This window comes from Haemaphysalis longicornis, unplaced genomic scaffold, assembly GCF_048455015.1.
Source record: "Haemaphysalis longicornis isolate Haplotype H1 unplaced genomic scaffold, Haemaphysalis longicornis Haplotype H1 scaffold_1, whole genome shotgun sequence".
NCBI classification, from domain to species: domain Eukaryota; kingdom Metazoa; phylum Arthropoda; class Arachnida; order Ixodida; family Ixodidae; genus Haemaphysalis; species Haemaphysalis longicornis.
The window spans coordinates 193,014,033-193,158,211 of record NW_027526203.1 but is presented as its reverse complement, the minus strand read 5'-3'; the positions used below and the strand labels follow the sequence as shown (position 1 = coordinate 193,158,211).

Genomic DNA, 144,179 nt, shown 5'->3' with positions numbered 1-144,179 from the left:
TTTTGTTTTCGTCGTCGCCCCGTCCCTTCTAGAGTGTGTCGCAAAGGAAGTTTTAGCAGCCGAGCGCGAAGTTGGGGATGGCCGAAAAAAAAAACGAAAAGAAAAGGCTTTCGTCCTTGGCCAAACGTCCTACCCTCCTCTCACATGCGCACACGTGCGCGCAACACCACCTAGACTATAAAGCCGAAATTCTCTTTTGCGCGACGCGGCCTACGTCATCGGGCTGGGGCGGGCGGGGGCTGATTGAAAAAGTCGGCTTCTTGGCAAAGCACATGGTCGTCTTCCCTGCAAAGCCCAAATACTTGTCTGCTGGCGTCGCCCGCAAGCTTTTCCGGGGGCCCTGCCACCCCTTACACTGTCACCCGTCCCGGCACAGGTAGGTACGTGCAGGAGCAGAAAGACGGCCATTGTCGCGAGACACGCTAATAGCCCCCCCCCGAAGGGGCCCACAAAAGCCAAACGAAAAGGGGACGAAAAGAAAAGGCGCGCCCACTCAGCATAACTTCCCGGCTTATCCTTTGTGATGGCTGGGCAGGGTTCACTAACCACAACTTACCAGAATTTCCATAGCCACCCCTCACAACAAGTTTCCTTCAGGGCAAAGAGGTTCAAGTAGTCCCACACAACATGCCCGTGTTTGTGTCAGTTCGCGCAGTGACAACAAATATCGATGTATATTTTGCGGTACAATGAGAACAGATTGTTCACTAAATTGTGGACAAAGATAACGCAAAATTATGTTTATAAGTTACAGCCTTTATTTGCAAGCAAGTTCGACGGAGGTTGAAGGATACCTACCCCGCACTATTTTCGACAGCGCATGTAAACTGAAACTGCTGTGTTCTCAGTCAGCTTCTTTTTTCTCATTGCACCCACGTGCATGGTACTGCGCGCATGATCCTGACCACGCTTCTTTTCGTGCCTGCCATTTGTCATTCTTCCGGGATGGTGCGCACTATATTTGTGATGGCGAGCAAGTGATCAGTTCCGTGGTGTCGCGGAAATTACACACAAGAGTGTAAAGTGACGGTGTTTCGGTTTCCTCAAGAGGACGAGTAGCGACGAAAATGGATACGTGCAATACGCCGAGAAGACTTTCAACCTACACTGAACTCCAGGGTGAGCTCCTACTGAAGCATGTGCTGTGGTGCAGTACAAACATTCTGCTTAAGAACTTTTGTTGCCGACTGAATGACAAGATCGCGGACGCTAGTGCCAAAACAAAAGAAAGCTTCAAACGCTGAGCAAGTGAGTCACTGTGTTCACAGCAGCACTGGTGTTCTTTTAGTGCAATAAATTCGTTTAAAGTCATCATAAATGCATTTGTAGTGCTCGATCTGCATGCTTTTAAAAGATAGCTGGCATCATTAGGATGTTTCGCTGCAAAAAAATGGTTTCTTGTCGAGAAGTCACAAAGACAGCCCTAATAACACATGTTTCACTAATCTACACCTATTTATTCCCCAAAAAATACTTGACGGGCGGTAGCAAAAAGTAAATGGCTCAGGATTGACGTGAACTGGTCCATAATAAAATTCGAGTAATTTTGTGGTGATACTTTTATTTGAATGTGGAGCAACATGCCCTCAAATTTAGGATAAGCGCAATAGTTCGACATGGTCGCATCGTTTCCTGCGAAATACCATAAATAGTCCTGACCCCTTCGAGTTTCAGCGTAGTGTGTGAAGGACTGCTTCTAATGGATTTCAAAAAAAAATTAAAAGTCGTTATTGAGGGAAATTTTTTTTAACAACTAACTATTTTTACAGGCATCGGCTGCAGACACGTCCGTGCACACTAGAACATGGCACGGGTATTATAATGTCGTCCACAAATGATCAGCCAGTTAGTCGTATAATAATTCTATTTGTCGGTCTTACTTTGCATTGCGCTCTCACAGCGCTTTTTGGCCCATGGCAGTGAACTTGAATATGGTGTGCATGTTACAACAAAATATTCGTAATGATGCTGTTGGTACGTGACAAAGAGAACATATTTAAAATAAGAACAGGCAAAATTCAAACTTAGCTTTACGTTGAGTCTTTTAGCATGTATTGCATTGTACTGCCCAAAAACTATCCAAAACGAGCTCGTGTGCTTCGTGTGTTAATGTTTTGTGCTTATAACTTCACTTCTAAACTATCCAACTTCTCGTTTGCGATTGTAGCTGAAAAACGTTAGAGTTAGTTGCATGTGCAGCACATTTAAATCTCTTGTATACACCACAATGTAATCAATGAGGAGTCTACTATTGTCTGATAGATTTATAGTTAGTGCGGTTAATGGTTAGACAAAAAAGTATTCGCGAGCAACAGTGCAAACGATTTTTGTGGCCACCGATATGTTTACTCAAACTACACAGCTTGGCGTTACATGGTCGGCAAACTATGGTGTCATGTCCAAGAATGGGAACAGAAACAGAATACTACGACCCCACAATTTTTGCAGTGACACGGCACTAAACCTGTTCATTGCCTCCGCTTCCGTGCTCTGCGGGCGGCGCGCGGCCGCCCCTGCCGTGTGACGTCATGGCGGCACTCCGCAGGCCTTGAAAGTCTAGGTGGTGTTGGTGCGCGCCGCTCGCAGAGCGGTCCCCTCCTTTTTTTCTTTTTTTCTTTATTATAGCGGTCCCCTCCTGCTCCTCTGCGGTTGGCAGCCGTGGCTGCCGTCAACAGTTGCTGCCGTGCGTTGGGTTGGGGAGAGCGAACGAAAAGCGCGCGCTTTTGCAGAATCAAGCGGAATGGAGAAGGGACCAATACGAAATTTTGTTGTGTGGCCGCATGTTATGGCGAATATTTGTGGGCTGGAAAGCGTGGAAAGTTCATAGCAACGGACCAGTGAAGGTAAGCGCTCGTTTTTCAGAGCTCGCCTCTTTCTTTCAAACGCAGTTTACTTCGTAAAAGAGCGGGAACAAGACTGCCCTCCCGTTTCTAGCTTCTAAGCATATCCTTCTTGCTTTTGTGAATGCGTACGGTTGTAAAAGGTGGAACATGTATTCAGCGCTTAAATTTTAGGGAAAGAATATAATGCGAAATGATGTGGGCGTTCAGAAGTAGATTTTTTGTTATGATGCTGAAATCGAGTGTAGGTTCTGCAAGAACCTTGATACGTACGATTGGCTTTTAATTTACTTCTCGCCACAGCTGCTCACGCGCGCGAGAAATAAAACTAAGAAGTTTAACTTCATTGTCATGTTTAATTTCACGCGAGTTTCAGCGGCATGCTGTTCCAGAACACTCTTTAGCGTTGCAGTTAAGCCATGTTATGAGCTGCTTATATGCTAACCATCTTACGATGTAAAACAACGCCTTACGTCTTTGTAGTATCCACTCGTCGGATGCTTATAATTATAAAAAAATGGCATACGCAAAAAAAAACAGCTCAATGCCAGTTTTTCGTGAACAAACGGTAAATTTAAATTAGGCAACCACGGAAACACATGGTTGTAATTTGTGTAATGTTTCCATTCTTGACAATTGCCTGTTTTCTAATTTTTGTTCATTGTGTTTTTATGTTTATGGGCACTGAGGCAATTATCGTCTTCTTTCAATTAATATTGCCGACGTGCCCCGTCGTCATCAGTTGGTCGGCTCGCTTGTTAATTGAAAATTCTCTGGCACGCTGTCTGAAGACTTTTCACTTAATTACTCAATGGCCTGTAAAGAAAGCTGTAAGGTATTTTATATAATTAAGTACTTTTGTCCTTTTCTGTTTTCCAGGAATGCTTGAGAAACCCACTCATGCGGTGTGCGTGTCATAAATTTAGTTGACACAAGCATTAGAAAAAGTTAAACAAGCAAGACAAAGTGTAAAGTGGGAAGGCCTGTTTTGCTATATTCCTTCCTAAAGGTAAGATTTTCCCCATTTGCTAAAATTTGCTTCACTTCAGTTTTCTGCATCACTTCTATATACTGTTTTGTTTTCAGAAATGCCTTCATATTTACCGGCACCACAAAACTGACACACGAATAAGCTCATCTGGAAGAAAACGTCATCCAAAGTGCAAGTAAGCTTTTGAGCATGCTATGTGTTACAGCATTGCCCTTTTGTTTGTTTTCCAGGAATGGCTGTAAAATCTCATTTGAACTGCCAGTACAAGAAAATCGATGCGGCCATATTGTATACCAAAAGTCCTGGTGTTCTTAGAGGTGAGATATTGTCTATGCTGTAACAACTTTGTAACTTCTCCTAAACTACACGTTTCGTTCATTTCGCAGAAGCGTCGCACTGGGTTCATGGCCGTCAAGTATGTCATCAAATTGACTTGTCAAGACAGAACAAGCAAGCCCAGGAGGAGGAAAACGAAGGCATCGTCTGAAACAGTGTACTTGCGAAATTCAAGGCTTTAACAGAATACGTCTTCGGCTCGATTGTTAATAGTAAAATAAAACGCACATGTCCTTTCATCTTAAAGAGTGTCAGTGTTGTTATTTACGCTATCTGCATGTTCCTTGCTTTAAAATTCCGCCATTTCTTAGTTCGTTATTTTGCCGGACTGCCTTAATTCTGTGTGTTGATCAGTGTAGGGATCAAATGTATGAATATACAGGTCTAAAATGCCGGTTTATACCTTTGAGGAGTTTATGCAGACGAGGTTTGAACTGCTCGCTTATCAAGCCGTCAACAATCGTCTCTCTAGAAAAAGTTAACTTATAGTATTTTCATCTAGTTATTGTTGCATGTATATTTGTGACTAAGTTACCTGTACATTGCTGCAATATTATTGCTTCGTAAGAGAAACATTGCTTGAACGTCATATCAACAGTGCGTGGATGTGGCCCTCGTGGTGAAAAAACGTATTTATGAAGTCGCGGTAACGTTGTAGGAAACATCGCTTGGACATTAAAGCGACGTTTTCTAAATGTTACCCGCACGTTGGAAAAATGTAGTTGGAAAGTTACCGCAAAATTGTAGCAGTGTTATTGCAACTTCATAAAAACATTGCTTGAACGTTGAAGCAACGTTCCTTGTATGCTAACTGCATGTTAAAACCATAGATCTAAAGTTGCTGCAAGATTGTAGCAATGTTATCACAACGTATGAATGGTACAGGGATATGCTTAAATGTGGTATGCACGTTGCAAAAATGTAGTGAAAAGTTGCTGCAACGTCATCAAAAAACGTCTCATAATCGTTGTTCAAATGTGTCCCGCAAGTGGCTGAAAGGTTGCTCCAATAGTGGAGCAACGTTGGCGAACGTCAGAAACAACGTTACCAAAACATTAGAACAACACCCTTCAAACGTTGCCCCCATGTTGGAGCAATGCTAATATCATGTTGACGCAATGTTTCTGGGTAACATTGCACGAACGTTAAAAAAAGCGGACATTAGCCACGTTTTGGCAACGTTAAGGGGAAACGTTGCAAAAATGTTCGGGCAACATTCTGTCCCAGACAACACTAAACATCCTAAGGATATCCCAAAAAAGGACCTAAATCCCATGTCCCAAAAAGCACAGCCTATGGGCATCCCTGGGACTTCCGCACTGGGAGAGTCCTAAAAATGTCCCAGAATGGCTGTTATTGGGATGTATGCGGAATCGTGTGCGTGGTTTCATGTTGATTCGGTCAGCTAGCCCAATGTTTTATTTTTGTGTGTAGAATAATAAAACTCATAGGCGTGCATAATGCGCGCGAAGGAACAAGGTACAGCTGTACAGCAAATGCCTTGCGCGTCAACCTATAAAAGAACACCCGTAGGTAGCGCACGATTGTTACAGAAAGTGCTTCAGAGAAAGGCTATTAAACCAACTAAAAACGCTGCTTTCGACCACGGCAACTTTCTCAGGGAGGAAAGAACCGTCCCGCTCAAAAGGCCATGGCCTGCTGCTTGGTTCTGGGTCTGCATTGTTGCTATTTTATTTCGTAATTAGGTACAATATTTATAACTATAAGTTAAAAACTAAAGTTTTTATTTTAATTATATCAATATATTTTTAAAGCTTGATTGTTATTCTACACCATTAGAGACGTCTGTGTAACTTTTACGAAAGTGTGATTCAGCTGATTCAGCCATGGCCGTTTCATAATAATAAACATGGCCGCCCGTGGATGGAGCTGTTGCGCCGTGCTGCTGGAACGTCATTTCAAAAGGTAACTATTGCGAGTCGTTTATATATATACCACTCAGAGTTTAAACCCTTCCGATGCCATTCTTGTGTCTTATGCATGATTTCTTACTCTGTGGTCAAAAGTAGGTGCTCAGTGCGGAAACGTTGGAAAGGTATCTCCCGGTGTGGCGGGAAAAGGGCAACGTTTGCTGCACTGTTTTGCGTCGCTGAACTTGTTTTGTACCTCTAGCTGGTGATTAGTTTACATGATTTTAGAATACAATTAGTGTAGTAAGAGCATCGGCGCAACAGAAAAAAAAAACGCCGCAGATGCCGGAAAGCAGAGCAAGGACGACTCTAGACAAAGAGACATTATTGGGCCTCAATAGTGTCACTACTAACCTTTTAGCGTAGCTTAGTTCTTGGCTCTACGCTGCAATTACCCGTCCCGCGCTATTCGGAAAGAAAGCACTCACTTTTCGCGTGTATTTAGATGAGACCCCCGTCTCAGGTATTGTCAATACGTGCGACAGTTCAATGACAGTCCTCGGTACTGACCATGTTTTTTTTTTTCGCAGTGTCTAGAGTACCGTCCGACGGCCGGCGCTTTAACGGGGCCTTGCAGTGCCGTGTGACGGCGATGCAAGCGTATGCTCCCGTGCCGTCCGGCCGGCCGGCCAGTCCGGCGCTTGGGCCTATGCTTGAGCGGCGGAGCTTTCAGCACACGCGGCTAGAGTGAACACGGCCAGTACCGCGCCTTCGAGCTTCAGTCGTCTTAAAATACCCATACGAAATAAAATAAGTTTCTTACGATGCGCTATATATAGCCAGCTCAAGATCGGACGCTCGCGGGTGGTTATATGAGATGTTGTGTAAATGTATCACTAGCTGTGAACAAGCGAGCCGAAACCCAGCGACTCGCGAGCACGTCGGGTGCGCGACGCGTGTCGCGCGATGCGGCGGTGTTCACACTTGCGACGAGAGATGATGTGACTTCATTTAGAATAGTACCCAAGGCATTGCGGGTTGCGCCAAGAGTCGAAAATAACGAGCTCAAGCAGATATTTTTCAACATCTTATTACAGCAAGAAATACACACGTTTGCCACACCTATATCGCAGACCGCAAAGTTCGCTTCTTTTCACAGACGCAAAAGTTCTGGCACCTTCGAACTGCACGTTGAAAATCTATTGGTGTTTACTACTCGCCGATAGAGGTACGACAAGGCTGCAAGTCAGCCTACTGTCCCGCTATGGATTCAGCTACACGAAGATGAAGCTTGCTCTGTCAAGTCGAAGTAGTTTCTGCGCACTAATCAGTCCCACGCTGTTCGTCGATTGGTACATCATATGTGTACGCTAAAGCAACTGACCAAAGAGCCGGTGAGCACGCGATGCTGCTTGCCGGCCGAGCGGGCCCCCCTTGGCGGGCCGGGCCAACTTAGACCGGGCGGCGGCTCGCCGCCGTTTGTAAACAAACGTTTTTTACCGACTACGTCAGGTGACTCTGCAGCCCTGATTAACTATCCGGTTTGGCGATGTCGCGCGACGAGGGACGAGCGATCGGCTCCGCCGTCGCAAAGCGACTAAAAGCGAAGCATAGCGAAGGCCGCCTCATCGCCAGTAGGAATGAATACGCCAGTAGGAATGAGTACGCGCACATTGGCTCGCTTGCTCACATGGATACATTAACACAACGGCTTATACAACCGCCCGCGAGCGTCCGATGTTGAGCTGGCTGATGCGTCATAAGGAACTGAGCACTTCTCTTTTCTTTCGTGCTGGCCGTGTGCTGAGTAGCTCTGTACAGGAGCTTCTTTCATTTATTTCCACCTTCTCAAACACGACCGGCTCGTGCTCTCAAACGTCGGACCGGCCGGACGGCACGGGAGCATACTCTTGCAGCGCCGTCGGACGGCACTGCAAGGGCCAGCTAAAGAGCCGTCGGACGGCACTCTAGACACTGCGTTTTTTTTTTTTTTTTCGGAAATGGTAGAGCGGCATAGCGCAGGCATTATGCGTTATAATTTGAGCGTTTAACATTTTCACTGAGTAGCATGTCAGTGTGTGATGTGCTCTATTTGCTCATCTCGCGTGATCGCCTGTGCTGTTGTCGAAATGTGGCTTGCTGCTGCAACTTTGCGGCCGTTTGCGAATGGGCATGTTGGCAGCTACACAACCTCCACAGCAAAGAGAATTCCGGCAAACTATGCAACAGATGGCAAAGCCATCTGGGCTGCTTTTAATAGTCTGTTTTCCGCACTCGTTCCCCCTCACCTATTTGACGACCGTTTTAAAGAATTGGTCACTGTGGGGGTAGTTGTGCATCACGGTTAAAGGGCTGCATAGACCGTCTTCACAGTGCAGTTACTCTTAAAGAGCCCTATCAATTTTTTATGAGCAGTAAAAACAACCTTTCACTCAATTTGTTTGTAATCTTTCTCAAAGTGCTCGATATGCTTTGAATATAGGTATTACAGTCAGTCTTTACCTCCCAAGCAACTTTTTTTTTGCCAGTTTCCTGTAGTCTCTTGTCAGCAAGCAGAGACTCAGAGATGCAGTTAGCAGTCTTTACAAAGAGCTTTAAACCTGGTGGGCATGACCTACAAACCTCGACTCCCATGTCTAGTGTCACCCTTGTTATTGTTACTCCGTTACATTTAATTGTGCTTTTCACCATGGGATACCAAGGAATACTTTTAATGGTAAATGGCTGCATTAAATTGCGTGTGTGTGATGCGTAGTGCCAACAAGTGTGATTGTTTTGCAAGAGCCAGTTCAAAATCTAAAACCTGCATTTTATTGACTGAAAATTATTTAGTAAAACTGTTTTGTTTCCATCTGAAGCAGGTGAAATGTTTAAGCAATCAGGGTATGTAATGGTCATGTCGATGAAACAGAGCTAAAGTGATCATTCACAAATCCAAATAGCAAAATTTCTATCACATCAAATTTCTGCGTAAAAGAACCCGCAAGCTCTTCAAGGTTTCACGTGGCAGTTCTGGCCTCAAGGTTTATTTTGACTAGCGCAATCACAACAGCATGTAGCGGGACGGGCATTGAGAGAGATCAGAGAAGCTCAGCATGTATAAAACTAACATGTACTTGTAGGCATGCCGTTTTACTCATGGTGTGAAATCACTGCATTAACATTGTGTTTGTTGTTGCTGTGCCTGCTACATATTCTTAGCATTATGAAATAAAGCCTCGCTAAGTGTGCCTTGTTTATCTGTTCACTTTGGTAATGCTTGAGTTGTGTTTCCTTACTGGCAGTGTTCAAGCTAGCCCGTGTCAGCACTGTTCATTGAATTCATTACAAGTTGTTTTCTAAATTATGTGGTGTTTCCTTGCTAACAACGTTCAAGCTAGCCTGTGTCAGCACTGTACTTTGAATTCATTGCACATTGTTTTCTAAAGTATGTGCAGGCAGCTTCACGGACCATGGAAAGCCTCCCCAGCCACATGGAACTCCAAAGGATAAGAAGACAGCAACACGGTTCTGACGTGCTGCGGAAAGAGCCGCAGCACACAGAAAACCTTTGGAGTTGCAATGCAGTTACTTCCGAGGAATGATATGAAAGTCGTTTAATTTCATTGTCTTGATTATTCATGTATATTTTCCTGTTGAGAAATCTTTTTTTGCTTCACTTGCCTCTGTATTTTCGAAGAGTTATAGAAAACAATTCAACGGAAATTGGAGAGTTTGCTGTGCTTTCATAAGACATACCAATTGGTGGCTGCATGACAGAATTAACTTCATCTCTGTGCTAAAAACGACTAAAAAGAGAAATTCACTACCTGATATTTACATGACTCAGTTTAGAGCAGTGATAGTTTTTGTACACGGCTGTAGACTGATTGTTTTTTTTTGCCTTCAAAATTTGGCTGAATTTATTCTAAATTTTTTTAATTGCCAAGGTTAAAATGTCGCAATATACATCCATACACAGTTCCACATTTTCAGCGCTGACTCATAAGTATGCATGCACGTATATTTCCACATTTAGACCTCAGTACGTAAAATCGTAAGAAAATCCAGCCAAATTTTAAGGGTAGTAAAATATGCGTACAGCCAACACGTGCAAACTGTTATTCTTCTACTCTGACCCGTGTAATGTTACCGGTTAACCAGTTTTCTTCTGTTAGCTTTTATTTGCCTTTTAGCAGACAGGTGAAAACCTATTTGGCTGAAAAAAATTTGCTGTCATCATGTGGCCAATTCGCATGTCTTCTAAGCACACAACAAATGTCCTCCCTTTACATTGAATAGTTTTACATAATTTGCAGACGTGGGTACATGTGATCCAAAATTTGATTTTACAAGCTTAAACTTATGAGCTTTTTTTTTCACTTGCAATAGATTTTACAATTAGTATTTTATATCAATCAGAAGTAGATCAGCTGGCCTTTCAAATGATTTCTGTGTGTGTGGTGCAAAGTGATGCCTCACGGTAGCCCCGTATTGCTCAAAAGTGGCTGCACATCCTGAGGGAGTGTGACTGCCACATTAAAAGGGCCATGCAGACAAAATACAAGTTTGTTTAATTGAAAAGATTTGGGATTTTATAGTGCTCCTACAGCTTGTCTGGCAGGAAATGATGCTTTATTCGCCAAGAAATTAATTAATTGAAGTTAAAATTTTGATTATCCTGCCAAATTGTGTTTTGTGACATCTGCCATGGCATCACAAGGAAGGGTCTTCAAGCAGAATTCAATTGTGCCGTCCTGTCTGCAGTGGACTGCAGAGCCTTGTTACCATCAATCCTCCTAGATGTCGCCACCATACTGCTCTGTACCGCTCTTTACCTTTACTTTGTTTTTCACTGTATTTGCATCTTCCTTGGTTTTATTACCGTACGTACTAATTGTTTCGTAAAACACTGGGTACGTTGACAATTAGGGTCATGTAAGGCAATGTCGCTTACACCGATCGGCCAGTGTCGTCTGAGACAACCCCAAAGTGCCGCACTTTTGTGCTGCTATAACAAGCACGGTGCGCGCAGTACCTACAACAGGACTTAGTGATTCTTCTTTTGTAACTTCCTTTGTTTCATCCCGCCATTCTTACTGCTATAAAATGAATATGCATTACACTTAAGCGAAAATAGCTCATTCTGCAAGCTTTACCTAACTTGCATTTGCCTTTTCTGGCCTCAGCCAGTTGCACGGCTGTTCATATGGTGTCATGTTTTAGTGTGGGAAATGAGCTAGTGAGTCGCATGGCCATTCCCTTTTTTCTAAATTATGTTGCTTATTTCAGCGAAGTTTTTGTTTAAAGTCGTGTCAGTATGATTCGATCGAGGCAATCTTTCTGATGAACCAAGCTTGTGTTTTGTCTGCATGCCCCTTTTAGTGGTTTTCAGTAACCTTCTGCGCACTAATGTGCTTTTCCTGCGTCGTGAAACATGTTTCACCTTTTGGTATTTCAGAAAGTACTGCACTTTCAGACCTCATTCTTTATGCCATAGGTTGCTTAGAAATTAGGCTGCCTATTTGCAAATGAATTATTCAGATGCATGGCGAATTTCTGAAGTAGAAGAGACAATTGTTATCTTTCTGTACATGTGCTACCTTTTGAAATTTTTCATGTGTAATTTCACTTCTGCTTCAGCTAGTGAAATTGTTAGAAATTGTTATTGCATTGTTAATGTATTGTTAGAAACAGAAGTCATGCATGAAGCTATAAAGAACTTTCATTTGTGGTATTGGAAGTGTATAGTGTACCTTCAGAGTGCTGCTTGATTTTGCCACTGGAAGCCCTTATGTATGAAATTCGTCCAATAAAATGGTTTTGCAAGGTTTTGCACAGAGTTATAATTGTGCACCTGAGTGAAGGAAAAGCTCCATTGCAATGGAATGTTGAGCTATACCCACATATATTAATCAAATGTGTCCTGAAAAGGACCTACGAGCACCTTTTTGGAACATCCCAAAAATTTCCTTTCTTTGTTCTACATGGGATGTCAGACCTCCCAGTAAAGTCCTAGTCTGGGACATCCCAGGGAGGTCTATTTTTGTATCACTTGGGATGTTTTTGGAACTTTTGTGGGATGTCCCTGGGAGTTCCCGAACTCCCAGGTGGGACATCCCTAGCCAGTGATTTCCCTACACCCCCCCCTAGGGGGTGTGTAGACCCCCCCTAGTTTTTCTGGACACCCCCCCTTGAATCCCCAAATTTCACTCTTGTCAGTCCTTGTATGGACCTTTTTCAGTATCGATCTGCGCATGCGCGGGCTGCCCGTCCGCTATTCTTGGCAGTAGCCTCGGGCAAAATAAACAAAAGTGCGCCCCCAGAGCTTGCTGTTAGCGTTGCACGTATTTATTTCCTTTTTTTTCGACAGCTCGTGGCAAGTTCGTATGTGCACACAAAAAGGCTTTCAAAGGAAAGGGGCAAAGTGGTTTGAGGCTGACCACGCTGCGTGCACCATGCTACCAGCCAGGGAGTAGCGAAAATGAAAAAAAAGTAAAGGAAAAGGGGAGCTTCAACGGCCGCAGATTAGTCACGGAAACTTTCGCCTGCTACCGTGACATTCATATGAACGGTACGGGTTACGGGTGGGTGCAACTGCAGGACGAGAACATTTTGTGCACGAGTTCTCCGAAACCCAGATATTTTCGGGGGTGTGCCTTACTGCCATTTTTAATACGCCGAAGTGGAATACCACGCGGGGGACGCAGCAATTCCCCACTCGCTTGAAGTGATTTTGGGAGTGACGTCGGGTGCCCAGGGAAAAATGGTCCAATGGAGGCAGCGGAAACGCGAGTATGCAGGACAGTCCCACGGTCGAGGGAAGTTTATTTAACTAGTTATTTAACTTAACTTAATTATTTAACTAGTTAACCTAACCTAATTATTTAACTAATAATTTAACCTAATTTTCTAACTTAAATAATTAACTGAATTATTTAACTAGTGGGATAAAAAAACAGCTTTTCTAGTTTATGAACCCCCCCCCCCCCTGGGCCATTGAGACACCCCCCCTTGATTCGATGCCTGGGGAAACCCCTGTCCCTAGCACTTACCTAGGATGTATGTGCGTTGTCTGGGGTGCTACCAGGGGGATGAATGAGGGTCTCTCATTTTTTCTTTTTGCTTCAGCTGTCAGCTTTACCACATTCCTTTTTTTGTTACTGTTTACTTTGTGCTTTATGAATATTCGTTTTGCGTTAAATAGAGTATGATCCATATCTGCAATGTGATATTTATGCTTACTGTGCAATAAAATATGTAAACAAAAGGCGAAAAGAAACGGAGTTCATTTCACTGGTAAGCATAAAAAGTAGTTCTAGTGGTTTCAAATTATGAAGCATATCCAAATGATGATTCCAAGCAGGCAAAAGAACAATGCTGTATAACCTGGGAGAAACTGGGTGATGCCGTTACTCGAAAGCTACAACTATTTGCGCAACGGGTGCCACTAATTAGGAGTTATGTGGAGGACACCAAAGCAGGACAAGCAGCTTAGAGCCCTTAGCAGCACAAGCCCGTCCTGCAGAACCCAGGAATCCGGGGATTTGATGTCAGCACTGTCTGATGTAGCAAAATATCCGGCATTATCCTGAAATGTAATGCCAGCACTAACCCTTTGCGACGGTGGACCTACCGTTGTGTTGGCTGTGTCGGCACAATTAACGGCGTAGTGTGTCGGCAGCCGTTACGTAGGGATACATGTTGCCGTCAGCATAGAGAAATAAATACTCAGTCAGTTCAACAGCTATGCTCCTGCTGATCCCCGTAAAAAATGCCAGCTGCCGGCACAGTTAACAGGACCAGAAAGCTTAGGTCATTTTCTGCTCCTGTAATTTTGATGGCACTCTACCAGTTACGATGGTAGCTGCACAAAGTGGGCCTGGCTGTAGGCTTTTATCTTCGCTTCAAGCTCGGCAAAACTTGTGAACCGCACCTACACGCGACGTCTTCGCCCGACGGTGTCATCGTTTCCGTAGGTTTGGTATCAGTGGCAAACGACGGTGGCTTGATCAACGCCGATGAGGAAGCCTCGACAGAATCGTCGCCCGACGACTACATCATTTCCGCGGGTTAAGTTGAGAGGTAGTCGATGTCCGTGCACGGGATTATCAAAGAGCCGGACAGCCGGCAGAAAAAAAAAACGCAGTGTCTAGAGTGCCGTCCGACGGCTCTTTAGCGGGGCCTTGCAGTGCCGTCCGACGGCGCTGCAAGCGTATGCTCCCGTGCCGTCCAGCCGGCCGGCCAGTCCGGCACGGCCAGGGCCCAGCACCGCGCCTTCTAGCTTCAGTCGCCTAAAGATACCTATACGAAAGAAAAGAAGTCCTTATGACGCACTAGCCAGCTCAAGATCAGACGCTCGCGGGTGGTTATATGACGACAGTGTTAATGTATCCCTGTGAGCAAGCGAGCCGAAACCAAGGTTCAATGTGCGCTCGCCTAGTGACTCGGGCACGTCGGGCGCGCGACGCGTGTCGCGCGATGAGGCGGTGTTGGCACTTGCGACGAGAGCTGTTACCAGACCTGTACAACTTCCTTAGTGCTTCAACCATTTGCAGTCAAAGAAAATTATGTTACATGGACGCGACAAAGACAGGTAGAAATCACTCTGGAATAGTACCGTAATGGTACCGAAAGCAATTGCGGGTTGCAAGAAGAGTCGAAAATAACGGACTCAAGCAGACACTTTTTAACATCTTATATTGCAGTAAGAAATACACACGTTTGCTTTCACGCCACAACATCTGTCATCCAGACCGCAAAGTTCACTTTTTTTCACAGACGCAGAAGTTCTGGCACCTGCGAACTCCACGTTGAAACCTTGAAACTCTATGGGTGTTTACTCCTCGCCGACAGAGGTACGGCAAGGATGCAAGTCAGCCTACCGTCCCGCTATGCCCCCAGAAATGACTTGCTTTGACAAGTCAAAGTAGTTTCTGCGCACTGATGAGTCCCACTTCGTTCGTATATTAGTACTGTGAGCGCATATGTCGTGTCACCACGGCCTGGACACTCTTAGGGACTGTTTATACACTCTGGGCAATCTCCCGCATTCCCTCCTCACCGTGACAGTATCATTCTCATTAACATTACCCAATCCTCCTCCCTCGTGCATCATCATCATCGCTCTCGGTACGGTGTTCGGAACCCACTGGATCGCCGAATAAACGTCCCGGTTCACCCGTTGCTCACGGCCTTACAAGTGGTGGAGGTTGACCTCGGTCCCGTCCTCAACGCCTTCCAAGCGCACCCCTGGAGCTCCGTTCCGGTCGGCGTTTGCCTTCAACACAGATGCAGCGTGAGGCCGGAAGCAGCCACGCTGGCGCCTCCACTCCTGCGCCTCTTGCATTTGCCGTCACCTGCCGCGAGCGCGACCCCCCGCATTTCGCAGGGCTCCGCGGTGAAGACGTCGATGACTGGTTAGATGAGTATGCTCGGGTCAGTGCTTTCAACCGTTGGGATGACGCGGAGAAGCTGCAGCAGGTTTCCTTTTCGTTGGACCAGGTGGCAAAAACATGGTTTCTGAACAATAAACACCGCATCGACGACTGGGCTAGCTTTTGCCAGGAGCTGCGCAAGATATTCGGCACGACAGCCGCTCGGTCGGACGAGGCGAAACGGAAGCTGGCCACTAGGCTTCAGCGCTCTGACGAGACGTATACCTCATACATAGAGGACGTCGTTGCTCTCTGCCGCCGCGTGGATGCAAGCATGCCAGAGGCCGACCAGGTTCGCCACATCCTAAAGGGCATCGCTTCTTTCGCGTTCAACGCCCTCGCGGTGCAAAATCCGACGAGCGTCAGCGATGTGCGCACAACCTGCCAGCGCCTGGACGAATTGCAGGCTGTTCGTCTGCAACCGGCTGCTCTGGCTACGCCGTCACAAGGGGACACGGACTTGCGGCTTCTCATACGCCAAATCATCCGCGAAGAGCTGCAGCTCAGCGACCCGCTTTCTGCCCCACGATATCACTTTCGCACGGAAGCTCCTCAGCTGCGCGACCTCGTGAAAGAGGAGCTGGCATCTATTGCGGGTGGGACTCCATCGACGCCTCCTGGTCCTACGACTCCCACGCCGTCCTACTCGGCCATCGCAGCCAAACCGCCTTTACCAGTGGAAGCCCCGCTGACCCACGGACACTTAACAGCGATATCCGCAGCAAGCATGCCACGGGGATACTACACGACCATGCACCCTGGCCGCCAGCCCTTCCCGGGTGACCGCCCCGTCTGCTATTATTGCGGGATTCGCGGGCACATATCTCGCTTCTGTCGACGACGGCAGCAAGATGAACGGCGTGGGTACGCACCGTTCGAACGCGACATTGGCTTTTCTTACGGGTCCCGACGTAGCACATATGGTTCGCCCCCGCGTCGCCCATCGCCGCCCCCAGCCTCGTTCGGCCCGCCTCGGCCCGAGCGACCATCACGGCGACGCTCACCCTCACCATATCGCCGCTCTCTGTCACCTCTTCGACCCGCGACCCGCTCCAATGACAACCAATCGGAAAACTAGTGCCTGCAGTTTCTGGAGGGGAAACTGCACTCGTCAAAAAGCCAAAAACTCCTCCATTAGGACCATCAAATACATTGTCTGTGGAAGTTGAAGGTTTTTGTGTTGATGCCCTTGTTGATACCGGAGCCAGTATATCAGTGATTAATGAAAAGTTGTGTTCGCGCCTCCGAAAAGTGACTACCCCGTATACTGGACCTTCGTTGTGCGGTGCTAATCGAGAGGTGCTCGAGCCATCCGGATACTGCACAATACGTGTTTTGATAGAGGGAATTCGGCACCATATTCAGTGCGCAGTGTTACCTAGCTGCTCCCATGAACTCATTCTGGGATGGGACTTTCTATCATCGGCATCCGCGGTCATCTCCTGCCGATACCCCGACATCGAGATCACCGCTACGGACTATACGGATGTTTCTGACGTCAAGCAGCAGTGCTTCGTGGCAAGTGCCGATTTCGTCCTCAAACCTGGTACTGAGACCACAATTTCCGTTAGCGGTGGCAACTGTCGTGATGGGGACGTACTCATCCTTCCCTGTGCTCGGTTTCTCCCGAGAGGCATCGTGATCGCCATCTGTCTTGTGCGCTTCTTCCGTGGGTCGGCCACACTCGTTGCCGCGAACGTTACTTCTGAACCGATTCTCCTTCGTCAAGGCACCACTGTGGCTACCGCTGCTGACTCCGAAGCTGTCTGTGTTGTTCCCCTCTCGGGCCTCTCCCCTATTTCCTCCTGCCCAACTTTGCCCTCTAAATCGTTGCACCCGGCTCTATCTGCCGCAATCAGTTCTGATCTCTCCCCCACGCAAACTGGCTCTTTACTAGACCTCCTGAACAAACACAAATCCTTATTTGATTCTAATTGTACTACGCTTGGCCAAACTTCCGTCGCAACGCACCGAATCGAAACAGATGGATCCCGTATTGTTTGCCGCCGTCCTTACCGTGTGTCTTCTTCCGAACGAAAAGTCATCAGTGAGAATGTCGCCGATATGCTTCAACGCAAAATTATCCGCCCATCAAACAGCCCTTGGTCGTCCCCCGTGGTCCTCGTTAAGAAAAAAGACGGATCCGTTCGATTTTGTATCGATTACCGCGCACTCAATAGAATTACCCGAAAGGATGTATATCCGATGCCTCGCATCGATGATGCCCTGGACTGCCTACAAGGAGCGGAATATTTTTCCAGCCTTGACCTCCGCTCGGGTTATTGGCAAATTCCAATGAACGAGGCCGATAAAGAAAAGACAGCATTTGCCACCCCTGATGGACTATATGAATTTAATGTAATGCCTTTCGGACTATGCAACGCTCCTGCGACTTTCGAGAGAATGATCGACAACGTTCTTCGGGGCCTTAAATGGAGAACATGCCTCTGTTATTTGGACGACATCGTTATTTTTTCTTCAAGTTTCACTGAGCACTTGAAACGGCTAGATGAGGTTCTTACATGCCTCGCGAATGCGGGTCTTCAGTTGAACACCAAGAAGTGCCGTTTCGCCACAAGAAGCATAAAGGTTCTAGGCCACGTAGTCAGCAATGAGGGGATTCGGCCCGACCCAGACAAGATTGCTGCTGTCATCGATTTCCCACGGCCACAACAGCAAAAAGCCCTACGCAGCTTTCTTGGCCTAGCATCTTACTTCCGCCGTTTCGTCCGCAACTTTGCTGCAGTTGCTTCGCCCCTCAACAAGCTGCTTCACTCCGGAACACCCTTTGTATGGTCAGACGACTGTGAGGAAGCTTTCCGACAACTCAAGCACGCGCTCACCTCAGGGCCGGTACTATGCCATTTTGATGAGTCTCGCCCTGTTATTTTGCACACGGATGCCAGTGGCCACGGAATCGGTGCTGTGCTACTGCAGTCTGATGATCAACGCCGAGAAAGGGTTGTTTCTTACGCAAGTCGTACCCTAAGCGCCGCCGAGAAAAACTACACAATCACCGAGCAAGAATGTCTCGCTGTGGTTTGGGCCGTTCAAAAATTTCGACCTTACCTCTACGGCCGCCACTTCACAGTAGTGACCGACCACCACGCTCTGTGCTGGTTGCAAACGCTGAAAAATTTATCAGGACGGCTCGGACGATGGGTTATTCGACTCCAAGAATATGACTTTACTGTCATATACAGGTCCGGGAAAAAACACCAGGATGCGGATGCACTTTCTCGTTGCCCTCTGGGGTCTAGCAAGACTTCCGCGTCATTACCCCTCAACACGGTCCTTCCCATCGCACCTGTCAATCGTGTAGCAGTTGAGGACCTCTCGGGCCTGCCTTCTCTTCAAAGGGCCGACACATACTGCCGTAGAATGATCGACCAGCTTACCGGATCATCACCCCCTCCAAACAGTAGGTCCCGTCGACAGCTTCAAGAATTCAAGTTTTTGGACGGCATCTTGTACCGTTCCACTCATCTCTCTTCTGGCCACCGATGGGTTCCCGTTGCGCCACGCTCCATCCGCGCGCAGATACTGGAAGCGCTGCACGACGATGCCACAGCCGGCCACCTAGGCTTCAGCAAAACCTACGAGCGAGTCCGCAGTCGTTTCTTTTGGCCCGGCCTGTCCACCTGCGTTGCCCGTTACATCGCCTCGTGCCCATCTTGTCAGCAACGCAAGAGATCCACATCCCCGCCCGCCGGACTGTTGCAGCCGCTTCCGTGTCCGTCTATGCCTTTCCAAACGGTTGGTATAGATCTCTACGGCCCTCTTCCTTGTACGGCTGCAGGATATCGGTGGATTGTGACAGCAGTTGACCAACTCACACGTTATGCAGAAACCGCGCCAATTCGCTCTAGCTGCGCAGCAGAGGTCGCAGACTTCTTCCTGCGCGCAATACTCTTGCGCCATGGGGCCCCTCGTGTTCTTTTGAGTGATCGCGGCAGGGTTTTTCTGTCCAGTGTTGTTGAAGATGTACTTCGTGCTTCGAACACAGTCCACAGAACCACTTCCTCCTACCACCCGCAAACGAACGGCCTCACTGAAAGATTTCACCGGACACTCTCGGATATGCTTTCTATGTACATTCGACCTGATCACACCAACTGGGACTCAATTCTTCCATTTGTTACGTTTGCTTATAATACTGCAGTTCAACGGACCACCGGCTACTCTCCATATTTCCTCGTATTCGGCCGCGACCCATCGTTCATTCTGGACACCACATTTTTATCGGCTCCCGTGTCGACCTCAAGCCCCTCCTCAGAACAGTTCCTCTCCCGTGTAAACTATTGCCGTCGAGTGGCGCGTCTGCAGACTGAAGCCAGCCAGCACGACCGCAAGGACCGCTACGACGCCAGCCACCGTACTGTTCGGTTCTGCCCTGGTGACGAGGTCTTACTTTGGACGCCCATTCGAAGACCAGGACTATGTGAGAAATTTCTTCACCGTTTCACAGGCCCGTACACGGTTCTTGAAGAAACATCCCCTGTCAACTATCGTGTCACGCCTAGTCAAGCTCCCTTGGACCGTCGATACCGTGGCACAGAAATCGTGCACGTGTCACGGCTGAAACCTTTTGTGCGCCGTACTTCATGAACATTGGCGGTCAGGCGCCCGCCTTCACTCAGAGGGGAAATTATTGTGAGCGCATATGTCGTGTCACCACGGCCTGGACACTCTTAGGGACTGTTTATACACTCTGGGCAATCTCCCGCATTCCCTCCTCACCGTGACAGTATCATTCTCATTAACATTACCCAATCCTCCTCCCTCGTGCATCATCATCATCGCTCTCGGTACGGTGTTCGGAACCCACTGGATCGCCGAATAAACGTCCCGGTTCACCCATTGCTCACGGCCTTACAGTACATGTGTTCGCTGAAGCAACTGACGAAAGGGCTGGTGAGCGCGGGACGCTGCTTGCCGGCCCAGCGAGCCCGCTTTGGCGGGCCGAGCCAACTTTGACTGGGAGGCCATTGGCGGATCCAGAGGGGGGGTCCGGATGTCCTGACCCCTCCCTTAATTTTTGAATTTAAACCTCCAAGAAGATGACCACTCAGGTCGCAGAAAAAGGTGAATTGATGACTTGTTGTATTCCTTGTGTTTTTGCTTTCCCGAAATTTCAGTGAATAAATAAGGCTCCTCCTCCTCCTCCTGCTCATCATCATCATCATCATCACTTATAGGAGCTGACCCCCCTCTCATAGCGTCCTCGATAAACACGCACCGGTGTTGCCCCCAAAACCGGCGCGGTGCACAGTGCCCCACGACGGTGCGTACCGGCACGGAGCGTTGATCGAGGACAAACGGGGCGGTTCTACCCAGGCGCCATCTCTTAATCTAAGAAATCAACTCATAAAAACGTTCACAAGTAACAATACAGCACTGTAATGAGACACAGCTATATTTGAAAGTGGTATTTATTGAAGGCCAATGATTATATGTACGCACAACTTAAATCCGTCACACATGCGGAACAACGTACCGCCACCGCTTCCACTAAACAGCTACATACAAGCTGCTTCTCATCTTCGTTTGAGCCATAATGCGAGTGCCTGTTTTGTTCCGCCCTTCCGTTACAGCAAAACAAGTAGGTCTTCATCGTCTAGGCACTCCGGTAACAGTTCATGATAATTCGATCGAACGAAACGAATGTCATGCATGCAGCCGCCTTTGAAGTACACAAAGTTCGCGTCCTCATTTACAATCACTGGCCGTTGTTACCGCCCGTTAGGAGACTGTCGCATCGTTGCCCGATGAATTCACAAGCACGCCATCCTTGTCAGCAACAATACACAGCTCCGTCCGCCTTGACACGAGTGCGGCGATGGCGCCGTCGCTGCAGCAGACGGCGGAGGAAGCTCCTTCGCCGGCATCGTCCGCGATGCATCTCGGGACTGCACGCCGCCGCACCGTCGACTCTCTCGGTGCGCGGCGGTGCAACCAAAAATTGCCCCGCGACGGTGCACCCCGGTTTATCGAGGACGGACGGTGCACACCGGTGCGGTTTATCGAGGATGAAAAGGCGCCCCGGTGTGCACCGGTGCGGTTAATCGAGGATGCTATCAGAAAAATCCTGGATCCGCCCCTGCGGGAGGCGGCTCGCCACCGTTTGGCATTGCAGGTGCAAACAAACGTTTTGCTACCGGCTACGCCAGGTGACTCTGCAGCCGTAATTTACTATCCGGTTTTGCGATGTGGTCGCGCGACGAGGGACGAGCGATCGGCGCCGCCGTTGCAAAGCGACGAAAAGCGAATGCCGCCTCATTGCTTTGCGACGTGACACATTGCATCTTGGTTTCGGCTCGCTTGCTCGCAGGGATACATTAACACAACGGCTAACCACTCGTGAGCGTCCGATGTTGAGCTGGCTGATGCGTCATAAGGAACTTCTTTTCTTTCGTGCTGGCCGTGTGCTGAGAGCTCCGTACAAGCCACTCAAGCGCCGGACCGGCCGGAGGGCACGGGAGCATACGCTTGCAGCGCCGTCGGACGGCACTGCAAGGCCCAGGTAAAGAGCCGTCGGACGGCACTCTAGACACTGCGAAAAAAAAAAAAAAAACCGGAACCGGAAATTTAACGTCAAAGAAAGAGCCAGCCAATCGGACGACACTGCCGGCATAATTCCCGTGAGAAAAAAATGCCGGCTGCCGGCAAAATATCCACTTCCAAAATATAATGCAAACATCTACAAAGCATGTCCATGACGTCACGGTGACTAGATGACGTCATATTAAAAGACAATAAACTCAGGCTAAAAATAAATCTTGATACTGTAATATTAGTGTGTCACTGCCAAAAATATATGCAATACTATTGAAGTAATTGCAATGTATTGCAATTACGCAATTTTTTCTGTTGACGTACGTCACTTTCGTGGGGCGCAGCAGCCAGTTCGGGGGGAATCGGCTCGGAAGCCCCGGGTTATAGTATAGTGCCTGGTACATTTTTCTACCTGACGTTCAGGAACGGTGGACGAGCCCTCCTGCGCATGCGCCAACTAGCCATCAAAAAAACAAAGAAAGCGACTTTTTTTTTGCCGGACGTGACGTCATCGTTTAAAAAAAATGGCAGCTGTTGTACGGTTACCTCGCTGCGATCTTCTCGCCGTGATTTTTGTCTGCCGTTGCAGCGGTGCATAGGTGTTCGGCTTGCGATTGTGATAAGGGCCCTCTCGAAGAACTTCTGGAGAGCACTCACGGTGGTGTGTAGCGTGTGATTGAGACGCTGAGTGTGTGCGGCCGCCTTATTTGCGCGTTGTGCGTTACGACGGTGAACACGGGCGTTCTGCATCAGTTGTGCCGCCTCGATTTGCGAGAGTGATGAGTGCGCTCGCGACAAGCTTCTGCGCTGCATTTCATTAGAGCACCGTGTTGAGGCCGCTGGGCGTTTCATCTCCGACGTGCGAGTGCGCGTAGGCCTTCAACTTCAAACGGCGGTGCTATCATGGCCAGCCGCGAACGATCGTTCGCACGAAACCCTTGTCGCTCACCACACCACACGGTCATTGAATAAGAAATATCAAGACAAGACTATTGCGACCTACAAAGGTGATTCCTGCGCGTCGCTTTGGTTCGTCGAACCCCGTGTCTTGTAATCGCTGCGTGCTGTCAGAAGCTCCGGGACATTGTCCCGCCTTTGTCCCGCCTGAAAAGTGTCCTGGAAGCCATTCGTGCAGCGCAGTTAACTATCAAGCCGGAGAAATGTCACCTTGGTTTTCAAGAGCTTAAATTTCTGGGCCATGTTGTGAGTGCTAATGGCGTTCGACCAGACCCCGAAAAAACGACTGCTGTAGCCTCGTTTCCTCGACCCAGTGATAAGAAGGCTGTCAGACGCTTCTTGGGACTTTGCGCATACTACAGACGCTTTGTGGAAGGCTTTTCTCACATAGCGGAGCCCCTCACGCGACTTATGAAAGATAGCGTAGCCTTCGAATGGGGTGAGGAACAGCAGAATGCGTTTGACACACTCCGTGAGCGCTTGCAAACTGCACCCGTGCTGGCTCACTTCGACGACGCTTCGGACACCGAAATTCGTACTGACGCCAGCAACGTTGGCATCGGTGCCATCCTCGTACAGTGGCAGAATGGTGTAGAAAAAGTGATAGCATACGCTAGCCGCGCTCTTTCCAAAGCGGAAAGTAACTATTCCGCGACAGAAAAAGAATGCCTAGCAGTAGTGTGGGCTAGCAGCAAGTTCCGCCCGTACTTGTACGGTAGGCCGTTCCGTGCTGTTAGCGACCAGTTGCTTCAGTGCCAGTGCTTGCCAGCGATGCCGATAGGTGCAACGACCACCATTCCCTCTGCTGGCTCGCAAACCTCAAAGACCCGTCCGGACGGCTTGCTCGATGGAGCTTACGGCTACAAGAATACGACATCACGGTCGTATACAAATCGGGTAAGAAACATTGTGACGCTGACTGCTTGTCCCGAGCACCGCTTCCGGCCGGATCGTCCGACGCCGACGACGAATATCCCTTCATCGGAGTCGTTCATACTGCGGATATGGCAGCACATCAATTGGCCGACGCAGAATTGCGACCACTCATTGAATACCTTCGCGGAAACGTTACCACGGCTCCACGCGCCTTTCTTCGGGGACTAAATTCTTACTGCCTACTAGACGACGTACTGTACAAAAGGAATTACGACCATAGCAAGGAGAAGTTTCTCCTCGTCATTCCGTCAGCTTTACGAACTGAAATTTTACAGGCCTGCCATGATGAACCAACCGCTGGGCACCTAGGAGTCAGCCGCACGTTTGCAAGAATCCATCAGAAATACTACTGGCCCAAACTACTAACCTCAGTGCAGCAGTATGTGAAGACCTGCCGTGACTGCCAGCGACGCAAGGCACCAACCGTCAAACCCGCAGGACTACTACATCCGCTGGATCCGCCGGACGCACCATTTCGCCAAATTGGGATGGATCTACTTGGCCCATTCCCGAGGTCGTCATCGGGGAACAAGTGGATTATTGTTGCTACGGATTATTTGACGCGGTACGCTGAGACGGCAGCGCTTCCACGTGCAACTGCTGCAGAGGTGGCCAAATTTTTTCTCTACAACATCGTTCTCCGACATGGCGCGCCTGCTGTTATTATAACAGACCGCGGCACAGCATTCACCGCAGAATTAGTGCAGGACGTCCTCCGGTTGACGCACAGCGCTCATCGGAAAAGTACCGCATACCATCCCCAAACAAACGGTTTGACGGAGCGACTAAACCGAACATTGGCAGATATGCTGTCTATGTACATTGATCTTCACCACAAGACCTGGGACGAAATTCTTCCCTACGCCACCTTCGCTTACAATACGGCTGTGCAGGAAACTACTCGCTTCACTCCGTTTAAACTTGTGTACGGTCGCGAGGTCACTACGACGCTAGACGCAATGCTGCCTGTTGACAACGGTGCAATAACCAACGACAATATCGAAAACCTGACGCAGAGAGCTGAAGAGGCTCGCCAGCTGGCCCGCTTTCGAATCCGCACACAGCAAGAAATTGATACCCGACGGTACAATACCGGACGTCGCGATGTGGAGTACCGACCCGGCGATCTCGTATGGGTATGGACACCCGTTCGCCGTCGTGGCCTTTCAGAGAAGCTACTGCGGCGTTACTTCGGGCCTTATAAGGTTCTGTCGCGTCTATCGGACGTTACCTACGTCGTGGTTCCAGAAGGAAACGCGTTTTCCTCTCCAAGGCGACAACATTGCCCAGACGTTGTACATGTCGTACGCCTGAAACCGTATCACGCCCGATGACAAGGCGATGACTGTTCGTGCGCGTTGGCGTCCCCGCCGCATGCTGACGTTGTAACCAAGTGGTTATGATTATCCTCTTGTTTTGAACGAGTGGCATCGGGTCGATGCCATCCAGGAGGGGGGGCAATGCCACGGCTGGTAATGAGTTTGAACTTTGACACCATGCCCTGGGCAGGCATTCACCAACCGCTCTTGTTTCTCCACATACCCAACTTGGGGGATAACCGCTGATAACTTGTGGAGACGACGACGACGAAGAAAGGGACCCGGAGAAGAAGAGAAGGAAGAGGAGCTCGAGTGTGCGGCCAAGGCTAGACGTCCGCAGCTTGCTTGTGGGCACAAGTTCGCCTGTATAAATAAACCATCCCGCTAGTAGTTTTGTTTATACCGTGACAATATTCAGGAGGTCATGGTCCTGCTGCATATTCTTGTTAAATCATTGCAGAGGACTCTTGGCGCGCAGAAATGAAAAGTTTGTAATTGTAATTATCCGCGTTAGTTTCGTTGGTCTCCAGAGGGTTGCTTTCCTGACGAGCGTATTGATGCGTATATCGCGGTATGGGAGCTGTACAAATGTGTTGACGAATGTGGAGGGGCACACTTTGTTGCTGTTCTTGGGGCGCTGGATATACGAGGAGTTCAAGGGTGTCTCGTCTGGTAGGTGGTTGAGGCGGGAGGTTTGGGAGTGATGGTAAGCTTCGTGCAGTTTATCTAAGGTATTATGTACTTCCAGTTCGACCAACTTGCACGTGGGTGTCGAGAGGGCACTGTTCGGTCTGTGAAAATATTTATTTCGCCTACCACCATATTTGGTGCCCGTTTGTGCTTCTGCTATCAGCCTTCGTCGTGTTCTGCTTGATCCTACACAGTGACAAAGTTTGATAACCGTAGCGGGACCCCGCACGACATGCGGCAGTGGGCCAAATTAACATTCTCAAATGCTATTTCCATAACACTGTTGGACACGAATTCTTGTAACTTTGTTCCTCCTGTTGCTACAAAGCCCGTCACCATGGTGCACAGCATATACTGAAAGTCACATGGTTTGTTGTTCCTATTTCAATGTATCTTGATGGTACATAGGGCAGACAAGGCCCTAACAGGCGGTGGTGGGAGCATGCCGCATTGCTGACGACTTGAGCATAAACTGATTTGGTGCTCCACTCCAAGACTCAATGCACGCCAGGTGGCTGCATGCCAGAATTTGATATGACGAGAGTGCTGATGTTGTATGGCACAAAACAGGAACGAGAAATCTTTCAGGCCTATGTGATAAAGGCGGGAGACAGATGCACTATAGAATACTGAATAATTAGTGTGAAGTGTGCAGCAGCTGTAATTGCTTTTTACATGTGGTGTTAAAGCAGTGTCACATAAGGGTTTTGTTTACTTTGTAATCACTCTCAGAGGGAAATGAAGCTTCGTTGATGAAGCTCATTCCTGTCTCTATCCTTTCCTTGAGTCATGCCTGACATTTGACCGAAATTTCCAAGATGAAGTCTCAACTAGCCTGCGTAGCCACCTTCATTCAGTTCACTGTTTTGATGCATATTTAAGCACAAAACCCTGGGACGTCTGCCATTAATCACTCATAAGAAACCCTTGATGCCCGCCACACTCACCACTACCACTTCCACAACTTTGCAAAAAACAGATGCAAGCATAGCCATGACAGATTCCACCGTGCTTCCCTGTAAGCATGTCCCTTTATCAAGAAGGATGCATCACACCTCAAATACACTACGACGCATACGAAAGCTAGTGATCATCTACCTCATCTGGACATCACGCCTTTCTACAAGGGAATGAGGCGGCACGCACTGCTGCCCTCAAATTTACAAGCCACGGATTCGTAGAAAGCAGAAAAGACCTGCCAGATTCCCTCACCAACCTCTAAGTCCAAAGCCGTTTTACAGATGCCTACAAACCCACACATACTATAACACAACATATTACCCAACACGTGCCCCTATGAATGCCCACCCTGTAAAGGAAGGAAGGAGAGAGAGAGAGAGAACAAACACTTATTTATAAGTCCAGGTCCTAATTTGAAAGTTAAATTTACCGGATCTGCGTAGTACTCCTGAATGCCTGGTCCTAATTTGAAAGTTCAATTCACTGGATCCACGTAGTACTCCCGAATGCCCATGCGTACCCGGTGCACGTGTTTGTAGAGAGCTTCCTGGGCAGCCTGATGTTCACTGTCCGCAGGGGAGACAGCCAAAGCTCCCAGGAAGTGATGTAAGTGAGGAATTGGGTAAGAGATGATGGGGTGAAGTCCCAATTAGAATGAGGGATGGATGGATAGGAAGACCACCTGGGGCAGGAAGGATGGCCAGGGCGCCGATAGATGCGGTGAAGAATGTGATGGGAGGGGAGTGAAGAGGTTTGAGCCTGTCGAATGAGGCACGCAGCCTCACGAGTTAGGCGGGAACTGGGGGGTGGGTACAGGGTGCGTGATAGGCATTGGGCGTTTAATTGGTAATGGTTGGAAGCGCGGTGTTGAGTACGAACCGTCGGCGGGTGGTACAAGGTTGGCCAGGACATGGGCGGACCCGGGAAAGGTACTCGGGTGAACGCGTCTGCTAAGGCGTTTCCGCACATGCCAGCGTGGCCAGGAACCCAAACCAGTGTGAAGCGTGGCCGAGGATTCGATGCAAGTATCGGAGTGATGAAATCAGTGGTGTGTGGGTGGGTCTCATGGTTAGCGAAATTACGAAGGGCTGACTGACAGCCGGAGAAGATATATACTGGCGTGGTGGTAGGAACATTAAGAGTAGCGTGCTCTATTGCAAGGGCAATGGCGTATTCTTCGAGGGAGGTCGAATCCGGTGGAGAAAGAAAGGAAAGCATAGCAGTGTCTAAAGAAGGGAGTAGGAGAAATGAAGAGAAGGGAGTAGGAGAAATGAAGCCATGCCCGTTGAGTTTGAGGGGACGTAGGAGATAGTACAGGGAAGACAGAGCGGTTAAGCATCCAATCAACTGCACCCAATGCTTATCAGCGATTTCAAATAAATGCGTCAAACTTGCATGAAACACCTTACTGCATTTTTAACTCCCATTCATGAAATTATTTGTGTAAATTATACACTTATACTGTAGCGTCCAGGCAGTATATTTGAAGGTGTGTGAACATTCGCAACTTAGAATACTGTGCGAGTACTTTTTGATATTCGATTTGCAGCTCTGTTTCAAATATTTGAAATATACTAATAGTAGAGGAACGAATGTTTGCTCTATTTGAAGACGTGCAAACTTTAAAGCTTCACTACATGGTTAGACCTTGCGGGTTGGTTTTTCTGCATGACACCGAAGCCGTGCCAAAAGCCTAATGCAGAAGCCTTGCACCAAGCAAAAGTTCACTAACTGTGGTGTATGTTAGGTCAAGTGCAACACTACGAAAGCAAAATTTATAATCTAAAATAGATATCCTATAAATATAATAGCAGAAGTGAGAAATAAAACGTTATTGCTGGCTTATTGGTGAGGTCCCACGGGCAACTAGCATGCCCAGCCTCCTTCCAATCATTGAGGAGACTGGGGGGGGGGGGGGGGGGGGGGGACTGCTGCCTATCATATTAAATATACCTAATATGCTTAGTGTGTTCACAGTATTTTGAGGAACCCATACTTCTTTATGACAATGTATGCAAAATTCTTTTTGCACTGATTTGCATGTCTATGTTTTATTTTCTCTGTTACATTAAATTTTTTGTATGTCAAGCGCAAGTACCTGAACAGAGATGTGTCTAGTTCTGACTGCCTAAGCTGTCTTTTTTGGTGTAGTTATGTTTTATACACTCTAGAAACACCAAAAAAAAGATAGTGTGGTTTGAAAATATTCAATTCGCAGCCAGCTTTTACTGTTCGTATTCAAAAATATTTTATTGAATTTACAGCCAAGTTTAACATGTATTCAATTCACAGACGCAAAGTTGATAATCACACACCTCTAAATATATATACAAAAGGTAAGTTGTCATTTGTAGTGACAAAAAACTCTCAGCTGCAGTGGCGTCGCTAAGGGGGGCGGGGTCCCTGGGCCCCGGGTACCAGCCCCTCGGTTAAGTGCCACTTGTGCCCCTACAATGTGTAATGCTGACGTCGAAAACTGGAAGACAACTGTAACGAGACCGCAGCTTTGGCCTGTTCAATTTACGTCCCCACCAGTCTATTCAAATTTGTTTCCTGGTACAATGGAAGAAAGCGAGGAGAATTTTGGCATCCAGGAATGTCGCAGTAGTCGAGGATGGGTGCGACTTGAGGAGTTAATTGGCTGCAGGGTGAGTGGAGGCGAACAAGGAACGATTCCTGGAGAGGGGGTGCGTCGGTATACGACTGTGACGCTCGGAGGGGTGTAGCGAGCGAGCGAGCTTGCTTTTCAATGGGACGACAGGGGCCTAACAAAGCCCCTTCATCACGTCCAGAGCCACTGTTGGGGTGGCGGACGAGATCAGTAGGGAAGAGAAGTGAAGGGGGAGGCATCCAAGCCTACGAGACTTTGGTCATGTGTCCTCAGCGGTTATTTATCTGGCTTTTTTTACGCACATGAGATGTTGTGTGCGGGTCATGGTGAATGTTTAGCATTTTCTGGAGTCTTCGCCGTGACGCGTCGGCGACCGTGTACCCCGGTCCGGTTGTCATATTTTCAGAAGGAAACCAAGGTGAAAATGACCTGAAAAAAAAAAATATGGGGAAGATTGAATCTTGAGGAAGCGGGGACTGATAATTAAAACGAAATGAAATAAGTGTGAAATATGCAATGAAGGTTGGTGCGGGGGAGCTAACTGTACAAATTAAGCCTGCGTTGGGAGGAGGGGCGCAGGTGGAAGAGGAGGGGTGGGAGCTCAGTTGTCCAACATTAGGCGAGACAAATGGGTTGTCGCGATTTCCCCTTGGTTGCACCAGATTCCTTCAGTGCTTGCACTAACCAACCAATTTGCGATTTAAGCAATCGCGAAGGATCTGATATCGGGTGTTGATAGCTCATATTTTTTATGTCGTTGACTTTCCTTCATCGTGCCCAGTGACGCAGCCAGCACATGGCAATTGTACGAAGATGGCATTATATGGAAGGGGCGTATCCCATGCGGCCCCGTGTAATTAAACTAAAAGAACAACGGACGAGTAGCTTGTAGAACAAATTATGCAAGAAATAGAACAGTTATGTAGGCATTTATTTTATTTACCTAACTTTTAATCAGGTAAATCTATGTTTTTTTATTTCATTCCCCTGTAAGTTAAGAGCAATATAAATGAGTATCTGCGTTGCGCACATAAATAAAGCGGATAGCCGTGTGTTCATCTTCTTTCCATTTTATCATGGTTTTCGTGTGGCCGTCCCAAGGAGTTCTAAGTGAAGAAATATTTGAAGCTGATGACCTAAATATTTTGCTCTGGTAGGTTCATCTTTCAAGGTGGAGGGTGAGAAAAAAAAGGACAGGACAACGAATTAAGTGCATAACAAAAAGATAAACACCAGGCACGTCACCCACTTTCCATCATTAGGCATTCGATCCGCTGAGTGCTCCCATCCCGGAATATGGTCGGGAGACCCCACCATAATTGAGGTGGGAGTGAGGGGCAGTTTCTGTGTTAGTGAAAGCGTTCTGCTGAGTGCTTTGTGAACATTACTAGAAAAAAAAATGTTGAAGACTGTGCGACAAAGGACAGGACGCCCGGTGTTGTATACACGATTTTTGAGCTGAGTGCCCCTCCCCATGCATTGGGGAGGAAAAATCTACTGGAACGACTCAGGCAGCACAACAACGACGTCCGGCTGCAAAACCGTCGCCCAGTACTGCAAAACATCAGACCGCAAAAGAGACTTCGGTGAAACGCTCCAGAAGCGTGACCAACTGGCGGAAAAGATGCAAAGAACATAAATCCTTCCCTCCGAACCCTCCCACTTGTGTACATGCGGGCACCGCGCTCCACAGCGAGGCACTTTGTGAGTGACCGGCGCTACGACGCGACCCCAGTCACCCCTGAAAGAAGAGGGAATTTAGATGGGTCCCAAACGTCTTGTTCTTGGTTGTTACTTTTGGTTGGAGAGGGCGATATTATTTCCTCAGCTACTGGGAAAAGGTTGTTTCATCTAGTATCTGTCTTGAGTTACTCGACTGTACAACGACGTCAATGAAATCATCACCAACACATCGGGATGGGCGCGACCGAACGATTGTGAGCCAGCGTGTGGCGCTGATACACTCGGGCCCGTACGAATCTGATATTTTACTCGAGAGTTTTTTTTATCGCTTCGTAACCTCCTTCAATTCAGATTTCCTCCTCTGGCTGAATCACTGGTAAGCCCGAACCTCACATTTTATACTTTATACTGTGTTCGTTTTCCCCAAGACGCCAATGTCAATTAACTTATTTGCAAATGTGTGGTGGAATCTTTTTACAACGTACGAAAGGAAACGACAACATTGTCGCAGACAAACATCCACACGACTAGCCGTGCACTGGCCGCTTAGACGACTCATGTACGGCCAGTCGTCTCTTTCAACGCTAAAAGTTCCATTTCTATCTGCTTCCATTCTCAGTAATGACATAACCATAGAAATAAAGAGACCCGACAATGTATTTATTTCAAACGTACTGAAATTCTCACTTAGAGAAATTTCCAGCAGTTGCATGCTGCCACAGAGGCTGCCTTTAGTGACAAACGGGCAGGCGCAGGCAGTTATTCCCAATTTGTGGGGCGGCCGTTTCTTTCACATTGTATACCACTTTTCCTGCACAAACTTGGAAATAGCTTTTTTTATGTTCGGCTGTTGTTTATTTGCTGGGACAACTTCTATTTCTCCCCCAGCCTTCTTTCACCACGCTCCGCCTGTAATCCTTCAAGCATAACTTGTTCAAGGTGTGTTCCTAGACACAGGAAAATTAATGCGAATGAAGCGACTATTTGTCTTGCATGTGTTGCCTTTAAACAGCCTTATCATTGCTGGCCACCCTCCTCCATGCCCACGGGACGTCTGCATGATTTAGTCGGCACAGCGGACTGCAAAGCTTTCTGAACGCCTATGGCGACCACCTTATAGTGTCGTTTTCTGACGAGGCCCGAGACTCTATCACACCTCCATTGCTCTTGCAGGCATCCATTTGCTTGGTATCGACTGTAAGATGTGGTACTCTCACACTGCTGCATATCATCCTTCACCTTTCCCCTACCCTACTTTGGTTTGGCGCATTACGCCCTGTGCTGCTGCAAGTAGCTCTTGGCCACTCCTTTCTCGGCTGCTAATGGTGTTTTCGTGCTCGCGAGTGACACACCATGATGCTCCTTACTGTTAGGATTTTTATCGATGCCTATTTCAATGAAAAGGTCGGTGTTGTGTATCAAGATCTGCACCAGAGTCGTCGTCTGGGGTTCTCTAAACCAAGCTCGTGTAGCTATTATTGCCTAAATAACACACGGCTTCTTATTTTGCTGCTTACTTTTCTAATACTATATTGCCAGTTCTTTATAAATAACTACACATCAAGTATCCTGCGGCTTCATTTCGCATCGCATGTCACATATTATGCATGCTTGCATCGACGTTTCGAAGCCCATGCATTAAGTAGCTGTAAAAAGTTTTTTTTACATTGGTATCCAAATGAAAGACAAAATTTGTCGAGACCAATTGCTCTTGTTGCGCGATGAGAGCAATGCCGAGTGACAAGAGTGACAGAAATCGCTTTTGGTAGCTCCAGTCGCAAGTGTGAACCAGCCTTCATATGCTAACAATAGAAGACATTAATATTATCAATAATAACAATAACACTAGTTTTATTATTAATAATTGTTTTGTATATGTGAGGGGGAGACAAATTTTCTGGGCCCTGGGTGCAAGTTTACCCAGCAACGCCACTGCTCAGCTGCCATTGCCATCACTGCTAGAGAGAGAAAACTGACAAGCAAAACCTCATCCCTGACTAATTTCAGTTTTAAGTTGTAGTGGTACTTTTGTGCTGTTCGACAAGCAATAACTTATTTGCGGTAAGATTGCTGCAGACAAGTCCTCAGTCACGCTAAACACAGAAGAAATGAACTTGAAAGCATTGCACATCATAAGATCTGTTCCTAAAAGTACCAAATGAAGTACCATATTGTTCTTCGGCATGTGACAGCAGACATCAAGGACATAATGGGTGAACTGTCCAGCATCTGTTGAATGCATGGCATTATACCAGCTTGAACGTGCCTTAGAAGGGATAATTTTAAAACGGTAACTTGAGAGGGCCCACGAAAAAAAAAAGGTACTGACTACAGTGACGGGGCCCGTCGCATTAAAATCTGAACTACAGTGACGGGGCCCTGTCACTTTAAAATCTGCACTACAGTGACGGGCCCCGTCACTTTAAAAGAATCACTACAGTGACGGGGCCCGTCGCTTTAAAATCTGCACTACAGTGACGGGGCCCCGTCACTTTAAAAGAATCACTACAGTGACGGGGCTCATTCAATATAACAAAATCAAAACCAGCCGATTAGCCGCCGTTTCTCGTTCTGGGATTTGGTGTAGTGGATCGAGTGTCGCTCTGTTTTTTTTTTGTGTGTGTGTGTGGCCGCGTGGTTAGCGTTTTTTACATAGGCGACAGCGGCAGGAGTGTTCGGCGCGAGTGTTTGTTCAGTAGCCTCACTCTCTTCTCTCTCTCTCTCTCTTTTCTTCCTGTCTTTCTCTTTCACACCTTTTCTATTCCACCCCTAACCTCCTCCCAAGTCTTTTATCCCCTCTTCCACGCCCCACCGCACTGGGTTGTATGCAGGTGAGCTCCCTACTGAGCTCAATAATATCCCCAGTGCACTTTCCTTTCCTTTCTTCCACCAAATCACTTCTCTCTCTAGCGTTTTGTAACAGCAAAACAATTCACGCGGTGAGAGCAGTCGGTCTTGGTTTTTTACTCAAGCGGCCGAACCGTTCCGCTCACTGGAGCCAAGGCCGACGTAGCCATCGCCAGTTACGCCCGATCTCCTGTAATTATTACCAGTGATTAATAATTAACAGTGACTCTATCACCCCTGCCACCTGGAAGGTACGACTGAGGCAGCAAGATTCGAGGGCTCCGCCTGAATGTGTAATGTGGCGCAACGGCAACAGAAGTTTGTAAAGGAGGGCTATGATGCAACGTCGGATACGAAGGAAAGGACACGCGTTTTCAGCAGGTGCCGCGCCAGTGCGGTGAAGTTTGTTATATGCCAAGTGGGTAGTGAAGGACTCTGGTAGTAACATGCCCGGCAGACACGGTCGCCAGGCGTTTCCGCAACTTACGCCATCACACCAAAGGGTGTTTACACCAGAAGATAAAAAAATACAAGCCCAGAAGCTACACGTGGGCTACGGGGCACGCCGTAGCAGATGTCTCGGGAAGAATTTAGACCACTTAAGGATCTTTAATGTGCGCCGAAATGTCGACACACTGGCGTCTTTGTTTTCTGCTTCCATCAGGAAAATCGCCACGGCGGCCGGGACTTGAACCCGCGCCCCAGGAATCAGTAGCTCAACACCTTATCCACTGAGCCACCTCAATGTGGTCTTCCGGCGGGTCTTATGCCAGCACCAACATTGCGTGACCAAACTAAAGCAGGGGGCAAAGGATTAACGCCGGTCTCAGAAATCAAGGAAGGCAGAAATTATAACCATAAAAGAACTAAAATAAAGCCCCCTATACAGCGCCTAATCACATTGGTTATCAAAATACTGTTCAATATTTCCACCATTCCGTCTCCGCTACAAGCTCGGTTTGGCAAATGACAGATGACACCACACGGCCAAGCTAAAAAAGAAGTACGGATGTCCTCTCGCTCGCTTAAAAAGGCTCAGCATAAACACTGACAATTATGTGTTCTCGCTAAAACTTACCGACACCTCACATCCGCAATCTTTCACGTTCACATTTAAGCCACAGAAGAACAGAGAGCCTTTGTCTCTCCTGGGCCAAAGCAATTAAAAGCCCTCATTGCTAGTCTTTCTCTTCTCGATGACTTTTACTGCTGTTGAACCATAGATCGGGAATGCAGCAGCTTCGTACGAAAACGCTCCGTGGGAGTCGAAGTATCGCCATTCCACCTTACATCTTGGGATCCGAACGTAGATGTCTCTGCAGCTTTTTTTACCTGCATCATTTCCTAACACGTGCTAGTGGCGCGATTTAGACTTTTAATGCTTGATTCAAGTTCATGCGTCCTTGTTTGCTTTTACTCTCTTGCCTTGAGAGGATGTTTCAAGAACACAGCTAATACGCTTGACTAATGAATGCTTCAAGTCATGTATATAGTCCAAAGGAGAAGGAATAATTTACAGCAATTTATTTACGCAGGCTATAGATGACATGAAGATACAGCAAGTACAGAGTTACAATTCAATATTTTGGAACATTCACTGTACAAGGGAACAAAGCTGGCATGTTTCCAGTTTATACATGAACACAGTACGATGGTGATCGAGCCTGATCTGGAGCGGCTCGATTGGCTGGATTGAACGTGATCGGCTCCCTTCTCCTTTTTCTCCTTTTATGCAAAGGACAATCTCGATCGACAAATTCGATTGCAATCATGGTAGATCAAGGTCGGAACTGCACCACATTACTAGGATATTACACATGACTAGAGTTGAAATACAGTAACAACATAAAACTTTTCTTGCACTAGACGTATGACAAACATATGAACACATAGAGGAAATGTCTACATATCTGCACATAAAAATTTCGACAACACCGTAGTTCATGGCATACATGTCAGAGATGGCAGACCTCACATGCTTGGAAAATCAAGGCTTCAAGCTATGCAGAGTCCAAGGGGCAGATAATCATTTTCGGCTCCCTCCTCCTGCTTTCACTCAAAGAAGCCAATTGCAACTGAGAAATTTAATTGCAATCATAACGGAAATCTCACCACGTTTCTAGGACATTACACACAACTAGAGTTTAATAACAGTGACATGAAAATTATGCTGCATTTGGCATGACAAAAATATGAACATATATGTCAGAGGAAGCGTCTTCATATTTTCACATAATCATTTTACGCGTAACAGTTTCGACAAAACCACACTTTACTACTTGGCTTACGTGTCACAGATGCACATTTAAAGTGCAGCCACTCCAGGCACGCGTCACACCCAATGGCGTCGTCATGGACCTTTTGCTGACAGGCACAACATACCCATAAGCTAAGGTTACGTTTCTGAGAAACTGTTGCAGTTAGCGCAGCCCAGCCATCAATGGTGAAATAGGTACGGATTTCATCCATCTTAATTCTGTCATCCAGAACAGCTGAAGGAACTTTTTCAGGGGCGATTTCAATTTCTGCTTCATCAATCTTGTGTCCACCGATAGCTTTTTCTGCTACATGTACTTCAACAAACCATTGCAGCATCATCATTGCACGTTCAAGGGGTGCCTTCATTAAAAATGGAGTTGGTCTCAGACACTTTCTCTTCTTTGGAAGGCCAACAACTGTCTGACCTCTCCCTTTTGGTCGACCACGATGTTTTATTCTTGTGGGCAGAATAACGCCTTCAAGCGCACCTGAAGAAAAATGGGTACATGTATAACTGTGTGAAACCCCTCATGAGGAAATGACGGTACCTTCCAATGGCTCACCCGCAGGAGAAGGAGCTGCAGCAGACGTCCTGTACTGGGGCGGCTGCTGTTGGTGTCCCCCTGAAGGATAATGGGCACATGTATAACTGTGTGAAACCCCTCACGAGGAAATGACGGTACCTTGCAATGGCTCACCCGCAGGTGAAGGAGCTGCAGCAGACGTCCTGTACTGGGGCGGCTGCTGTTGGTGTCCACCTGAAGGATAATGGGCACATGTATAACTGTGTGAAACCCCTCACGAGGAAATGACGGTACCTTGCAATGGCTCACCCGCAGGAGAAAGAGCTGCAGCAGACGTCCTGTACTGGGGCGGCTGCTGTTGGTGTCCACCTGAAGGATAATGGGCACATGTATAACTGTGTGAAACCCCTCACGAGGAAATGACGGTACCTTGCAATGTCTTACCCGCAGGTGAAGGAGCTGCAGCAGACGTCCTGTACTGGGGCGGTTGCTGTTGGTGTCCACCTGAAGGATAATGGGCACATGTATAACTGTGTGAAACCCCTCACGAGGAAATGACGGTACCTTGCAATGGCTCACCCGCAGGTGAAGGAGCTGCAGCAGACGTCCTGTACTGGGGCGGCTGCTGTTGGTGTCCACCTGAAGGATAATGGGCACATGTATAACTGTGTGAAACCCCTCACGAGGCAATGACGGTACCTTGCAATGGCTCACCCGGAGGTGAAGGAGCTGCAGCAGGCGTCCTGTACTGGGGCGGCTGCTGTTGGTGTCCACCTGAAGGATAATGGGCACATGTATAACTGTTTGAAACCCCTCATGAAGAGATGAAGGTACCTTCCAATGGCTCACCCGCAGGTGAAGGAGCTGCAGCAGGCGTGTCGTGTTGGGTAGATGTAGCAGGAACTGATTTTGATGCATCTTGCTCTAGGCATTCGAGAACGACAACTGTTGACCCATTTTCGACAGCAGTGATGAACTGCTTTACAGCAGTCATCAAAATTTCAAACCTAGATATTGGCTGCTCTGCAATGCGTGATGCCAATTGCTGCAATGCTTCACTGCTTTTTCTGTATTTCTGAATCTCTGACAAGATTTTTGGTCTTGTACTACTCTGCAAGCCACAGACAGCTGTAGTCCCTGGTGAATCTTCAGACGATGCTGCAACTCTGCTGGCCTTAGCATAGTATGCCTTTGTCCAGCGTTCAGCGATGCCAGACACCGAAAATGCGGGCAGACCTTCCAATCTTCGCATGTGGAACATATGTTTGTAGGGAATTCCAAGAGCGCTATATGTGAGGCATGTGCAGTGGTAAATACTTGATGTCACTGAAGGGTCAACCTCGTACATGTTTTCAGACTCTCTTAGTTGTTCACGCACCCTCTTAAAGCAATATGGCGTGAGAAGCTGTGCAAACTTGCTCTCATCTTCTGTTAAGTTCAAGATTGCAGATGCCTTCAACAAAGACTCCACAGCACGCTGGTTCCTTTCAATACGGAAGCTGGTTAACAGTGCCATGAGATCACTGAAAAAGCTGAGGCAGACTTTCGTATTTTGACACAATTTGCATTACTTTCTGGTTAATAGATTCAACCCTATTGTTTGTCCTATTACCTAAGGTCAGTGACCCTTGCATTCCTGACACCCACTCAGTCTGATTGGGTGCCAATTTTTCATGAAGTAGGCCATCACCAGAGGGCACTCCATATCTTGAATGCTCTGCAGCAGTTGCGAGTACGCTTCGTTGGTCCTTGCATAACACATTGACTGTACATTTCCAAGATCGCGATCCTAAGAGCTGGTGTTATGGACATTTTCTGCGTTGTGATTTCCCTCTTAAAGGTACGCAGGACGTGAAACAGGCAAATGTAGAAATTTGCGGTGGGAAATATTTCTCTAAGAACCTTTCTCTCCGTGAAATCCTTGTCTGTCATCACCGCAGACGTTCTGAGAATGTGTTCACTTCCGGAGTGCACAACAAATCGGTTAAAGAGCGACCGTATTGTGTCCTCGTCTTCCGAGACACACAGGAAGAATCCGGCCACTTCTGTGTACCCATTTGAATCCTCTACACAGATAAAGTAAAGTGGCAACCTCCTGTCATTAGTCTTGTGAATAGCATCCACGAATACTATCTCAGGGTAATTTCTAAATGCACTTCTCATGTCTTCATCTTGATAAAACAACCCAACGAGCTCGTTGTTTTCCTCTCTGGCCAAAATATCAAGGGTCCCTCCAGCTTGCTTGGCAATAGCTACTATCGACTCCAGTGTTCCGCTTGCATAAATTTCTCTGCTTGCTGCTGCTGCCTGCACATTACGAAGATCTCGAAGCAGCACGACCTTGCCACTGCTCCGCAGGTTGGCCTGGATAAGCTTTTTGTTCCCTCCAAGGAAGAGGATCTTCTCAGTGTCGTTGAGCTGTTGCCCAGTTAGCTTACGCTGCCGTGGCAGCTGTTCGTAGAGTCCCTGTAAGTAATGAAAATTGAGGCATCTTATTTACTTTAGAAATGGTCGCGACTTTGCAGGAGGTGCGCTACAACATTTAAAATTGTTAGTTATGTTCATTTGTTACATGTCCTAGTAATTAAACAATGTACGATGTCACGCTACTGACCTTGCTAATAATGTGGCTATGCGCTGTCTCGATTGCCGTAACACGAAGGGCGTGGCCGTCCTGGGATGTCAGAAACTTTATTCTGGCTTTGCAGCCAATCTTCGACGTCCTGTAATAATGAAAATTGCAAATGAGAAATTGTTTCCGCACTACATGGGGCGAATTCGATGATGCGAATCACTCTTCGCAGCTGCGGGAAACTGCAAGATGTTTGCCCCGTACAACTTTCCTGCGATTTCATCACGTGCGGCGAGGATGAAAGGCTTGAAACAACGCACTTCGCAAGTGCGAAAACCGCACTGTTTGCAAGCATTCCATGTAGAAGAACGTGCGAATTTCGAAACGGCAGTAGTTGCACAGCACCGGATTCGCCAAGAAAAACCGCACCACATTGTATGGGCACATTTGGGAAGAAACTCACTTTTGATTTGGTCGTTCACCTGTTGATCTTGAAGTGAATTTCCGACCACCATTAACACAAACGTACTTGATCTCAGCAAACTTGAGAGCCGGGTCCACGTCTCTTTTCAATCCTTTGTTTTTCGCCGCTGCAATTGTTCTCGAAAAATTCACCCAAAAACTGCACGTAATTGTCGTCTTCGTATTGCCTGACGGCTGCCTGCAGGTCTTCGTAGGACGAAAACGTCGCTCCCACGTCGAACGGGCCATTCGGCAGAACAGTGCGGTTTTCCATAAACAAGCGCCAGGCAGCTCGTGCGAACGACTGACTGAGAGAGAGGGGCAAGAGAGAGAGAGAGAACCTTTAATGAAAAGGATGACCACTGGTCACGATGGGGAAAGGAATGGGGAGGGAGGGTAAGAGAAAATAAACAAATTAATGCTGGTCGTTCTCAGTAGTCAATAACTGGGCCAGTTCTTGGAACCTGCTGCTTCATGGGCCAGTTCATGGTGATCGCAATAGGGTTTGTGCACATACACCAGTTCGTTCGGGGGAGGACCCGCTCAAACAACCCGTGCCAGACCGCTTTTGATTGAATAAACCGCTATTTCATATAATAGTTGTGCATCAGTTTGTTGTGGATCGGGATGGGGCTGAGGAGATTGAAATGTACGGTGCGTGGCGAAAGCTGGGCACCACCAAACTAGGTGTGTGAGGTCTGATGGTGTTGTGGTACGGCAGTAAGGACATCGAGGGGGCAGGTGAGGGGTATACCACTTGCGAAGCGTTTCAGGTGTGTACGCTGAATTTGCAATATATTTGTTAATAAAAATTTCGCCTGAGCGGGGAATAAGAGGTAGGCGGCTCAAACACGTGTAGTGCATGAACAGATTGTTGACCCGTCACTATAGTGCTGCTGTTATATTGAGGGGGCCCCGCCACTGTAGTGATTCTTTTGCAGTGACGGGGCCCCGTCACTGTATAGTGCAGATTTTAAAGCGACGGGCCCCGTCACTGTAGTCAGTACCAAAAAAAAATGCTTTGGCACCAGGGCTAAGTGCAACTAGTTAATATTTTCTCATTCACTACTTGAGGCCCGGATGTATATTATTAAGGCTTGGTTCCTGGTAACAACAACAAAAAAAACCTTTGTCCTGTGCGCAGCCCTACCTCCCACCGGGCTTGCATGTCCTATTAGAGAGTTTTAGCAGTACGTTCGTTACGTTCGTTACGTTGCTACCGGGTTTACCGGGACCCGACTGCGCATGCGCCATTTGTTCCGTACGCGGCCGGCGTCTATCCCGGCGCTCTGCTTCCGTGTTACCGGTGTTACCATATCCGGAGCCCGCAACCGGCTTGCTCGGGTGTTGAGAACTTTAGTCTTAGCGTCCTGGCGATCGCCGCTATCTGTGCAACTGGGAATGACACTCCGTAGCACAACGTTTCACCTCACTATCATCCCCTCTCTCGCATGTGAAACTTTATTTGAGCTACAACTGCCGTGAGCGACCGGTGACCGAGACATCTGCGTAGCCTGTTTCGATGCTTCCGAGGCAGGTATCGCCATCTCTCGGCCACTCGCCGCACCGCGCGCCGCGGCATCCATGTCCGGTCAGCATATGCTTGCATCGCGGCAGATATATCTGATCGCCGCTTTTAAAATAAGCCCCGAGAACAATCCCTAGCACAATTTTTCACCACACTAACACCTACTTTCTCGCAGGTGGAACTTCGTTTTAGTGATCAGATTGATTTGGAAGAACAGCGACAAGCGGTTGCTACCGTGGTCTGCGCCGGTTCGAGCCGCTGAGTGTGCCGAGCTGGCAGGCGCGACCGGCGTGTGCGCGGACTGTTTCCGATGCAGAAAACGCTTCACGATTGCCTGCTTTATCCATTTCTTGCTTACAAACCCGCGGAATCTACAAATTCAGCTCAGCGATCGTCGTAGTTGACCATGGAGCAAAAACAGTGGGCGGAGCGGCGCCGACGAGGCATCGCACACCCGCATCGGGCCATGTGTCTCAAATTCACGCGTACGACTAGTCGTGGTGACAGTCGTAACGATCAGTCGCATACGAATCGCGTGTACCAATTGTACATGTGTCTAGCGCTTCAATCGGGCAAGGCCAAGGCCATTCCTCCACGTGAACGGCGCGCGACCATGTCGTCACCTGCGCTCGCTCTGCTGCAATGCTTTAGGGGAAACTGCGTTGTTTATTTACGTATTTTTAGCGTGCGGATTTTTGCAACTACTCGGCTAATCAGCCGTCACACGGAACGAACGGTACGACGCTACGGAGTGCTAAAACACGTTTTCCGTCTCACTCTACGGAAAGAACCCGGTACGTACGCGCGCATGCGCAGTCGGGTCCCGGTAAACCCGGTAGCAACGGAACGAACGTAACGAACGTACTGCTAAAACTCTCTATTATCATCAACAAAGGGATTAGCAGACAGATCATGGTAGTTACTACACCTTCGCAATGGTGAACATTACCTGCCTGCCTCACGACTCCCAACACACAATTATACCTTCGCACAGGTTAACTCCGTTGTACTGGGACAAAAACACAGCCCTGTGGTCTACGTAGAAGTGGTCTACGTTTGCAGTGGCTAGCTTGGTTACGATGGGAGCGGTCATGCGCCATCCAAGGAGGTTGGCGCCATCCCAGTGCCCTCGTCTGACCAGCGTTGCTGCCTCTCGCCACGGCACGTAGGCGGCGAAACGCCCAGCGGCCTCAACACGGCGCTCTAATAAAACACAGTGCAGAAGTTCGACGGGAACGCACTCATCACTGTCGTAAATCGAGGCGGCAGAACTGATGCAGAGCGCCCGTGGTCACCGTCGCAACACGACGGTCGTGGTCGCAACGTACTACGCGAAAATTAGGCAGTCGCACACACTCAGCGTCCCGATCACACGCTGCACACCACCGTAAGTGCTCTCCAGAAGTTCTTCGAGAGCACCTTCATCACAATCGTAAGCCAAACACCTATGCACCGCTGCAACGGCAGGCAAAAATCACGACGAGAAGAGCGCAGCGAAATGACCGCGCAACAGCTGCCATTTTTTAAAACCATGACGTCACATCCGGCAAAAAAAAAAAGTCGCTTTTTTTGTTTTTTGATGTCTAGGTGGCGCATGCGCAGTAGTGCTCGTCCACCGTTCCTGAACGTCAGGTCATTTTTCTTCCTCCATGGTTGCAGCAGACGCAGCCAAAAAAGAAGCGGTACAGCACGACAACACCATCGTGCCGTGGGGTCAGCACCTCCACGATTTTTTTTTTTGCACCAAGCCACTGCTTACCATTCATAACAGCGCAATTTCAGACGGAAGTAAATAATGTCAATTAAAATCAACGCCGCTTGTATTGTACTTTACAGATTAATGACTGGCAACCTGACTTTTTATACGAAATAAAATACTATGCAAGAAGGATACTATGCACTAAAGAAAATCATGCGCCTTAAAAATTATTATGAATGACAGACAGATTTATATAACACAACAGAAAACTGACGTATTTATTATATATCATGGATTGCAGAAAAACTTGGCCACACTGCGCATTTGGTTTTTTTAGACACTGGCAACACTGCAACTAAAAACATGTACTTTTATAAGTGGAGTTGGTTTTGTGCAAAATATTCATTGTTGCAGTTATTACAATTTATTTGTTATTACACTTTACCAACAAGCGCGCAAAAAACTTGCATTTAAAACAAAAATCTGGTAACAATGTGACATACTAAAAACCTGGCAACACTTTTACCTTTTATTTTTGCTTTTAAGACAACGGAATAATTTATTTCAATAGAATAATAAGAATGATAACTTTTCTTTAATCCCAGAAAGTTCTCAAACGAAAATCTTCGCACACCGACAGGGTGGCTGGACAGAGCGCTTTGTTTCAAAGGTTTCAAATAAAACAAATAACAAAATGGAAAATGATTACCACTGTGATTACCACGCCTGTGAGCCATGCCTGTGAGCGTGTAGACTTCGCCGTAAAACTCGTCGCGCAGAGAAAGAACATCGCCGTTTTTTTGCGACCAGCGCAGTCGTCAGCACAGAATAGGGAGGATTTCAGATTTAGTCGTCGAGGTGTTCCCTAGATATTTTGGCCGCGATATCCCTACCCGCCTGTGAAACGTGAACCGCGCGAATTTGCCTGCTCGTTGCGGACTGTTTGTGCTGCTTCCAAGACACATGGAAAACACACGAGTCGGTAAGTAGATAGGCCATATCGTATAATGAGCGCTGAATTAATCTTGCTAGACTGTCGCTTGTTGATAGCTTGTTGATAGTCGATAAAAGCGAACTGAAAGATGGTGGCTAGAGAGTGACGCCGTCGTTACACATAATTGCTGCCCAAATGGACTTCTACTGTTCGCGACTTGTTGTTTTGGTTTTGTAGGATTACTACAAAGGCGATGTCATTGCAGACCTGTTAGTTAGAATCGCCTCTGTACTGTGCTGCCCGGGGGATTTGGGTCCCAGGTTGGGTACGCAAGCCTGACTGGTATGGGCAATTCTGCCTTTTGCGGCCCTGTACACCTGGTTCCACCCACCATAAGTACGAATAAAGTATTATTATTACTATTATTATTACATTTTTTCTTGTGGATACGCCCACCGTGTGCTGGCTCACGTGCTAAGCAATGGGCCACCGGCGCTAAGGTTAATGCGGGTGTCAATTGGTGCAGAAGGAAATATTGATGTAGTGGTAGAGCCCTTAAAGAAAATGTTAAATTCCCAGCTTGGCTGGAGTGTTAGCGAAATATGTTACAAAACGTGGTCGGGTTTTGTGTAAAATTTCTTTACTTCTCGATACTTTTTGCGCTCGTCACTTCCTTGTGAAGTTGTAATTATCTTATGTATAGTTAATACACAGCTATGCCACCTGTATTTTCTACCAGCATAGTAAGGCGATTTTGGAAACTATCTCTTTAGCTTAGCAGTTAAGGTCCCATTGAACCTATAGCATGTCGAAGATCAGGTACTGGAATCAATCAATCAATCAATCAATCAGTCAGTCAATCGATCAATCAACTTTGAATATTGCGCATTTGTTATCTAACCTCCTCGAATTATAGCAGTATTGTGTAATTTGAGTTTCCAGAGATGTGAACTCTTGCCTTTTCCTTGGCCTTTTAGATCCCCATTCTCTGTATGCTTGCAGCTAGACGAGCGATCATCAGACAAAGACGATGTGGACCCTGAATCTTCCTCAGAGCCTGCCGTGCCCTCAGACAGGGAGTCAGAAGGGTCGCCACTCCCTGCTACGCCCACAGCGAGCAATGCCGGAGCTGCGTCAGCGCCATTGCTTCACCGGGGCCAACCTCCCACCCGGCCCCTGAAGTTGCCCCGCACCCGATGTCATCGCCTTTGTCTGAGTCTTCTGGCCGAGGCGCTACTCATACAACAGCACCGGCTGCGCCCACCAAAGCCTTGGGCACCGCAACTTTGCTCAATGCCCAGCGCAGAGGACGACGCCGGTCTGCCCAGGGACACTCGAAAGTCTCCATCCGCTGGGGAACCCAAAGACATTGAGACCGTTATGGTGGCTGAAAGGCCCGTGCAAGGCGAATTTACTGCGACGACACCACGATCCAGCACTGAAAGGCCCGTGCAAGATGAATTTACTGCGACGACACCACGATCAAGCAGCCCCACACCTGCGGCACGCACGGAAGATTCTGGCGATCGGCGTAGTGAAGGGGAGCTTTCGGAAGGTGCCGATGGTCCGTGTCGTCACTCGAAAGCTTCGGAGAGAGCTCCTAAACTGTCGCTGCATCGTCGAGAGGAAGGGAAAGCCGGCGGCAGCGAAGCCTGCATTCGTTCTGAGCTGCTGGGCGACCGCGCTGTTGTGGCTGCAGTGGGCGGCGTCATCGAGGGGGCAGTGTCGCGCTTTTCGGGCCGCTGCGATGTTCCGCCTGCCAAGCCGGTGGAACTCGGAGCAGTCATGAAAGTGTTCGTGTCTTTCTACAAGACACCGTACGACTTCTGCCTGCAGCTCGAGTCATCCGCGCAACTGCTGGAGACGTTGACAACGTCCCTTTCGTGAGTGATTTTATTTCTTGTAAATTTGTTGCGCAACCCTTGGGAGTCTTGTAGGCTGTATTTGCGTTGCCGTCTTTAAGAACGGACTGTGGACCTGCAAAGTGTACAGTGGCGCCTTGTGGAGCCATACTTGGTGAAGTTGGAGTAGTTGTGGTAGAGCGACATGGCAGAAATTGATTCACAATGCTTTTGAAATGTCCGTTTGGGGATTGCCGTGACTAGCTTTTAACTAGACCCATCGTTCAAATAGGTGCTTAGTGGCGACTGATCAGTGAACAGGCACTAAATTTTACTTTATCTGCGTAACCGTCTCGTTTGTGATCGACTGAAGTGATGCGTATTTTGGTTTGTCCAAACATTTGTTGCGTTTACTGAGGGGTACTGTCACCCTGCACTCCAGTTTTGCAGGTTTGTGGCTTCGTCACACAGCTTTGCTGTTGCAGTAATTCAGTTTTTAGTGCACAGCCATTTGGCGCCCGGTACGGTGGTTCAGCGGCGGGGGCGGCGGCGGCGATATCCGCGTAACCGAGCGAGCGAACGGGTCACCGAAGGTAGAAAGAAAACGCAGGAGGAGCTGCTGGCGAAAGTGTGAGGGGGACAGCGGCACGCGCTGCTATTGCATCATTTCGCACCGTGTCGGCATGGCTCAGCTAATGTGACAGCCTTCCCCTCACACTTTGCCAAACGCTTCTCCTCCGTTCGTGGCTCATTCGAAGGACGTGATATTTGCGCGGGAGGTTCAAACACGATTTGCAATGACATGCTGGGCGGCGGCGTTACGCTGGGAGATAACGGCAGAGTAGCGCGCGGCCCCGTGCGTTCGTATATCACGTGATCTCTTCGTGAGACGCCTCAGCTATGCACAGTGACCGAGAAGACTGCGCGCTGTGCACAACTTTCGCATTAGGGATTATAGCAATTGTCAGCTGCTTTTTTGTGTGGTAAGTAGAAAAGCAGAAAAGCCGGTCCAATGTATTTCTCATGTGGCAAAGCTGAAGTTGACCAGGAAATCCCGGCGTGGTTGTCCCGCAAAGTCTAAGGGTTTTTCACAAAGTGTAATTTTCCCACCCCGTATGCAAACCTCTTTTGAAATAAGTATTGGCTTACGAGTGAAAGTTTGAAGTTCATCTCCCCTCTCTTGCAGCGAGCACTGTAGTGCAATCGGCCTCCAGGCAGCATTTGATGTCCACGTGGGCATGTCCTGCGCTGCATGCCCAGTTCGGCAGGGACAAGAGGTGGCGAAGAGCAAGAATATTGAAAGCATTGCCCGGTATGTGTTGCAGACAAACTTTGCTGGATAATCATTCTACAATGTAATTGTACTCGATGTTTAACAAATGCTGAATGTTTGCGTATCAGTTGTGGCACCACATACTTTAATGTAGAAGTGCTTTATTTCGATGTGCATTACAATACAAAATAAACTTTTATTTTCAGTAAAAACACGCGTATGTCACCCTTGCTTTTGCGTTGTGATGATGGCGCGTTAGCGGCGTATTTTTTTGTTAAATGAATTATTGCTCCGGAAATTGTAGCGAAAGTTTATTGCGATTAATGTATACAAATTTTTGTACGTATATATGAACTTTAGATGGGCAGATGAGAGTTAGATGGGCAGATGAGATCAGGAAGTTTGCGGGGATAAGTTGGTCGCAGTTAGCACAGGACCGGGGTAAATGGAGATCCATGGGAAAGGCCTTTGCGCTGCAGCGGGCGCAGATATGTTGATGATGATGTTGTTGTTGATAATGATGATGAAAATTGCATGGACATCACGCTCGTGTTTTTTAATAGAATCCTTTATGCTTCTCCCTTAAGACTTTTTCCCCCAAACACGACTGCCTCTCACCCGCCGTGGTGGCTCAGTGGCTAAGGCGTTCTGCTGTTGAGCACGAGGTCACGGGTTTGATTCCCGGTTGCGCCGGCCGCTTTTCTGATGGAGGCGAAAAGCAAAAACTGCCGTGTGTACGAGATTTCGGCGCACATTAAAGTTCCCCAGGTGTTCAAAATTAATCCGAAGCCCTCCACTTTGGCGAGCCTCACCGCCTGCGTTGCGTCGGCGATTTAAACCCTACAATCAAGCAATCACTACAACTTCTGTATGTCCGGTCCAATCCAATAAGTGAATTAATATCCGTTCTGTGTCGTCGTTTTTTATTATTTTCGACGCATTCCAAGGTGGTCGTATCGAGACTGTTTTAGCTTCTGAGAATAATTTAATTTGATAGGATGGGATATTTATTGGTATTTTTTTCTCCCGCACACGTGCATTTTTTCAGGTGGTTTCTAGGTCCTCTACGTCGATTATGGTAACTAAGAACTAGTTGAACTGGACTGCCTGAGGCCGCTGGATCAAAGCGAAATACTGGTGCCAGCCCTGGCGCTACACTGCACTATCCCGCAGGTATGTCCTGTGCGGCAACTCGATGCGGAGTGCATGCACCCGAAGAGCCTGAGGTCACAGTTCCGGTTAAAGTGGAAAAGAAAGTTTAAAGTGGAAGAGAAAGTTAGAAAACCCAGACAATTTTTGTTTGTTTCGTTTAAACGATGATTATGATTGATGATTGTTATTGGTTTCCTATCTGTAGTGGGGCGATGACTTGTCATCTTACCAAAAAGGACTAGTATACCTATGTTTCATACTTTTGGTTTAATACTAGCACTGCTTAGGGCAGGCACAAAAACTTATTAGGCCCGAAATACTTTTTTTTTCCTGTTACAGGTGGCAACTGTCCTAGGCAATATTCCCCTCTCGGCTTTTCGTCCACGAGCATTCTAATCTTCCTTTCGTAGTCTCGCTAGCCCTGAAGTTAACTTCCTCTGTGATACCCTTAAACCCTAGGGCTTCTGGAAGCCGAATGTTTCCCTCATGTAGATTTGGATAAATACCCCCGTATTCTAACACTATGTGCCGCACAGTTTCCGTTTCTTTTCCGCGGACAGCTCATACCCCAGTAAATTGTGAACACTTCCCAACAAAACTCTTAGTTGGCAAGCAACTGCTCTAGCCTCAAAAAGCAAAGCACTGCCCTGGGAAGTATCTTAGAAATTTTCCCCGCACGGGGCACCTTGAGCAATCTTGGTGACGGTACTGGCGATACCGCGGACCCCGAGCCCCCAAACATAAGCTGGATCCAACCGTGGCGATGTGTTTATAGGTGGAGGGTTAGAAACCACGAACGGTGGCCGTCGGAGCCTTGGTCAAGCTTCGGCCGATGGGCTCCCTGCCTGTATACCAGGCAGGGAGCTCCGGGACCTCTTTGACTACCAGGGTAAGGTCAAAGGAGAAAGTACCCCCGTCTCCCTGCTTTCCAATATGTCATATGGCATTTTCCAAACCCCCCCCCCCCCCAATTGTGATCGGCCCCAGAAAAGGGGCCGCACCGAAGCTTCATTCCCACCCTTGCCAACAACTGCATCCCAAAAGCCAGATAACTATCCGTGCTTCTTGATTCTTGAATCTCTTGACAAGTCAAATCCTATCTCCTCCCAGTCAGTGTTCCTTATCACCAAATTCCTTGAAGGCATCTTGGGCAAGTCTTTCCAAGCCAAGAAACTGAGAACCGGCGAAGTTCTGGTCGAGGTGAACACTCACCAGCAAGCCACAAGCCTCCTTGCCCAGAATCGCATGGCAGATCTGGACATCAGAGTCACACCCCACCGTAGCCTCAATAGCTCTCAGGGTGTGATTTCTGAGCCAGATCTGATAAATGAGACGGAAGCCGATCTGCTCGAAGGTCTGAAAGGCGAGGGCGTGACGGCAGTACGGCGCATCACCATGCGGCGAGATGATAAACAGATCATGACAAAGCATATTATATTGACATTTGACCGTTCCACACTCCCCGAATTCATCGAAGCAGGTTTCATTCATTGTTCTGTCCGGCCCTACATCCCGAACCCGCGGCGCTGTTTCAAGTGCCAACGGTTCGGGCATGGCACTACCACCTGCCGTGGTCAACTAACACGCGCCAAGTGTGCATAACATGATCATGCATCAGACAATTGCCCATCGCAAACCCTCATCTGTGCTAACTGCCAGGGACCCCATGGGGCCTACTCTAGAACATGCGAAAAATTCAAGCAGGAGAAGGAAATCATCAGAGTGAACGTCACTGAGAACTTTACCTTCCCAGAGGCGCGAAAGAGGTTCGCCTCTTTCCCCCTGGGGAGGTCTGCCGACGCAGCTCGCCGGGGGGCGGAGCGGCATCTGGTTTCGGCGGGGACCCAGTACCGGGAGTCGGACTTGGTCCCGCCCCCGCCCCCTCCTGGGTTGCCTCTGGCAGCCCAACCCGCCTCCGCACCGCTCGCTGAGCCAGCAGCGGTTGTGGTGGCAACTTCTTCCGTCGGGACCGGTGCCGCTCCCGTCCCTGCCTCCCCATCGTCCAGTGCGTTGGAGGACGCCATGGACACCACGAGCCCCGCACCGGCTCCTCTTGCCACAACACCGCCCGTGCCACTTCTGGTGCCTCCGACACCACCGGCGGTGGCGGGTCAAACGAAGGGCACCTGAAGGGGGGCCCGGTTCGACGGGCACACCCAGGACATCGGACGACGAGATGGACGTTGTGCCGTTCTTGCCTGCAACGCAGCGCAAGGAGCAGCCTCCGACGTCCAAGCCTACAGATAGGCCGCCCAAAAAGCCCAATTCAAGAGTCACAGCCCCGAAAGACGACAAATAAACATATACACTCCAGTAGCTCTCACACTAAATAATGGGAAGAGAAAATATTGTTCAATGGAACTGCAGAGGCCTTCTGAGTAATCTTGACGACGTGTATGAGATTCTGCATACCAATCAGCCAAGTGTAATGTGTGTTCAGGAAACACATTTGAATTCTAAACACACAAATTTCTTGAATAGTTACCTCGTATACAGGAAAGGCAGGGATGGCTGCACACACTCTTCTGGAGGTGTGGCCATAATCGTCCGGAAATCCTTAGCATGCCACCCTGTCACTTTGAACACCGTCCTTGAGGCTGTAGCAATACGCTTAATAATATTTAATAGGTTGATAACGGTATGCTCCATATACATTCCTCCTGATGTTACACTTTTGAGCTCTGACTTCGAGGCGCTGGTTGACCAGCTGCCCGAACCATACATTCTAACAGGCGACCTTAATGCTCACAATTCTCTTTGGGGCTCTTCTCGTACAGATGCCCGGGGTCGCCTGATAGAGAGGTTTCTTACATCCTCTGGAGCATGCCTTTTCAACAATAAGCAGCCTACATATCATAACATAGGACACAACACATACTCATGTCTTGACTTGGCTATTGGCTCCGCCGTTCTCTTTCCTCTTCTCGAGTGGGGTGTGGGAACTGACCCATACGGCAGTGACCACTTCCCCACCTCACTTACATATATAGGTGAAGGCCCAAGCAGTTCATCTTCCCATAATAGGTTCAATGAAGCACGAGCTAACTGGAATACATTTACAGAGACATCCAAACTACACCGCACATCCATAGGACACCTACACGTTGAAGAAGCCGCACGACTCCTCACGGCGCACATCCTCGACGTCGCCGAAAAGTCCATTCCCCACGCCTCTGGTGCCCCGCGCAACCAGCGGAGGCCGTGGTGGAATAAGGACTGTAGGCGGGTGCGAGAGGCCCAGAACAAGCCGTGGGGTATCCTTCGTCGGTACCCCACGTCGGGAAACCTCCTCTTGTTCAAACGGGCCAAGGCATTAGGAAAATGTGTGCGCCGTGAGGCAAAATGAGAGAGTTGGCGTACATTCATAACATCAATAAACTCCTACACAGACCCACGGAAAGTGTGGACATGAATACGCAAACTCAAGGGACAACAAACACACAGCCTGCCTCTGGTCAGCACTACAGGGGACACACTCGAAGACCAAGCTGACACACTCGCACAACACTTCCAACAAGTTTCTAGTTCAGCACACGACACAAACACTTTCATGAAACACAAGCAAATGACCGAAAAGAAGCCCAGACTAGATAACAATAGGTCAACATCTTCTTATAACTCAGAGTTTTCACTGCATGAGCTGAGGGCTGCTTTGAGCACGTGTAAACCCTCAGCTCCAGGCCTAGACAACATCACATACACAATGATACAACACCTGCACGCAGACACTCTTCTAACACTCTTACACCTATATAACAAGATATGGCTTTCGGGGCACATTCCAAACTCTTGGAAGGAGGCTATAGTTGTAGCTTTCCTGAAGGAGGGAAAGGACCTGTCATCCCCCTCAAGTTACCGTCCTATTGCCCTGACGAGCTGCGTGTGCAAGCTCTTCGAGAAGATGATCAATCGCAGGCTCGTGTACTTCCTTGAGTACAGCGGTCTTCTCGAGAGCTGCCAGGCAGGCTTCAGGGTGGGGCGATCGACGAACGATCAACTGTTAGCTCTTGACTCGTACATAAAGGATGCCTTCGCGCATAAGCAGTATTGTTTAACTGTGTTTTTCGACCTTGAGAAGGCATACGACACCGCTTGGCGTTATGGGATCCTTAGTGACCTCAAGTCATTCGGTGTTTCGGGTAACATGTTGAACGCTCTTGTCAGTTACTTGTCAGACAGAACGTTCCGAGTAAGAGTCGGTGGTGCACTCTCAAAGGTTCACGTGCAAGACAATGGCGTGCCACAGGGTGGCGTGTTGAGCTGCACTCTCTTCATAGTAAAAATGAACTCTCTTGGTAAGCCACTGCCACCTACAATCACTTATTCCATGTATGTAGATGACGTCCAGATATCCTATAAATCATGCAATATGTCAATCTGCGAACGTCAAGTCCAGCTTGGTGTAAAAAAACTTGCCGGCTGGGCAGACAAGAATGGTTTTAAATTGAATCCTGTAAAAAGCTCCTGCGTTGTGCTCTCCAGGAAGCGCAGTGTCCATCCGGACCCAGACATTCATCTTAATGGCGTGTCATTTCCTGTGAACAAGGAGCACAAGTTCTTAGGTGTTGTGTTTGACTAAAAACTCTCATTCATTCCCCACATCAAGGAACTTAAAAATAAATGTCTCAAAACAATGAATATACTTAAGGTTCTCTCCCACCAATCCTACGGTTCCGACAAAGAACTTCTGCTTCGCTTGTATACTGCTTTGGTTGGGTCTCGTTTAGACTATGGCAGTGTGGTGTATGGGTCGGCGACTAAAACAGTGTTGTGAATGCTTGACCCAGTGCTACACTTGGGGCTACGGCTTGCGTCGGGTGCTTTTCGCACTTGCCCTGTCGAGAGTCTGTATGCCGAGTGTAATAAGTGGAGCCTTGAGAACCAACAAACGTACATGGACTTACTTTATGCTTTTAAAATTTCGTCGCTGAATAATCATCCTTTTTATCCTGTCTTTAACGATACATCAACATCTCTGCTCTTTGTAAATCGCCCATCCGTTCCTCTGCCCTTTTCACTTAGAGTGAGAGAGCGAGCCTCGGATCTCAGTGCTTCGTTTTTAGATGTGTACAGGTCGTCCTTTTCTAACAGTTTACCGCTTTGGCAAGTTCGCCCTGTGTCGTGCGACCTTTCTTTTATGAGACTTGACAAAAATCGTGTACCACGAGCTGCAATACTGCAGCACTTTCTGTCTGCAGTTTAAATACCCATTTGCAGAATTTTACAGTGACGCGTCTAAAACCTCCACTATGGTCTCCTGCGCTGCTCATGGTCCGAATTTCAGTGCAGCCAGAACCATGAGCGTCCACACAACAATTTTTTCAGCAGAAGCATATGGAATTTTATTGATTGTACGACACATACTTGAAAATCAAATTCCCAATTCCATCATCTACACAGATTCCTTGAGTGTTGTTCGCGCACTGTGATCGCATACACCCCCCAAAAACCACATAGTTAATCTTGTATTTAACACTATCATGTCTGTGTATGCGCAGAAGCATCAGCTGCTCCTCTGCTGGGTCCCAGGACACGCTGGGATCGCGGGGAACGAGTTGGCAGACGAGAGGGCCGCTGCTGCTGTACTCGGGAACACTGTAGACATTACAAGGATACCCTACACAGACCTCAAGCCACACATAAGACAACACTTGCGCAGAACATGGCAAACACACTGGCATGAACAGACAGACAACAAACTACATGTAATAAAGCCACACTTGGGACGGTACACATCTGACTCACACAACAGACACACGGAAGTCGCCTTGGGTAGGCTACGGATAGGGCACACGCATGCAACTCACTCGTATCTGCTGACGGGATCTCCTAGACCCCAGTGCAGCAGGTGTGGAGAGGCCCTATCCGTAGTGCACATACTAATAACATGCAAGGCACTTCACACAACACGACACAAACACTTCAGAGAACTCTACAGACAACATATCCCCCTCCATCCATCGCTGTTTCTTGGTGACGATGCCATATGGTTTCTGTGAAACGTGTCTTTGAGTATTTGTCAGACATTAAGTTTTTAAACCTCATTTCTTATCACGCATAATCAAAACTGACCCTATGCACCAGCCATGCTCATTCTCGTTTTGTGATTTTACTTGTGTTTTTGCTGATTTTACTTAGTGTTTAAGGTTTCACCCCTCATATATGACTATTGTTTTGGCGCTCTTTGCCCCAGTTGGCCTTGCGCCATAAACATCCAACCATCGTCATCATCATCTTAGAAATTTTCCTTTCTGATATCCAGTTTATCAGCCCTGTAGATCTCTAACGACGTTTTAACTTGCATTTTTTTCTCTCCATTTATCTGTTTCTATCTGCCTTGCCTCTTTTTGGTTACAATGGCTGTTTTGGATTCTCCACTTTTCTTACCGTAGTTCTTTCCGTAAACGGTAATTCCCTAATCACAATATTCCTTTGATGGATTGGCACCAGAATGCTGTTTTTATACATCAAGTACAATCAAACCTCTCTACACAACCGCTATTCGTTCATGATAAAGGCTATCATAAAGAGCCTTTTTGCAGACGCAGTTTTTTAGTTTGACTAATCAACGCAAGGTCGCAATCCTCTTGTAATTGCGAGGAATTTGTAGACGGTAGAGACTAGAGTCGTGTGTGATGAATTGAGGGAGCTGCCTTGAATTTTTGGCAGAAATATGGAGTCGGCAGACTGTTCAAGACTGATTGTTTCCCTTGGCCTTTTCTGAGTATAAGCTATAATGCTGACACGTTCCGGGAACCGAACGAAGGGAGGTACCTAGACTGCCACTCGATTACATACAACGCCTTGTCCTTTGCGTATTTTTGCGGCAATCGTTAAAAGATGGCTCGTGCATTCCTCGGCCCGAGTCTGTTTATTGCACCTTTTGAGCATCACCACGTGACAAGTTGATGCTAATTCTTTTATCGCTGTAAGGATTTTTAAGCATTGGTGGCGACACTTTTCAAAGTTTCTACACATGTAGTTTCTGACCTTGCAAAGTGCCTGTCATCTGCCTCCCATTTTGCCCCTGCAGCAACGAGCCGAGGTTCACTTAGTCGATTTCGGCGACCGCGTTGCGGTGCCGGTGTCCGACCTGCGGCCGTTGCCGGCCCACCTGGCGGAACTGCCCGCTTGTGCGCACCGCATGGCGCGGTCCTTGGTGGCACCCCGGGATGTGGATGCCAGGTGGGACAAGGAGGCGATCGACTTCTTCGCTGCCAACACTGGCTTGGACACTGTGCTCGAAGCCAGGAGGAAAGGCCGACGCCAGCTGGGGTGAGGACACCTTAAAGAACGAGATTGCGGAAGCATTTTTTTGTGCCGTATGTTCATCGACCAGACTTGCGCCGATGTCGACGCTAAGCCTAAACCTGGACATCAGACTCACTGCAACTGCTTTTTGCAGAACCAATGCGGCGAAAGTGGCGTCTCGGAGGATGAAGGAGAACCGAGACTGATGGGCGAAATTAGAAATCGTTGACCACGTCCTGTTTTATTTCTCATGTGCGCTCCGTGGAAAGTATCGTGGCCACTGAAAATTTCGGGGACGGGTCGCACTCTATATACTCCAGGGCAACTTAAGAACGATAACGGAAGTTCCCCTGTGCCTCATCGCCGCAGCCGGCTGGTACTTCGTGAAGCGCAAGAAGTGACTTACTGGGAGTATTTTGAACGCGACACAAGTCGTTTCTGCGATTTCTCTCACTTAACCTGCTTTAAAATTCTTGCAGTGACCGCAGAAAGACTTGTTGTGAAAAAGAAGACGATGTTGCGTAGTAAGCGCAATCTTGTTTGAAAACCCCCCCGCACGTTTTCATCCGGGTCTGTCGCTTCGGGTAGTAATACACTAAAGGAGCTTGTGCGGTTGTTAAGGTGTTCCCGAGTACAGCTGAGTGTTCGCCGTGGCCAACCCAGACACGAAAGGCTTTCGCAGTAAAACAGGCACCCGAGACTTTGTCACAAACAATTTATTTACTTAACGCAGAAAGAACTGCTGTGGCAAAGCCCGCCTGCAAGCAAAAAGTCGTCCTCTTCTTGCAGCTAAATTATCCGCAGCAAGAATGAAGGCAGACTTCAGCTCTTGCGTTTTTGAGACATTGGCCCCCGCGTTACTAGCGTTTTCAAATGCGGGTGAACTTTTCTGCGTGATGGCGTTGCGTAGCTTAAGTACCATTGATGCCGCCTATCATTCTCAGCAATACAATCGAAGACTTCCTCCTGGTAAGGCGTGCGCGTCGGCAGTACTAGCCTTGCCTCCTTTTTGTTTACGGCTACTAATTTTATTTGTTTGAAAACGTCAGCGACAATCGTTTCATCAGCCTAACTGCTATCCCTAACGACGACAGAGTGATCCGAACAGATTCGCAGCAGCCATACGATGTGGCTCACAGCTTTGCGGTTTTCGGTGCACTGGATTCCGCAACGACGGTGTTTGAGATCTAAATACATTAAAAAGTGCCAAATGTACGGGATACAAGTGAGTTGTGTATTATGCAGTGCGGCATTTGCAACTCTTCGTAATGAATACAACAACACAGTACGGCAAAAGTTGAATTCGCCTCATTGAAAATGCTGAGGTTGGGATGAAAACATCCTGCCTGAGTCGGCTGCGAGTAGTTTTCGTAGTGGTCGCGCTCAGTGCTTTTTTGTTAGGGATAGAACGGGGACAGTTATCCCTCGCAGCTTGTTGTCATTCCGACACTGCTGGTATTTTAACAGCGGAGCTGTTGTAGGTCGGGTCTTTTCGTCCGTCTGCTGAAGGTCGCTCGTCACACAGGGGTATGTATCCTGACCCGCCGGTGGCATCGCAGATACCGCGTTCGAGACCCACCGACCGGGGCACGGTTGTCTCGCAGGGACGGGTTCCTGTGAATAACCAAAAGGAGTCGATCTATAAGAATGCAGTTCGGCAGAACACTAATGGGAGCAAGTTATTGCTTTTTATTACTGGGAGTAATTGTAAAAGAGCCTGAACAAACTGCCTGTTGTAGAGAAGCACATTACTAAGACTGTACAGTGGAAAACTCGGAACATGTGTATCTTGCAACAGTTGTTTAGCGCGACAGGACTATTGGTACTAAATATAAGGCTTGTGAGAACAGTGTACCGATGAGTTTGGCTCTATCGTTTTCGTGCTTTGAAGTAAATGTAAAAAAGTCAAGAAAAATGTAATCTTCATAATTTATTGCCGCACAAAGCAGCTTCTAGAGATAAAGCATGGCAGAACCGTGGAAACTAGGAAGGATGGTACTTGTTTATTCCTTGTTTTAAATGTAGACGAACTCGGGGTAACAAAAGAGGGCAAGTGGGTACATGAATTGTATTTGTCTGTGCGCTTGTCAAGCAACCACTTTGACTGGGCACCCTAATTGTTCAGCTAGAGTCATACATCTTTTCAAGCTTTGGTCAAATTTCCCTCATATATATAAAGAGAGAGTGAGAAACACCTTATTGAGCGTTCTGTGGTCTAAGGCTGTATAGTGGCCCCCAGCGTGTTCCGAGTGGTGAATTCGGTAGCTCTGTTGAGCATTGTGGTTTGCATATCTTGGTCTGAGCTCCCCAGCACGTTCTCCCACTGCTGCTCACAAGTACGTGAAGGAAACGGGTCTTTAGGACATCCCCACAAGATGTGAGTAAGGGTGGTTAGGGCACCGCATGCAGGGTATTCGGGCGAGGGGCATAAAGAAGGATGGATAAGGTTTAGCTTTGCGGGATCAGGAAAGGTGTTCGTCTGCAGAAGACGTCACGAGTGTTCTGGGGAAAGGTCGAGTTGGATACGGGCGGGAGGGTATCTACGGCGGGAGAGGCGGTAATGGGTAGTACTTTCATTGTACGTGACTAGTCGGTCCCTGTCAGATCCGGCCTCGTGGTAGGGAACGTGACTGACCCCGGCTCAGATCGTAAGCTGCGTTGTGGGAAGCCTCATTTCTCTCGAGACGAGTGTGTGCCGGTGTTCAGATAAGCTCTATGTGGAATTGGGTGGATTTTTTCGCAGAATTTTGGAAGCCAGCGTTGATATTAGGGCACTTGCGAAATTTAGAAAGGCCGTTTTAGAACCATATATTATGATTGATTGGATTAGCCTCATCGAGAGTGCTAACGTAAAGTACACCTCCTCTCCGTGGCTGGATGGGGAGTGTTAACGGTCAGTGATGTGAGGGGCGGTTATCGGGGTAATAATTACAGCAATGGCGTAGGCATTGTAGTGCCCATAACTGGCAGCATCCGCATATATTACAGGGGGTCGGACCGGGAGACGTTTGTGTAGAGCTCGTACCATTTGTTCTCTACGGCACAGGTTGTTTGTATGATGCACGTTGTGAGGGTGTCGTCTGATGATTAGATGAATGTCGCTAGAGAGAGGAGATTTTGCTTCAAGGTCGTCGAGAGTGGTTATTCCTCATTGTTTGAGACTGTGATGCCCAGGGGGAGTTTTCGATAGGCGGACCACCTGATTGGATAAATGGGCTTCGTTGAGCTCTTCTGCCGTGTTTTGTATCCCAAGTCCCTCAAGACTGGCAGTAGATGTATTAAGAGGGAGGTGAAGGGCATCCTTGTATGCCCGGAGGGTGGGCGGATTGACTTTCTCTTATTTACTTTTACTGGGGTTCAAGTAGAGGAGTAAGTGATGCTACTGATAACAAATGCCTTGATCAGTCGGATGCAGGCATTTGAGTCCGCCTACTGGAGTCCCTTGCTACGGTTAGAGATTCACCTAATGAACCCAATAGTTTGGGTGACATGCTGTTCCATGATGATGATGGTTTGAGTCATGGTGCAAGACCGACGAGGGCAAAGAGCGCCAAACACAAAGTTATTTGATCAGGAGGGAACAAAAATAAAATCAGTTAAACACTACGAGCTCGGCTGGTGTAAAGGGCCAGGGTGAAGACCAAGAGTGGTTAAAAGATAAATAAGGTGGCTGGGACACGCTTTTGCAATTTAGGGAGAAATTGTATGTTGGCTCAATTTCGATGTCATCCCCAGTATTTTCAGTATAGGACCTCTGGTATCTGCTTATTGGCTATCTAAATTTTAATGTCCAGATAAACTTTACAACTTATTGTGGGTGTAATAGGAGCAGTTCGTGCTTAAGGGAGCACGAAAGCACTGAACGTCCAGCTTCTTCGACTACGACCTGAGCAGCAGCCTGCAGAATCTCCTCTATGTGCGAATCACTATACCACACGTCACCCATAATACGATGTCATCGGCGTATAGGCTGAACCTGAGGTCTAAACGATTGGGAATGTTTTGTATGGCCAGGTTGAAGAGTACAGGCGAGAGCACCGCCCCTGGTGGGGTTCCTTTGGATGGAAGTTCAATCGTGTCAGAGGTAATGCCCCGTATTTGGATAATTGCAGTTCGACCAGTCAGAAAGCTACGTATGCAGTTATACGTGCGGGCTCCCGGATTAACAGACTGCACTCCATTCATTACGGCTTCGTGGGATACATTGTCAAATGTCTTAGTTAGATCTAAGGCAAGAATAGCAGGGATATCTAGGCTATTGCGTGGTGTTAATACTTCTCTGGAAGTTTGGAAGAGGACATCTGGTGTGGACAGGCCAGCACGGAACCCTATCATGGAGTGGGAGAGATTGGGGGCCTCGAAGGTGGCAGGCTAGCCGCGTGAGGACAATGTGTTCAAAGATCTTCCCCAACAGGATGTAAGGGAAATGGGTGGAAGTGTTATAATGCCAATTGTTTTCCGGTTTTGGGGATAAATGCAATTTTAGCATGTTTCCACGATTGCGGTAGGGAGCCTTGTTTCCAATAATGGGTGAAGTATCCTGTGAGAACGGTAATAGAGCTGCCATTTAAACTCCTGAGCATTATATTGGTTACCTGCCCAGGGCCTGGGATGTGACCATGACAGAAGCTTTAGTAAGGATCCCTTGGCCTCTTGCAATATTGTTGCTACCAGTATTGTAGATCTCACACCTAATCATTGAAATTTCTATACATATGAAAGAGCTGTAAAGATTTTTTGGCGCTGGGCAGTGTGTATACTATGACGTTCGAATCTCCTTTCCGACTAGGGCAGTGATGAGGCCTCAGCTGTAGCTATTTGTATGGAAGCAATTAAATATTTCTTCAGAAAAAAATGTGTGGCATTGCGCTGATGTCAAGTATTAGTGGTCAGTTTTTACTTCTAAAACCCAGAGCTCTGGGGCACACATCGAGACGAATGATTTTGCTAGCTTGTCCCATTTTGTGGTTGCTCATGCATTTATGCGAGAAATCCCGCCATTGTATTATCACAGTATGGCTATTCTCTAAAACGCCTAGACTGTGGGAACGCATTAAACCTTCGCTGTTGCTAAAAAAATTGGCTCCAATCCACGCTGTGAAGGTGATTAGAAAGCAAAGCTTGAAACGACGCCCGCAACAATTGCCCTTTTGACGTTACTTGAATTCACACACCTGGTCTACAAAGAGTGAAACCAGAGACTCTGCCAGCCGTTACCTGGAATTCGCGTGGCAGGATTCCAGAACGCAGCAGCCTCGGCCACGGCCGGGCTAGAGGGGCGGACACCGCCACTGTAGCCCGGACGTGCGTCGGCAGAAAGAAAACGGATAGGAGCGTGTTTCGAAGGGTGAGACAGCGGAACCTAGCACATGCTGATGTACTAGGACGGTGCTACATCACCGCGCGACACAAGCCCAGACAGCGAAACAATTCGGCATGTTAGCTTAGTGATTCCCATTTATTCCGATTAAAACTAGTAAGTTTTGTATGTTTGAGAATTGCGAGAAAGCTGAGAAAAAATTATAATCGCTATTTATCAGAACCAGTTGCTGTTTGCGCCTTTTGTAATACCTCTTAAAGCATAACCGAACTGGTATTCACCAATTTAGAAAACGGATTCGCATTTGTGGCAAGCAGTGCGCGAAAGATAGCGTTTCTCTGGTGGGCAGATATCTGTATGTGGTGTCCATATTTTCAAATTTTGTTTTCCTGCCCCTCAAACCAATCCTTTATTTATTTATTTATTGAAACAATGCTGCGTGCCACGAATGTGCCTAAGCAGGAGTGGTGGTGTTACATTGAGTTAAGGGGGCAGACTGGTCTTAGAGCTATTTTTTTTATTTACTGACCAATTTTAATGAAACTGCACAGCAATATGGAGTTTTTTGTGCTGATTTCAAATCTGCAATTAGATTTCTTGTAAGTTGATTATATTTTGGCATAATTAGTGATTAATTGCCATTAGTTTCGGACGCAATTAAAAAATAATCATGGCACACAGAATAGCACTAACCACATGGATAGATAGAGAAATGACTAAAGAATACAATATAGGAATTACTTTTTTGATTTAGCTATTTTTCGTCTCTTTACAACACACTGAACTTCACTCCTCCTGTACTCTGCGAGAAATGGCTCACAAGTGGTGTCAATTGAACACGATGATAATTTTCCAAAACCTCCACTTCAAAATTTGTTTCCTATATTGTATGCTCCACACGTGTAGGTATCATTAGAAAAAAAAATTACAGCCCGACCTGCTCTGGGTGCCGAGATATTTGGGGACAAAACTGAACGAAGTCCTAAAATTTGAGTTTTGAGAAAAGTGCAAAAAACAAATGGCACACGTTTTAATGATAGATACTACAGCGTATGTACAGATTTACAGTGCGAGATTGCTAGTAACCACCAGGAATGTAGTCTGACTGCTTATTAGCTCTTGAATGACGCTTTTTTAGGGCCTGTTGGACTCTTTCAGCTGAGGTGTGCTTGCGAGCCGAGTCTTGTGCTCGTTGATGGTCCTTCTCGGTCATTCGTTTGGTGCTCTTCACGCTAGGGTTTAAGCTGAGGGCTTTCAGGATTCCTGATGAGGTTTTCGCGTTGCCAGCATTAAACCTCATCACTGCCTCTGCAACAGCGGCTTGAACAGTGAAGAGCGACGCATGGCGCTCCTTGGGTGCCAGTGCCCAGATAAGCGAATGAAGGCTTTCGTTGCTATTCTGGGTTTTACCCCGTGAACACCTTTCGAGCAGCTTCTTATTCGACAAGCGCTGATAAATTGGAAGCAGGGCTTTGCACACGTGTGGTGGCAAATTATACCGGTGCTTTGGCATGGGTTCTCCCTTGGCAAGTGCTGCATTTTGGCGGCACCAAGAGTCGGGGCCAGTCGGGCACAGGCTGTGATTGTGCAGTGCATCATTTGACGTAATGTGGTGGTAGGTCGCCATGACTGCCTTTTCCATTGCCTCAACATCACCTTTGTGAGACTTGAGGGCCCAGCCGTAGTAAGAGCTTAGCTTGGTGACAAGGTCACCCGTCAGCCTTCCCTTTCCTCCAAGATTTTCTGAGCCACTACCCTTGTGCTTTGCAAGCGCAGTTTTTAAATTGGTGAACATGCGCTTCTGTACATGATTCACACAATCTTCTTTTTCAATTTGAATGAACCCGTACACCTTTTTATCTTGCAAGGCGAGGAAAGTTCGACAATCGCCATCACTGAGAATGGTTGTGTATCTTAGCCCATATTTTTGAAGTGACCGTTCGAAAAGGATAAGGGCTGCTTCCACTTCCATCTCTCCAGATTTTTTTTCCGTGTTTTTCTGGCAGATGTGGGTAGCACGCCAAGCTTCATAGGCCGGATCACCTTCCTTCGGCCCTCGCTCACACCCCGTGCAAAAGTTGCTCAGCACAACATAATCGATGACAAGCCCAGTGAAAAGTTCAATAACCACACCCACACCTATGTTACATGAGTGTCCACGAGTCATCCACGACCCATCATACGACACGGCAATGTTCCCGGGGTTAGCGACATCCAGTTCACGGTAAAGTTCGCGAACCGACCGTGCGCTTTCACTCGTCACTTTCTCGGCAGCGCGAGCTGCCGCTGGGGTTAGCTTTTGCTTTACGTACCCTTGCCAAGTTTTCTTATGAAGACCGCGGTGAGAAATGTTCATGGTTGAGAAGATGTCATTTAGAGCAGCTTGGCGATTTCCGGTAGTTTGCATCGCGCGAGCAGCGAGGATGTTTACAGCGAAAGGGTTCATTTTCTGGGTTCCGTCGACGCGCGGCGAGCTCCATGCTGCCGTGACATCTCCACAGTTCGCACACACCACCATTAGTTTTACCGCAAGGCCATACTCGCGGTCACATTTCTCAACGCGAACGTCTCCGCCACATATTCTGCACTTCACAGCGCTAAAAAGCTCATTCACCGACTCGAGGTTCACAATGACGAAGGCCGTCTCGTCGACAGGCTGGGCCTCTTCGTCGCTCTTATCCAGACGACCAAATTTCCTTTTCGTCGCTGGGGTTGACGCAAGCTTCTGTAGTTTTGCTTCGGCGTTATCTTGTCTTGCCTGAAGATCTGCTGGCTGCAGCATCGTCGTATCTCGGCGGACGCGGCTGCTGCGAGTCGGAACTTCCAAGGCCGGTAGGCGGGTTAGGCCTAGGTCAACATCGGCAGCTTCGGTGGGCGACGCGGTGTCCCGTTCTTCGTCACTTTTCTCTGGGGGTGCAGCGTTGCGGTTGAAGTTACTTCCCATAGATTTCTTCCTTTTTCTGCCGAATTTATGTCGCGTATTGAACTTGCGGCCCCGGTTCGGCATAGTTACACTATGGTCCACACGCTCGCCGTTATCGAAGATGGCTACCCGCTTGCCCTGCACCAACGCGTTGCCTGCCCTTTGCGCGCAGCAGACGCTGCTGATCCGCATCCGCCAATCAGATGGCACTATTTTGGTCACGTGAGCTCAGCAGCCAATAACGGCGCGCATTTGACCTTTCTTTGTACGCTTTTTTTCTTCGCGACCAGAGAGAAAAATCATAGAGTTTCTTACAATATAACTAGAGGGGAAACTGGCGCTGCGATCGTACGCCTCAATGGGCGTGATGGGTAATTGTGGATTCGGATTGGCGCTTGATGGCTCGTGGAACTTGCTATGGATTGCAGACAGTTTCGTTTTCGTTTTGGATTTGCATGAACGCATTTGCCTAGGCGGGGTGTTCGGAGGAGTGATCAAAAATACGTTTCTCTTCTGAACTGCATGCCTCGCGTGAGCTGACGCCGCCCTGAGTGGAATGTTTTACAACGAGAGCTGCGAACTGGGTGGGTTATCAACGCATTGCCGCACAGCGAGCACGAAAACACAAATGACGGCGCTCTGTGCGGCGAAGTTGTCTGCTAATTAGGAGTTGCGGCGCTGCTCATTCGGCAGAGCAATGTATTGTCAAAGCTGACGACGGTTGCGAATCGCTTGGAACAGCCACACGTTTCGTGCGAACGCCGGCTCCTACGGCGTAGAACAGCAGCACCGGCGGCTGATAGGAACGCAGCTTGATGTATGTCACTATATAACTTCTCCAAAGGTAATCGGTTTCTTTTTTCTTATGAGCACAAAACTACTCTTACTATTACAAACCACCAGCGCCGAAACTTTTACAAGTAGTTTTTAAAGAAGTCCGCGTCCTGCTGTAGTTGGCGGAAAATGGCAAACCTGCTCCACAAACCTTCTCGACTCCGCGTCTGCTTTTTATTTAAACGCGCCGTTTTATTTCGTACAAAACCGGTTTTTCGTCACTAATTTTTTTGTTTGCCATGTAATTTGTAAACGAAGAACCGGGCACTAAGAGCTTTTTTGTCAAAAAACACGATTTGCGCAGCCATAAGCCCGTTTTGATCCTACGCAATCCGGTTCCAAAACTACCCATCATTCCCATTGAAGCGTAAGCGCCGCTGCCATATTCGCGTTGACACTAGCGCCAGTTTCCCCTCTAGTTATTTGTATGAAACTCTATGAGAAAAATGAGGCAGCCGTGGCGGGAAATCAAAGACGAAGAAGCGGTCTTTCAAACGAGACCAAGATGGACGCTTTCGTTAGCCGAGAACGCTAGCTACGCTTGGCAAGAAAAGTGCCGTTTTACCATCGAATTATGAGTGAACTGCGCAGTGGGGTGCACTTTAAAATGATATTTACAGTAAAATACAGCGCCTTTTGGTGAGAAAATTTGCAAACTGATAGAAAAATAGCCGCGGATGCCGAAAATGCCATTTTTAAAAAATCGACTTTTTGGCCATTTTTCGGCCTCAAAGACCCGTCTGCCCCCTTAAGACCAGTTACACAATTTCTAGCGGGTAAAAAAGCGTATCCTTGCTTAACGCATCCTTGCCGTATGAGCAATTAATTTCGTCGGGTCCGGGCTACCCAGAAGGTGCTGTCGAACAAGTTAATCAAGCCGTGCGAAGGAAGCACGCGATAGACGCGAAGCTGCGCAAAAACAGGCTCGAAACAACTGTGGCTAAAGCAGATGACAAAGCCGCCCCGCCGATGGGCCCACCGGTGTTAGCAGTGCACGGGGAACGTTGGGTAACTATTCACCACGTCATCTACATTGTGCTGCGTGAGTGAAAAGCGCCCTCTCTCTCCCCAGCCTCGTTGGGAGTGTCTTGTCCCGCACGCAACGAAAGAACCATGGGCTGGTAGAGGTAGAAAGCTTTGCTTTAAAAAATAGGACAAGCTCCTGGGGCGTCCGTTTATTCATATAAGGCGGCCTATATTGCCCCAGGAAGACTGCCTTCCCAGCAAACGATCATGTTTGGTAATAAAGCCTACCTTATAGGTATCGGTGTAAGCTAGCTTGGTATTTGTAGGCGGGCGTTCTTACATTGTGTGCGGCATTGTGAAGCATGACCATTTACGGAGGGACTATGGTTACAGACCTACTTTATACTCCTCTACACCACCCCCTCCTCTTTCCCGAGTCGCATATACTTCTCTCCACGCGCGGCGTCTCTCCCCACAATGGCATCGTGTAATGCTCGTGCACGTCGGCGGCCATCTGTGTGGTGCAACAGAGCCTTTGCCGTGTCTAGCATAGCCACGCCGTGACAAGACGTCAGTGTGTCTATCCCCCAATCGCGTGCGTCCTTAGTCTGGGACGTATAGATTGCAGCGCAGTCGTTATATCTGAAATAGCAAATGCCCAGTATAGATAAACTCCAACGTATAACAAATCCAACATGATTGTTTCTTTGTGGGTATAAACGCGCCGACGCTACACTGGCGGTGAGGTGCGCCGTACTGGAGGGCTCCGGATTAAGTTTGAACTAATGGGAATCTGACGTACGCTGAAATCTCGAACACAGGGGCGTTTCCGCTTTTCGCCTGCATCAGAAAAGCCCAAGCCGCGGCCGGGAATCGAAAAAGCAAATCCCTCTGCAACACCAGCTACCCAGCTTCATAGGCGGAAGCGCTCTGAATTCTTTTTGTTTCCCAAAGTGGCTACGGTCCTGGGCGACTGAGTTCGACAGTGGGTTCGACAGTCGCATTTACAGTCTCCCCGCTGCAGGTGGCGTCTCTGGGTTCTGCGGGCGTCTCGTCTTTTGCTGCTGTGCGGAAATTCTGGAACATGCTCAACGCCGCAGGCGAGCTGACGACCTGACTGGCCGCTACGTGGTGGACGTGCTGGACACGCCTGCTGCTGGTCAGGCCAGCGTGAACTGTCAAAGGAATTCCTCTCGGAATGTGTGGACACGATGACTCGAATCCAGGTTAGCTCGTTTGATAACGCCTATGTCTCTAACTTTGTTTCAACAGCAGACCTGTTGAAGACTTCAGTTCCACCGTCGAGCATTACCAGAAAACTCAGCCCAGCCGAGCACGTGTACGCCTCGTGAGGACCACGCAGACCTCCGAGAACACTCTGCCCACCATTCATGGCGTGATCTCTCGCGTGCTGTTGTCCTTCCAGTTCCTGTGCATTTGCGCGTGAAGTGTGGAGCACAGTCGCCGAGTTAGCGCTACAGACGCTGAGTTCGCAAAGTAGGTTGCCGCGGGTTCTAGCGCGGGCTAATGCGGTCCACTTTGGGAGAGATATGAAAGGCTGCTGAGAAACACATCCGGGCCTGCCAGCCATGAACAGCAGTGCTTGCATCGCAAAGTTCGGAAATTCATGTCAGGGGCAACAGGCGGGTCTCCGACGACGGCAGCGGGGCCGCCAGCTCTGCTCTTTCTCCAACCTTGCACCCCTAATACAACCTGAGCCAATTTTTTGATATTTCCGCGAACCATGTATGCCGTTTGTATACTTCTGTTCTGTTTTTACCATCCGACGGCGCCCTGATGTGTTTCCAGCAAAGTGCATGTATCCTTTCCTTTTTTTTTAAATGCCCTACGGGCTATCTTATTTCGATAGGAAGGCTGTTTAGCTCTGAAATCACTAGCCTAGAATAACCCTTTTTGATCTCCAGTTTATTCGTTGTAATACGACGTTTCGAGAAACAACTGCAAGGAAAGATAAATACTTCCAGAGCAGCCGCCGTGGTATTTGATTGGCTGACACTCGCCTGCGCACATCACTTTGTTGAATGCTGCTTCAACACCTGTGTATTCTTTGAGTTTTCATGGAAGCACAAGTTCGCTGCAATATACCTATTTTTTCTTGAAGCTAAGTTCATAGATATCGCACGGGAGTTACCAAAGTAGGATTGCCGAGGTTACCGCCTATTAAGAAAAATGAATATACAGAATGCTAATATATGTTACGTTCATTAAAAAGTATGTTTTGTCTGCATAACAACGACACGAATTCCATCTCGAACTTCAAAAAATAATATATGAGGATAACATATGAACCAGTGGCCTTCCTAGCCATTTTCAAGCCATTGAACTATGACGTCCCGTAATTTGTTTGTGCCATTGGTGGCTGCTGACCCAAGCCACCATCAAGAAACATGACTGGCCGATTGTAGTTGAAACTTCAGTCAATTTTGATTGTATGAGTTGAGGGCTAAGCGCAGTTAACGTTTTAGTGCTGGCCCATAGTACATCACCATTGACCCCCTAATACGTCAGTGCCACGCGAAGTTGGGAAGTTGTTCCACACTTCTGTTTTTCTCTTAGAAAACCTATTTCGCGGATAAAAGGGCGTGGAACGAGTTGCCAAGGGCTAGTCATGTCAGATTGAGCAAAGTTGTATTCTGTCTTCAAGGCTTTCTTAACCCATGCAGGTTCTATGATAACAAATGTTACGCTTGCTTCAGGCTACCCAGACCGCAGTGCCCGCAGCTGACACTGCACCGGCGGTCAAAGCACTTCCGGTTCCTCGTCCTTCTGCTCCTCCCCAGGCCGCTGCCCGCCCTTGCGTGGAACGTCGGGTTCAGATCCCTCCGGCTGGACACCTTCCCCGTACTCATCACGGTGATCGTCAACCCCACGGAGTTCTACGTGATTCCGCAGGTGGAAGACGACTTGGAAAAGGCAAGATTTCTTTCCCTTTCCCTGTTTGTCCGTTTGTTGTATTTCTTCGCTTGTAGTGTGTGGAATTGGCGTATTTGTATGTTTGTCAGGAGGCGCCGAGCATAGGTTCATGCGTAGTCTGCCGGCATGAGTTGAACGTCCGCACTTCCTTATGAGCCTTTCTGCTGGAGCATACTCGCCAATCCGTTCAGCCTGCGTGGAAGCATGTGTCGCCTCAGTTCGAGTCAGGATGGGCCATGTTCAAGCCCTGTGGGATTTCGAGTCGAGTTTTAAGTACCCCCAAATGCGGAAAAGCACCCCTGCTGGCCGCTTCTGAAATTCTCCCCCACTGTAAAGAGTAAAGTACACTTGAGAATGGCAGAGCCTGTGCCAGACTGCATGTGTGGATTAATCGACACAAGTCCCGACATTTTTTTTTTTATTGCGTCTGTGAATTCATTTTAATGAAAAGTTCTGTTGGCATAGAACAGTATTGGGTTAATTTTAAGTCGTGTGGAAATCGCACACAGGTAGTCCAGATTAGGAGCGATTGTATTACCACCTGAGCGTATAAACAAGTGTAGGCTGGTCTGTGCACAGCACTGACATCGCATTACATGACCGGTGACAAGACGGCACGTGAGTGGGACAGGTGCATCCCACCCACGGAGAACTCCGATTGAGGGGAAACTGGGGCGGACTGTCGGCAGTTATTCGTATAATTTCCTTATAAAGTGCCGATCACCCTGCCTTCCGGGAAGTACACGTAGTATGGGATCGGATGCGCACTCCAAGCTACCGTCATGTAGCTACCCTCCGGGCTGAGGAGACTGCATAACAACCAATCACTACCTACCGCAAAATACTCAGACACTACAGGGAGGGCAGAGCACGTTTTCCCCCACCTCACTACTCCCTCACTCGACAAAATCAATGCATCTATCGACAAATTCAAGCCGGCTCCTTTCCACACCCTCTACTTCAAAACAAAATTTACCCCGCGCGATACGACAAGGCATGCCCTTTCTGCGAGCGACTCAGCACACTCTGCCATGTAATTGGAGAGTACGATTTTTCCCACACCGTCCCCCCTCCCCTCCCCCTGACCAGCACCGCCTTAAGCCCGTACTACATGGAGCGATTTCGCCTGCGAATTCGCTGATGCGGCGCCGCTCGTGCGGCAAAACCACCTTTTTTCGTTGCTGCGGCAAAGTGCCAAACATTTGAAGTGGTCGAGCAAACGCCGCTCGTGCGGCGTGTGCGGCGTAGAGGGGCCGGACCTGCGGCCAATAGGAGCACAGCTCGGCACCACTTGCACGCTTGGAAACCAGATGGCGTTGCCTGTATGAGCGCGACAAAAGCGCGGGCACACCAAAACGTTTGTCTTCTCTGCTGTGTGTGCGTATATTGATAAAGAATTGGCGATTCTTATATAAAACCACAAATAAACTTATATTTACCGCAAACCAATCAGTAAAATAAAACCACCCTTGTTAAAATCACAACAACCTTTGCTGGTGGCAAACTTAATTCAGTCTGCAAACAAGGCGCATCTGAAATGCGAAAATCGCGGCGTTCGCAGGCCCCATATGTAGACGACAATTCCAGGCATTGCGAACTTTGCAAGTGCGAATGTTCGTTCCAGCGGATTCGCAGGCGAAATTCGCTTCATGTAGAACGGGCTTTACTTGAGCGATGGAGACCTTGCTGCTCAGCCCCACCCTGGAAGACCAGACCCCACTGATCACCAGGGGCCTGGAGGCTCGAACAGCATATGGAGCCCCTGAAGGGGGCCCCACTCCATTTGGCGCCTAACGGCGCCAGTGTTTTTTTGGCTTAAAAAGTCTATTCTCTCTCTCTCTCTCTTCATGTTTCTTTGACTCTATTTATGTTTTTCAAACACTGCAAAAATAAAGCTACTTCAACACAAAAAAGCGTGAAATACTTCCCTAAGCGCTCCTTGCTTTTTTTTGACTGTGGGATTTTTCTGTGTATACCTATATGTGCATGTGTATCAATGTATGTATAGAATGTGTAGGCACGTATACATCGTTATCTATATCTAGTACCGTAGACCAGATATACTGCTGTACTGTATAGCTGTGTATGGAGCATCATAGTGTGTTTGTAGCGTGGTGTTTTCATGCGAGCATTGGTCTTGTGACACTGGACGACTCAGTTAGCATTTTGTGGCATGATTGCAGAAGATGGAAGACATGCACAAGTGCCTGGCCGCCTGTGCTTGTGGCCAGCTACCCACCGAAATTCGACGAAGTCAAACAATGGTCCTGCTGGAACTGCCGCTATGAGCGAAACGGGAACTGGTACCGGGTGCGGGTGACGAAGATTGCCCCGGAAGACCCAGACGTGAGTTAAGAAAGCTATGGGGCGATTACAGATGTCACTACAGTCGGGATTATTAGTGATCCCGTCGCGTTAATGTATTTCTGGCTTCAAAGATGGATTTCTAAGCCAATGCAGTTGGCTTTCGGGAGATTACAATACGTCTTACTGGAGTTGTGAGCATGAACCGCCAAATAATATATAATAAACAGAGTTTTGAGAGGCCCAGAAAGGTCTGCTAAGCCATTCTGATGTGAGTCAATTTAAAGGGGATGTGCAACAAAACACAAGTTTGGTTGATTCGAAAGTTTTCTTCGTTAGAATCGTGCTGACACCACTTTTAACGCATGTGCATATTGCTCAAATAACCAATATAATAGGAAAAAAGGGAATGGCCATGCGACCCACTAGCTCATTTCCCGAAACAGATCCTATGATGCCATATGCCTAGCTGTGCGATTGGTTGAAGCCGGCAAAAGCAAAGGCAAAGTAGGCAGGGCTTTTAAGGTTGCGGAACGAACTATTTGCGCTTATATATAATGTATATTAATTTTACAGCAGTAAGAATGGTAGGGTAAACAATAAAAGTTGCGAAAATACACGTAAACCTACAAGAACCCATGCGCACTGCTTTTTGTACAGGGTGCACTATGTTTGATTTAGATGGAGAGCAGCCCGCCACTTTGTAGTTGTCTTACACGACACTGGCCGATTGGCGTAAGTGAAAGTGTCTTATGTTACCATATTTGTCGAGCGAACACCATGTTTAGCGAAATGAGTTATTTTCTACGTTAACAAAAACAAGGAAGGCACAAATACGGTCAAAAACGAAGCAACGGCGTACGACTGTCCGCGACTCAGTTTGGTGGCGCCATCTGGCAGGACTGATTGTAAGCAAGGCTGCAAAGCCTAACGACGCACCGGAAGCTCGTGTGAATACCTGCCCTTGTAACTTCATTGCAGCCGTCACGGAAACACAATTTGGCGGGAGAATCAATATTAAACTTAAATATATTAATTTCTCACTGAATACAGCATCGTTTGCTCTGGGAAAACCTCAGGGACAAAATAAAACACCAAATTTTTCGAATTAAATAAACTTGTATTTTATCTGCATGGCCCATTTAACGAAGGTGTGCGGAATAGAAGCATCTAACCGGGATTGTGTCTTCCCCTTTTCTCTTGGTGACGGGCGTGTTACTCAGAAAGCCCTTGCACAGTGAAAATAGCACCTAGTTAGCATTCTGGTGGTGCTTGTGACCCGTTTTGTCCTTTTACCGCCTTTCTCCCTAATCCCTCATTTTGGCATTGGTAGACTTTCTACATGGCCCTGCGCTTGTTTTTGGCAGCGGTCTTTCAGATAGAAGCGGATAAGGGGAAACGCCACGCCACGTCTAATATTTGTTGGACACAAATACAGATGTAGTCACCGAGCAGAAAAGATATTTTAACCTGTTGATGTATAGTGATGCTCGAGAGCAGCAAGTCAAACATTATTTTTTTCTGGCACTTTTTTTTTTCTTTTTTTTCGATATTTTACACTGTCTAGCGACAAAAAAATGATCCCGGACCTTCACAAATTTGAGAAGAGAGGCCAGAACGGACATTCGTGTGCTAAAAAAATATTGTTTACGCATGTCAACTCGCATCGAGCCCGGGTGGCTCAATGGGCTAGTGACCGGTAACCGAATTTATGCGATTTCATAGTTATTGTTGATGATAGCAATACAAATCTTACGTTATTGTCTTAACTTGAACCAAAAATTATGGTGATCGAGGTAGCTCTCTTGTTCAAGTGATATATGGACAGCCTGCTCCAAGTGGTTGGCAGTGCCCAGTGTGTCCTAGTGTCCGTCCTAATGAACCAAACTTTTTTCTCACTTCATATTTGCGGTATCGAAAGTCCTTCTAGATACTAAGAACTTCTCACAAGCTCGTGTAAAAGGGGTTAAAGGTGTGTTGCGAAGATGTCGTGCAGCTTATAGTCGTGCCGCATCTACTTTTAAGAGACGACGGGGTGACCACAACTTCTGTGTGACCTTGTTAAATGTTATCTAAAGTTATCGACAAAATGTGATTTGCGTAACACGAATCCCGTTACTTCAGGACTGTTTTGCAGATAGGTACGTCCCGTTTAAAAAACCCAGACAATTTTTGTTTGTTTCGTTTAAACGATGATTATGATTGATGATTGTTATTGGTTTCCTATGTGTAGTGGGGCGATGACTTGTCATCTTACCAAAAAGGACTAGTATACCTATGTTTCATACTTTTGGTTTAATACTAGCGCTGCTTAGGGCAGGCACAAAAACTTATTAGGCCCGAAATACTTTTTTTTTTCCTGTTACAGGTGGTAACTGTCCTAGGCAATATTCCCCTCTCTGCTTTTCGTCCACGAGCATTCTAATCTTCCTTTCGTAGTCTCGCTAGCCCTGAAGTTAACTTCCTCTGTGATATCCTTAAACCCTAGGGCTTCTGGAAGCCGAATGTTTCCCTCATGTACCGTATAATGCGGAATATAGTTCGAGGCGGAATATAGGTCGACCCCCTTACCTTGTAGCCGAAAAATGCAAAAAAAAAATAATAATAGGTACCAAGCATTGTTTTATTGAGACTATAACTTGTTTTGTCTCTGATTACTCATTTAAAACTGTCCGAAGTATCGTCGAACGACTGCTTCTGGCTTGCTGTCGCCCACACAGCAGGCCGTCCTCGGTGCAGTCCAGGGAATTGCTTATGCAGCACTTAAACACTCGCAAGACCATGTCATCGTGAAGCGAGCGCAAAGCATGGGACACTCGTGTGCAGACCGGAGCGACAGCCAGTCTGTGCAGGCAGTCAGCAAACATCTTGTATCCATTCGTAGAGTCATCGCACGGCGCTAGCGGACAAAATTTGCCCCTTTGTACAGCTGCACAGAGCAGCGCCCATGAAACGAGGCCTTCCGAGCGTTGTATACCGAGAGCTGCCCCTTCAGCTAACTCCATTAGTGCGCATTCTTTTGGTGATAAAGAACTGGCGCAAGGCGGACACGTCATTGGCCTTGGAAAACCCCCAACTTTTCTTTTAAATGCTGCTGTGAACTGGCACCAAGTGCCTAAACTCATTTTGAGCAAGAAGAAAATAGCCCGCACACATTCGCCGACAGCGAGAGAAGCAACAAAACAAAGATGGCGTCGCGTCCGATTGATGGTGGTGGCGATGGTGCCTTTGGGGTTTGGATGGGCTCGATGGGCTGCCCGGTCGCCAGATGACAACTGCCAGTGACTGCAATATAGGTCGAGGGGTGACTTTTCAGCAAATTTTTCTGTAAAAAATCTCGACCTATATTCCGCATTATACGGTAGATTTGGATGAATACCCCCGTATTCTAACACTATGTGCCACACAGTTTCCGTTTCTTTTCCGCGGACAGCTCATACCCCATTAAATTGTGAACACTTCCCAACAAAGCTCTTAGTTGGCAAGCAACCGCTCTAGCCTCAAAAAGCAAAGCACTGCCCTGGGAAGTATCTTAGAAATTTTCCTTTCTGATATCCAGTTTATCAGCCCTGTAGATCTCTAACGACGTTTTAACTTGCATTTTTTTCTCTCCATTTATCTGTTTCTATCTGCCTTGCCTCTTTTTGGTTACAATGGCTGTTTTGGATTCTCCACTTTTCTTACCGTAGTTCTTTCCGTAAACGGTAATTCCCTAATCACAATATTCCTTTGATGGATTGGCACCAGAATGCTGTTTTTATACATCAAGTACAATCAAACCTCTCTACACAACCGCTATTCGTTCATGATAAAGGCTATCATAAAGAGCCTTTTTGCAGACGCAGTTTTTTAGTTTGACTAATCAACGCAAGGTCGCAATCCTCTTGTAATTGCGAGGAATTTGTAGACGGTAGAGACTAGAGTCGTGTGTGATGAATTGAGGGAGCTGCCTTGAATTTTTGGCAGAAATATGGAGTCGGCAGACTGTTCAAGACTGATTGTTTCCCTTGGCCTTTTCTGAGTATAAGCTATAATGCTGACACGTTCCGGGAACCGAACGAAGGGAGGTACCTAGACTGCCACTCGATTACATACAACGCCTTGTCCTTTGCGTATTTTTGCGGCAATCGTTAAAAGATGGCTCGTGCATTCCTCGGCCCGAGTCTGTTTATTGCACCTTTTGAGCATCACCACGTGACAAGTTGATGCTAATTCTTTTATCGCTGTAAGGATTTTTAAGCATTGGTGGCGACACTTTTCAAAGTTTCTACACATGTAGTTTCTGACCTTGCAAAGTGCCTGTCATCTGCCTCCCATTTTGCCCCTGCAGCAACGAGCCGAGGTTCACTTAGTCGATTTCGGCGACCGCGTTGCGGTGCCGGTGTCCGACCTGCGGCCGTTGCCGGCCCACCTGGCGGAACTGCCCGCTTGTGCGCACCGCATGGCGCGGTCCTTGGTGGCACCCCGGGATGTGGATGCCAGGTGGGACAAGGAGGCGATCGACTTCTTCGCTGCCAACACTGGCTTGGACACTGTGCTCGAAGCCAGGAGGAAAGGCCGACGCCAGCTGGGGTGAGGACACCTTAAAGAACGAGATTGCGGAAGCATTTTTTTGTGCCGTATGTTCATCGACCAGACTTGCGCCGATGTCGACGCTAAGCCTAAACCTGGACATCAGACTCACTGCAACTGCTTTTTGCAGAACCAATGCGGCGAAAGTGGCGTCTCGGAGGATGAAGGAGAACCGAGACTGATGGGCGAAATTAGAAATCGTTGACCACGTCCTGTTTTATTTCTCATGTGCGCTCCGTGGAAAGTATCGTGGCCACTGAAAATTTCGGGGACGGGTCGCACTCTATATACTCCAGGGCAACTTAAGAACGATAACGGAAGTTCCCCTGTGCCTCATCGCCGCAGCCGGCTGGTACTTCGTGAAGCGCAAGAAGTGACTTACTGGGAGTATTTTGAACGCGACACAAGTCGTTTCTGCGATTTCTCGCACTTAACCTGCTTTAAAATTCTTGCAGTGACCGCAGAAAGACTTGTTGTGAAAAAGAAGACGATGTTGCGTAGTAAGCGCAATCTTGTGGCTTCGGAAGGTCGCCATTTCGATTGCGCAATCGCTAGAATACCCCTTCACTGCAACGTATACCAAATATTACACCTATTACACCTAGCCAATAAAAAAATGAAGTAAAAATTTTGTGTCAGTACTCCTTTAAGGCAGAGAGTTAAAAGTGCGAGATGCTTGTGAAAACTTAGCAAAATGGAACTGGAAATTTTCCTTGTCGATTCACAATTACCTTTTCATAATACAGCCGTAATCTACTACCGAAGAAAGGCGTGCAATGTTTCAACAATAGGAAAGGAAAGTTGGGAAGCCATTTGTGGGTGCTGTTTTCAGGCAGGTATGAAAAAAAGCTGTATTAAGGTGTATCTGCGCGAACTTCTTAAAGATACGGCCAACACGACGAACGAAAAACACGGAGTATACCCGGTCAGTTTGTCTTTCCATATGGTGCACGTTCCCCAAAGAACATGCGTTGTAAAGAGGCCGCGTTAAATTTGGGATGTACATGGTGAAGTGAGCGGCTATAGGAACGTAGAGGAAGCTAAGTCGGAGCAGAGTAAACTAGATACTATTTGATGACGGCATAAAAAGTTTTTTTCTTGTTGTAATTCCAGTTTATTTATTTATTCAGCAAATAATGAGTGCGAAATAACACACGGCAATGGAACCCAAGTTCTCATTCGTATGCACTGACGTCGTAATGCTGCGCCGTCAGTTTCATGCGCGCGTTGGGTTAATTAGCAGGCGCTGTATTCGGTCAGTTTCCTGGATATATGCGGCATGCACGTGGACAAAAACGCACCCGACTGGCATTTGTAAAAGACTCACGAAAACGGCCCAATAGCTGGCCATGCGTGACAACGCAGAGTCGAGGGTGAAAGCTGCGCGCGGCTTTATCGATGCGCAGCAGCTGTGTTATGCTCTTTAAGTTTAATGATGTGTTAAAATCGCCCTAAAATATCTGATTTGACTGATTGTGAGGTTTCACGCGCCGACGCTACACAGGCGATGAGGCGTGCCGTAGTAGAGGGCTCCGGATTAATTTTGACCACCTGGGGGTCTAATTAACGTGCGCGAAATCTCGAACACACGTATTTTCGCTTCTCGCCTCCACACCCGCAAAAAAAGCGGCTGCCGCTGCCTGGAGGCTGAAATCGAACCCGCGTAATTGGGCTCAATCCTTGGGCTCAGCAGCACAACAGCCACCGTGGTGGGTTCCTAAAATAACTAAATCACACTAAGATGAGACAATCGGTATACCAGTTGCATGAGCGACACGGCCTGCAGGGGCTGGTGCGAACCGTTGAGCCCTGACTGCTATACCGCACGGAAGAGCGCATTCGCAGAATGGAAAATTTGGTGTCGTACATCAGTGAAATGCTGTTATTTGGGTGACATTTACACGGATCTAAGTTGATTTACACTGGTGATTTTGCAGAGCGTGACTGTCGCACCTATGTAACTTGATTGGCTTCCATCTAGGTGTGGCATAGCGACGCTTCATCGCACACGTTCATAAATTTCACGGGGACTGGACTTCACGGAAACGCGTCCATAGCTAACAAAAGCGACCACTTACAGTTCTTGTAAGTCCAATGTGTCATCAAGAAATTCATGTGTCAGATGCACGCCGCGAAGAAATTTTTGCGCGTATACGTCGTACGCGTATATACCTTTAGAAAAAGTGAATGACAAAAAAAAAAACGGGTATAGAAATAAGGTGCCTCGTTGTTGAGTCACATCTTCAAATTATTGTGGGCACCTCACCGTAAAAAAAGCACACATTTGTTCAGCAACTCCATAAGAAAAGTGCCACTACAGCACGACGAGTAGAGAATTCATGATTCTTTTTGAAAGTGACTGTTTTTGAGCGATATTACGAAGGCTGAAGTGCAGATGGGACATATAAATGGAGTAGGGGTAAGCGAGAAGTAGGAGGCGAGGTGGAATGCAAACTTCTCATTATTGTTTATTGGTGAAAACAAATAACGCGCGGCAAAGATTGGCTTAAACTGAGCTTAAAACTAAGAGGAAACAGGTAGAATACGGACATTTATATTTGTAGGATGTAATTATGATTATAATAATTACGCCTGCATGACTAACAGAGGCTCGATTTCTTACACGTGGACAAAATTGCCGCGGGCCCATGCGCCCGACACAAAGGAATGCCGCGGCCAACACGATCATTGCGGATGACGCGAGCTCATGCACGACACCAATAACTTAGTGAGGCTAGAAAGAATATTGGCTATGATCAGTAATCTGCCTGCCTGACCTGTTAAAATTCTGTTCTCCAACATAAAGGAAGCCAAGCTGTTTGTGTATTTTAATTATACAGAATGATACAGAAATAAATGAGCGTTTTGGCAAGTTTTTCCTGAACAAAACAATCTTTTGTTCGCGCTCAATCTTCAATGGAAGGTCCCATATTTGTGGTATATTTTGATTAACACCAAGAATGGTGATGAGATTTACCCGCTTACTAAAAAAAATGAAATAAAAACAAATTTCATTTATGGGACAGCCGGCGGCCATTTTGAAAAAAATGACCGTCTTAGAACGGCGCAGCACCTGGCTTTAAAGGGAAGCTGAAGCGCTTTCCAAAAAAATTGAGTTAGATTAACAGTTATATAGTTTCTTGCGCGCTGATTCCGAATATCACATTGAAATTTATCGTACATGAGTCCAAGTGGCATTTATCTTGAAAAAAGCGCGGACCCGTTTGAATGACGCGCGCTTTTCGTCTTTTGACGCCCCTGATTGGTTGCGCCCGTCATGACGTCAAAGGAGGACACCCTTCAGCCGCGCAGGTTGTCGGATGCATTGTGAACGATCGCACGGTTGCCTTTGGGCCAATTTAGCTTGCAGTTTGATTTTCGCACATGACTGGAAGTTTGTTTTATAATTTCCCGTGCTGTTGGTTCAATTATCTTGGAGCTTAAATTTGCTTTACACGACAGAGAACCCCAAAGCAGTGACTGTGACGTCGACTAGTGGGTTCCATCAAAATATTTTTGAATTAGGCAACCAGCATAGGGGGATTTTATACCTTATGTTAATATTAGGTACTGCCTTAACTGTTTCTTATTATACACAAAACCATTTATGCCGAAGATTAATGGGCGTTTTATAAACAATCTACCAGCGAAAAGCGCGTACGTGCACTGCGCGAAAAAATAGCGTTCATGCGCTGTAAACGTAAATGCGAGACACATCTTGCCGGTACACGCATAAACCAACAAGCAGACTCTGCTTCCGCATTTCCTTTGTTCGTTGTCGCCCACCCCAGCCCCGTTACTCATCCCCGTACACAGACCCACACGCGCGCACCATTTCGGCAGCGGCGCTACAGCGCCTCCACGATCGCTAGCTGCACTTCGATGAGTGGCGTCTTACTGCTTGACATGCGTTTATTCTGAAAACACTGCAGCATACTAGTGCCTGCTCAGCAATATTGGCTGTAGTAGGGCTTGATTTTCGCTTGTGCGTTGCGCATTCTGCTACAATATTACGGCCGTCTTGTTATAATTAACAGACCATTCGGACAAGGCAGTTACGTTGTAGTTACGTTACTTTAGGTAACAATCACCAAACGTTTGTGATAATGAATCGTTGGCCTGTTTCAGCATTTCTAGATTTAAGCATTTACCGCGCTAGTCAGACAGAGGCCGTATATTTACTCTTCGCTCTTAATTTTTTGAGTATCATCATTATATATATCACCGACTATCACTGGAGCACACTTGAGGTTCAGTGACAACAAGTGCTTGCCAGGTTATAATATGCAGCCACACGGAATCTTGGGCAAAAAATTAGGCCCCCGCAGTCAACACAAATTATGGCACGGTGGTGGTTCGGAGTGGTGTTTTTTTTAATTCCAGACAAACTACACCGTGATCGTGACATGTATACTTGCAAAATAAGTAATCTGGTTGTCTTGGTTCTTTTACTTTGTAGGAATACTGTTTACCTCTTAGCCGGGAGATAACTTCTATCAGGATTGGACCCTTGTTTTAGTTTCGCCAAAAAATTGTTTTTTTTAACACTGTCCTGAGCCCATAGGGAAAGAAAACCGACGCGTTTAACGAAACAAGTATTTCCTGAACAAATGTGATTGGTTTCTGGAATGGAACGAAACATCCCTGGCCAAAGTACAGCAGTATTCCCCATCCTTCCTAAATCTAGAATCTAATGTGAACATTCACGTCCGTCGCATAAAAAAAAAAACGCATTGGAGCGGTTTACAAAGTATTTAACGTAGTGTAGTATATTCTCTGTCATCAAGCACAGCCACCTCGGCTGTCGCTTCCGTACGTTATCAAGAATCCCGGCGTGGCATTATTCTGCTTAGGAATACGGCATGATAACGTATGCCTCGTTTGGCGTTCGTGCATACTTTTTGAACATGAACATTGTAAAAATGAGTGCTATCAACCGGCCGATCTGGCCGGAAGTCCAAATATGACGTTTTTCAGCCGGTTTTCGCCCGCGCTCTTCGGTCTTCCGGCATCGCGCGGCGAGATGGGGGCGGGGCATCGGGCCACTTTTGTTTGCTCATTGCGCCGCTTCTATTGCATGTATTGCGAAAATATTTCGTACACATGAACTATTCAATGTGTACTTGCTGCTAGTCAACTTTTCTTTTAATTCTAAAACCGCTTCACCTTCCCTTTAATGAAACGCACGATGCGCGGAATGGCGGTATTATTTTATTAGGCTGTATCCACTCTACATGTAGTAATATTGTGTGATCATCCAACAAATGAGGGACTAAAATAAACGGATCTGTCGTCGAGTTTGGTTGCGCCATCCATCGAACCGGCACCACGCGTTTCTTTCGTTTTGAGAAACGTTTAAGCGCTCGCGGTTCCTTTTAGATTTCATGGGGGGGGGGGGGGGGATCTACACGCTCAGCGTGACACTCCTCCACATGCATGTCTGCAGTTTTTCAAGAGCTGTGTCTCTAAAAGATCACACATCGATGTAGGGTGCCCTAGCTGCTGTCTGCCTCTGAATAACTTCAAATCTAGTACAGGTACCGCCCTTTGTTCCGTTATATTCCGCGGTCTGGGGTGCTGCCTGGTCCTGTGGTATATCATCAGCGGATATCAGAGAGGCTAAACCAGATAGGCGATGCCTAAGAAAACGGCATCCATTCACGAGAACAAGATTGGCCCCTTTGGTGTAGCCTTCGGCAAAAACTTGTACTGGGAGAGGCCCTCGTCCTGCAGTGGATAGGTTGACGATGGGGATTTAATTTATGTGCGTGCGTCGTGCGTGCGTGTGTGTGTAAGTGCCGTATTCTACGCAGCTAAAGTACAGTAAAGTACAGGAGGCGATGGCACAGCTAGTGAACTGTGGCGTCCGTTGTGCATAACCATTTGAGCTTTTATAGGCGACGTAATTCCTCCAAAACATGGGTTAGTGTGGTGTTCACATAATATATAAATGGAAAGCTGCTATACATTTAACATTCCTCAATATTGCGGCAACCTTGATAAACAAGCACACAGGCAATGTTGTTTCTGGATTTTTCGTGGGCATTGCAGAAACTGTGGATCACATGTAACCACACTCCCGAAATTAACGTATCCCGACATTACATGTACTACATCGCAAACATTCAAGTCTCCTGTACAGGATCATTTGAATTTTTAGGCAGCTATTTAACTCCCCATACAATCGTTTAACATCATAAATATGAGATTTGCCAACATTGCTGCAATGCAAGAAAACGTGCCTGTGGGAAACGTTGCCTATGCGTTGTTTGTAAACGTTGCGTAAATGTTGTTGAATGTGTCCAACGTTGGCCCACATTTGGCAACATTGCTTCAATGTGAAAAAACGTGCATACGGGCAACACTGCCCATCCGTTGTTTGTAAACATTGCGTGAATGAACGTTGAATGCGTCCAACGTTGGCACACATTTGCCAACATTGCTGCGACGTGCAAAAACGTGCATATGGGCAACGTTGCCCATCCGCTGTTTGTAAACGTTGCGTGAATGTTGTTGAATGTGTCCAACGTTGGCCCACATTTGCCAACATTGCTGCGACGTGCAAAAACGTGCATATGGGCAACGTTGCCCATCCGTTGTTTGTAAACGTTGCGTAAATGTTGTGGAATGTGTCCAACGTTGGGCCACATTTGCCAACATTGCTGCAATGTTAGAAGATGTGCATACGGGCAACGTTGCCTATACGTTGTTTGTAAACATTGCGTGAATGTTGCTGAATGTGTCCAACGTTGGCCCACATTTGGCAACATTGTCACCACGTTGTGTAACCTAACGTTACACAACGTTAGGCCTAACGTTACACAACATTGGCAACACGGCAGAAACGTTGCGGCAACAATTTGTGCTACTAGGGTAGGTCTTCTTTCGATACCGCTATCGCTATAGAAGAAGCTAAAGACACGCATAGGAATATCTATAGGAGTGGCTAAAGACAGCCATAGAAACGTCTAAAGATAATAGGGCCAAATAGCTAAAGTAACCATAAGAAGGATTTTCAATAGCTGGCGATACAATATTTTTGCATGGGCTGCAGCCAGAAGAACATCACCACTACTTGAAACACAGTGACAGCAGGAGCCTCTGAGAAATTATTAACACGCTGCCATGCCGGCACATAGCCTTGCGGATCTCTAGAACTTCTCCTGTGGCACTTAGGTTGTGTGGCTATCTGCATTCTGTAATATATGCTCCATGAACACTTCAGCGATAAAGGGGGAGTGCAAGGTTGCGATTGCAAACACGTCGCCAGTTTTCGTTCCCAAAAGGCTTAAACACAGGCAAACAAGGAAAGCAAAACCAAGGGGTTTATTCATCCCATTCATTACAAAAAGGGCTAATATCTACGCTACTTCGCCGCCAGTAAACTGTTGTTCATATACGCCGATCGAAACACACAGCACACCCATTCCAACACTCTGGCTCACGCTTATGTCATTCGCTGGACAGCCACACTACGCGGCACATTTTCCACGAACGCCCACCGAGACACATATACCTACAGGTGCTGGATAGTCCACAGAAAATAGAACACTCATAAGTCGTTCGTTTCACTCAGTACTCAATGCACAAAGTTGCAAGTATCGCCGCTAAAATGGAAATGCACTCTTAATTAAACAATGAAGACGGTAACACATAATGCAATAATAAAAAACGTTTTCCAAGTCCATTCAATCAGTTCCTTGTAAGTTTTCTCAGTTCGCGAAAACATAATTATCTTTGTCTCATCACCGCGGCAAAATCTTCACTTGTGTGTACATTGCAATGCCCATGTGGTGCAAGGTAGCTTGGAAACGTATTCTTGAACACCAAAAAAAGTCCGGCATTTATCGCACAATACAGCCTCCTCAGTTTGTAAGATCAGTCACCCTGGAGTTTTGCGTACGATGAAATTCCTGTCACAGTATCGCAGGTATTCATTTTCGCATGACTTCAAGTTGATGTTGAATTAATCGTAACACTGTCACCATAAACACCGAAATCTCCGACAGCGAAAAGCGACACATTTGCTTGGCGTCACACCATCAACTCGAACACAGTGCAGTCGAGTCATAAATTCCCAGCATTAGGCAACACGTGCCATGCCCGCGGCGCCGCACGACACAGTCAAGGGGGTCATAAGGGGGATCCCGCTCAGCGACACCCCGCAGGACATCGACATGAGCATCGTCAATGAGTACAACCCGCTGGCCCTCGCGGCCAAAAGGATCGGCAACACGACGACGGTGATTGTGGTCTTCGAAGGCCCAAAGGTACCGAACTACGTCAGGCACAGCTCGGCACTACTAAGGTGCTATTTATACCGCAAGCAAGTAGACGTCTGCTATCAGGCGGGCGTGTCGGGCATCGAAAGGATGTGTGCCCAACCCCCGCCGAAAGGAGATGCAGGGGGTGCGGCAAACTAGATCCCGAGGCGACTCATCCGTGTACGCCAAAGTGTAAGCTGTGCAGCGGTGGCCATTTAACGGCCGATAAGAAATGCAAGGCCAGGTACAAAACACCATACGCGGTTCACAAGAGACAATAGGAACGACGTGAAGCAGCCGCGGAGGAGAGGAGCTGCAGCTCGAACGCGACTTCCCGGTACTCGGCTCTCTGGCTGCGCGCAAGTCGAGATCTCCTTCTAAAAATCGCTCGCTGTCGAGAGGCGGCAGCAAGCAGCGACGTCAGAGCCGCAGCGCCAGCGCAGGGAAGAACGGAAGATCTCCGTCCAAGAAGCGCGTTAGCTGGGCTGATGCAGCCGGGAGAACCAAGGCCGAGTCAACCAAGACCAAGAGTAACGGAATCAAGAAGCAGCAAACGAAAAGCAAGAAGCTAGAAATGATCGAGGCCCTACACAAGGAGAATGAGGAAATGAAGAAAGCTATCCAGCGAATCACGGAGGTCGTGTTTGGCCTCTGCGTCACGGGACTTAGCGGGGAACTAGGAGACAGCAGAGCCCAGGAGCAGCCGATGGAGGTTGGGGCGACTGCAACATCTGAGCCGTCCACCAGCAAGCCCATGACACGGGAGGCGGAAAACGCCCAGGAACCCAAGTAACGGGCGCACAAGAAGAGGGTGACCGAGAAGCGCAGTAGCAAGGAAATCACCAACATCGACGCTCGGCTAGAGGCGCATGATGCCAGACTCGATCGGCTCGAGAGTAAGATCGAAAAGATGTTCACGTCGCTTAAGACCACCATCGAAAGGAGATTCTCCGGAGTCGACAACACATATACAGCATTGGAAAGAAGTAATCAGTTGATCATGAGCCATCCGATATTTGCACAAAAACAGGACCCCCGAATGGCGGCGGCGGGAGGCAATTCCGGACACGATCAACCATGGCCACAACAGTAACGAGCATAGTGATGTGGCAGTGGAACTGTCGCGGCCTGCAAGGGAACCGAGCAGTTTTACAATGCATCGAGCATGCTGGACACAAGCCCGACATCATATTACTGCAAGAAACTCTCACGGCAACACCATCCCTCCCTAGCTACATGGTGCAAACGGGACCACCCGACGGCCGAGGACTGTGTACATTTGTTAGGAAGGGACTCACAATGGTGGAGCACCAAATTACCAGGGTGAAGATGGAACACGCCTTTTCTGAAATTGTGATGGGCAGAGACACGAAATAAAGTGTCTTTGTCCTTAATGTATACAGCAACCCGTCGCACACCCCGCAGCGCTTCAAGACGATCGTGCAAAAAGCGAGTATGGCAGCGGGTAATGCTAAACTGCTAGTGTGCGGGGACTTTAACGCCATGGATCAATCGGGGGGGTACGTCAGAAGCAACGCCGAGGGCAGGAACCTAGCACAGGATGCACTGGACATCGGATACGTCCTCATCGCGGATCTGGCTAGCCCCACGAGAATAGGAAACTCGGTGTCCAGGGATACAACCCCTGACCTGACGTTTACCAAGAACATCGAAGCCAGCAAAGTCACCTGGAGAAACACCGGGGATGAGCTAGGCAGCGATCACATGATTGTGGCGATCGAGGTAGTCACGCCGGGAGCCAAGTCGACCCCCCCACGCAGGCACACTTGGACCGACTGGGAAACGTTCAGGAAACTAAGGAGCGAAGGGGCTAGTGGTACCCAAAACATCAAAGACATCGGGGAATGGATGAAGAAGATCGTGAACGACGTTAAGACTGCGACTAGGGAAATCGAAACGGAGGTACAGGCCGACGGCATGGACAGCAGACTAGCCCACCTCATAGAGGCGAAGCAATCCATCCTGCGACGGTGGAAGAAACAAAGACTCAACAGGAGACTGAGAAAGAGGGTTGGGGAACTAAATCGAGTGATAGAAGAGCATTGCCGAGCGCTTAGTAACCAACGGTGGAATGAACTCTGCAATGTGGCGGACGGGCAGCTCCATAACGGGAAGACGTGGAACCTGCTCCGACACTTGCTAGACGCAACAAAGACTAAATCGCACCAGAGAGACAGGCTCGCCAAACTCCTGCATAAGGAAATCGCCGAACACGGTGAAGATGCGGTGACAAGAAAACTCCCCGATAAGTACATCCCCACCACGCCGACGGTCACCTACGGCCCATACCGCGGGAGACCGAACGCTAGACTGGACAGAGACATGCAGGTGGAAGAGGTCAGGACAGCCCTTCACGAACTCAACAGCAAGTCGGCACCGGGGCCCGAAAGGGTATCGAACAGAGCTCTCAAGAATCTGGACGACTGCTCCGTGGAATCCCTCATGGCGTATTACAACGAGTGCTGGAGGGTTGGATCCCTGCCAAAGGAATCGAAGAAATCCAAGATGATCCTCATCCCGAAGCCAGGGAAACCACCGAGCACGGACAACCTCCGCCCGATCTCGCTCACTTCCTGCGTGGGCAAGGTGCTGGAGCACGTCCTGCTCGCACGATGGCAAGAGTACCTGGAGGACAACGATCTGTATCCCGAGACCATGATTGGCTTCCGCCAGCACCTCAGCACGCAGGATGCTCTGATGCAGCTAAAACATCACATCATAGATGGTGACACCCTGGACTCTAAGGCTATATTAGGCCTGGACCTGCAAGCGGCCTTTGACAACGTCAATCACGCAGCCATACTCGACCAGGTCTCGGAACTAAACATGGGAGAGAGGTCTTACGACTACATCAAAAACTTCCTAACGGGACGTATGGCAGAGATCGTGGCAGGGGACATCGAAACGGAAGCCAAAGAAGTGGGTAGCCGAGGCGCCCCTCAAGGGTCGGTAATCTCACCGATTCTTTTCAACCTTGTCATGATCAGAGTAGCCAAGAAGCTGAGTCAGCTAGAAGACATCGGGCATATCATATATGCCGATGACATTACGCTGTGGGTAACAGGGGGTAGCGACGCTCACGCCGAAGCTGCATTACAGCGAGCAGTAGAGGGAGTCGAGGAAAGCCTGGCAGGCACTTCGGTGCTCACCCAGCAAGTCCGAGCGTCTGATCTACAGACCAAGGGAAGGGCGCCGTGCAAGAGAAAGAAAGGAGCATAATAAAATCAAGATATTCACTGGCGATGGCAACAGCATCCCAAAGGTAAAGAACATACGCATCGTGATTCGTGGGCATGCTGATTGACGAGCACGGTAACAACGGAGGCACCATCACGCGACTTGCGGGGAAGGCGGCCAACGCCATCTGGCTCCTGTGGAGGGTTTCCAACAGAAGAGGAGGCATGCGCGAAGAGAACCTCACCAGGCTCGTGCACTCCTTCGTGTTGTGCCACATCATGTACGTGGCAGCGTTTCACCGATGGAAGAAGAGCGAGAAAAATAAGCTCGATGTCATTATCCGACGGGCATACAAGACGGCCATCGGAGTACCCGAGACCACCAACACGAACAGACTGTTAGCCTGGGCATCCATAACACGCTTGACGAAATTACCGAGGCCCAAAGGGTTGCCCAGCTGGAAAGACTGTCGACGACCAAGGCAGGAAGAAAAATCCTGGAGAAGCTGGGCATTGGATATCACAGGCAACAGGGCCACAAGGGTCCAATTCCCGAAGGTGTACGCGGCAGAATCCGCGTGGACCCTGTCCCGCAGAACGTGCACCCAGAGTATAATACCGGCAGAAGGCGAGCAAGGGCCAAGGCGTTGACGGACCTGCACGCCAACGACAGCGGCTCTCGATATGTAGATGCTGCGGAATACGCAAGTAGAGGCGGCTTCACGGTGGTGGCAGTCAACGCTGAGGGGGAGAGGAGAGTGGCAGCCAGCATAGGAAGCAAACAACCAGAGGAGGCAGAAAAGATCGCCATCGCACTGGCCATCGTGGACCCAGGATGCCGAACAGTCCTCAGTGACTCTAGGCTGGAAGTGAAGAACTACGCCCGCGGTAGAATCTCCCCTGCGGCGGCCAGGATACTACACCAAAAGACCGAAAGCGACAGATGTGTTAGAATCAAGTGGTTCCCGGCACATGCAGGGAAGATTTCGGAGAACAACGACAACCGCAACGAGACCGCGCACTCAGGAGCACGAGAATTAACGGACCGCGCTGTGGGAGCCTGCGTACGATTGTGCTTCAGTACCAGGGATCGCATGACAAGCTTCAACGAGATCACAAAGGCCTACAGGATGGCCAGACGAACACTACCACCGCCCTGCAAAGGGCTCAGCTGGGAGCAGGCCGTCATATACTGGCAACTACAAACAAGAACGATCCCGAGCCCAGCGCTCAAGCACAAGATGTACCCAGAAGTACACCCCGACGACAAGTGTAGGGTGTGTTGAAAGGAAGTAGCAACGCTCGAACACATAGTTTGGGACTGCATCAATTTCATAACGGAGTCAGTATCAGCGAAGTTACCGCCGGCGATGGAAGAAGCAACGCGGCAAGGAAACCAAGACCTACAAATCGAGGCCGTCCAGCGGGTCATCGTGGCACTGGCTCGGCAGTAGTCCGGCGGGCCGGGAACAGCTAGCAGGGCTCCGGCTGTGGTTAGGGTCCGAAAGACGACGTAGGCCACGTCTGAAGCCTGCATGCAGACTTTACTGCGGGATCAATGAAAGTTTTTTCCAATCCAATCCAATACCCTTGCACATGAGCAAGGAGACGAGATGTGGCTGACTGAGTACATCCTGGTATAAGCAGGCCCATCGCTCTAGCAAATAGTGCGGAGATACGTGCCCATCTTTCGACCTTTTTCTAACTTGTTTTCTGGTAATTATTTTATTTGGCAAATACAACATCGCTTACCGTTTTGTTTTCTTCATCCGAAAAAACTATATCTGTTGTCAGCACTCACGGAAAATTGTCTGTCACTATCGTTGCTGCCCGCACGAATACTAACACAGCTTGGAACGCCTGACCCTCTTCAACGAAAAGTCCCCTTCGCACGACCGGGCTACAGCGTCGACGCGCGCTGCACTCACGCCGCCCCTCCCCGGCCAGTCGTGGTCCCCTGTATACCTTTTTGCCTCTTTCGGTCCGGCTTGGGTCGCTCTCCCCCTTTCTAAATGACTAATTTCGAAGTGGGCGCCGCGAGAGAAGGAATGCGGTTGTTCGCAGATACCACCATATTTCTGACTGCTCCCGCACGTACCGGGGGCCACGAAAGTTCTTTCCAATTTGCATCGACGCTGAGAGGGCCGTTTTCAGAGAAGCCCACTTTTTTCCTTGACTGCGGCAGCGAAGGGCTGCAGAGGAAGAATTCTCCGAACTTATACGTCTTGCTGTCGACGTCATTTGCAAGATTTGCCGACGCACAGTATTCAAAGTTGCAACCTGAATTTGAGCGTTAATCTGTCTGTGGCTGCCTTTAATTGTACTTTTTCCGTATTGTTGGTATAATAAGTACCTAACGTTATTGAACAAAAACTTTCATATAACTGGCCGATGAACCTCATAATCGTTATTCAGTCTGTGTTGTAGATATAGCTAGGTAAATCATGAGTGTATAAATTACGCTTCATAAGTCAATCAATCAGTCAATCAATCAAAGTTTTATTTCCACCAATGTTTTTACACAGGTGAAAAAAGCGGACGGCGAAAAAGCTGCAACAATGCAGCTTGACAGGGTACCATCCGCCGACGCGGCATATTGAAGTCATATTGAAACCAGCAGAATAGTATTTAATGGTTGCTCAAATTATACCTTTATAGACTAACACTTTTTTATTAGCGGCTGGAGACTTGGAGCCTTATGTCACTATCTAGTTAGCTAAGGAAGCTTATATGGATGCAGGCCTGTAAATTCTGCGCCAAACGCTTACCTAATTCCGGCTAAATGTTGCTTAATTGTCACACGAAAAGGTTTACAGTTATATATTCTGCTGTAGCCAGCCGCAGAAGCTTTTATTGGTGCCTCTCTTTAGCTTTAGGGCAGATTCTCTCCAATAGCTGGCAGAAGACAGCTGAATGGTTCCAAGTATGTAGACGGCCTATATTCAGTCAAGTGAGCTTTTATGGCTTTTTCTCTCTAGCTTTAGGACAAATTCTTTTCGATAGCTGGCAAAAGACAGCTCAATGATTTTGAGTCTGTAGAGTTAGAGCTAAACAACGGCCTATAGCCAGCCATTTGAGCTTTTATGGCTTTCTCTTTAGCTTTAGCACGAACTCTTTTCAATAGGTAGCGACGCTCACGCCGAAGCTGCATTACAGCGAGCAGTGGTGTTGTAATACGCAAACATTGAATGTTATGTTAAACGCTTGTGTTGTTCACATGTAATATTTTTCCCTCATGCTTGTTCAATCTAAATATACTTATGACGTGTTTTTGACTGTTTCCGCTATCAGATTTCACGCTTGTTTAAACTATTTCTTTGATTTTTTATTGTATAAATCTACACTGATATTTTTCTTGAACTGTAACAGATTCTTGAAGTGTAACTGAAACCGTATCTTCTTCAAGGGCAATGTGTTGACCCGAGAGACTCGTGCCCCTAGTTGCTGTCCAATGTGGGGACAGTCGTCCCGTCAAGCTGCCTTTCAGTGCAGCTTATTGCGACTGCCCCTCCTTGTGCACTCAAGGAAAATAAAGTTTGAATTTGAATTTGAATTTGAATAGCTGGCAAAAGACAGCTCAATGGTTTTGAGTCTGTAGAGTTAGAGCTAAACAACGGCCTATAGCCAGTCAATTGAGCTTTTATGGCTTTCTCTCTTTAGCTTTAGCACGAAATATTTTCAATAGCTGGCAAAAGACAGCTGAATGGTTTCAAGTATGTAGACTTGAAGCTAAACAATGGTCTATATCCAGCCAAAAGAGCTTTGTCGCAGCTGGTCTATAGAACTAAAGCCATAAATTTTTCTTTAGCTGGTTACAGTAGCCTGAATAGCTGTGCCTATAGACTAAACACCCTAGGATGTTCTATAGTCGTCTAAAGAGAATTGTACGGGCTATCTTATTTTGATAGGAAGACTGTTCAGCTCTGAAATCCCTAGCCTAGAATAATCCTTTTTGATCTCCAGTGTAATCGTTGTAACACGACATTTCGCGAAACAACCGCGAGGAAAGATAAATACTTCTAGAGCAGCCGCCGTGGTATTCAATTTGCCGACACTCGCCTGCGCACATAACTTTGTTGAATGCTGCTTCACCCCCTGTGTATTCTTTGAGTTGTCAGGGAAGCACAAGTTCGCTGAAATAGACCTATTTTTTCTTAAAGACAGCTATGTCGTCTTTCGCTAGGTTACATAATTAGTATTAATTTTCATAGATATCGCACACGAGTTACCAAAGTAGGATTGCCAAGGTTGCCGCCTGTTAAAAGAATGAATATACAGAATGCTTATATATATTACGTTCATTAAAAAGTCGGTTTTATCTGTATAACGACACCAATTTTATCTCGAATTTCAAAAAAAAATAATATATGAGCATAACATATGAACCAGTGGCACTCCTATCCATTTTCCACCCATTTAACTATGACGTCCCGTAAACTTGTTTGTGACATTGGCGGCTCCTGACCCAAGCCACCATCGAAAAACATGACTGGCCGATTGTAGTGGAAACGTCACTCAATTTTGATTGTATGAGTTGAGGGCTAAGCGCAGTTAACGTTTTAGTGCTGGCCCATAGTACGTCACCATTGACCCTAATACGTCAGTGCCACGCGAAGTTGGGAAGTTGTTCCACACTTCTGTTTTTCTCTTAGAAAACCTATTTCGCGGATAAAAGGGCGTGGAACGAGTTGCCAAGGGCTAGTCATGTCAGATTGAGCAAAGTTGTATTCTGTCTTCAAGGCTTTCTTAACCCATGCAGGTTCTATGATAACAAATGTTACGCTTGCTTCAGGCTACCCAGACCGCAGTGCCCGCAGCTGACACTGCACCGGCGGTCAAAGAACTTCCGGTTCCTCGTCCTTCTGCTCCTCCCCAGGCCGCTGCCCGCCCTTGCGTGGAACGTCGGGTTCAGATCCCTCCGGCTGGACACCTTCCCCGTACTCATCACGGTGATCGTCAACCCCACGGAGTTCTACGTGATTCCGCAGGTGGAAGACGACTTGGAAAAGGCAAGATTTCTTTCCCTTTCCCTGTTTGTCCGTTTGTTGTATTTCTTCGCTTGTACTGTGTGGAATTGGCGTATTTGTATGTTTGTCAGGAGGCGCCGAGCGTATGTGCATGCGTCGTCGGCCGGCATAAGTTGAACGTCTGCACTTCCTTATGAGCCTCGTACACTCACAAGGCGGCAGTCCGTCCTCCTCCGACAGATACAGACTAACACATTACCCACTGAACACCTCACACATCGCTTTCAAAATTTACCCGGCACCCCTACTTGCTCGTTCTGCGGAGGCTACCCAAACATATTGCACGCAATATGGGCCTGTGACTGACATCCAAAGTTGACCCGCATCCCGAATCCAACTCTGGCATCCTGGGAGTCTGGCTGACCCAAGCGTTGCGACACAGCTCCTGCTGACGTCTAGAGCGGAGGAAGCCATGGCCACAGCTTTCCAAGACGGGGCCCTGGACTAAGGGTGCTTAGGGAAATAAAGTTTGCTGCCTTCCTTCCTTCCTCTCTGTTGGAGGATACTCGCGAATCCGTTCAGCTTGCTTGGAAGTATATGTCATCTCAGTTCGAGTCGGGGTGGGCCGTGTTCAAGTCCTGTGGGATTTAGAGTCGAGTTTTAAGTACCCCCAAATGTGAAAAAGCAACCCTGCTGTCCGCTTCTGAGGTTCGCCCCCACCGTAAAGAGTAAAGTGCACTCAAGAATGTCAGAGCCAGTGCAAGACTGCATGTGTTGATCAATCGACACAAGTACCGACATTTTTTTTTATTGCGTGTGCGAATTCATTTTAATGAAAATATCTCTCGTGTGGAAATCGCACCCAGGTACTCCAGAGTAGGAATGATTGTATTACCACCTGAGCGTATAAACAAGTGTTAGCCTGGTCTGTGCACAGCACTGACATCGCATTACATGACCGGTGATAAGACGGCACGAGAGTAAGACAGGTGCATCCCATCCATGCATCCCATCCATGTCGGCAGTTATTCGTATAATTTCCTTATAAAGTGCCGATCACGCTGCCTTCACGGAAGTATACGTATTATGGGATCGGACGCGTATTCCAAGCTACCGTCATGTAGCTACCCTCCGGGCTGAGGAGACTGCGCAACAACCCATCACTAGCTACCGTGAAATACTCAGACACTACAGGGAGGATAGGGCATGTTTCCCCCCCCCCCCCCCCTCCCTCATGACTCCTTCACTCGACAAGAACAATGCATCTATCGACAAATTCAAGCCGGCTCCTGTCCACACCCTTTTAGTTCAACACAAAATTTACCCCGCGCGATACGACAAGGCATGCCCTTTCTGCGAGCGACTCGGCACACTCCGCCTTGTAATTGGAAAGTGCGACTTTTCCCACACCGTCCCCTCTCCCCTCCCCCCGACAAGCACCGCCTTTCTTGAGTGACGGGAGACCTTGCTGCTCAACCCCGCCCCGGAAGACCAGACCCCACTGATCACCAGGGGCCTGGAGTCCCGAACAGCATATGGAGCCCGTGAAGAGGGCCCCACTCCATCTGGTGCCTAACAGCACCAGCATTTGTTTTTGGCTGAATAACGTCTATTCTCTCTCTCTCTCTCTCTCTCTCTCTCTCTCTCTCTCTCTCTTCATGCTTCTTTCACTTTATTTATGTTTTTCAAACACTGCAAAAATAAAACCACTTCAACACAAAGAACGTGAAATACTTCCCTAAGCGCTCCTTGCTTTTTTTTTTTACTGTTAGGTTTTTCTGTGTATACCTATATGTTCATGTGTAATAATGTATGTATAGAATGTGCAGACATGTATACATCGTTATCTATATCTATTACCGTAGAACAGATATACTGCTGTACTATATAGCTGTGTAAGGAGCATCATAGTGTGTTTGTAGCGTGGTGTTTTCATGCGAGCCATGGTCTTGTGACTCTGGATGACTCATTTAATGTTTTGTGGCATGATTGCAGAAGATGGAAGATATGCAGAAGCGCCTCGCCGTCTGTGCTGTGGCCAGCTACCCACCGACCTTCGAGAAAGTCAAACAATGGTCCTGCTGGATCTGCCGCTATGAGCGGGACGGGAACTGGCACCGGGTGCGGGTGACAAAGATTGTACCGAAACGCCCCGACGTGAGTTGAGAAAGCAATTGGGCGGACGGCAGATGTCGTTACAGTCTGGATTATTAGTCATCCCGTCCCGTTAATGTATTTCTGGCTTCAAAGATGGATTTCTAAGCCAATGTAGTTAGCATTCCTTAGATGTCAATATGTCTTACTTTAGGTATGAGCATGAACCGCCAATAAATATATATTAGACCGAGTTTTGAGAGGCCCTGAAAGGTCTGCTAAGCCATTCTCATGTGAGTCAATTTAAAGGGGATGTACAAACAAAACACAAGTTTCGTTGATTCGAAAGGTTTCCTCGTTAGAATCGTACTGACACCACCTTTAAAGCACGTGCACTTTGCTCAAATAAGCGATATAATAGGAAAAAAGGGAATGGCCATGCGATCCACTAGCTCATTTCCCGAAACAAATCTTATGATGTCATATGCCCAGCTGTGCGATTGGCTGAAGCCGGCAAAAGCAAACGCAAAGTAGGCACGGTTTTTAAGGTTGCGGAACGAACTATTTGCGCTTATATATAATGTATATTAATTTTACTGCAGTAAGAATGGTAGGGTAAACAATAAATGTTGCGAAAATACACGTAAACCTACAAGTACCGATGCGCACTTCTTTTTGTACTGGGTGCGCTATGCTTGCTTTAGGTGGAGAGCAGCCCGTCACTTTGGAGTTGCCTTACACGGCACTGGCCGATTGGCATAAGCGAAGGTGTCTTAAGTTACCATACTTGTCGAGCGAACACCATGTTTAACGAAATGAATTATTTTCTACGTTAACAAAAACAAGGCAAGTATAAATACGGTCAAAAACAAAGCAACGGCGGAAGACGGTGCGCGGCCCACTTTGGTAGCGCCTCCTGGGAGGAGTGATTGTAAGCCAGGCTGCCAAGCCTAACGACGTACCGGAAGCTCGTTTGAATACCCGCCCTTGTGACTTCATTGCAGACGTCACGAAAACACACCGTTTGGCGGGAGAATCAATATTTAACTTAAATATATTAATTTCTCACTGAATACGGCACCGTTTGCTCTGGGAAAGCCAGAGGGACAAAATAAAACACCAAATTTTTCGAATTAAATAAACTTGTATTTTATCTGCATGGCCCATTTAACGAAGGTGTGCGGATTAGAAGCATCTAACCGGGATTGTGTCTTCCCCTTTTCTCTTGGTGACGGGCATGTTACTCAGAAAGCCCTTGCACAGTGAAAATAGCACCAAGTTAGCATTCTGGTGGTGCTTGTGACCCGTTTTGTCCTTTCACCGCCTTTCTCACTAAATCCCTCACTTTGGCGTTGGTAGACTTTCCACGTGGCCCTGCGCTTGTTTTTGGCTGCGGTCTTTTAGATATAAGCGCATAAGGGGAAACGCCACGTTTAATATTTGTTGGACACAAATAAAAGTAGTCGCCGAGCACAAAAGATATTTTAACCCCTTGATGCATGGTGCTGCTCAGGAGTAACAAGTCAAACATTTTATATTTGTCTGGAACGTTTTTGATTTTTTCGACATTTTATACCGTCTAGCGACAAAAAAATGATCCCGGACCTTCACAAATTCAAGAAGAGAGGGCAGAACGAACATGTGTCAACTCGCATCGAGCCCGGGTGGCTCAATGGGCTAGTGACCGGTAACCGAATTTATGCAATTTCGTAGTTATTGTCGATGATAGCAATACAAATCTTACGCTGTTGTCTTCCCTTGAACCAAAAATTATGGTGATCGAGGTAGCTCTCTTGTTCAAGTGATATATGGACAGCCTGTTCCAAGTGGTTGGCAGTGCCCAGTGTGTCCTAGTGTCCGTCCTAATGAACCAAACTTTTTTCTCACTTCATATTTGCGGTATCGGAAGTCCTTCTAGATACTAAGAAGAACTTCTCACAAGCTCGAGCAAAAGTGGTTAAAAGTGTGTTGCGAAGATGTCGCGCAGCTTCTAGTCGTGCCTAATCTAGTTTTAGGAGACGACGGGGTGACCACAACTGCTGTGTGACCTTGTTAAATGTTCTCTAAAGTTATCGACAAAATGTGATCTGCGTAACCCTAATCCCGTAACCCGAGGACTGTTTTGCAGATACGTCCCGTTTAAAAACCCTGACAATTTTTGTTTGTTTCGTTTAAACGATGATGATGATTGATGATTGTTATTGGTTTCCTATCTGTAGCGGGGCGATGACCTGTCATCTTACCAAAAAGGACTAATAGACCTATGTTTCATTCTTTTGGTTTAATACTAGCGCTGCTTAGGGCAGGCACAAAAACTTATTATGCACGAAATACTTTTTTTTTTCCTGTTACAGGTGGTAACTGTCCTAGGCAATATTACCCCCTCGGATTTCGTCCACCAGCATTCTAATCCTCATTTCGTCGACTCGCTAGCCCTGAAGTTAACTTCTGTGCTACCCTTAAATCCTTGGGCTTCTGGAAGCCGAATATTTCCCTCATGTACATTTGGATGGATACCCTCGTATTCTAACACAATGTGCCGCATAGTTTCTGTTTCGTTTCCGCGGACAGCGCATACCCCATTATATTGTGTATACACCCCAGAAAGCTCTTAGTTCCAAGCAACCTGCTGTAGCCTCAAAAAGCAAAGCACTGCCCTGGGAATTATCGTAGAAAATTTCCTTTCTGATGTCCAGTTTCTCTGCCCAGTACACCTCTAACGACCTTTTAGCTTCCATTTTTTTCTTTCATTTATCCGTTTCTATCTGCCTTATTTCTTTTTGGTTACAATAGCTGTTTTGAATTCTCCACTGTTCTTTCCGTAAACGGTAATCCCATAATCACAATTTTACTATGATGGATTTGACACCAGAATACTGTTTTTATAGATCAAGTACAATCAAACCTCTCTACACAACCGCTATTCGTTCATGATAAAGGCAATCATCAAGAGCCTTTTGTAGACGTAGTTTTTTAATTTGAGTAATTAACGCAAGGTCACAATTCTCCTGTAATTGCAAGGAATTCGTAGACGGTAAAGAGTAGAGTCTTGTGTGATGAATTGAGTGAGCTGCCATGAATTTTTGGCAGAAATGAGGAGTCGGCAGACTGTTCAACGCCGAATGTTTCCCTTGGCCTTTTTTGAGTATAAGCCATAATGCTGACACGTTCCGGGAACCGAACGAAGGGAGGTACCTAGACTGCCACTCGATTACATACAACGCCTTGTCCTTTGCGTATTTTTGTGGTAATCGTTAAAAGATAGCTCGTGCGTTCCTCGGCCCGAGTCTGTTTATTGCACCTTTTGAGCATCACCACGTGACAAGTTGATGCTAATTCTTTTATCGCCGTAAGGATTTGTAAGCATTGCTGGCGACAATTTTCAAAGTTTCTACACTTGTCGTTTCTGACCTTGCAAAGTGCCTGTCATCTGCCTCCCATTTTGCCCCTCCAGCAACGAGCCCAGGTTTACTTAGTGGATTTCGGTGACCGCGTTGCGGTGCCACTGTCCGACCTGCGGCCGTTGCCGGCCCACCTTGCGGGACTGCCCGCTTGTGCGCACCGCATGGCGCTGTCCTTGGTGGCACCCCGGAATGTGGATGGCAGGTGGGACAAGGAGGCGATCGACTCCTTCGCTGCCAACACTGGCTTGGACTCTGTGCTCGAAGCTAGGAGGAAAGGCCGATGCCAGCTGGGGTGAGGACACCTTAAAGAACGAGATTGCGGAAGCATTTTTTTTGCCGTATGTTCATCGACCAGACTTGCGCCGATGTCGACGCTAAGCCTAAACCTGGACATCAGACTTACTGCAGCTGCTTTTTGCAGAACCAATGCGGCGAAAGTGCCGTCTCGGAGAATGAAGGAGAAGCGAGACTGATGGGCGAAATTAGAAATCGTTGACTGCGTCCTGTTTTATTTCTCATGTGCGCTCCGTGGAAAGTATCGTGGCCAGTGAGAATTTTGGGGAGGGGTCATGCTCTATATACTCCAGGAACGACAACGGAAGTTCCCCTGTGCCTCATCGCCGCAGCCGGCTGGTAGTTCGTGTGGCGCAAGAAGTGACTTACTGGGAGTATTTTGAACGCGACACGAGTCGTTTCTGCGATTTCGCACTTAACCTGCTTTTAAATTCTTGCAGCGACCGCAGAAAGACTAGGTGTGAAAAAAAAGACGATGTTGCGTAGTAAGCGCAATCGTGTTTGAAAACCCCCGCGCACGTTGTCATCCGGGTCTGTCGCTTCGGGTAGTAATACACTAAAGGAGCTTGTGCGGTTGTTAAGGTGTTGCCAAGTACAGCTGAGTGTTCGCCTTTGCCAACCCAGACACGAAAGGCTTTCGCATTAAAACAGGCACCTGAGACTTTGTCACGAACAATTTATTTACTTAACATTGAAAGAACTGCCGTGGCAAAGCCCGCCTGGAAGCAAAAACTCGTCCTTTTCTTGCAGCTAAATTATCCGCAGCAAGAATGAAGGCAGACTTCAGCTCTTGCGTTTTTGAGTCATTGGCCCCCGCGTTATTAGCGTTTTCAAATGCGGGTGAACTTTGCGGCGTGATGGCGTTGCGTCGCTTAAAGGAGCCATGAAGAGAAAATGAAGTTGGTTTTATTCGAAAGATTTCGTGTTTTATAGTGCCCCCCCCCGCTTGTCCGGATACAAACGATGCTTTACTCACTGAGAAATTAAACAATCTAGGTTAAAATTTTGATTTTCCCGCTAAATCGTTTGTTTTCGGGGTCTGCAATGACATCACAGGAACCGACAGCTCTGCAGCCTAGAATACCTTCATTCACGCATCCGCCGTACAGGGTAGAGACACATATACACTGGCGCCGCCATTTTGGGTAGCTCGCTCGCCGCCGAAGCAAGTCATTGTGTCAAAACCGCGTTAAAATTATCGCCGCGACGCGGTTTACTGAAGAAGTTTGAATCATATTGTCTGTTTTGCGTTGCCAGGTCTCGTGGGAAACGAAAACAACAACGCGTTGAGCACGTTGGCCCAATCGCGGCGGCACGGGACCGTTGAAAGGTTGTCTCCACCCTGTACAGCGGTGTCGGTTTGTTCCCGCGTTTCTTTACGTTTCCCGAACCTAGATTGCGTCACCATACCGTGGCAAGCGTTTGGTTTGTTTTTGCCCGTATTTAAACCTGGCTTGTTTTTGTTCTGGGAGAAAATATTCGTTCCCTGAAACAGTGCTCGCTCGACAAATGTGGTCACGTAAGACACCGTTGCTTGCGTCAATCGGCCAGTGTCGTCTGAGACAACCCCAAGCCCCGTAGTGCTGTGCAGCTAAACCAAGCATGCTGTGCCATAGCCTCCTTTATACTTTCTATAAAGAAGGCTATGGCTGTGCGCAATACCATAGCCTTCTTTATACTTTCTGTGCCTGCGACATCGCCGGGAGAACAATAGGAGGGCTCCGTCGCTCGAGTTGCGGAGAGCGGCCGCTCACTTTGGTGGGGGCGCCACTTACGTAGAGTGCCGTAGCCGCGGCGCGCCGATGGCGAGCGCGTAAAAGTGCTGGCGTGCACCCGTTAACGCACCGTCATAGAGCTCTCTTGCTTGCAGGTTACGTGCTTTCTAACAAAATCCCTACTGGTGGAAATACAGGAAGAGGTACAGCCCTTATTCAAAGGGTTCAAGTGGTGCCAAACGTAAGAGTAATATTTAATGAACACTCAATTGCGTACACATGAACACTTAATGAACACCAACATTATGCGTAGCAGCACGACGCCTTCACAGACTGCGGTGGGCACTGTGCGGAGTTGGCTTACGATTACCACGACCCAAAAAAGTACTATAAAAGAAGGAAAATAAAATGCTTAAGTGCATATAAACGTGCTGTTACAAACAGCATCGCATTTTTTTGTTGGAGAAGCCCGTGATGGATGTCGTGACGCACGTCTTTTTTTTTCTCGAGCGTGCGGCATGCTAAGTGAAACAAATGAAACAGGCAGGAAAGCATGTTAAGTTGAAATGGGGTGCAACCCAGTGGGCAGAAAACAAGACCAGGCAACTGATTGATTGATTGTAGGGTTGAACGCACCGACGCAACGCAGGCAATGAGACACGATGAGGCGCGCTGTAGTGGAGGGCTCCGGATTAATTTTGACCACCTGGGGATGTTTAACGTGCGCCGAAATCTCGTACACACGGGCGTTTTTTGCTTTTCGCCTCCATCAGAAAAGCGGCCGGGAATCGAACCCGCGACATCGTGCTAAGCAGCGCGAAAGACCAGGCAATTAACTCATTCAGTGGAAACCAAAAAGCATTCAAACATTTTATTCTCAAGAGCAAGAGACAACAAATAAAGGCTGCTTTTTAAAGCTTTACAAACTTTCTGCAAGAAGGCTTTTTTGAAAATGATTTATACACGTCATTTTTGTCGGTGGCTGCACACGTATAGTTCACAAGTAGTGGCCTGATAAATTTCAGGCAGATGAGCTGTGCCAGCTCCTTGTGGTGCAGCTGTTCACTGTGGGGGCAGCTGAGGAGGCCAGAATCAACAATGGCAAGTATAGCCGCTTCCTGAAGTGTCCTCAATGGCTTCTTCAGCTTCGGCTCCTCTTTCAGGGCAGTTTTTATGAACAGGCGCACGACATGTCCAAGACATAGACGAGCTTATCAGAAGGGTACAGCAGTCCGCCTCTGTCTTGGTTCCGTGTTAATTGCTGGAGTGGCTGATCGGACAGTGGCTCCGTAGTCAGCAAACAGCAGCTGCCGCACATCACATGTGCGACAGCTGCTGTTCGCTGACAGCTGCCTAACGAACATCTAACTGGTCATTGGAACGCAGTGATCTCCGCAAAGTGCCGAACAGAGATTCTATGGGGTCACTACTGGACTTCCTGGTGATGACAGGACTTCTTCCACATCCCTCCGGCGTCCGAAACGAAAGAACCAAGCACTAAAGGGTGCAGGTACTCAACATTGCACGTGGAGGAGAAGCAACGTGCGATTTTCCAAGAAAAGAACTCGTTGCGGGAGCAGCACGCCAGCCCGCTCGGAGCGGCTAGTGCGGGAACAGAGATCGGTGGCGGCAGCGGGGCAGCGGCGGCGCGGCGCCAGCCCTATGTGACTAGCGCCGCCACTCGGCGGCCGGTGGCAGTCGGCGAGCGGACCGCCGACGGTCGCTGGCGGCGCACGTCGCAGGCACAGAAAGTATAAAGGAGGCTATGGCAATACGAACAGCAGTACGCATCAGTACTTCTATGTTTACATGTGCTTTCGTAGCTTCCACTGTTTGTCCCATCATTCTCATTCCTTTGTAAAGAATGTGCCCTAAATCTAGGCGCGAATCGCTCGTTCGGCTAGTTTGTAAGCTCTACCTAATTTGCGTCTGCTTCTGCCGGCCTCCGCCAATCGCAGAGCTGGCTCGAATGACATCATAGGTTCTGTTGCGGGAAATGAGCTGGTGGGTCGCATGGCCATTTCCTTTTTTCCTAATTATGTAGCTTATTTTACTGAAGTTTACGTTAAAAGTGGTGTCAGTATGATTCTAACGAGGCAATCTTTTGAATGAAGCAAACTGGTGTTTTCTCTTCATGGCTCCTTTAAGTACCATTGATGCCGCCTATCGTTCTCAGCAATACAATCGAAGACTTCCTCCTGGTAAGGCGTGCGCTTCGGCAATACTAGCCTTGCCTTCTTTTTGTTTACGACTACTAATTTTATTCGTTTGCAAACGTCAGCGACAATCGTTTCATCAGCCTAACTACTATCCCTAACGACAACAGAGTGATCTGAACAGATCCACAGCACCCATACGATGTGGCTCACAGCTTTGCGGTTTTCGATGCCCTGGATTCCGCAATGACGGTGTTTGATATCTAAATACATTAGAAAGTGCCAAATGTACGGGATACAAGCGAGTTGTGTAGTACGCAGTGCGGCATTTGCAACTCTTCGTAATGAATACAATAACACAGTACGGCAAAAGTTGAATTCGCCTCATTGAAAATGCTGAGGTTGGGATAAAAACATCCTGTCTGATTCGGCTGCGAGTAGTTTTCGTAGTGGTCGCGCTCAGTGCTTTTTTGTTAGGGATAGAACGGTGACAGTTATCCCTCGCAGCTTCTTGTCATTCCGACACTGCTGGTATTTTAACAGCGGAGCTGTTGTAGGTCGGGCCTTTTCTTCCGTCTGCTGAAGGTCGCTCGTCACACAGGGGTATGTATCCTGACCCGCTGGTGGCATCGCAGATACCGCGTTCGAGATCCACCGACAGCGGCACGGTTGTCTCGCATAGGCGGGTTCCCCTTCCCCCTCAGAGAGCCTCCCGCTGCTGATGTTTTGCTGCGTATTCCTTTGACGGAGACGCCCTTGCCATTCTAGGGCCAGCAGTATTTGGTGTTCGAGCTGTGCCAAGAAAACCACACCTCCGTTGTTTCTGCAGATTTCACACTAGGTGGTACTAGGATTATTTTTTGTCTGATAATTGTAGTAAGGTAGCCGCAGCTTTCTGTTATTCTAATAGCTTAGCACTGAGTACACATGGGAGCTCATCAACGAAATTCATGGCACAGAGTAAGAAATAATGATGTACACGGGAACAGTTCTTTTTCGAAGTTTGGTTTCAAGGAATATTGACTCATCACCACAGGAATGGTTCAAGTGTGCACGGTGATGATACTCCCTCACTGAGAAATATATGGTGTGGGTCATATGAGCAATATAGTTCTACACTCAAGCTAATCGTACTGAAAATGAACGCGACGTTTCGGGCTTCACTCGGTTCCTGCCTAAGGGATGACTGGGGCCACACTATGGGCCCATACAATGCGGCCCTAGTCACACCTCAAGCAGACGCCGAGCCGGCCTCGAAACATCGGGTTGTCGGTTCTCTGAATCATACTTCTTGTTTGTAACTTCCCAAGCAGACTGATTTCTATGAAATTCTTACCTTCAAGGTCTGTGTCACATCACTCTTTTTCGGTTAGGGTCGAGGAAAATCCGTTAGCGGGAAGTAAAGACGCCAAGGTCGTGAAATACACGCGCAATGTCGTAGGGAGAGGAGGCTTAAAATTACTCGGGCCATTATTTTAAATAAATATTTGTTCAGTTTAAAATAACAAGATTAATGGTTCAATTAATAATATTAGTACAAAGGACGTTTCACCGAAACAACGTAACAAATATCAAGAAACCACCAAATTTTCGTACGACGTAACATGAGTAGCAGTGTCGTGGTATGGGCCGGCACTAAGAACTGAACTGCAGGTTTATATTCGAGTGATCAGATCAAATGGAACTAAGTTCCCCAAGATCTGCAGGGGGCCAAAATTAATGCGTAGCGTGTGGCTACAGCTTAGGTAGTTAAACCTCACAATCAATCAATCAATCACTCAATCAATCAATCGATCGATCGATCGGTCTATCCATTTATCCGTCTATCTATCTATCTATCTATCTATCTGTCTATCTATCTGTCTGTCTCTCTGTCTGTCTGTCTATCTATCTATCTATCTATCTATGTCAATCAATCAATCGATTGATCGATCGGTCCATCAATCTATCTATCTATCTATCTATCTATCTATCTATCTGTCTGTCTGTCTGTACATCTATCTAGCTATCTATCTATCTGTCTGTCTGTCTGTCTATCTATCTGTCTATCTATCAATCTATCTATCTATCTATCTATCTATCTATCTATTTATCTATCTATCTATGTCAATCAATCAATCAATCGATTCAATAATTAAAATAAAAATAAATAGTTGAATTAATAAATAAATGACGGACCTAATTGCAACCTCCCAGTGACGTTTTTGGGGATGGAATTAGGTCAGCGGCGGCCAATTGCAGGAACAAGGTTTTGTGACGTCATCAAAAAATCACCGGAAAGTTGCGGGGGAGTCGCTCCTGTTGTGTTTTCTTTGATATCTCAAAATTTTTTTCAACTTTATGATAAAACTCGTATTGTTATTGCGACAAGACAGCCCCCTTAATCAACGGAACTCTTATGTTGTCTTCATGGTCCCTTAAAGAGAGAGGATGTTGTATAAAAAACGAACGCTTCACATTTAAAATCTGTATTTAAAACGTATTCCTAATGTACACTTCTCCTTTCTTTTGCCAGTTTCGAGACTGTGAAAACCGTAATGTTGACGAACAGAAGTCGCAGGACAATGGCGAACGTGAATGTGTTGCTCCTGGAAAAAAAGCTGGCGGTGCTCAAGCAGGGAATGGCATAGGGAGCGCATGGACAAACAGCGGAACTTGGTTCTCTGTCTCTGTTCTTGTGACAACCTTGTCTTTCCTTGTTATATTTCTACAACAAAATGAATAAACTTCCGTCAGTGGTCTGGTGTTACTTTTCCATTTTCCTTTTGTTATGTTTTCGTTATTTTGCAGCAGTTTTCTTTTCAGCATAATGAAGAGTATATACATATGCACTCAGGATTGCCGGAGAAATCGGCACACACTTATACAACGGCCGCCTTTCACGTCTTACTTTTATGCCAATGTGTGTCAAATTGTCAAACAAGTTTCCCTAGCATCTAAAAGTCGCCCAAACATCTATAGGCTGCATTTTGAGTCTGACATTTTCGCATAGCTAGCGTGCGGTGCAAAAAGCCAACGTTCAAAACAAAAGCCATGCGGAGAAGCAAAACGAAAAAGTCTTGTAGCGGATCGATCCGCATGCATTTGAAGAATGGTTTCGCACTCGGAAAGGAATGGTAGGGAGTGCGGGGAATTTTTCGGGGGAGGTTTCGCTGATCTCAGACCTTCATTCGAGAACAATTCTCTTAAAAAAATGCCTTAACAGGCCAATCTGCACTTTGTGTGTCGGTTGCGCAGCAGGCGCAGACGCAGATAATTTTGCGGAGTTGCCACATTTGTTTTGTGGAACACTGTAGCATAGAACTGTTCTCTGTTCCTCCACATATTCCTTTAGTCAAGTCCATGCCTTACGCACAACTGAATAATTCGATACTGTTTGAGAGTTTTGATTTATGTTCGAAGCATGGGTGTCAATGTTCTCTGCCAAGCCACACAAATCTTAATGTTTGTGTTTATTTTTCGGTGATACAGATATTCATCGTATCGGTTATGTACAATATTGAACAAAAATACAGTACAGGTTTGGAAAAAAAACTTTTCGCCTTATCTGATCTGAAAACTGTAGCTGGCAGGAAAGGAAGGCCTGCATGTTTGAGAAATCTTGCAGTCGTCGTGCCTTCCACGGTGACGCGATTGCTTCCCGAAAGAAGGAAATGCTGCGTATGCAGCTGTATATAGTTAAATGAGACGAGTTAAACGAGATTCAGTGCCGCCGACTCCCGGATGCAGAAGTGGGTGCCGCTGAAGCAGCAGTTCTGCGCCTCGTAGAGACCGCAAGAGAGCGCCTGAAATGGGTATTTACAAGCGTATGGGTGTGCCGGAATCGCCCGTGAAAGTATTTGGAAACATGATTAAGTGGCCGAGCTGTGTGCCGCGAAGTTGGACAGTGACTTCCTGGTTGTGGCTGTATACTTCTGGCCTACCGCGCCACCAAAGACGCAGTGCACTTCCTTATGCCTCACATTATTGGCCCATTGATGTACACCGATGTTAGTAGTGGGGAATTTTAAAGGGGCCCTGAAAGGCATTTTGAGCACACTAAATGAAGTAGCGCAATCGTTAGATTGGGTCGTCAAGGTCATCTGGGCCAAGTATTACTCTTTTACGCGCAGCGGAAAGCTCACACTTTTGTTGCAAAGTGTGTCGCTTTTTTCTCACCCTTTCCTTCATGTTTTTGGACGCCGCCATCTTCACATGTCTACATCATCGATTCCCAGATGTTCGTCATGAGCTAGACATCCTGCTATTGGGCGGCTTTTTCACGCACTTCCGGCAAAGAGATGAATCGTCTGCTCAGCGTCGACTCGCCGGCTGATCTGCCAGGGCAGTGTCGGAGTGCTTGGACATTTTACGACAAACGAAACAAGTGTAAACAAACGCTTAACCGTTCGTATTGAATGCAACACGGCCATAACACGACATGGATATTCTCTTACCGGAGTACGTTCCATAAAGAAAGCGTTGAAGCCCCGTGGCACTTCTTTCGTGCAATCGCAGAGAACGCCCTGAGCCGAATGCCCGGGTTTCACGCATACATTTTATTCAACTTCAAAACAATCCAGAGATGCGTTTCGAACGAACACAACGTCACAACATGCGTTGCAAGCCTGAACCGCGATTGACCGACGATGGGTTGCCTCCTCCTGCCCGTCGTAAATTCGGCACTCACCTCGCGCTCGGTTTTCTGGGACGAATAGCAAGTCACTTAACTCTGGCGCACAAGCCGAGATGGCTTTTAGCCACGCACACTGCACCACGACCGGCTTTATAAGTAGCGACCTGCGCATCGGCCGCCCTCGCCGTGTCCGCGATTTTTTTTTGCTTGTTGTGTTCTTTATAGTTCCCGCGAGCGCCACTGCAAGCTGCGGCGCTGCTTTTAATCCTCTCGTCTCCTTTCCTCGCGACAGTCTTCGCTGCCGCGCACGGGTGGTCAGCATTGCGGCTTGTTGGGTTTGCTTGTGTTTGGGCTTTTTCGCGCACATGTTTGTTCCTTGGCATCACTTCAACTTCTAGCTATGGCTGGAAGAGGTTGGGTGGAATAGTTACACACTGCAACGTGCGCAGTTGTGTACTGCTGCGTACCGTTTTGCAGGTCGAGCGGGCGCATATCGTTACACGCATTGGCGCACCCAGGATTTTTGTTCGGAGGAGGGGGGGGGGGGGGGGTGAAATTTTGACAACAATGTTTATGCAAAACATGCTGTTCACTTGTTCACCTACAAACCAACTTCAAAATACGGTTTTCACGTCGAGGGCAGTTTCGAGGAAAAAAATGAGATAGAGCCCAAGCTTGAAATATGCGTCTAAATGCAAAAGTTTACTCAAATTCGTTCTACGGCTGCAAATGAGAAAAAAAATCTGTTAGTATACGTGGGCATTTGCGCTGGGTAGTCAAATTAACTCGCACTTCTGGAATCCTGTTCAACACGGAACAGACCCGCGACAGGGCTCAGCGGAATGCGAGATTGCAGAGTGGAGGGCAGAATTTCTTGCTTTTCAGTCAGGTCTGTTAGTGCGCTAGTAAAAACGGATTTAATTTCTAATCCGTGTTCACTGGTTGGTTTTCCTAACTTCGCACGGAACGTTGCCGTCTTCCTTGAGAATGTTATAAACCGTCACGCGGTATTGAAAATAAAATTTGTTATTTAACGGGAAAGAGAGGGTTATTTCAGCTCGTACAGTGCTTCGCATTAAAAAGTCTGATCTTGTTAAATATTAAATTTGAATTGAGGCCAGACGGCATGCAAGCTCGACCATACTGAGTCACGACTACGGGAAAAATTATCGCCCCCTCTCTTTTTTCCCCACGATTGATTCAAATATCGTGACTCCAGTTGCGCACAAAAGTTCAGAAAGTGATGTGGCCCTACAAAATTATCATTTCGGTTTAACGTGGCCTGTGAGGCGCGCCGTACCGGAGGCGGGGGCTACGGAATAATGAATTTAAACCCCTCAGAGAAATTACACACTCAGAAATTTCTTAATTATTGCCGACTGGCAATTTTTCTGTCACTAAAATTTTTTTTCGTTTTTTTTTCTTACACTACTTCAAGTTGTACGCAAGTTGGTCGACGCAGTCTTATCTTAATTCTCGTGCCCCAGTTTTCTTCTTACAGTTTTTAATATAACCGCGAGATTTAGCTAAGAATATACAAAAATAGAAGCTTCCGAGAGCACAAACTTCGCTCAGTCGACTTCAGTTGTCGTTTCGTTGAAAAAGAGGGCAGAGGGTTGGGTCGACAGACCTCTGTCGACCCCCCACCCACACGAGGTGCGCCACGTATTCTACCAGTTCCGTGTCACCGATTTGTGGAACCACTCAAGGACAAGAGTGCGCGGCATAAAACAAAACTGAATATTATCACTAAACCTATGAGGCCATCCTTGTCAAACACTGGCCCATATCCGCCGTGTCGGCTTCATGCGGCCGTGTCGGCCCTAGCCTCAAAATCCGGCCGACCCCTGAATAATACATTAAAACATTTGCCAACTCGTAATATGTGTTTTCTAAGTCTGTTTTGGTCGTGATTTAAGCTTGAACTAATGGATTACATTTAGAGGTAAACGTCCGTGCACATCCCGGTACACGTTGAAGGCTCCTTGAACAGTACGTAGTCCTCGATGTGCCTCGCATCCCAGGCGCAGGTACAGCACGTAAAAACCCCAAATAAAAACAAAACTGCATGGATTATTCTTTGGTGCCCCCATCACTGCCACAAAACGCGATAAAGCTGAGATGGCCTAGCGCAAATAAAACTTCCTGATCATGTTTAAAAGTTTGTGCGCATCTTCGCGTCAATCCGTGTGATCTGATTGCGCCTCAAACAAAACAAACACACGTCGGCGTGCACCTCGCAGACATGCTAAAAATGTGCTAAATATATCTCATTAGATGGAATTATCACGCCACAGCAAGTAATGTTCTTTGAGAATGTTTTCTAGGCTGCCAGCAAAGCTATAGCCACTGTTTCGGGCCTACAACGAGCCGCCGTTGTGAGCGCTGACGTTTCTACATTCCTTCGTTATTTCGGTGCCGGGTTTGAACTGTCCTTCTTCACGTCATATAAGGTAGAGCAAAAGAAAACATCTGATGTTTGGAAAGGAATGGGGTTTACACGATGTCGCGCGATCCGCTGTTGTAGCGGCTGTAGCAGCCGGCGCGAGGGTGGGGATTAAACCCAGCGCCACCTCGCGAGGCGCGTCGTCAACATCGCGGCATTTTTCGGACCGCGTAGCCCCGTAGGAGAAGGGCGCGTGCGCAGGTCGCTATTTATAAAGCCGGTCGTGCACTGCACATACCCCATGCGAGGTTGAGTCGTACGTCGCTCGAGAAAGATAATCCAGACCATGGGAAGCACTATCCACCCGCAGAAGCGCAACGTCGCATTTCATCGCGAAACAAAGGCGTCCACAACACACACACCATCGCCTCCTGTAATGCCAAACGCATCTCACACTTCCTAATGAGAGTGAGTGGTACGCCTGCAGTGCCCACATGTGGCGAGGTGGGGCCCCGAGCTGAACCGGGATCACGCAACCGTAACTGACTTCTGGGGCGGTTTGTGCCTTGTTGCCAAGGCAACCGATGTTTGAGATCGTCAAAGAAAGGCGCTCGCTCCAGCGCTAGAAAGCTCAGAGCCGCGCCGGAGCAAGTTTTGCCAACGTTGCCGCTCTCCACCACGCGTCGCCCCAAGCTGAACTGGTCACATGATTGAAGCGTTTTGTGCACAGGTTCTGTATAGGTTTAAAATGTCCTTTTCACATGGCGCCGGAAGGAATTACCACCACCGCAAAATAAGACCCAGCACCAGCGGGGCCACATCTGATACGGCGCTTTTTGGATGAACAGTGCGCGGTGCATGAAAGGGACCGAGCGCAAGATCCTCCCCAGCGGCTGCGAGTTCGCCGCCGATTAAAAATCACGTGCTGCACTGCAGCAACGCATACCGCGAAAGGGCAAGGCCAGGCCAGGCCAATGCTACTTTTTCTAGTTTCGGTTCTATTATTGCGTGCCTAGAGGCAGTGGCGCTGGGGAAACACTCCTCCTCTCATTTTTTTTTTTTTTTCTTTCCGCTTCTCTCCGGCGCTCCGGCGCGACTGGGGGCGCGCATGCGCGATAACGGCATAACGGTCACCGCAGTAGTTCACTCTACCGCAGTTGCTGCTTCCGCACGGCGAGCAGCGAGGCCGACGCGCGTCTCATATAGTGGGCGATTTCTCGTATGTGCTCCCTCGGACATTACGGTTACGGTGCTGCGAAAGGGACGCCGAGAACACCAGGATGAATCGTAACGCGAAGACTCTTTGAGTGCTGTTAGCAAAAGGTGAGAATGTCGTTCGTATGCCGTACGTGAAGCTGAGCTGAAGGATAGGACTTGTGTCCTGCGCGTGCTGTGCTTGAAGACAGACAACCTTGTCGTTGTATTGGTCATCGGTGTTTCTCGCCGCACGTCGCGTTCCCGCACGTAACGCGAATAAAGTGTTCAAGTGATATTCGAGCTGGCGTCGTTACTGCTCAAGCGGCGTGGCTTCGTGCCGTCGGAGTGAGGCTTGCCCGTTGGAGGCAGTGGGGTGGCGGCGGCGGTTGTCGGGTGGGAATTGGGGGGACACGGGGAGGGGGGAAGGAATCCAACCGGCATGAGAGGGGAGAGTGTTACCTCTCCCCACGCAAGCTGCGCACTCTCGCATTGTTGCCATGGCAATTACAACGCCTAGGCCAACACGGCGGTGGCGTTGCTAGGGCAGCAACAACGCAGTAATGTTTCCCCAGGCTCACCAGGGGAGAATATGCCGCATGAGTCGCAATTAGCCCGGACGCTGGGTTGAAGGCTAAGAGTCCGCCTCCTGGCCAGGCCACCGCACACATGCGGCCAGGTTTTTCGTTCGCTTATCCATCCTTGAACGGAGTGCGGAATTCATGGTGTCAACAAAACTTGCCCGTAGCAGACGGCAGTCGGAGGAGCGTAATGCGGAAGTACGTCACCGCTGACTAGCGCAGCATCATGGGAGGGACTGCTCGCGCGCCGTCAACAGTTGAAAAGAGGAGGAAACGCGGCGCGACGATAATGCGCGGTTTTTGATTTACGATTTCTCAGCTAATACCCATCGCTTTAACAAAATTCTTGCGGGAGGAGATTGCTAATACATTGTCTTATTTGGTTACATGTACATCCATGCATCGGCGGAAGGTATTTCAGGACCCCTTTAAGGTAGATACCAAGACACAAGGAATATCTTACCACTTCTGTGCGGGAATGAACCATGTTTACAGACTCCAAGGTAGCCCTCCAAAGCCTGAAGCACTGTGACTGCGTCAGCATTCAAGAACATTCTTCTCGTGAAATAACATACTTACACCATCTAGCCACACACACTGGACACCAAGTGACATTTCAGTGGCTTTCAGATCGCTGTGGTGTTCCAGCGAACGAGAAGCAGCTCGCCGGTGCCTTCAAGTGCATAATATGAGGAAGGTATTTTTAACTATGTGTGATGCCTCAGCGATTGCGAAGGCACTTGTTTTAACGGAGAAGAACCATCTCTGGTCTCTTGGAGAGCACCATTATGTCTTGTTGCAGTACATCGACACCAGGCTCAGGACTAAGCGGCTAGAGAGACTTCCGCGTCGACTGGAAACCTTTTAGCAACCGTTACGCCTCAACGCAGCGCTTACGCAATCATACCGCTTTCCTTTCGGTGCAGCCTCGAATCCTTGCAGCGATAACTGCTGCTCGCCCGAAACCGGAGAACACGTCCTACTGTTAGAGTGCCCCGCTTCTAAGCTCGCAAGCTCTCGTTTGGTGCAGGAGAGCGAGCACCTACGTCCAGGACCAATCACATTAAAGTACTCCTTGGTCCATGGCCCTCCCTGTCAGCTCAACGCTAAGCACTAGGGGCGTAATTTGAATACTTTGACGAGATCGGGGTCACTGAAATGATTTGAAATACTAGTGTGATTGTGTGTTCATCGAACTGTTCACATATACAGCACGCTGTCTGTTTTTCGTTTTTGTCTATTTTATCCTATTCTGCCCCGTTATCTATAGGGCCTTTTTTATCCTGCCCTAACCTTACCCCCGCTGAACAACAGGTTGGGATTGATACTCTCGCAAACCTCTCGCGTTTCTTCTCTAATAAAGAGCTTTCTCTCTCTCCCTCTCTCTCTCTATGTGCGGGAACATCCCATTCCTCTCTTTCGTAGCATCCCTAAGACTGTCACAAACTCCGGAAATACTTGCTGAGGGCTAATTTTGAGTCCAGGCATCGGTGCATAGAGTTTAACATATATTCGTCATTTCTCCGACCACAAGGCCTCATTCATGACATTCGAGGACCGGGAAAGGAGTGTTTTTTGAGGAAGGTTTCTCGTGAAGAATAAAAGTGGTTTGGAACTATGCATATATATCTGTCTGTAATTCTTTGCCTCAACACATTTAGCACAGTAGAAACAGCTTAGCAGCTGCACACAAATTCCATATAAGACAGTACTGTAATCGTCCGCCATTTTTTTTTCAGGCGAGTACTCGTAACACCTGCTCTTGGACTCTGTGCTTCTTCGCAAATTTGTTTCACACTTCGTGTACTAGAATTTCGCCCTCTTCTCTTCGCGATGGAGATAATTTTCTTTTAGCGATCCGCATACACAGAGCTCAAGCTTGAACATCTCCCCTGTTAAAATTCCCAGGCGTTAGCGCGAAGACTGCGATCGAAGGTGCTTCGGACCGACAGACAATCTTCAGCGAAGACAGGAACATATCATGAGACGCTCTCTTGTGAACCGCACATGAGGGCGGTGAAGAGCGCGCCGTGTTGCGCAATGTCTGCGGGAGAGAGAGACGCCGTGCGTGGCTTAGAAATGTGCACTACTGGGGCATTCCAGGTGGCGTTAGAAATAGGCCGCAGCTGTGGAGAGGACTGCAAATTGGGGCTGTAACTCTTGGAACTTTCAATGACGATGCCAGTACCGCGTGCAACAGACGCATAGGAAGAAGATGAAGACGACCAGGCGCGGCTACAAGATGGATGCTTTTTAGACGGTTTCCTGTACATAATGTAAATATATGTGCTTTTTATTGACGACGACCTCCTCCCTTGCCTCCCAGGACGTTCTTCCACAGTAACCATATCCCCTCCGTATGCAGCCGCGCTTCACTATGCAACTCACGATGTGGGAAAAAACAGCTGACGAAGACTAAGCAGGCTCTCACCGACCAGCTTATGTCGGTTTCACCTCTAAACACGGACGCATTTCTCGGATGACCTTTGTTCACATGGAATATAAGCCACACTGTCCAATTCCCTAGAATGGGTACGCACCATTGTTGTGATAACCACAATAAATCTTGCGATCAGGTGCCACCACCGCGAACCACAATATTCCTTAACCCAGTTTTTTCTCTCAGTTAGCACCCCTTTACTGGCCAATCCCCCTGGAGCAGTATGAGCATTCTTTTGGCACCAACCAACCAACAACCCGGCTCAGTTAATGATGTCCGCCACCACCCACACCATTTCGTAGAAGCCTGCCAACGTTCCGAGTTGGGCGACTCCGACAAGGGTGAAGTTTCATTGAGGAGGACATTCCTGCCAACCGCAGGCGACAAAAAGGCCGTGCCAGGCCTAGTCACGAATTCGACGGCCCTGCGGCTACACTTGTGCGGCGGCAGCCACCCTCCGCCCTGACCACCTCAAAAACTCTTGGGCACGAATAGCTGCACCTCCTGAGGACCTCGGGCAGCCACGTGGGATTCGACCAACACGCTCAACCCGTCAGGCAACGTCCATCGACCACTTGGGTAAAATTGACAGAATACACAAACGTAGCTAACACGACGTCGGAGTCGTCAGAATTTCTATTCATAACGCCTCCCGCCTCTCCATACAAGAACGGGCGGACATGCGCACTAAGGTGGGCCGTGAGTCCTTCACCACGAAACGGACGTCGGTGGCCCTCGAATTCCCAAGCTTGACGAAACTTCCCATACTCGGTGTGCTCCAACCTGCGACTTCGTACTAAGCCCACAACCCCGCAAATACCCGCGAAGTGCTCCTCGGCGCACCTTTGAGCTACGAATGGGACCTAATCCGGGCGTCCCTCGGACTATCATTGCACAAAACCCTCGACTTCCGGCAGATGGGCGACACCCGATCAATCCTCATCACCATAGAAGGTACCAGGATATCACGTGAGGCCATCTTCCGTTCTACCGTCACCAGCGCCTACCCTCCCCGCATAAACTTCAGGTGGTGCCTATACTTCTTTAGTCTGTCCCGTCCCACCGACGTTTGCGTAACCCGAAGAGAATTATTAGGCTGCAGGGACCACGGACCAGGACCCAACAGACAAGCCCCATGACTGCGAACTGCGGTGTTTCAATTAACTGTCACGGAAATCAGTCCGCTAGTAGGCTATCGTGCTAGGCTTGGTCCCGTCACTCGAGCCCTCCGCGGTCGAAATCAAAGCATCCGCAACCGACACCGCTGCCGTCTATATAGAGCGAAGATCACTGTACGGGGGCGCCCGCCCTGGTTCCCGGCTTTCACCATCGGACTGCTTCATCTTTTCGCACAGCTCTCGCAGCAGCAACCGGGGGCTTCCAAGTGACTCCCGAGAGCAGTCTGAAGACCTGTTGAAGAGGTTCTGAGGTTGGAGCAAGCCTAGACGGGATCAGTCCCGCCGGGACTGCACGTGCATGTCCCCTCGGAGAAGTGGCGGGATATGTCTTAAGCGCAACGCTTTGGTCTGTGTGGTTGGGGAAAGAGTATTTCTTTGCTCCAGCTTGTTGCACGGTACGCGATGTTAAAGACTAGATAATTAAAATTTCTCTTTGGATCCTTGTCTGAAAGTCATCGGAGTCTTGTGTTCTGAGCCCAGCTTCGGCAGCAATTGCCGGAGGTTCCGTAATCGAGCTTGTTAACGACATGGCCTTAAGCTAAAGAACTACTCTACTTCTTTCATTCGGTGCCAGATGCCTAGGAAACAAAAACTTACTCTTTGTTTTTCAATGTTATCCCAATGGACCACTGGAAGACGTCTTTGTTGAAACGTTATTTTGATCATGTCGCCTCCACTCCTGCGGAGTAAATCTGTTTTTTTTTATATTTTTCTGTCCTGTGTTTACCATTGGAATACTTAACTTACCGTTTTAATGCTCTGGCTCATACCCCTCCTTGGGTGGAGCCGCTACATTAAGGTGAAGAAGACGAGTACGAAACTAAATATCAGATGATTGTTCCTAGTCCGATGTTTGGACGATCCCCTGTTTGGGTACGTTCCATTCAAGAAGGAACATCAACATCATCACCGATTTTTTTTGCGATGCCCGTTGGCATAAAAATAACTTATTTACAAGTATAGATGGGCACCCGTCTCTCGAAGGAAGTGACCTTGCAATCCTTTTGAGAAGTGCGTGTAAATCCGCGCAACGTTTAGATTACCCTACCAGCAATACCCGGGCCAGAGGAGACGAAGACGACGAAGGAGCGGTTCGTTTGTGTTCTTCCTCTGCTCGTTGTTTTCGCCTGAACTCGTGTTTTTCGGCTGGTTTTTCACCTCCAGTGATCTGTAACGAGGATCGGACATCTCTGCCCCCTCCACGGTCCGACGGCAAGCAAAAGGATGACCCCTCGGGGTTTTCATCTGCATCGGATCCCGCCCACCGGCCGCTAGGCCTAACCACTCTATCCCTCAATCACGGGCGGGTGCGACGCCGCGCACCTATGTGGAAAAGCTCTGCGTAGCGCAATCCACTCAACCTGGGACGACGCTCGCCGCTTCTGACGTCGCTTCAAACCCGGCACTGGACGACCCACTGCCAATGGAGGTAACGCTACCGTTCCCGCTACCCCCGGCTGACCCCTCTACTTTATCGAAGCGGCCATCGGACAAAGGTACGGCCCAAGTTACGACTGAGGTTTCACCCTAGCCTGCGGCCAAACGGGCGTGTACATCTGTCGCAAACACATCCCTGCAAGGGACCGATGGACGGAAGACAACAACGACAGCTACTTCATCCTGTATAGCCGCCGCCACTTCCCAGGGCCGTACAAGCAATGGGCAGAGTCCCTCGGTGTACAAAGTTGCCATCAAACCTCAAAAGCGATTTAACATCCTCTCTCTTCCAACAAAGACACTGAAGCAGGCGCTCGACGGATGTCTAGGAACATCCGGATTTGCTGGCTACGCATACCACAACCGAACCAACACAGTGTCTGTCTGGGTGTCGTCTCTTGAGGTTGTCCAGTGACTGTGCGCACTAGACCACACTCTTCTGTCGGCTGAAAAACAGCTACCCATACAAGCGTACCTGCTGTCCGGTACTGACATCCGACGCTATGTTGTTTCGGGCGTAGACCCCGGAGAGAATCCTGAAGACCTTCAAGCCAGTATACGGTGCTCCACGCACCAGGTTCTTCTTGTCCGCTACATGGGAGCTGGCCGCACGTGTCTCGTAACTCTTCGTGGCCCGTTAGAGCCACCGGATCGTCTTTTCTACAATGGCTGCGTTCTTCCCCCACGTCCATACAAGGCCGGAGTGGTTCATTGCTATCAGTGCTTCCGTCAGGGACACATGAGCAAATCTTCCCCATTCCCTGTCACAGAACCACCACTGACAACGGCCTCGGAACCACCGGCTTCTTCGGCATCAGATGCACTGGCTGCGTCGTCGTCCGTCTCATCGCAAGTCAAGTTTCGATGCGGTCTGTGTCGCATGGATGACTATCACAGACAACCATCACGGACAAAAAGTGCCCTACTAAGTGCAAAGCTACTCGCGCTAAGCGACGCGCGTTCTGACGCCAGTCTAAGCCCAACGATATTCTTCTGTCCAACCGCTTCAGCTTTTTGACGGAGGAAAGCGAGGAAGTAGTAGTAGAAGACGCTCTGGAGCCTTTGGATTACTACCAGCCGTCGAACCGGGATGTGCTCCGTGGCTCCCACCACCGGAAGAAACAGCACAGTCAAACTACAATTGTCTTCGGATAAAGAAGAGCTCGAAGAGATAGACCAGCAGTTGGCGTTGCTGCAAACTGAGGTGACTAAGCTCACACAGCGCCGTGCCCGCTTAATTCATCGACCTTCCCGTCAGCCTCCACCGAAATAAGACCGGTCGAGTCAGCCCCGTTTCGCCCCATCAACCGTGACCCCACCAAAGTCTGTCCCTACTGCTTTCACACACCATGAGCTTCTACAGTTCGTGGTGCAGCAGCTGCAGAACTTGGTGTCAGTGTTAGCAGCCCAACTAAGTTAAATCTCATTTCACTATGCCTGTGCCACAATATATAGTCCAATGAAACTGTCGCGGACTCACAGCAAATATTGGGGAGCTTCGGGAACGTGTTGGCAAACTGCGAGCGTGGGCCTTCCTACTACAAGAGACAAACTCTTTACCTCGCCTCCCAAATTTCACGACTTACGCTACGCCATCCATACATGATCGGCGCTGTGGGGCCAATGGATCTCCGCCAGGCAAAGCCGCCATCTATGTGCTCACGGCTTACCCGCAGACTCAGATCCCCCTAGACGAGTGGTGTACGGAATGGCAAAAAGTGGTTGCAGTGAAAGTACAACTGCCCAAGTCCGCAATTATCTTGGTGTCATGGTATGTACGTCCACATAGCGGGCGGGCGCCCCGTCTAGGATTGGGCTGGTTGACATATCTATGGCATTCCCACGTTGCCTGTCCCATACTTGTGGCCGGGGACTTTAATGCCCGTCATTGCGACTGGGGTTATGCTACCACAAGTGCACGCGGACGGGTGCTACTTGACTACAGCGATGCGCACTTCACCCTCCTTAACGATATCTCGTGTCCTACGCGCCGATGTACTCATCCCCGGATGCCACCCTAATCGCCCGACTTAACCTGGTGGCTTGGTAACGATACGGTCTCCTGGCACCGAGAGGCCGACTGCTGGGGCAGTGATCACCATCCCATCAGGCTTGGCATTGTCCCAACGTCGACGCCTCGCTTACGACGGCGCTGCACGGTAACAAACTGGGTTAATGTTCCGGGATAACATCAACAAAATGCTCACGGCGCCGAGTCCGGACCCCATCAGTGTCGTTAAGGAGGCCCTGCGAAGCGCCTGTGAGGACACATGGGTAGAGGAATCCCGGCCGAAGCCTGACCTTGGACTCTTACAGCTATAGGCCCAGCGCAAACAAGCTGAAGTGGCTGCCTCCCGAGATCCCTCGTCCGAATACGCCCGAATACGCTTGCAACGTCTGACTGCGGCTGCCAAGCGTCATGAGAAGCGTCTTTCAAGGCAGCGATGGCTGAGCTGGTGTGAATCGCTCGGCCCATCGGCGACTACGTCATCCATCTGGCGCACCTTTCGTGCGATGGAAAGTGGAGGCTGCACTCCGGATGCGGCGGCCAGTGCATGTCTGGCATCGGACAGGGATCTTGCTCAATTTGCCGCCGATTTTGCACCCGCGCTGTTCCCTGCCTTTGACATACTTCCGTCCAGCAGCCCGTGTCCGTTTCCCCTGCCGAGTCACGTCGGTTCCTCCCCTCCTGATGACGCCGTGCGTGGAATCCAATCGCCTTTCACGATGGCCGAGTTCCTTGCAGCGATTGATCACGCCAAACATCCGACCGCTCCAGGGCCAGATGGCCTTACGTACGAGGTTTATAAGAATCTCGACGATCCACCCCTCAGCAATCTCCTTGACTCCATTAACGAGGTGCGGCTCTCCGGTCACATACCAGAATCTTGGCTCATCGCCGATATAGTCCCGATACCGAAGCCTGGTAAGCCACCCGATCAGCTCCCTAATTTGCGTCCAATTGCCTTGACGTGCACCCTGTGCAAACTGTTGGAGCGCATGCTGGCAACCCGGCTTCAATGGTGGATCGACACTTTCCGGTGGTATCACCCGGCGCAGATCGGATTTAGGCCCCGTCAGGGTACCGAGGATGGGCTTGACCACTTCTCGTCAATTGTGTTACTAGGCGGCCGGTCACACAAAGTGCGCAGAGTGCTTGCCATAGACATACAAAAGGCATACGACAACGTTAGCCACGGAGCCATTTTGGAAATTCTCCAAGGCCTGCTCCCGGACAAGGTTTCCTCTTTCCTCCGGAACTTCCTCACAAAAAGATCCTTTCCTGTTCGCATTGGTGGGACAAGTTACGGTCGCTTTACGCCTGCGCGCGGAGTGCCTCAGGGATCGGTAATCTCGCCCTTCCTTTTTAATATTATTGTGTTGCCGCTTGCCTGGCATCTCGGCTCTATACCTGACATGCACTTTCTAATGTACGCGGACGACATCACAGTGTGGACTGCACACTCAGACACCTGACTCGGCAAACCGCGTGCCTTCAACAAGCCTTGTGTGACACGCAGAAATGGTGTGAATATGTTGGCTTAACACTTTCCACCGAGAAGACAGCTATTCTGCCTGTGGCCAGTGCTTGGGGCCGTCGCCGACTGGAGGTGTCTCCAATCTCATTACAACTCTGCGGCCGACCTGTACGCACTGCCACTTCCCTTCGCGTGCTGGGGTTAAAAATTTATGCGTCTGGGTCAGCGTCTATGTGGTTACGTTCCGTTCGCCAAAAAGCGGGACAGATGCTTCACCTCATCCGACGCATCTCACAGAAGTCTGGTGGCTCCTGTTCCAAAATGGCCCGTCTATTGGTGCGGTCTGTACTCCATCCTCGGCTTGTTTACCAGGCCCAATTCCAACACCTGAACCAGGCCGTATGGGCTCGACTTGAGGCAATTAACCGAGCCGCAATGCGTGCAATTACCTGCCTCCCTAGGATAACACCGATCCCTGCTCTTCAGGCTGAAGCTCAAGTTAACACCTTGGATGAGCTTGTCCATCAGCGTCGATCCGCCCGCATGCATAAACTCACCTTTGTTGCTGAGGCAGCGGCGTTAGGAAACTACATGGGTCGTTCGCTACCCACATCTCTAACCTGCGCCGTTACCAGGCCACCTTGGCTATACCACCAGGTGACCGACAACAGGCCACTAACGCGACTGCACAATCGATCCAACGGACATTCTGACACGCTGTTCCCGGTCGCACAAGAACTGGCGGCTGATTCTCAACCCCAGGTGGTGCAGGCATTTGTGGACGCTGGGGCCAAGGGCAACGTGGTGACCACAACACTCCAATGTCCTTTCCAACCAAAGTCCTGTCAAACGTGCTTCTACGAAACACGCCGCACATTGCCGTCTATGCTGGCCGAGCTTACGGCCATCCGGGACGGCTTGCAAGCACTAGCTGCTGCACTTCATCATGCCCCTGGAGGTACTACTTTACAAATTTACACAGAGTCCACGGCGGCCATACGTGATTTACGTCGAGTAAATAACAGCTCAGCTGTCTCGAGGGACATTCACGACATACTGGACACGTACCCCTGCCCTTTGCGGCTCTCGTGGGTCCGGCGAAATACTCTCCCCCCTCACATTGCGGCGGATGGTGCCTGCCACACTGCATTTATTCCACGACCATTGCCTTTACTGCCACTAAACACCCCAGAACAGTTTCTCCAAAGGAAAGAAGATCTTCGTCGCGCCACACCAGCTCTTATTCCACCGTGTGGAAACGGACCTCCCTAGCAGACTCGCTCGCTGGGAGGAGGTCTTGCTTGAGTGGCCACCACGTTGCCATGCCCCGTTCGCACAGAACTGCCCCTTTTGCACGGCTCCTGCCGGAGAGGCGGACACTGTACATTTGCTGTGCACTTGCCCTTCATTGGAAGCGGCGAGAACAAGACACCACCGAGGCACAGGCCTCCACCCTGGCAGACCACCTGACCGTCATCGGTGGATTTGGGGACCCCATCATCGCTCCCTGCTTGAGTTTCTTCGCGAAACGGGGGTTAATCTATACCTGTGACGCAGTATTTATGCCAACGGGCATACTATCGCAATAAAAAAAAATACCCGCGTCAATATTACACGTGCATGTGCACGTGAAGCGGTGAGCGCGCACATCGCTGTAAAAGACGCGGAAAAACCAACTGCGCTCTTCAATTCCCCTCACTATGCATCTCTGGCACCACCTAAAATGACGTCATTTGTGCGGTAGCTGTCCTATTGGCGGTTGCTGGTCAACTTCGCGGCTTATTTCTCACACTTCCTGTGACGATCCGCGGTCGTCGGCGTTTTGCACAAACCACTTTTATGCCTGAACGTGTACGAATAGTTTCGGTGTTCTTTTGTGTTTTGAGCGCGCGCAGAGTTTGAGTTGCCTAGTTTGCCACCGCAGTGACGCGATCGCCGACCTCCACCACTTGCTGTAGTCCTGCCTTGCCTTGAGGCCGACGAGACTGCGGCACCTTGCGGCGACGGGCACCCGCGTAGACGACGCCTCCGCATACGGCGCATTGATATATGGGCGTGTCATGAGCAACCCACCAGAAGGGGTACGTTGCAAAACCACCAAAGGAGTATGTTCCAAACAAAAACTATGAAGTGTGTGGACATTTAGATAAAGAGGGAGACGAGAAAAATAAAAGGAGGCAAACGTTTGGAGGAGGAGGAAGACGCGGGACACAAGACTACGCTCCTGGAACCGACCCCACCGTCATCGGGGCCTCACTACGCCTCACGCCTACCAACACATGTTCCAGGCTACGATCCTGGAAGGAGACGTCGCGGAAACGCCCTGTCGGCAACTACAGAAACGGGAACCAGCTGGTCTACAGGCGGCGATGCTCGGGTTCTGCACCGCATCGGTTGAAGAACGCACCCAAGGCTACGTTACCCTGGTTTTTGACGGTGACGGCCAAGCTCACTACGTGCCAGCAGCACTACGAGACACAACGGGCGCTTGATCCCTACATCAATAGGGAAGACATCGACCTTAACGTGAGGCGACACTATATTCAAAGACTTTTACGTGACCTTGAAGCGCGTGAACACTTTTGTGACAATCAGTACTTGTCTTCGGCTGTGAAATACCATCCTCGTCGATTAAATGGTTTTTCTGTGTGTCCTGTCCACTTCGTGAATTGATGTGACAGGGCGCCATCGTCGTTCACTCTTGGACTTCATCCGCGAAGCGAACATTTTCATGTTCATCTAATCACTTTGCGTCATCAACTCATGCCCTGTGACAAAATAAACGTTCATGAAAAAACAATGTTATGTAGAAAAAAAGACATTTGCTCATAGGGGCGGGGGCAGAAATAAAGGAAAGTGCAGATCGACACGCGCGTCTTTTCGTCGAAATTTCAAATTCATGGAGGAGCCATGGAATCTTTTTTTAAGCTTTCCACGGCTTTCCTGTATGCTTCGGCTCCTTTTCGGAGTATATAGTTTTGTTGCTAAAACTTTTTGTCAATTTCTCGTCACACTGGCCCTCAGATTGGATACAATTGAAGTTGCGGTGTGATTTCGCTCTCGTGAGGCGTTGATTGGCCGGCGCTTCCCGCGGATCTAACGAAGCCAGTGCACGCGCGATGGCTGATTGGCCAGATTCGCTCCGGCGCCAACGAAACCGACCGCCCACGACAGTCGGCTGAACGGTCGTGGCCATGGAGGAAATGGTCGTGGCAGAGGCCGGCGCGAGCACGGCCGGGCTAGAGAGGGAGCGGCGCGCGCCGCTCGCTCTCTAGCCCGGCCGTGGCGCGAGCGAGCAGCTTCGATAGTACTGTCGCTAGGGGCCACTTGGATCACTTGGATATTAAGTGCGAATGCACTTTATAAGCGACCCTGAATCACTCGTCTGCCGTCCGCGCTCCCCCTCTCCCCTAGCAACGGCGCGGAGGAGGAGAGAGAGCGTGCGTAGCAACGGTCTCGGCGTATCCATTTCATGAGTTTTCGCGATAGTCTTCGCGTTGGTTATGGTAAAGAATTTATATTTCTGGGCCCAAAGTACATTCTTTTGTGATGCTAGTTACGAATTGGCGTGATTGTCCTCGAATTCTTGCCGAGCGGCTGCCCGTGTGCTGCTAAAACAGCTGATCGTCAAACGTTCCGAATCAGCATCGTGGTAGCCAGTTTCAGATGCACAAGGGGTGCAGAGATTACAGAGCTTTAGCAAAGCGGGTAGCGTACGCTACGCTAGAGGCGCCGGGTACCGAAACCCGACAGCACGTGTGCGCGCGGGCAGAACCCCATCCCCGGGAGGAATGCGCGCATGCGCAGTCGAATCTCGGTACGCGCTGCTGCTAGCGTAAAGCACGCTACGCGCTTTGCTGAAGCTCTCCATTGTCAATATTTTCAATAAGTAATAATGCGCGGTAGATCCGAACGCTACCGCGTCATGTCCCCGTTTATACTCCGCGCGTGGCTGGCGCCGCACTTGTGGCGCGTGGCCAGCACCCATCCGTGGTGGCTCATTTCTAGTACGAACTAGGCGCCGCTTTGCGCCTTTGGCAACGCGTGTTAATCGGTCGGTATTATTACACCTCGTTCCAGGTTTCGCCATCTCAAAATGTCGCCCTATGTACGCCCGAGGCAAGGTGACTGCAAAGTCGCCTCAACAAGATTTACCGAGAGCGCGACGTGCAGAAATGGGCAGCCGCGGTAAGTCAAGCTGTCTTGTATCGCTCCTTCTGAGACGAACGAGGGCGCTTTTGGCAGAAATCAGCGCATCGCTCGTGTAGCGTCTCGCGACCTTTCAGTGAATGTACCCGCGGGAATTCCTCCCCTAACCTTGTCGTGTACGAAGGGAAGATTGTATACGTTTATGGTAGTATTGATAACTTTGGTTACGGCGTTTAACAATGAGGTCCCCAAAATAGCCTCGCATAGCTCCGCATTCCCAAACTATGAAGGGGGCCATTGCATGTGTGCTGTGTGTTAACGAAACCGTGGTTCGCGCTTCGGTGTGGACAATACCGCAGAGATTGACGAGTCCATTGGGACGAAGGGCCGAACACATGTGCGGAGAACTACGCGATTACGCACGTGTTTTACCCGTGGAATCCCGACGGGCAGCAGTTAGGAACACTCATGAAGGCTGCTGTACCGGTTTTTCAGAGGGAAAAAATCTAGAACAGCTTCGCAATAGTGGCGTGAAGGCTGCCCACCTAGCTTATTCTTGGTTCCGCTATGTTTATGCATGGTTGGGCTTGGAGACTCTGCATGGTGTCATCACTAGCTCCCAAAAGAGCTATCAACACTCGTTGATGAAAATATGTTCAATGAACGCGTGCCCTCCGGCTTTGCGGTGAAGCTCCAATGGCGGAGGACGCTGAGGAATGGCTTCGCTCAGAAGTTTTGAACTCGATCGGAAGCCACTGTTTGGCTTGTGTGGTCCGGAGTGGGGGACGCTTTTTATTAACGTTATCGCTTCTCAGCCTTTTCGCTCCTTTGATTTCGGCATTAATTCTTCTCATTGCATGACTTGTTGCGCCGAGTGGGCACTTTTCTCAACAAGCCATAGAGCGAGCCACCCGGCACGCCTTTCCGAAGCCGTGCTCGTACCAGTTGTATCGCGCCTTCCACAGCTACGGTGAAGCGGTGCCAGCGTGCGCGAAGACGTGATCGCTCGGCGGGGTTTCCCGCGCACGATCGCCGGCCCCACCACCGGCTTAAACAGCAACAACATGAGTTTAACCATTTTGGCGTCTGGAGAGCTTGTTGATGCAAAGTTGCGCCCGGCGCTGGTACTGTGAACACAACGCGATCGCTTGAACATCGCCCGCTGTGCGTGCTGGGGGGACCGGACGTTTGTTGGGGGTGAATTCAATCTGCCGAAGCCACATTTATGGCAGGTCGTGCCGAAGTGGTGTAGTTTTGAGTGCATAGCACTTTTAGGGCCACGCCTTGTCGTCGCAGCTCGCTCGCTGGACGCAATTAGAGCCGCACGGCGTTCCGTCGTCGCGCCGTAACCCAGAGGCTTCTAAGCGAACGGTTTATATAGAAACAATCGTTCGAAACTCCTGAACCGCTGGCGAATACATGTTCCCGTTGTTTAGCGCAAAGAAAGCTGTAGGTACACTTGAGGCAAAATATACGTAATTAACCGGCAGCGCCCGCGTTCATTTAGTTAGGAACACACGTTGGATTGGTTTTTATGACAGTAAACGAAAAAAAGTTCAGTGCAACGCCGGCATTTGTAGGAGGAAAAGCAAGCACAAAAAATATAGAACTCCCGTGGCGCAGTTTCAGGCAGGGGGCGCGCGAGAACTGCGAAGGCGGGAAAGTTGAATCGCATTGGGTGGCAGCAGTGAGCGGACAACGGCACTACAGCCCATTATGGCGAATCACTGCTCTGCACTTCCGACAGCCCTCACATTAAGTGAAACGGCTATAATTTTTTCGTCCAATAGCTCGTAGTTTCCTATAGGTTCGCATGCTTCGTGCATTGCGTGGGTGTGTGTGGACGCTGTTTTCTCGGAGAACTCTCAATGCCAGTGTAGACAAAAGTGTACTCCATCTCACATAATCGAAAAACTGCGCCGAAAGACCAGGGTAGATACCGAGTGGAAACGCCTTCTCGGTCCTCCCACCTCCTTCTGTCCTCGTATTTCAGCGCGGCTTAACCGCGAAGCTCTGTATGCCTCTGTATCCACGTGTATGTTGCCTAGATGAATCGGCGTAGAACGAACTTTTTCCACCAAAGAGCTACTAGTGTTTCTTGTTTTGTGGAAGAAAACCGCGCGAAGAATAGCACGAGAGTAAACAGACAAGGACGGACGTCTTTTGATCCTTCATGGATCCATACTGACTCGCCCAGCTTGACACGCTAGTTCGGTATGTTTTGTATGTCCTCTTTAAACCTGATGTGAGGATTAGGCCGGTGTTTTTCTCGTCCCGCTTGAAGGGCGTCCGGAGCGCTATTTTGGCCTGTGTGTTTCACGTCTAAGCACGCGTCCATTACAGGACCATTTGCGTACTATTAGAGACAAAGGTTATTTCGTTTCTGCCTGAAATGCCTTTAGCACCTACCGTGCCCATTTCGAGGTTTTCACGTGGGCACCTAAAACGAAGATGTGAAAAAAAAAACAATCATTTTGACGCAAGTTTCCAGGTTGAATCTTGGCTGCACGAGCTTTTGGGTATAGCGGAAAAGCCAGTTACTGCCACAGAGCGTGAGTGAGTGAGTGAAATAGAAAGTGAAAAGAAGTGGTCTGGGGATTTTTTTGAACTCATTTCGGAGTTCATCCGCACACAACCCAGTCCGGGGGAAGGGGAGAAGGGGAATGAAAGGAGATATGTGAGAACGAATGGGGACAGAGAAAGAGGGAGAGAAATAAAGAGATAAGGAGTGCGTAGTGCTGACCGGCAGGCATTGGGCTGCAGCCGTTTGATGAGGTTGGTCTTCTCGACGAAGGCCAGGACAAGTCGGAAGGCTTCCCGCCGGATGGAACTGGGGCCCGTTGGAATCAGCAGGTCCTTCAGGGTGCGGAGTGGCAGCCCGAGACGCTGGATAGCGGACCGAAGGTCTGCTTGCAGGGAATCGTGCTGGCGGCAGGAGCGGATCAGGTGCTCAATTTAAAGGTCTCGTGCTCTGGGCAGTCGGCACATATGGGCGACGACCGGCGGCCATGTCGGGGCAAGCGGGCTGCCACATTGGAGCAATCGAGCCCAATGCGGACGAGTACGCAAGAGGCCACAGACTCCAGCGTACATCGAGGCTAAGCGGGGGTTGATCACAAGTGAATGGCATGTGCCACACGGTGGCTGTGGATGCTGACTCGTTTTCTGGCTCACTCGCTATGTAGATTTTGTCTCCGAATGTGACTGGCGTGCTATTTTTTCGGGGAATGATAAAGTGCCATTTTTGTCGTTCAACATGAATGGGCCTCGGCAAGACATACCTACGCTGTGGAAACGTGGCAATGTGTAACTCCTGCCTCTTTCCCCGCGCAGGCGGATGCCGAAGCGAAGCACGCGGCAAGTGTCAGCCAGGTCGAAAACTATGTTGGGCCGTTAACAGGGTGTTTCGCCATCTTGGACAGGATATTGAGGATTCTCTGCGAGGTACACGTGTTGCTGAGCGAGGAGGCCAACTTTGTTGCACCAGGGGCGCCCTCGGTCGACCCCGGGACAAACGCTAATCAATCCTGGCACAGCGTCATCGGTAAGGATGCCAAGGCTCCCCCACAAGACACCGACGAGTGCTACATCAGGGACTCGCTTCCATTCGTAAGAGACGTCGTGCACGTGTCAAAAGTCTCTCAATTTAGCTCAATAAATAAATCAATCAATCAATCAATCAATCAATCAGTTAATCCGTAGGAAGGGAGCCGTGGACTCAGTGAGTGGTGGCCTTCCTACAAATTTTGACATGGCCTTTTTACCAAGATTCCTACATTTATTCGAGTGAGTACGGTAAGCCCGTTGGTAACTGGGGAGCTGCGATGGCATGCTGCCCCCCAGGCGCTCAGTCATGTTCGACTTCTTGCGAGGTGCGTAACAAAGCGGACGCTGGCCATGCACTGTGGATGGTGATTGTGAAAGGATGCGGATAATGATGACAGCGGCGCTAAATGCACATGGTGTTGCCGCCACTACAAGGCTCCCCCCTAGCGCGGAGCGCGCTAAGATAAATGTCTATCGCGCGAGAAAAAAATCCTATATACAGATATGTACAGCTAAGAACAGGCAATCACCAGGGTCCGTCCGCATTCAAGGTTCTTCGGTTGTCGTGGTCATTCCGGTGAGAGAGCTTGCGGTGAGAGTTGATGCCGTGGGGTGGCCATGGCTGGGAGTGGCGCAGGGGTCACGCGCAGCAACGGACGTCTTGCGATGTAGAAGCTGACAGGCATGCATGGAAGCTCAGGGGATGCCCCTCAGATGGTGAGAGCACTGTCAGGATGCCAATGTGGTCGAATGGAGACGACGTGTAAGGGTTTGGCGTTTCTTTCATCCAGACAGCTCTCTCTCTGCATGGGGTGCGACGACGTGTGCGGCGTAAGTAGCGCCAAATCCGTCTAACCCCCCGGGTCTGTCGAAATGACATTGGCAATCCTGGTGCTTTGTTCCAGCGAAGGATCCTTCCACGTGTGAAGGAATATGAAGCAGGTGAACGGGGGGAGAATTTCCGGCGCAGTCGTAGGGGTAGGTGTCGATGATAGCGGGCGAAAAGTTTTCTGCGCTTAGCTAGCGACGCCAGCCCCGTCGTGGCAGTGGCTGGTCGATGCAGAGCGACGAGCCGTCCGCGAGGTGCACGACGTTTGTGTGCTCGGATTTGGCTTTGACGACTCGGCGTCGAATACGTGGCGTCTGTAAGCGAAGCAATGGGCGAGAGTGAACGAAATGGATGGCTCGGACTGCGACTGCGATCTTCTGTGTTCTCACTGGATCAGTCAAAATTTTGGTCGCAGGTAGTTGGGGAATGTCCATCTTTGCTCTTTGAAAATATACGAGCCGACATGTTTCCTGGTGTTCGAGCAGGTCACTCGGAGGCAAGGGAGTTGCTTCCACAGCGTTGTTGCAGCTGAGAACGTCGTGCCGGGTATAATCACGGTGTTGCCGTGGCTTCACCAAAACGGGAACGGAAATTTTGTGACGGCAGTTGGCGGGATCGACGATGTTCGCTTCGTCGGGGCCGCACTGTGCCTGCCAGCGTGCAAGCTGGCAACGTTGCAGAGAATTGGACGAGGTTCGGTGTCAGGGGAGGGCTTGCAGTGGGTGTAGATGGAGGGGGTGTCAACCGAGGCGGAAGGGGGGTTACCACCTCGGTGCTCTGTGGCTCACCGTCACCTTGTGGTGAGTGTGGTGGATGTTAACCGAGGTGGAATGGGGGTCGCCGCCTCGGTGCCCTGTGGCTAACCGGCGCCTTCTCGCGGTGTGATAGCAGCGGGCGAGGAAGGCTGTGGTCGGTGAGCGTGTGTGATGACGTCAGTCGCAAGTTTTGTCTCTGAAGGTGCGCTGGCGTGCTTTGGGTTGAGACGAAGGTGTCGGCGTCGATGAAACAGGAAGTCGCCATGCTGGGTGGCATGGAGGGTACCGTGTGCGGCGGCGTGGCGTGCGCAAGTCGTATGGGTACCCCACGTGTTGCAGGAAGAGGCAGCTCGTCCCTGAGGCTGTAGTGCGCGATTGTTGTTGTTGTTCCTGGCGAGCACGGCAGCGCGAGGGTATGGAGTGGCGCTGGGCGGTGGTAGGGCGAGGACGCAGAGGAGCTCTAGCGGAGCGTCTCACAGAGGATTGAGTGCTTCAGAGACTGCATGCTAGCGTGGTTGAGCCAGAGGGTAGTCTCGAACTTGAAGAACCGACCTCTGAGGTTGTGTGGCTCGAACGCAGGTATCGGCGGGTCCCTCAACGTCACCTTGTCGGTGTGCCACTGGGAAAGTATCAGGCGCAAAACTCCCGCTAGCGCTGGTCGACCGGGCCAAGGCGGCCATGACATCATATGGGCTCCAGTGAATAAGGAACCACTCCCAATTTAGACGCTCAATAAATGTATTCTCTCTCTCTCTCTCTCTCTCTCTCCCGGGGCACCACTTGTAGGAACGGAGCCGTGCACTTGGTGAGTGGTGGTCTTCATACATTTTTTCAAGTGCGTAAGCCGGGCTGGAACTGCAGAACGGCGATGGCATGCTACCGCCCAGGCGCTCCGTCGTGTTCGATAACTTGCGAGGCACGTGGCAAAGCTGATGCTGGCAAGTCACCGCTGATAATGCTTGTGACAGGAGGCGGATGATCATAATAAGGGTGCTCAATGCACATGCTGTTGCCGCCACTACAAAATCAATCAATCAATCGAATAATCAATCAATCAAATTTAAATATAGCGCATTCGTTCCCTAACATCCGCGCATTAATAGCAGCATTGTGTAATTGGAGTTTCAAGAGATGTGAACTCTTGACATTTCTTTGCCCTTTTAGATCCCCATTCTCTGTATGCTTGCAGCTTGATGGGCGATCATCAGACAAAGACGATGTGGACCCTGAATCGTCCTCAGAGCCTGCCACGCCCTCAGACGGGGAGCCAGAAGGGTCGCCACTCCCTGCGACGCCCACAGCGAGCAATGCCGGAGCTGCGTCAGCGCCGATTGCATCAGCGGGGCCAACCTCCCACCCGGCCCTTGAAGTTGCCCCGCACCCGATGTCGCCGCCTATGTCTGGGTAATCTGCTCGAGGCACGACTCATACAACAGCGTCGGCTACAGCCACCTGTGCGGTGGGCACAGAGACCTTGCTTGATGCTCAGCCCAGGGCAGAGGATCGACGATGCCGGTCTGGCCAGTGACGCTCGAAGGTCTCCATCCCATGGGGAACCCAAAGACATTGAGACCGTCATTGCTACTGAAAGGCCGGTGCAAGACGAATTTACTGCGACGACACCATTATCCAGCACTGAAAGGCCCGTGCAAGACGAATTTACCGCGACGACACCATTATCCCGCACTGAAATTCCCGTGCAAGACGAATTTACTGCGACTACACTACCAACCAACACTCAAAGGGCCGGGCAAGACGAATTTACTGCGACGACACCACGATCCAGCACTTAAAGGCCCGTGCAAGACGAATTTACTGCGACGACACCACGATCCAGCACTGAAACGCCCGTGCAAGACGAATTTACTGCGACACCATTATCCAGCACTGAAAGGCCCGTGCAAGACGAATTTACCGCGACGACACCATTATCCCGCACTGAAATTCCCGTGCAAGACGAATTTACTGCGACTACACTACGAACCAACACTCAAAGGACCGGGCAAGACGAATTTACTGCGACGACACCACGATCCAGCACTTAAAGGCCCGCGCAAGACGAATTTACTGCGACGACACCACGATCCAGCACTGAAACGCCCGTGCAAGACGAATTTACTGCGACGACACCACGATACAGAACCCCCTCACCTCTGGCACGCACGGAAGACGCTGCCGATCGGCGTAGCGAACGGGAGCTTTTGGAAGGCGCCGATGGTCTATGCTGTCGATCGACGGTTTCGCAGAGAGCTCCTTAAGCGTCGCCGCGTAGTCGAGAAAATGGGAAAGACGGCGGAAGCGAAGCCTACACCTTTTCCGAGCTTCAGTGCGACCGCGACGATGTGGACACAGTGGACGGCATCGCCGAGCGGCAGTGTCGGGTTTTTCGGGCCACTATGACATTCCGCCTGCCGACCCGGTGGAGCTTAGTACATTCCTGAAAGTGTTCGTGTCCTCCGACAAGACACCGCACGACTACTGGCTGCAGATCGAGTCATCCTCTGAACCGCTGGAGTCGTTGATAACGTCAATCTGGTGAGTGATTTTAATTTCTTGTAAGTTTCCTGCACAACCCTGTGAGTCTTGTAGGTTGTGTTTCTGTTGTAGTCTTTAAAGGGGTCCTAAAATACCTTCCGCCGATGCATGGATGTACAGGCGTCCACACAATAAACCGGACCAAGCGAGCGGCGCGCGATAGCTATCGGTGCGACATCTTCCGGCTCAGCGCCTGCTGTCGAGATAGCGGAGGGCGCATGCGTGTCCCTCCCTATAGGGACCGGGCAGCTGGACGGGTGGCGCCACCACTCGGTGCTCCTCTCGTCAGTGGAATGAGCCGGTGCATTGGACTACACAGCCTCTCGTTGTTTTTGTCGTGTTTGCTTCGGTGCTTTGTATGTTTTGGTGGCGTTGTGAGCAGACATGTGAGATTAAACGAAGTCTAAACAGATGTGTTGGGTTCTTAGATGCAGTAATGACTACGTAAACTTGTCGGACGCGTCTAAAGTTGGGTATCGGCGGGCAATGGCATAAGCGCTTTTTGCAGTGATCTGCGCTTGGCTCCACCCGTTCTGAGTACGAATAAAACTACTATTATTAGTATTGCTTTCTTCTTAAATGCACTCACGGCTACGCAAACTTAGTGGATTCTTGTAAGGTTGGGGAAGGGCTACATTGACACGAGCGCTTTTGCAGCGCTCTGCGCCTGGCTCCGCGCGATCTGACTAGGAATCAAACTATTAGCAATATTATAATTCATTTCTACCACTTTCTTCACTGGTTTCAATGACTACGGTTTCCACCCCAGCCTTAGCGCTGGGATACCTCGATACGTGTGCTTTAAATAGAAAGGCACCTGCATACGAGATGGATTACCGTGTAGCCGTAGAAATGTTGCGGTAGTTTACACTTTCTGTAACCGTGAGCTTTGTACCTTCGGTTTTGGTGAGCGACACTGTTACAGCATGGGAGCCTGAAAGCCGAAGTGGAAAACCGACGTTTCTGGTGGTCATCTTATCAAGAGCCAAAGTTATTCACCAACTTAACAGCCCAAGCTACAAACCATCCCTCCTCCCCTTCCCGTTTTACCCCCTGCGTAGAATAAAGGCTGGCACCGATAGTTAAAAAATGTGGCAGTGTTAACGTCAGCCGGTGTTTTTAATGCTTAAGTATTCTTTACAGAGTACCTAAAAAATCGTGTGATGCCTGGTGAAGACACCAAAATTGCGAGGTTAGTTGCCTAAAATATGGGATTATGAGCCCGAGTCCTCCACCACAGACACATTTCCGACACACTGGAAAAAGTTTAGATTTGGAGTGGGGGCATGGAAGTTCAAAATTAAACAGCAAAATCATCTAATGATTATGATGGTTGAACACAAAGCTTTCTTCGTGCTAAATCGAATGGGAAATTATCAAAGTCAAAGACGCTGCGACCGAAAGACCAAACTGCGTGCTGGTCAAATTCGACGCATAACTAGTCAAAGTTTAAATCCAGAAGGCAACCAAGGAAACCCATACGATAGAGCTTTGCGATAAACCATCATCGTAGTTAGACGGAGGTGTGCCATGATTTTTCAAGCGTAGGTGGCAGCTTGTAAACCGACCGCAGCATTCAGTTGTGAAGCTGAGTACAGGTTACGGGCACCCTCCTGACTCGCGTCCTTCAGTTACGCAGGAATTGGTTTTTGAAAAAGCATTTACCAAGTAGCCAGAAACCATTGCAATTCTTGTAAAACAATGCTTCTCCACGACAAGCAATAACATTCTACTATCATGCGGTATTTATTCTGTCAACGATTCCCGATTACTGAAGTAAGAGTATTTCTGTGAAATTAAGCACTTTTCAGCCGTAGGTAATGAAGATACGGAAGCGTCATCCGTCACAATTTCTGTTTTGAGGTAAATCTTCGAAGACACCCTCCAACTTTGTCTTTCGCTTGTTCACGACGTCGGCGCCGTTTCGTCATCAACTGCCAAAGGCCTGCGCCGCAGCATTCCTAGATCGGTTGCACACACCAGCTTTGTGGGAGCGTTTAGCGGGGAATATACTCCTCGATTCGCAAAACTGCATGCAGGCATGAAAAAATTGCATGAAGCAACGAACTTTCACTTCCAGGTTGACTTCCAGCTTGGCGCATTGAGCGTCGTCTGCTATTTGTAAATACTGAGTAGGGGCGTAAATAACACACATGATATACCTTGTAAACGTCACATCCACACTGAAGATTTACCGATCTGAAAAATGCACGTGTGGTTACGTTCGCTTTGCAAGCCGCACCGCAGAAAAACGACAGAAACCCATGCACAACTCTGCTGCGCTGACCGCCACCCGCATTCCACTGACGAGCGGTTCGCCACGGGCGGCGCTGTTCGCTGAAACGACGGTGGTGCCATACAACGGCCGCCCGGTCCCTATAGTTTGTGCATGTCAGTTTCCTTGACTGCGGCTGCAGCACTCCGTTTCTCTCGAATGCGACGCGCGGCTCGCCTACCGAGCGGGCGTGATGCTTGGCAGCAGCCGGCAGCGTGCGCATGGCGCGTAACTGTGCGTTCATCTCAGAATGTTTGTTCGGCGCTCTTTTTATCATTTCAATGACTGGAACGCAAACTGGCGTTTAAGGACGGCTGCGATAAAGATTCACACATGACTAAAACAGTGCTGGTCGTTATTGACGAACACAGTTGATAGCAACAACTGAATACAGCGAAGGTTTATTCGGTTCGGAAAAAAAAAAAAAAAAAGACATCGGAGGTTGTGCGAGTGGTTCCCCTTATTAATTGTGTGTGAAGTTTCCGTCGTTTTTGATAACTTCATGAATGCGTCGGGGGAGCGACTCATAAAGCGACTTTATGATTTCGGGACGGGGGCGCGTCCCCATTCATCTTCCACTGCCTGCCACAACTCGTCCGCCGTGCGACCGCAGTCATTTCGTTTGCCGAGATTCATCTTCATAATCCCCCACACATTTTCTATCGGATTTAGGTCTGCCCCGCACGGAGGCCACCGCAGCTGTCGCACCGCGTGGTCCTCGAGCAGTGAGCTTACGGATCGTGCTCTGAAGACAGGGCTTCGGACCCGTACAAACGTAGGGGAGCAGACTTGTCGAAATGATGTTACAGTACTGGGAAGCATTGAATGGCCCAGAAATTCTGACGAGGGGTCCCAGGCCGTCCGCACTCATTGCGCCCCATACGCTGACGGAGCACCTCCCACTGGAAAGGACGCTTAGGATGTAGCCGGGCTGGTATCTAAATACTATCGGGCTAAACACAGAAATACATTCAGGAAAGATATCCCCGAGGAAAGATATCTTCGAAGATGTTCGGAGGGTATACTAGCTAAATCAATGAAAGGACATTCGCCGTGTTTGATATTTTACATCGATTGAAATTACTGGCACATTTTTTTAGCGGGATGCTGCACCCCCACTGCCACGTAGGCGAACAGTATCCTGTATAAAACTATGCATCAATTTCATCCCCTTTCCACATCGGGAATTAAAAAATCCCCGTTAGCCGATACGGGTTACCTGAAGTGTTTCGTAAAAAAACAGCGACAAGAAACGCTTAACAAACGGTGCTTATAAAACTACGATTAAAACGTTTCAAATGAACCCAGCTGAATAAAATTTACAGGGACATTGTAGGTCGGTTGCTCCGAAACATAGTTATTAACAGGTAGTTATGCATTGCTAGACTTAACAATTACGCTTAGCGTTGCACTCGGGACCCCCAAAGGAATGCTCAGCAATTCTCACATTAAACCGTGCTCCCGATTTGACCTCTTACACTGTAGTAGTTTATATATCATCTAGAATGCACATTACCAGCTACGTTTCACAGTTTAGTTTCGTACCTGCAGCTCATCGGACTCCAAACACGCCGCTGTTGATCTCAGCGAGTGGAGAAAGTCGATTCGTCTGTGAATATAACTTCCTTCCACTCGTCCGTTGTCCACCGCTCCACTGCCCGGGCGAACTCCAGCCTTTCCAGCCTCTGGCGGTCCGTCACGCGCGGTTTCTGCGCTGCCACGCAACTCCCGAATCCCGCCTCCTTCAGTCGTCTTCGAATTGTCTCGCAAGAGACATTCAATGACAGCTCCTGTCGAATTTCTTTTGCAGACAGGAGGGGATCTGCCACAGCGGCTGCGACAGTCAGTAGTTCCTGCTCCTCACTGGTGACTTTAGGCCGCCCGCTGCGTTCTGCGTCAATGAGCCTGCCCTGATCATCGCGGTAAGCTTGAATAATGCGGCTTACAGAAGTCCTAGACCTCCCGGTGAGGTGGCAAATTTCCCACTGAGTAGTCCCTTCGATGAAAAGTCGCACGATGTGCCTTCGTTGCTCGATGGGGACGCGGGAAGGCATTCCATGCAGGACGAGTTACGTGCTTTATACGCTTCATAGCTATCACTGTCCAAAGGGTGACATGGAAGGAAACGCCTCATTGCTTTTCGATAGCAATTCACTGACACCGACAGCTGTGTATTTCGGTCTATTTTTCCGAAGCGAATAAACTCTTTCCTTCCTACTTTCTTCCCTCCTCCCATCTTTAAACCGCCTCTCATATGCCGCACGGGAAAAACTCGAAATTAAAAAAAAAAGACATCGCTGTTTTTAGTTCTATCAACTGTGTGTTCGTCGCATACCGACCAGCACTGGTTCAGTCATGTGTGAATCTTTATCGCAGCCTTTCTTCAACGCCAGTTTGCGTTCCAGTCAATAAAATGATAAAAAGAGCGCCGAACGAACACTCTCAGATGAACGCACAGTTACGCGGCATCAGCGCATGGCGCACGCTGCCGGCTGCTGACATGTATCACGCCCGGTCGGTAGGCGCACCGCGCGTCGCATTGGAGAGGATCAAAGTGCTGCAGCCGAAATCAAGGAAACTGACATGCACAACCTCTAGGGAGGGACACGCATGCGCCCTCCGCTATCTCGACAGCAGGCGCTGGGCCGGAAGATGTCGCGCCGATAGTATTCGCGCACCGCTCGCTTGGTCCGGTTTATTCTGTGACCGCCTGTACATGTAACCAAATAAAGCAATGTATTAGCAATCTCCTCCTGCAAGAATTTTGTTAAAGCGATGAGTATTAGCTGAGAAATCGTAAATCAAAAACCGCGCATTATCATCGCGCCGCGTTTCCTCCTCCTTTCAACTTACTATCCGCTGTTGACGGCGCGATAGCCTTTCCTCCCGTGATGCTGCGCTCCTCGGCGGTGACGTACTTCCGCTATTGCGCTGCTTATACTGCCGTCTGCTACGGGCAAGCTTTCTTGACACCTTGAATCCCACACTCCGCTCAAGGCTGGCAAAGCGAACGAAAAACCTGGCCGCATGTGTGCGGCGGCCTGGCCTTGCCCTTTCACGGTGCACGTTGCTGGAGTATCGGCGGCACGTGACTTTTTATCGGCGGCGAACTCGCAGCCGCACGGCGAGGATCGTGCGCTCGTTCTCTTTGATGCACCGCGCACTGTTTATCCAAAAAGTGCCGTATCAGATGTCGCCCCGCTGGTGCCGGATCTTATTTTGCGGCGGTGGTTATTCCTGCTGGCGGCATGTGAAAAATACATTTTAAACCGATACAGAACCCGTGCACAAAACGCTTCAATCATGTGAGCAGTTCAGCTTGGGGCGACGCGTGGTGGAGAGCGGCAACGTTGGCAAATCATTCTCCGCCGCGGCTCTGAGCTTTCAAGCGCTGGAGCGAGCGCCATTTCTTTGACAATCTCAAACATCGGTTGCCTTGGCAACAACGCAAAAACCACTCGAGGTCAGTTACAGTTCCGTGATCCCGGTTCAGCTCGGGGCCCCACCTCGCGACATCTGGGCACTGCAGGCGTAACTCACTCCCATTGGGAAGTGCGAGATGCGTTTGGCATTACAGGCGGCGATGGTGTGTGTGTTGTGGACGCCTTTGTTTCGCGATGAAATGCGACGTTGTGCTTCTGCAGGTGGATAGTGCTTCCCATGGTCTGGATTATCTTTCTCGGGCGACGTATGAGTCAACCTCGCATGGTGTATGCGCAGTGTGCGTGGCTAAAAGCCATCTCGGCTTGTGCGCCAGAGTTAAGTGACTTGCTATTCGTCCCCGAAAACCGAGCGCGAGGTGAGTGCCGAATTTACGACGGGCAGGAGGAGGCAACCCCAACGTTTATAGAACCAAGGTCAGTTGTAAAACTTCGAAATGTTTCCCGGCGCCGCCGCACCAAGCCGCATTGATGGCGCTGCAGTCGCACCCGGCTCCCGCGCGGAGCACCGGGTGGCTGAGGAGGCAGCTGAGGTCAGCACGTTCTGAGGGATACACCTGCCGATGTGCGGCTAGCGTCTCTGCGCGTGCGTGCTTGCGTACGCGTGCGTGCGTGCACACTCCAGTTGTAGATGATTAGGTGAGCACCATGCCGGCGTGTTGTGTCCCCGGTTGCACGGGTGGTTACAGGGGAAACCAAACCCAAAGGCGCTTTTCTCGCACTTCAAGTTACTTCGGCCTTCGTGTAGATATATGGTACCGTGCCAATGCGTGTCTCGACCGAAACCTCTCAGCCAAATCGCGCGTGTGGCGTGAATTTTTACCCTGAGGACATAGCAAAGAGCCACACCCACTTCATTAACAGTGAAAAAGTAGAAACTGAGTGAGGAAAGTGGAGCCTCGTCGAAGGAGCCGCCCCGAAAATATTTCCAAACCTGCTTCCTTACCTATCCAAGCCGCCGGCAAATAGCAAAAATTTCCACGCCGAAACATGCAGATTGTTGCACAGAGCTCGTCTGCACAGAAAGCCAAAACAAGCGCTAACGGCGCAGCCGAAGAAAGTGCTGCAAATTTAGACGTGCTGGCAGCGAGCAGTAAACCTTCGTTGAGAGACATGGAAGGAGTTCGTTTTCAATTGGCGAACTGGCGAAAGAATGTTGGCAGAGATTACAATACAAGTTATGTTGGTTTTTTGTTGTTGTTGTTCTTCAGAAAATAGAGGGATAGCTTCTTTTCGTTTAAAAGTGTTTCAATCGGGGAAGAACTAACTATTTCGTTCAGCTGCTGTCTCCGCTGCAGTGCCTATAGAAGCTCTGTCAATAGCGTAGATACAGTTACTATAATCTCATTTACCGCACGAAGTAGACGAGATAATAATAGCGGTATTTGCACTATTTATAGAGCTACTAGGCATTGCAGCGGAGACACAGAGATACGGTTTGTGCCGGGCGCACTGCGATCGTCGTCTTCGTCTTGATTCCCTTCTCGGCCCCATCACCACGCGAAGCTGATACTTGACAGCCTATTCTTTTCGCCAAGAGGGATATCCCGTGAAAATAGCTCCTTCCCTTGAAACTAAAAAAATATCCACTTTTTGGTTCTTTTATTCAACCGATAAAGCTTTTTTAACGAAATGATGACAATGTTTGCCAGCCTTCACTAATGTCTCTGAATAACGCACCAGCCACATTTCCTGCCTAGAGGGTTAGAATATGCAGCCGCCTCAACAAGAAACGGAAATTATCTAATGTGAAATAGCAGACGATGCTCTAGACGAACGCGGAAGTGCAGCCACAAAGCCGCGCGGCCTTTGAAATGCAAGCGGCTACTGCGCAATGGTTGTCGCCGATTGAGCGCCGTAGCTCCGGTGACATGTGGCTAGACTTACCACTTACAAGCGTAAATAAAAGGTTATAAACACGGTGATCGGCATATTTCGCGATTAAGCTCGCAACGGCAGTACAGATGCGGCCCGCGCCGCTTTCGCTCGTGCTTCCCCAGCGGCGGAAGGGAGCCGGTTGCGACGGCGACGCCACCTGGCGCTGTGGGTCGCTCGGGCGCCGTATTGCTGGTATGGCGGAGGCGGAGAGTTTTAAAACTGACCTTGTTCTATAAACGTTGGGCAACCCATCGTCGGTCAATCGCGGTTCAGGCTTGCAACGCATGTTGTGACGTTGTGTTCGTTCGAAACGCATCTCTGGATTGTTTTGAAGTTGAATAAAATGTATGCGTGAAACCCGGGCATTCGGCTCAGGGCGTTCTCTGCGATTGCACGAAAGAAGTGCCACGGGGCTTCAACGCTTTCTTTATGGAACGTACTCCGGTAAGAGAATATCCATGTCGTGTTATGGCCGTGTTGCATTCAATACGAACGGTTAAGCGTTTGTTTACACTTGTTTCGTTTGTCGTAAAATGTCCAAGCACTCCGACACTCACCTGGCAGATCAGCCGGCGAGCCGACGCTGAGCAGACGACTCATCTCTTAGCCGGAAGTGCGTGAAAAAGCCGCAGGATGTCTAGCTCATGACGAACATCTGGGAATTGATGATGTAGACATGTGAAGATGGCGGCGTCCAAAAACACGAAGGGAAGGGTGAGAAAAAAGCGACAAACTTTGCAACAAAACTGTGAGCTTTCCGCTGCGTGTAAAAGAGTAATACTTGGCACAGATGACGTTGACGACCCAATCTAACGATTGCGCTACTTCATTTAGTGTGCTCAAAACGCCTTTCAGGGCCCCTTTAAGAACTGATCATGGACCTGCGAAGTGTACAGTGGCGCCTTGAAGCGCCATACTTGGTGGTGAAGTTGGAGTAGTTGTGGTAGAGAGACATGGCTGAATGCTTAATACTGCTGTTTGAAATGTATACGTTTTGGGATTGCCGTCACTAGCGTTTAACTAGACTAATAGTTCAAGTAGGTACTTACTAGCGACTGATCGGCGAAAAGGTATTAAATTTTACTAAATCTGCGTAACCGCCGGATTTGTGATCGACTGAAGTGATGCGCTTTTTGGCTTGTCGAAAAATTTGTTGTATTTTCTAAGAGATTTTGTCATCCTGCACTCTAGTTTTGGGGATGTATGGCTTCGTCACACAGCTTTGCTTTTGAAGTAATTCAGTTTTTAGTGCGAAGCACTTTAATTGGTGCCAGGTACAGTTGTTCAGCTGTGGCGACGGCAATATATCCGCGTAACCGAGTGAGCGAACGAGGCAACGAAGGCAGAAAGAAAACTTGAAATTTCAGCTTGAACAAAAAAACGATAGGACTTGAACAAAAAAACGATAGGACCCAAGCAATTCTGCAGAAAGAAAACACAGGACGAGCATCTGGCGAAAGTATCAGGTGGACAGCGCACGCACTGCAATTTCATCATTTCCCAGCACATCACCATTGCTCTGCTTGTCTGACGGCCTTCCCCTCACACTTTCGCCAAACGCTGCTCCTCCGTTCGTGGCTGATTCGAAGCATGTAATATTTGCGCGGGAGGTTCAAACACGATTTGCAAGAACACGCGCGGCGGCGGCGATGCGGAGCTAGATAGCGGCAGAGTAGCCCGCGCCGCCGTGCGTTCGCTTATCCCGTGATCTCTTCCTGAAATGCGCCAGCTATGTGCGGTGACGGAGGGAGAGAGAGAGAGAGAAAGAGAGAGAGAGAGCGGGAGAGAGAGAGATCTTTTCATTTGATGAAAGCAGATAGGTTTCGCTGGAGTTTTGGCGACATGCAGCGCCCCTAGCGGCCGACGCCTCTGGGTAGTACAAAAGCAGACGACCCTCGCCGCCCTCCATGTGTTTTCAATTACAAGCCAGAGTGAAAGTTGGTTGTGACGCTTTGCGGCGTGTTTAAATGACTGCATACTGTATGAAATAGCCCTTAAAGTAGCTGCATAGGCTAAACAAAATAATATCCGCTAAAAGAAGCCGATTTGTCGGCTTTCTTTTGAGCGAGCTGTCCCGGTGGTCGCGGCGTGGGACAGTATCGCTAGGTCGGGTGGTTTAACTGTTTGACGACAGTTACAGTTTTTTTCTTCTTGCGTGCGGTCGACAAAGGAAAGTTCACGAGTAGCATAAACACGGAACGCTGCTCATCTTAGATCCTGAAGTAACTGCAAAAGGTTGCTTCATTGGGAGCTTTAAGCGAACGCACGAATTGCGCAGCCGACTCAGCTGACACTGCTGGCCTGGCACTGCCTTTGAAACGAGTGGTAATTTTGTTTCGTATTTTCGCAAACTAAATGATTCTTGCGTAACGTTTTACGCCGCACGATTTACGAACGGCAGGGTACATGTATACTAGCGAGAAGGTGGGGCAATAGCGCCAATTAAATAAACAAATTAAGCGCTATTAATAAAGGACGCAAAACACGCACCAAATCACACGCACAGCATAACATAACACAGCCGCATACACGGCGCGGGGCCCCGAATATTTGCATACGATCATCACTGACTGTGTTGGTTTTCTAGTGCAGGGGTCGTCGAATCTTAACGCCGACACGTCAGTTTTGACTTCAAATGGAGTCAAATGGACAGCGAGACAAGAACAACTAAGAATTGGCGTCCTCCAGTTGAATTTGCTTGCCCCCCCCCCCCCCCCATGTTCACATTTCGCCAGAATATTGTCAAATATTATTAGAAATTCGCTGAATTTTTTCTCTTTGCATTCAAAGCCTCCTCCTCCTCTCCCCCCCCCCCCCCCCCCTCCCGATTTGCCGTCCAGCCCTCCGCCGTGTCGGCTGCATGGAACTCGGCCGTTGCTGACCCTTATTCTAGGCTATTAAGTGCGAACTGGGAATGTATGCTGCAAGAGCAAATTAAGTAAAGTGAGAGCAAACAAGGAAAGCGATCGGCCTCTTAGTTCGCTCGACCACTTTGTTTTACGGCCACTAATTTCGGAATCGCAAAACAGATTTCACGCTTCTGACTATCGCGGCATTTTGTCACTGAGACACGCAACAAAACGACAAGCTAACGCTTCACCATGTATTCGTTACGGCGACGCAAACGAGCACTGTTTAATGAAAGTGCACGCAAAGTGTGCAGGTACGCAAATAAGCGGCGCACCGCAGCAGGCGACCCTGCGGTCCGCCGGACTCGCTGGCTTTTTAAAAGCGCGATCATCGCCGATTGTGTCACTCTTCTTTTTTGATCGGCTGTTTTTGAGAAGTCTTTGTCACCTAGAGTATTAGTTTAAACTAGCAATTTTACTTAAAATTTCACTTCGTACGACCATCGATCGGTGAACCTGCGAGTAGCAGACGCCGTCACGGTCCCGGCACTTTCGTCGGCGCTGTAAACGTGTTTAGCGCTGCAAAGCTTTTTCCCCTAATGCCAAGTTGATCACTGAAATAGATCGGACGCGTCGGGGATGAGCTGGTGACCACGTCGCAAAATAATCGGGAGCGTCGAGCTCATTTTGCTTCTGTCAACACGGGATCCTACGGGACCCACGCAGCTTTGTACTACCCGGAAGCCGCTTGCACAGCGCCCCCTGGGCAGCGCAGGAGGCCTATATGCTACTGTGCGGGGATGGGAAGAAGGGAGTAAAGGCCGCAAAGAAGTAGGGCAGAAGGAAGGGGGAAAAAGGAGAGGTTAAAAAAAGTGAACCCGAAGCTTTGCGTGGTGACGTAATAGTCCACACGGTCTCACAGGTGAATTTTTCTAGATTGTCTGTGCGGCGCCGATTTCGTGTAAATAGTGAAAAAGGAAACCAACCCTTTTCTCTGAGTTGATGGAAAAGGCCAGGGTCCTAGAAGACCTTTCAAAGATACAGATCCGTAGTTGAGGCACTCATTCTTTTGAGCGAGGTGATTTCTTTTCTGGCCGTACACTCTAGAAGGACATGCTCTATTATTTCCGGCAATCCACAATTATCCCAATAAGGTTTTGCAATCAGACCGTGGAAATGGCGGTAAGAGTTCGTGAGTACTGCGTTGAAAGGCAACCGGCGGTTCAGAGTTTCAGGATTACGTAGAATCCGCGCTGTTAGCCTCATTCTGAGTCCAGTCTATATGGTGCAGGAAAGTCTGCCGAGTTTCAGGAAAAGACCAGAGGCGGTTTCATTCGCAGAACCGATAAACTCTATAAACATGTCTGTACCCCCCAAGCACGATCAGTCATGCCATCTGATTTCCCTCCCTGTACTCTCTCAACCCTTTCCATAAACATTAGCATACCTGGTTTCAACTGAACTCTGCCACAATTTTGATTCCCACAACTCGCGCTTGCCCACATAAATGCTCGATATTTCCATATGGCCACACTTTCACCGACTGCTCAACTACGCATCCCGGTAGTTCATTCGGCGGTGACCGAATAAACTGCAGTTCGCGCTGCGCACAAAATTCGCAGGGAGTACTATAGCAATCGTCAACTGCTTTTTCACGCGCTTTGTTGAGAAGCCAGTCCGATGTATTTCTCATGTTGCAAAGCCAACGTTGCCCAAGGCATCCGGGCGCGGTTGCCCCGCCAAGTCCAACGGTTTTCACAAAGTGCACTTTTCACACCCCCTATGCAAACCGCTTTTGAAAGAAATATGGGTGAACGTGTGAAAGTTTGAATTTACTCTCACGCCTCTTACAGGGAGCACTGCGATTCAATAGGCCCCCAGGCAGGATTTGACGTACGCATGGGCATGTCCTGCGCTGCCCAGTTCGGCAGGGACAAGAGGTGGTACAGAGCAATCATCGTAAAGACATTGCCCGGTGTGTGTTGTATGTAATCCTTGCTGGGTAATCATTCTAGAATGTAACTGCACTCGATGTTTAACAAATGCGGAATGTTTGCGTATGAGTTGCCGCACCGCATACTTTATTGTAGAAATTATTTATTCCGATGTACATTGTAATACGAAATAAACTTTTAGTTAAAACAAAACACGCGTATGTGCCCATTGCTTTAGCGTTGTCGTAATGTGGGCGAGCGGCCTATTTTTTAGTTAGATAAATTATTGCTTCGGAAATTCCATCCAGGGTTTATTGAATTGTTATATACAAATCTTTATACGTTGATACTATGCAATAAGTATACTCAGGACTACGTATACGCATATGCTCAGTAAAAGTCCGTCATTGAGTTCGTCACTCCAGCTGCGCGCACTAGACACACCAAAAACTTCCAAAACTGTACGTAGAGGTTCAGGCATTGAAGAAATTCATGTACAGCCATGAACGACGGCGGATCGCCACCGGAAGTGCGATAAGTCAGTAGTGAGGTTCAGTAGTGAGGTTCAGAGCTACAGCCAATCGGAGAGCCATAGGACGGCCGATAAGAGAACCGCTTTAATGACTTAATTAAAGCGGTGAAAAATGAGGGAAATTGAAGCAAGCGCGCTTGGGTTTTTTACGCATCTTTCACAGAGATTTTCGAGCTCACCGCTCCACATGGAAGTGTAATATTTGGCTCAGGTTTTTCTCGTAGTATATTCTAACCACAAGTCCCAAAGGTTTATTTGCACTGCTCAAAGGGTGCTGCAGGGTCCCTTTAACTACATTTCAGCGTCTACTTCTAGCACCCTGTAAGCTTTCAGTGTCTTTGAAGTCCATAAAATGACCCTGAGTGATGATGAATAATAAACTTTAGTTCTCACTTTTCTCACTCTGAGTGAAAAAAATGCTTTGTCCGCTGTCAGCCATTGACTCTCTCTACTTATAATTCAACCTCCCCTCCCACAAAATATTCGAGCTTGCATTATTTTCGCTAATGTATTGCTATTATGTATTGTTGTTATGTTATGTTGTGTTGTTCTGTGGTTTCTAAGGGTTTCCGAGAATACAGGTGTATGTAGCATGCAAAATCACCAGTAAATTGTATTTCACATATATGTAAAATTGCACGGACATCTCGCTCGTGCTTTTTTGTAGAGTCCTGTATGCTTCTCCCTGAAGAGTTT

General features: G+C 48.6%; 3 protein-coding genes and 2 long non-coding RNA genes across 6 annotated transcripts; 3 read left to right on the top strand and 2 right to left on the bottom strand.

The window, feature by feature from the left end:
* Positions 1-36,580: 36,580 nt before the first annotated feature.
* Positions 36,581-40,134, bottom strand: LOC144140500 (uncharacterized). 2 transcript variants are annotated; one of them, XM_077672305.1, is made up of 6 exons: positions 39,410-40,134; positions 37,630-39,261; positions 37,495-37,569; positions 37,360-37,434; positions 36,955-37,029; positions 36,581-36,759 (listed from the first exon to the last, which is right to left on the bottom strand). In XM_077672305.1, exons 2-6 carry the CDS (start codon positions 37,711-37,713, stop codon positions 36,724-36,726), a joined length of 345 nt encoding a protein of 114 aa, XP_077528431.1. In that variant the 5' UTR covers positions 37,714-39,261; positions 39,410-40,134; the 3' UTR covers positions 36,581-36,723. The 2 variants fall into 2 exon arrangements, with proteins under 2 accessions (XP_077528431.1, XP_077528432.1); XM_077672306.1 differs by having other exon boundaries at positions 36,970-37,029.
* A 6,888-nt stretch (positions 40,135-47,022) lies between these two features.
* On the top strand, positions 47,023-68,454 carry LOC144167752 (uncharacterized). The gene is made up of 5 exons (XR_013322108.1): positions 47,023-47,143; positions 48,153-48,277; positions 55,290-55,531; positions 66,651-66,776; positions 68,352-68,454. It is a non-coding gene; the product is annotated as an uncharacterized LOC144167752 (long non-coding RNA).
* LOC144167744 (uncharacterized) lies at positions 61,869-63,829 on the bottom strand. Its single transcript, XM_077696928.1, has one exon. It carries the CDS (start codon positions 63,769-63,771, stop codon positions 61,906-61,908), a length of 1,866 nt encoding a protein of 621 aa, XP_077553054.1. The 5' UTR covers positions 63,772-63,829; the 3' UTR covers positions 61,869-61,905.
* On the top strand, positions 67,140-93,954 carry LOC144156163 (uncharacterized). Its single transcript, XM_077688016.1, has 7 exons — positions 67,140-67,165; positions 68,268-68,484; positions 68,541-68,560; positions 70,668-70,830; positions 75,119-75,360; positions 91,614-91,830; positions 93,784-93,954. The coding sequence occupies exons 1-7, from the start codon at positions 67,140-67,142 to the stop codon at positions 93,952-93,954; spliced, it is 1,056 nt and encodes a 351-aa protein (XP_077544142.1).
* A 3,395-nt stretch (positions 93,955-97,349) lies between these two features.
* On the top strand, positions 97,350-104,159 carry LOC144167735 (uncharacterized). Its single transcript, XR_013322105.1, has 2 exons — positions 97,350-97,578; positions 103,967-104,159. It is a non-coding gene; the product is annotated as an uncharacterized LOC144167735 (long non-coding RNA).
* Positions 104,160-144,179: the final 40,020 nt, after the last annotated feature.

Excerpts from the sequence above, each read along its gene's own strand:
- LOC144156163 (XM_077688016.1), top strand. The coding sequence starts at position 67,140 with ATGAACAGCAGTGCTTGCATCGCAAA. Across the intron at positions 67,166-68,267 it reads AGCAGTGCTTGCATCGCAAA|GCTACCCAGACCGCAGTGCC; the intron begins GTTCGGAAATTC and ends CGCTTGCTTCAG. Across the intron at positions 68,561-70,667 it reads TGTGTGGAATTGGCGTATTT|AAGATGGAAGACATGCACAA; the intron begins GTATGTTTGTCA and ends GCATGATTGCAG.
- LOC144167744 (XM_077696928.1), bottom strand. The coding sequence starts at position 63,771 with ATGGGAAGTAACTTCAACCGCAACGCTGCACCCCCAGAGAAAAGTGAC.
- LOC144140500 (XM_077672305.1), bottom strand. The coding sequence starts at position 37,713 with ATGCATCAAAATCAGTTCCTGCTACATCTACCCAACACGACACGCCTG. Across the intron at positions 37,030-37,359 it reads TGCGGGTGAGCCATTGCAAG|GTGGACACCAACAGCAGCCG; the intron begins GTACCGTCATTT and ends ATTATCCTTCAG. Across the intron at positions 36,760-36,954 it reads TGCGGGTGAGCCATTGCAAG|GTGCGCTTGAAGGCGTTATT; the intron begins GTACCGTCATTT and ends ATTTTTCTTCAG.